The following is a 144,179-nucleotide window of genomic DNA, read 5'->3' on the forward strand; positions in this document are numbered from 1 at the left end:
AAAAAAAAAAAAAAAAAGAAAACAGGATATTGTGTCAGGGAAGAGCCCCCACCTCATGGAAGATGGCAAGGAGTAACAGAACTCTAGGTTGGCTTGCCACACTCTGTAGGTGCTGAAGGTAAGAGAACAAGATGCAGCAGATTGGAGAAAGTTTATTTCCCAGCACTGCCAACAGCAGGGGCAACAGCATGGCTGGTCTCCTTGCCCTTGAGTCCCATGGGACAATGCAATGGGTCCAGATGGCAGCTACCCATGCAATGCCGTTGCACCATAGCTGAGGAACCCTTGGCCAAGGGCTCAGAACCTTTTATAACAAGCAGCCAATAAGCCAGTCTCCTTCCCCTGCGGAGTGAAGAGTTGTAGTCATGTTGTGATCACCTTGACCTACTTAATTGCCTTTGAGAGTAGTTACAGAAATGACTCAGGGACAGAGCATGGTTAGGTCTTACAGTTTGGCACACTCAACAAGGATGTACAGGGACATTTGGGATCCCTGGTGGACTGCCTCCTTCAATAACTAGTAATCGATGGCATGCAGTGGCACAAGACTTACTTAGAAACTACCTGTGAATTCCTGGGATGATATGCCTATGGAAAAGCAAGTCTTTGGTAGATCAAGTTGCTGCTGAAATGGACTGTTATGGACTCAGTTCTATGCAAATTTGAGAACCTAAGAGCCTCTACTATGGCTCTAAGATAATTTTTTTTATATATTATAGCTTCAGAATTGATATAATTGAAAATCACACCCAAGCTTTGATACTATGGCTGTAGATTTATAATGTTAGAATTCACAAGTTCCTAAGTTTCCTAGATGAAAGTTAAGGCATGAATGGGGAGGAATGGGACCCTGGGACTTGGAATGGAGACATTTGCTTTGATGCAAACAAATAGGAGAATTTGAATATCTAAATCCTTGAGATCCAGAGAAATAGAAAAGAAGCTTATGGGTCTTTTTTCTATCTATCTAATTTCTTGGGGAAGCATGGAAGTATGATCAAGTTTTTTAGAAAAATCCTTACATACAGAAGTATGTGTGTGAGTGTGAATATGAGTGTGTGTGTGGTGAGAGAGAAAGAGAGGGATAGCAGAGAGCACACTTGTGCATAAAGGCACCTATACCCCACTAAGCCCGTTCAGCACCCCTTTGTTTGAAGATGGAATATAAAAATTCAAAGGTCTTTCCAAGTCAAATGAATCTAGGGCTCCTCTGTCCTCCAAATCACTTTGACTCTATGTCCAGCCCTCCCTGTTGGTATACTAAAGGCAGGGAAGGTCCATGTGTAAACACAAAATTCCCAATAATAAATCTGTCAGCTTTAGGAGCATTCATAGCCTCTTGCCAAGTCCAATTCCAATCTTCCTCTTGGGAGCCTACGTTTCCCTCTCCCATTTGTCCCATGCTTTTATTGTTTGTTTATTGAAATGCTCCACTTGCTGGAAGTCTCCCAAGGAAGTAGGTCATCATGCTATTTTGTTGTGATTGGGATTCTGGGGGTGCAGAGGGAGGGAGGGTGAATGATTCTGTGGTGCCATTAGGGCTCCACACAACACCAATGGCAACTTCATTGGAAATTGCAGAACTCCCCTTCATTGATAAGACTTCAGTGTAGTGATAACACTTTAACACTCTACTCATCTGAAGGTAGAGTAATGAATAAATTGGGGGACCCTGCCCTCTACTCATGGTCTTATAATCTAGTGGTAAAGATAAAGTAAAAGACAGTTACAATCCAGCTGGGATAGAAATGCAATGGAAGAAATAAGTACCAAATGTTTCAAGATCATTTGAGCTGTGGGTAGGAGGTAGAGAAAGAGGAGATGTTTTCCTGAACCCCATCCTGAAGGATGAGGAGGGGTTTCTAGACAAGGATGGGAGTGGGGCTGGTATTGATCCTGGCAGAGGAAGTAGCAAGAGCAAAGGCTTGGGGAGGACAGACAGTGTGGTCTTTCCAGGAACAGCAGGTCATTCCAAGTGACCAGTGAACAGAATTTGAAGGGGAAGTGATGAAAGATGAGGCTGCATAAGAGAGCAGGGCCACCTGTTCTGAAAGTTGTAAGTGCATGAGTGACATGGTCAGCTTTCTCTACCAGAAATGTCATTCTGGAGGGTGACCTTGGGACACAGAGACTAGTCAGGAGGCTGCTGCATTACTCCAAGAGATGTTGGGGTTCTAAAACAGGGTTGTGGTAGTAGGAAGAGAGGAGTATATAACAATTTCAGGGGTTTTTTTTCCCCCAAAGATTTTATCCATTTATTTGAGAGACAGAGAGCGAGAGAAGGAACACAAGCAGGGGGAGTGGAAGAGGGAGAAGCAGGCTTCCCGCGGAGCAGGGAGCCTGATGTGGGGCTCGATCCCAGGACCCTGGGATAACGACCCGGCTGAAGGCAGATGCCCAATGACTGAGCCACCCAGGCACCACCCCCCTTTTTTTTTTCAAAGATTTTATCCATTTATTTGAGAGAGAGACAGCGAGAGCAGAAACACAAGCAGGGGAATTTCAGGATTATTTAAAAGGTAGAATTGACAGATCTTATTAACCTATTAGACATGAGGAGTGAGGGAGAGGGCAGAGTCAAGGGTGAGCTCAGGTTTACGGCCTGGCTAGCTGGATGTACTCCTAAGTGTGAACCAATGGGAGGTTCAAGCAAGTGCTTTAGGAGCTCAGAGGATAGAGAGACCACTGTGGGGAGGAATGTGGGAGGTGTGATCTGTGAGGGCCTCTGACTTCAGAGAGGAGATTAATGAGTAGATTAAGAGAGAAAGATGGGCCAGTAGAAGAGCATGGAGAGATACCTGGGTTCAAATCCCTACTCTGTCACTAACTTGCTGTGTGAATTGGACCAAGTTCTTATTCTCTGAACCTCAGTATCCTCATGTGTAAAAATTAGGATAAGCTAATTTCTACCTCTACTGGGAAAACTTAATTTGTAAAAGTGTAAGCATTTGGTAATCCTTACCAAAGCTCTATGAAACAGATAAGATATTATCATCCCTATTTTATAGGTAAGGAAAATGATATTCAAAGAGAGATAAAGAGCTTTGTCTAAGGTCACAATGCTAGTAAATGGTAGAGCTGGGATGGGAACCTGGGTCTGACAAAGCTATAGTCCTAGGTGCTGTGGAGATGTGAAGGAGACTATGGATGGTTCTTGCCCATCAATCTCTCATCCTAAGTTGAGTACTCGAAGGCCAAGAAGTGACATCTACTTTAGGATGAGTTGTTGGTCATAGGCCATCAAATCCCTGCTGTAGGGGAGGCAGGATTGCGTCTAGTGCCCTCTAGGGGCAAGAGCACCAGGAGAGTGGGCCCTCTAGCAGGAATCCTTGTCTTACTGGGTCTCCTGAAACCAAGGAACTGTTGGGCAGGGGCAACCATTCCTGACAGATTAGGGTCTGGCAAATTGACACTCACAACCTCAACTATAGAAGTTAAGTATGAACTGCTTCTAGTACTCATGCTTTTGACTTTTTCAGGCTGAGGTTAACCCTAGGAACCTCTGGTCTTTGTTGGGAGACCTCAGCCTGCTGTCCAGTACTCTGGCAATAATTATATACAGTTATAATAAACAGTCATCATTTACTAAGCACCTAGGACTTTACATATGTCATCTCATTTAATTGTATAACCATCCAGCAAATTAGATACTCCTATTCCCATTTTACAGATGAGGAAATTGGGGCTCTAGGAGATATGTCATTTGAGTAAGTTCACACAGCTAGTAAGAGTTAATAACAATAGGTAACGTATATTTAACACTTACCATCTGCCAGATTCCAAGTTGCAGCAGACTCTGTTGGTTACCCACCCAAGAATCATCCCATCTTCATGCTCACAGAATCCTAATTTTGCTCAGATATCCATCCCTCAGGAAAAGGGACTCTATCTCCAATATGACTGCCCAAGCCAGTCATTGTGATCTATTCCCTTTTGTCTGCGATTGGATTAAATCACTTGAGACCCAAATCCAGCCAAAGATATGTGAGGGCCATCAGTGAGGAAGTAGCATATGTAAAGACTTGGAGGGGAGAGACAGGGAAATGTTTTCTCAGTCTTAAAAAACACAAAAGAGGGACGCCTGGGTGGCTCAGTCGGTTAAATGACCAACTCTTGATCTCAGCTCAGGTCTTGATCTCAGGGTTTTAAGTTCAGGCTCTGCGTTGGGCTCCACACTAGGCGTGGAGCCTACTTAAAAAACAAAAAAACAAACACAGAAGAAAGAGATGACCCTCTACTGTTGCATATTGTAGTGTTTGGATGTGATGCCTGGAACTGTGGCAGTCATATTATGATCACAGGGAAAGCCAGCCTAGGAGCGTACCATTCTGGCTGGAGTATTTGGTGTTCATAGTGGGAGACAGGCTTAGAAAAAGCATTTGGGATCTTCCTGGGAGAGGGCCAAACGCCAGGGCAGGTGACTTGGTTTGAATTTGGTGGAAAATGAGGCGCGAGTGAAAGCTTTTCATTAGAAATGTAACATATTTAGCATTATGCTTTAATGTGCGTTAATTCAGCAGGTACAAGCAGAACTGATGTGGGAAAAGGTGGGGAGTGGGGAGTTCAATTTAAAGACTCTGGGGGTCCCTTCCCCCTGACCACCTCACGAAGGCACTGCTTGCCGATTAGCAGAGCCCAGATGTCTGGCATACCGCAGAAAGGCAGCTTCAATGGCTTGCGAAGAAACTCACACCTCACTCTGAGGGTTCCTGCCTGGCTCAAGACTCACACATGTCATCGTGTACACAGCAGAGGTGCTGACAGAGCCAGAGGACCGGGATCAGTTACACAGGGAGAGGAGGTAAGACTGCCAGAGCCGAGCTGCAGAGAATCATCACTGAAAACAAGAGGCCCCGAGGAGCCCAAGGCGGTCTCTTCTCACTCAGCCGGCTCAAGGAGCTCAGAGCTCAGAGCAGGAGTTCCAGGCTCTCGGAAGGCTGGAGGCCCTAGCTGCCTGGGAGTGCACTGCAGCTACATAGGATGTGAGGACCAAGGGGGAGTTCTAAAGTCACCCTGTTACTAAGAAGCTGGGCCAGTTCTGCATGATTACTGGGAGCACCTTGGTCTTCTGGCTCTGGATCTGGAAGTGAGGGCACAGCATTTCCTCTGTATTGTCACTGGCTGCGGAGGATTCCTGCCATTAGCTGTTTGTGGGCCATGGACAAGCCCTTTCCTGAGTCCCCTCGATTTCTTTCTACTTGATTCATCACCATTTGAGGCTCTGAGAGTCAGCATGGGCGTCTCTTTGACAAGCACTAGGCAGACATGCACATGTCTCCTACACCTTTAAGACTAACACTCTCGGCACATTCCTCCTTGATGGTCTGTGAACACTGCAAGGTTTTATGGAAAGTCAAGCGGCCCCATGAGGTCATCACTCTATGTCACAAACCCTGCAGGTAACATAAATGAGTGAAGGGGACTGAGTTTAGGTGAAAATTGCAGTCCTCCAGCAGATACATTTGTTTCTTCACTTCCACAAGAAACACCATTCCCAGTTTTTGGAATGCCTGGCTCTTGGGTCTAAACTCCACTTCCCCACTTTTCACAGAGAGCCAGGTATTAAGAAATATTTCTCTCCTTAAAGAAAAACAAGAGTGCAAGTATGATGACAAAAGTGTGGTGGAGACCAAGTGAGTTACAAAGCACATATGGTGGGGCCCCCCCAGCTGGCTCAGTTGGTAGTGCATGCGACTCTTGATCTTAGTGTTGAGAGTTCAAGCCCCACATTGGGCCAAGAGCTTACCTTAAAAATAAATAAATAAATAAAAATAAAAGATCCACTCATTCTTTTTTTAAGATTTTATTTTTTTTAAGCAATCTCTACACCCAACGTGGGGCTCAAACCTACAACCCCAAGATCAAAAGTCACATGCTCCACCAACTGAGCCAACCAGGTGCCCCTAAAAGATCCACTCTTTAAAAAACAGCAACAACGGGGCACCTGGGCGGTTCAGTCGTTGAGCGTCTGCCTTCGGCTCACGTCATGATCCCAGGGTCCTGGGATCGAGCCCCGCATCGGGCTCCCTGCTCAGCGGGAAGCCTGCTTCTCCCTCTCCCACTCGCCCTGCTTGTGCTCCCTCTCTCACCGTGTCTCTGTCAAATAAATAAAATCTTAAAAAAAATAAATAAATAAAATAAATAAATAAAAAACAGCAACAACAAAAAACAAAAACATGTACGGCATCTAACAAGGATGCACAACTCTCAGCTCATATGAGAGTGAGAGCCCAGTATGGCCAGATCTTCTGATTTTTCAACAGAAACTGGAGATCCAGAATTTCATGTGAAATCTCCCAATTTTACAATGTTGGCTCATTTCCTTCCACTTCCCAGCTGCGCTTGCGTACTCTTCCCACCACACCAGTATACCTGCAGCCTCCCAGGCCCTGTCCCTCCTGTCTTCACACCACTGCAATGTGGGCTCTGTCTGCAACACACGTCCTCCCTTTCTCTGCCTGGGAATCTCTTAAACAATTTCTCAAGACTCAGATCAATGTATACTTCCTTCTCCTTGTACGATTAGGTGCTCTTCATTCTTTCTATGCTCCCATCGTACCCTGAACATCCCTCAACAGACCTCTTACCACACTGTCCTGGAATTGCTGGTTTCCCTGTCTGTTTTTCACCAGACTGAGAACTCCCCAAGGGCAGGGACTTTCATTGTCTCTGACCTGAGAACCTCGGGTAGGACGGTGGGAAACACGCCAAGAAAGGGAAAATAGTTTACTCAAAGGGGAAAAGAAAAATTCAAGCAAGGTAGAGAGCTGGGGGCTTGAACATTTAAGGTAATAGGCCCAAGAGGTGATAGCAGGTGATAAACAGAAAACAAGCCCAAGAGCCCGGAATCAGGATGATTAAAACAGGTTGGGGAGTGGAATGGTTTAACACAGAAGCTGTGGATGAGGTAGGGGTGTCTGGAGCCTATTTTTACAGACGGTACTGAATGTGATGGGGACACAGGTAGGTCTCACTGCCTTAATGTCTTAGTATTGGGCTCCACTGTTGTTAGCTTGATAGTCTGGTGAGTTCTCGTCTCCATTTCAAGGATTCAGCCTCAGCCAGCAGTTACTGAGCATTCTGTGTCAGGCACCGTTAGGCACCATAACTATAGAGTAGAATCAGATATGATCCCTGTGCTCAAGCTTGTGTCTGGTGCAGGAAGTGGACACATAAATAGATAATGACAAGAAAATGAAGTAAATGCTACAACTGAGAGAAGCCCAGGGGGCTACAGTAGCACAGAGGAGGGATTCCTGCTCCATTAAGGTCTGGAAATGGTAATTTACCTGAGGTCATACAGCTGGGGGTGGGGCGGGGGAGTGCGCAGACCCAGGATTAGAACCCAGGCCTGTCAGACTTAAAAGCCCACTCTTTTTCATTGTAGAAATTGGGAGAAGACAAATGGCTTTATGGCGATGGGGGGAAATTTATGTGTGCCGGCTTAGTTAAGTGGCAAACTGCATGGTTCTAGGTTAAAGTTGGTTTAAAAAAATAGTTGTTTGAGGGGTACCTGGGTGGCTCACTTGGTTAATTGGCTGCCTTCAGCTCAGGTCATGATCTCAGAGTCCTGAGATTGAGCCCCTGCTTGGTGGGGAGTAGGCCTCTCCCTCTGCCTCTCCCCACTGCTCATGCTCTCTCTCTCGCTCTCTCAAATAAATAAATAAATATCTTTTTTTTAAAGATAGTTGTTTGAGATTTGGGAAGCAGAAGTGAATCAGCAGCCATTGATCACTGAAGTCATGGACAGATGTAGAGGTGCCAGAAGGTTCCAGCTTGTCTTCACTCTCCTCCATTCTATACCCAGCTCTTCCTAACTGCTGACTCTTGGTCAATAGAAGCTCCAAGCCCACCACCAGACCCCTGGTTATGGACCCACAGCCTTCTCCTGTAGACTTCTCTATCAGTTCCCCCTTCACAGACCCCTGTCAGCTGGGTGTGCTTGACTTCTGGGATTGACTGGTTGGTGACTCCCCTGATCGCCCCCCTTTCAGAGCCAGACTGCCCCAGCCCCTCTCGCAATTGTTTAAGTTCTAATTTCTATAACAAATCCCTTATCCCACAACTCATAGTAATTCTACTTCCTTAGCTGAATGCTGACTGAAATACTGTGCTTTCCCCAAAGATGAAAATAATTGCGCGGAGGGAAGAACAGACTAAGTTTAGAAATCTAGCTTCACCAATATCTCCATAACTCCAATGCCCCTGAACTTCATAGTTCAGGAAGTATTTGTTGAATTGAATTTTTAGCTTGCTTCTGGTTCTTCATTTGTACAAATATCATTGTACAGAATAGTTTCTGGGGAAGAGATTTTTTAAATTGTTTTGTTTTTCTTTTAATTCTTTCCCTAAGATCAATGAGAAGGTTTGGAGTCATTCATGGCTCAGGCTCTGAAATTCTGACCCAGGACAATATTTTTTGTGTTGGCTACATGTGTTCTTCATCTCCTGGGGTACAATAGATTTTCCTCTGGCTTCAATTTCCCTCTCTCTCCCTCACCTTCTGTCCCTTGCAAAAACAGACAAAAACCTCACTCTTGTGTATTTTCTCCAAAGAAAGTATTTCACACTCTAATCAAATCAGCCAAAAAAGATATATTAGATTACCCTCATGGGAATGCTCTTCTGGCCTGGCTGAGTTGGAAGTGGGAGAAACAAAGACATCTGGAAGTGGAGGACAGACAGCAATCAACTTTGAACCACTTAATTGCAGGGGAATTTCCTTCTTGCTACTTAGACCATTCAGCACTTGTAGGGAGAAGACATGTTACATATTCACGTTGCCTCCTGGAAAGCTGGGTTAAATGTTGTTCCAATTAGACAACCATTTATGGAATGTCTGTCCTAAACTAGTCCCTATGCTAGTTGTTGGAGATACTGCTCTTGAGGTGTTTTCAGCCAAAGTGGGAGGGAAACACGGTGAGTTATAGCTCAAGTCAGCCTATAATAAGTGCTAGAAAAGAGGCATAAGCAAAGCACTATGGTACAGAGGAGGGAGCAATTATATCTGAGGATATAATTGGCAGTGGGGAGGGGGAAAAAGTGCTGAAGAATGTATAGGCAGAGGGAGGGAACTTTTTTTTTTTTTAAAGATTTTATTTATTTTAGAAAGAGAAAGAGCGAGTGAGAGAGAGGGAGCTTGGAGAGGGGCAGAGGGGGAGAAGGATAAGCAGACTCCATGCTCAGTGCTCCCGATGTGGTGCTGGATCCCATGACCCTGAGATCATGACTTGAGCCAAAACCAAGTCAGCTGCCCAACCGACTGAGCCACCCTGGTGCCCTGGGAGGCAACATTTTTTAAGCATGGACCTGGGTTTTACGGAGGAAGGTGAACAAGGGGAGAGGGCTAACAGTCACTGATTATCTACTTCGTGCTGCTCACTGAGCTAAGACTGTACTTATGTTATCACATTAACCTTTCCCAAAACCCATCTGGAGGAAACTGAGGCACAAAGAACTGAAGTAACTTGCTCAAGAACTTGAAAGAGGTAGAATTGGGATTCAAACCCAGATCTGTTTGACTTCCAAGAACATTCCCTGTTCCCATCTGTGCATGGAGAATTATTTTCAAAAGATCTTTGAGATGGACTGTAAAGAATGAAGATTTTAATAGGCTTCAAAAGGCCAGAGGGTGCAAGAAGCGATGGCATAAAAGCATTCCAGAGGCAAGATGGGAGAACAGCCCCAGGGCATGACATGAAGGTGCAAGGTTTGTCTCGAGAAGCTTAGGCAGTCTGGAGTGACTGTGGGAAGACACTGCCACATGCCACACCACTACTGTCTTCTCGGGTTCCACATGTCATTCAGTAATTTACTCAACAGTGCTGGGCATTCAGAACTCAACCTCTGTTCTTCAAAGTCTCTAATCAGTCTGGTGAGATTAACTGCTATTACCACAGACTGCCTTGTATGCTTCAGCTCAGGGTGTGTGTGTCTGTGGGCCGGGGACGGGGGGGGGGGGGGACATACTCATACAAGCATTATTAGGACATTTCCTTCCCACAATCATTTCTCAACAAATACATTCCCCAGGCTCTCCATAAGCAAGCGTTCCTTTATTACCTCCTTTAGCAAGGCTTGGATTTGAACTGCTGGCCTTGACATGGTAAGTTTAAAGCTCATAGCATCTCAGCAAGTGCCCTTTCAATCCAAGAGAGACCTGATCTGGTCTTCCACGAGCTCACTTAGAAAATAATCAATCCTAGGGTTGCAAGGAAAAGATCTTCATCGCAACTGACAAGAAAGCAGACACCTTGTACCATTTCTCTGCAGACTTCACAAGTGTTCAACACTTCTTGAAAGAGAATATGGTTCCCAAGGCTTTCGCTCAGCTGGCTGGAGCACAGTTTAAAAAAATGCATTTCATTTCTGGCAAATCACAGCAAAACATCATAAACAGCTGGAAACTCTCTGAGGTGAAGACAAGTTGGATATTATGTTTGGATTTATAGCCCCCTCCCCCATGATAGCTGATTTCCATTTCCGACAGGGTTATTATTTCCATCTTTATGAAATGTCTTGGATCTCACCTTGGATAATTACTGATTATCATCAGCTCCTCACCTGAGGCACTTTAGCATTTGGGTGAACCTGAAAAATATATATATTTTTTCAAAAATATGTACTAGGGAAAACTCAATGTGTGAGATTATGTCTTTATTTCTATTTTCATTTGCAATTTCCTTTGGTTTTCTAATGATCAAGTCATTAATCAGTGTCAAATCACCATCCAGAGCACAGACAGTATTTTTGCCACTTGGGTTCCAATGTGGATTAAATGGCAATAACTTGTGTTACTCAGTCTGGTGCTCTCTCATGACTGTGGTAATCACGGACCCAAAAAACCTTGAGGGTATTCATAAGATCTCAGCAGCCATTTAAGGTTTTTAGTCAAAGGTGTACATTACAATCTTCCGAAATTTGATAGAGCTCCCTAAGTTAGTCCAACAAGTACTCCCAGTTGAGGACCACTAGGAGTCCAACATCCTTCATTTCACTCCTTGATGTTGCCATTCTATGTGTCCCTTTATATTTCCAACCTTTGCTTCTTATTTCCTCTGCTGTGATACCCTGGATACCCCCTCCCCCACTTCTCTGCCTGGTAAAATCCTGTTCACTCAAGAGGCCCAACCCAAATGCTACCTCTGCTATGAAGCCTTCTGTGATGAAAATCTTTTTCTCCCTGATCCTGTAGCACTTCTTAAACACCTTTATGAACATTCTGTTACCATGTTCTCCTATGGTATATAGAGCTATCTGCGTATGTCTAACCTCCCCACTCAACTGTGAGCTCCAGAATAACGGTGGTACCTTATTCATCTTCCTATCTCCAAGGCATGGCATCGGGCCTAACACTCATTCAATGAATGAATGAGGATGTGGATACCCAAAAGTAGACCGTACATTGGCCCATTTAATTTAGTCAGATCTGGGCTTCCTCGGTATTTCTTGACTGAGTTGCTTACAAAAAAAGACATGCAAGGATGTGCAAGGCAAGGACCTTTTAAAGGGCCATGATATTTGTTTTTTTTTTTAAATGTTTTATTTATTTATTTGACAGAGAGAGAGAGACAGACAGTAAGAGAGGGAAGACAAGCAGGGGGAGCAGGAGAGGGAGAAGCAGGCTCCTGGCTGAGCAGGGAGCCTGATGCGAGGCTTGATCCCAGGACCCTGGGTTCATGACCTGAGCCGAAGGCAGATGCTTATCGACTGAGCCACCCAGGCACCCCTATATTAGTTTTTACCATCCTTTTAAAAACATCACTTTCCCAACTAAAGTGATAATAGCTCCTTTAATTTAAATTATTAATGAAAGGCTGGATATCAACTTGAACTTGAGGATTTGTTTTCAAAGGAAAACAATCGCAGAAAAACCTACATCTTAATTGATTGGTACAGTGTAGGAAATGTTAGCCTGAAAATCATGAGACCTGCCCTTGGTTCCTGTGTGATTGTGTAAGTTACTTCTTCTCTCGGGGTCTCAGATACCTCTTCTGTAAAATGGGGCATTAAACTGAATACCTGAGGTTTCTGCTAACTCTGGATTTTATGACCTTAACCAGAATCATTAGTAAACTGACCTAGCAGTTTATTTTGATTCTATACCATAGTACTTAGGAGAATGGACTATTCTTATTAAGATGCTAAGGAGTTTTACAAAATGCATTATTAAATCATAATAATGACATAAATACCTAAGAGGAAACTTGAAAAATAAAGGAAAAATAAATATTAGGAAAACAAAAAAAAGAAGTGTTACCACTCTAGTAAGTTGTTTTGGCATGTTTTGTGCCATACTCTTGGTTGGAACAGTCAAGCCCACCTAGGTTGGGCTTACTTTTCTTCCATTTTTCTCATATTTAACATGTGTCCTTTTATATATGTATATGTGTATACATGTAAGTACATGCTTTTCCACTTATCTTAAGCATATTCCTTGATGTTAACTATTTGTAATTTTCATTTTAAATGACTACATACTGAGTATATACGTGGGATATGCAAATACTTTTATTGCAAGATAATTATGTTATCTAATTTTTTGATAGTATTGAAATTAAAATCTCTATAAATATAACTTTTTGGATAATTTTGGAGAATAATAATCCACATTTTGGATTATTCCCACAAATGGGAATCCTGTATCAAAGGGTATGGACATTTTTATGACTCACACAGTGCCCTGTCTTATTTTAATAAGCATCTGTGATTTTGCTGTGTAGTACCCTATTTTTCCTAAGGGAGCCAAGCCCACCCCCACCCTACTCCACGTACTTTGGAATAACTGATTTTGCCAATCAGCTTCTTCCGTTCCAAAGAGTAACATGTGGATAAGGCCTGACAAATCAGGGTATTACATTCCCCTGGCCACAGTTTAGGGATGGGCATGAAACCCAGATGGAGCCAACAACAACAGAGCAAGACTTTTAATAAGATTGTTGGAAGAGATGGCATGTGCTTTTCTGCTGAGGCTATAAGCAGGGAGGATGTTAGAAGCCTGGAACTGCTGGGGGTCAACACATGGAACCTGAGAATGAAGCCAACACAGTAGGACAGAGCTGAGGGATGGAGATACTCTAGATTCAGTAATGCCTGTCGCCAGAACTATTCTAGGACTTACTTTTAAGTAAAGTAAACCAAAAATTTTCATTGTTCCTTAAACCATTTCACCTATCCATCCATCCATCCATCCATCCTTTCATTTGACACACAGCCACGCTCCTAACTGGTACGAACAGGGTTTTTTTTTTTTTAAGTCCTTTTTATTTTTTTTTTTAAGTAATAAATTTTTTTTTTAAACGTAATCCTTTTTTCTAAATTTTTTAAAAAATTATTTATTTATTTATTTGAGAGAGAGAGAGAGAGAGAGAGAGAAACAGCATGAGAGGGGATAGGGTCAGAGGGAGAAGCAGGCTCCCCGCTGAGCCGGGAGCCCGATGTGGGACTCGATCCCAGGACTCCGGGATCATGACCTGAGCCGAAGGCAGTCGCCCAACCAACCGAGCCACCCAGGCGCCCAATAAACTTTATTTTTTAGAGCACTTTTAGGTTCACAGTTAAACTGTGTAAAAAGTTCCCACATACCTCCAGTCCTACCCAGCCCCTCCACCTGCCCCCCCCCCATATACTCTCCCTATCAATATCCCACGCCAGAGTAGTACATTTGTTACAATCGATGAACCTACACTGAGGTGTCATTACCACCCAAAGTCCACAGGTTACCTAAGTGTTCACTCCCGGTGGTGTATATTCTACAGGTTTTGACAGATGTGTAATGACATGTATCCACCATTACAGTGATTTTACTTTTTATTTAAGTATAAACTACATAAAGGATATAATCTTACATGTACAGCTTGATAAGCTTTTACCTAGGCATATCTATTCATATAACCCCTACCCAGATCAAGATCTAGAACATTCATAATTCCATGGTTCCTACGTGCTCCATCCAAGTAGTTGCTCCTCTGAAGTTATTTACTATTCAGGCTTCTTTCACAAAAATTATTTTTGCTGCTTTTGAACTTTATATAAATGGAATCTCACAGTATGACTGCAACCTCTTAGCCTCTTAACAGTCCAATCCTGCTGTCACAATGGGAAGACTTGGGGGCTGGGGGTTGTGGGGGGAAGGAATGAATATGTCTTGCATATGAAGATATGTTGTGAACAGAGGGTTGACTATGGCAGATGATGTTTTTCAAAAATGGCCACAGCAGTATTTCTGGTTCCATGTGTTCTTTCAGAACTCCACCACTCTTCCATTAGGAAATGGAATCTAATTCCCTTCCCCTTGAACCTGGGTGGGCTTGACTATTCCAATCAAGAGTATGGCACAAATAGTGACATGACTTCCATAGTTTGATCATAAAAACTTCCATAGTTTTGTCTCTTTCTCTCCAGTCACTTCCCCTTGGAATTTTGCCACATGTTGCAAGGAAGCCTAGGCCACATGGAGATGCTACATATGGATGTCTCTGCTGATAATCCCAACAAAAATTCCAGGCAATATCAATTGCTGGTCATATGAATGAATGAGACCTCAGATGATTCTAGATCTTAGGTGCCAAGCTGCCTCAGTGGACACCAGAGGAGGAGAGATGAACTGTCTCCACTAAGCCCTACCAAAATGGAAGATTTGTGAGCGAAATAAATTGTTTAGGCTACAGCAATGGTTTGATATGCAACCACAGATAACCAGAATTCTTGTGTGTTCTTGGGAAGAGTCTTCCGGTGATATCTGACATTGCACAAATTACTTTTCTCTCTAGGTCCTGGTTTCCTCAGCTATGAAATGGACAATGATTACGATGTCATGGGAATGTTGTGAGGGTTAAATGAAGTAATGCACATGGGTGCTCTTTCTATAATTGGACTTCAATAAATGCTACTTAATATTATTTCAATTTACTTCCATCAAGTTGTTCTAGATTTGCTTTGTACAAATTCCTAAAATCTGATTTCGTCCACACACAGATGGGCAGGCACATTGCAACATTATAGCTTCCACACTGCTCTAACCCCTCACTTGCTCTAGGGGGAGCCAGCCGCGATACTGTGAGGATGCTCACGCAGCCTTATAGGGAGGTCCACAGAAAAACAGACCTTTTCCCTTGTTAAAGTGCCAACCACGTGAAAGAGCTACCTGGGAAGGTGATTCTTTCTTTAGCCCCAGAGTCAGTCTTCAGATGACAGCTGCCCCAGCTGACATCATGACTGCAACCACTTAGAGATTCCAAGCCAGAATCACTCAGCTAACTTAATTCCCATAGAAACTGCAAAACCTGTATGAAATGGAAAAAACTGAAAAGCCAAAAAAAATCTTATTGTTGTTTTAAGTCAAGGTTTGGGATAATTTATTATGCACCAATAGTTAACTAATAACTACATCAACATGGGAAGGGATGTAGGGGAGGAACTGATCCAAGGCTGAGGGCTGTTTTAGGGTTTATGTGGAAGGACAGAATGGCTGAATGAACTTGAAAGTGCCAATGAGACCAAGTTTGAAATAAATGATCACAGGTCCCAGTTTAGAAAGGGAAGAAAGTAAAGCTGGAGGAGGGGAACAAACTTGGAACCCGTAGACTGTCAACTACAGATTTCACGGAAGTTGAGGAACAGGTTTGGTGAGGGTAAAGGAATAAAAAAATCTGGAATAAAAGAAGGTCTTGTTTAGAAGGTGGAATCCCTTGGTTACTGATTTCAGAGGTGGAACAGTTCTAGAGAACAAAGTACAGGATATGATCAAAGAAATGGGTGGTTGAAGGGCGGTGCTGGGAGGTGTTTTTTTTTTTTTTTTTTTTTTAAATCTTTCTGGTGAGGACAAGAGCAGAGGGGACAACCGGGCAACATAAACTGATGATAGCAGGCTGTTAAAAAGTTTCTAAGATCCCATCATCCCTAGAGAGATGGAATGAAGATGGAGTTTGCATGGCTTGAGAGTAAAAGCCTCAAAGCAGGGGTAGCTGGTCTGGAAGTTGTAGTTACAAGGTGAGAATGCCAGCATTTACTTCTGGTTCAAGATACTAAAGATGGGGACAGGAGAGCTCCATTTGAGATTTTTTTTTTTTTTTTTTGGACACAGAGAGACACAGCGAGAGAGGGAACACAAGCAGGGGGAGTGGGAGAGGGAGAAGCAGGGGGAGTGGGAGAGGGAGAAGCACGCTCCCCGCTGAGCAGGGAGCCCCATGCAGGGCTTGATCCCAGGACCCTGGGATTATGACCTGAGCCAAAGGCAGACACTTAACGACTGAGCCACCCAGGCGCCCCAGGAGAGCTCCATTTGAAAGGGCTTTAAGAGAAGGAGTTAACTTTAGGACAGTATCAGATTTTAGGCAAAATAAAATAAGTGATGGCAGTGCTCTATGAAAACGTTAGATATGCAAGGAAATTTCTTTGCATTGACATGGGTTTGCTTGTAAAAAAGCTGGAACTTTATTCTGTTGGCAACTAGAAACCACTGGAAAGTTTTATACAAGTGACTGACACGGTGAGCTTTGAATTTTAGAACGTCACCCTGACAGCAGTGGCAGTATGGTAGATGTACTAGGCAAGGAGTGTAGAGAGGTTCTTTTGGAGGAAGAGGGTTGGGAAAAAGGTCCACTCCACACAGGTGATGAGGCCTCATCATCAGCCCACTGAAACAATGGGGCCAGCTATTTACGAAGTATAGACTACAGAATTTAGTGGGCAGTAAGGGAGAGGAGTTAAGGCAGTTGACAAGGCAGGGTCATCTTTCACCTCGTTTCTGAAGCTGTTCTAGATTGTTCAAAGCATTTTTATCTTACATGAAACCCAAGTATGTAATTGCCATTTCCCATTTACTTTTTCTTTTTCTGTCCCCCAAATCTACTTATCTTGATCTACTATTTTATATTCTACTAATATAATTTATTACTAATTTATTTTTAAATATTACTAATTTATTTTTTTGGTTTTGCTATTCTCATTTTTAGTATACACCTTGGCTATACCATTGTGGTAATAAATCTTTCCAAAGGTAAGACTCTAAGGGCAGTGTGGTACAGTGAAAAGACAAGCAGCCTGTAAGGCAAAAGGGCTGGTTTCCAGTCCTCCTGCCATGGAGTTCCTGTATGACTCTGGTTAACTCATTTGCTGTCTTTGAACCTGTTTTTTCATTTTGAAAATGAATCTCTAAAGTCTTATCCATTTCGACTTGCCTACCTGTACAGTATTACAGGGAACTTAACAGATATTTTCATAACTGTGAAATCCACCTTCTCTGATATAGCACTACAAAATTATAATAGTGCATGGTAGGCCTCTTGAAGAAGTCTGTTTCAAGAAAACTGCTTAACCTGGTTGTCAGTAGAGGAATAATTGTTTGAGACAAATATTGTACTCCAATACATTTTCCCAGGCTAGAGGTAGTTATACTCATGTCTAATAGGACAGTAAGTCTTGGCTATTCCTTTTTGGAAGTGGAAGACGGCTCTCATTTATCACAAATTTCCTGGACTTAAAGTGTCTTAACTTGAAATCATGGCTCTGCTACTTACTAGCTTGTTACCTTAGGTAAACTACTTAATCTCTCTGTGCCTCAGTTTCTTCATTCATAAAATGGGAATAGTATATCTCATAAGGCTATTGTGGAGATTAAACACGTTAATGTATAAAGCAAACACGTTAATGTATAAAGCAGCATATGGAACAGAGAAAGCCCTAGATAAGTATTAGCTATTATTTTTATGTGCTAGACACTGGAGTAAAAGCCCTCTCCTTGAAACGCTCTCTGTCTAGTCAAGAAGATTTTTGAACAAATAACCATAACTTAAGTGTTCTGAATTCTTTAATAAGATGTATAGAAGCAGGGGCGCCTGGGTGGCTCAGTAGTTAAGCGTCTGCCTTCGGTTCAGGTCATGATCTCAGGGTCCTGGGATCGAGCCCCACATCGGGCTCCCTGCTCAGCGGGAAGCCTGCTTCTCCTTCTCCCACTCCCCCTGCTTGTGTTCCCTCTCTTGCTGTGCCTCTCTCTGTCAAATAAATAAATAAAATCTTTAAAAAAAAAAAACAATGTATAGAAGCAGAGGCAGGAATGCCTGTCTTACCCTAGAGGGAAAGTCAGGGGCAGGATAAGTCTCTTGAGGGTAAAGTTTGACTCTGACCCTTAAGGAAGAGAATTTAATATTGGGAATATTTGGGAACATGGAGCAATCAGAGGCAGAATGGAGAAGGCAGATTCTGGCCACAAATACAAATACATATAGTTAGGAGGAAAGAGAAGATATGTGGTAGATTGAGAGCTTGTTAGAAATATACAATCTTAGGCCCTACCCAGACATAACTCAGTCAAAATTTGCATTTTTAACAAGATCCTCAGGTGATTCCTACTGAACATGAAAAGTTTGAGAACCACTGGTCTAGAGCAGACACTGGAGTCAAGCTGCTTGGGTTTAAGTCCTGGCTTTACCATTTACTTAGAATGTATGACTCTAGGCAAGCTATTTAACCTCCTTCCTGTGCCTCGGTTTTCTCATTTGTAATTAGACATAATAGTTTCTACCTCATAAAATTTTAAGATCTAAATGAATTATACGTGAGATGCTTATTTTAAAAATACTTGCCACCAGGTAAGCACAAGAGTAAGCTATAATTCTTGACTTATATGCTACTTATTATGGTCAGAGTCAGTTTTATAAGCAGCTTGTCTTTCCATTTCTACTCCATTACTGTCACCTTGACATTTGTTGTAGAGGAAGACACTTGGTAGTCAGAAGACTGAGGGTTATAAAGTCCAGCTCCCTTCAATTCCTAGCTTTGTGAAACTGGGTGAGTTCTTCAACTTCTGTGTTTTCCTCATTCAGAAGTGTTTGTGGGGGTGGGGGGAGGATCTAAATTATACCTACTTCTCTGAGATGCTGTGAGGCTCAAAGAATGTATGTTAAACTACAAAACCTATTAAAGTTTCTTTTCCCATCTTTCCAGAAGTTAAATAATTGACCTGAAAACAGGTGGGAAATAGATGGAGGAGAATGCATTGTAAGATCAAGGAGGGAGAGAAGGGCCTGGGTATTATCGGTCCCACTTCATGACTTTCTGGAGGAGCAGGCTTGGGTTTCAACAATAACAATTTTCTGGGACCTCACAGAGTATTTTTTAGCTAATGGGTAAATAGTATTAAGAAACTTAAATGCTGTTATTTATTTTCTCTTTTTAATCTATAGTTCCATTCAAGAATATGACCAGTCTCACACTTCTGCACAGTGGTCCACAATTTACAAATAACTTTTTTCTACGTTGTGTATCACAACATCCCCATAGGGTGCGATTAACCCCATTTTACATGAAAACTTTGTTAATATCAGAAAGCATATTAAGAGCCCCCTTTGACTTGGCATTTTTACCAGATCCTACATTTCCAAAAGGACACAACTTAAGTGGAAGGACAATCACAAAACTTGGATTGAATCTTCCACAATACCAAGCACTGGCTTCGATTTTATGGCCGCGAGTAACTACACACTGGGCTCCTTTTCTCATAGGTAAAATAAGGGCAACAATACCTTCTTCACACAATTGTTCTGTGATTAAATAAGAACAAAGGCTGAAGGATGAACCTACCACGTTGTAGGGCCTCTAATAAATACCTTCTCCTTCTTCCCTTGACAGCTAAAGCACGAGATATCACTATCATTCCCACTTCACACGTGGAGAAACTCGAAGCGGAGAACGCTCAGGTTCCCCTTCTCCACTGGCAACTCCGCAACCCCCAGATTTGGTTCGGGCAATTGCGACGTCCGCTACGTCCGTTCTTGTAGCGTGGATTCTCTCCTCGAGTTGCGCCTGGTGGGGGCTGGAGGCCGCTGATAATTGCTCCCATGACTCTGAGGAATCCGATCCTAATCCTCAACGGCGCTTCAGGGACAAAGCTGCTTTCCTATCGTCCCTAACCTCGCCTAGAGTAAAGGTCGCGGCAAAGCCTCAGCTCCAGCTACCGACGCCATTTTGGCCTCTACGTGTGACGCCACACGTAGCAGAGAGCCCAGCCGATTGGTTGGGAGACGGCAGCCAGAGGAGAGGCGCGCGAAGCCAGAGAAGAGTATGGAGGAGAAGCCAAGGAAACTACAATCCCGGCCTTCCTTGCGCCTGCGACAGCATACCGAGAGCGAAAGAGAAGGGAGCTTGGGTCCGGACCACAACTCCCAGCACCTCCCGCGATGTCTCCTCTTTCCTTTCAAAACGTGGAGGAAAAGAGGGACTAGGAGAATGGAGGCCTTCTGGAGTCGGTTCTCCGAAAGGCGGGAAAGGCGAACTACACCTCCCGATTGGCAGCGCGCGAGTGCGCCTGCGCCCTGATGCCTGTCGCCATCTTGCCCCTTCCGAGGCACCGCAAACAAACCCAATTCCTGGTGTTCCCTAGTCTTGGCGGAGGAGCCTTTTAGATGAGCCCCGAAAGGCCGGGCAGGTGGGTGACTCTCAGACAGGGTGCTGGGAAGAGCTGGCAGGTTAGCCAGGCTGGAGGAGCACCGGGCCAACCATTTGGTCCCCGGCTTGGGGCGCCCAGCCCCATCCTCCGTTGTCTCCTAACGGGATCGTGGGGGCTCCCCGAGATGGGCTGAGGGGGACTTTGGCAGGCCTGGTGCTGGGATCCTGGGGGTCCAGCTCTGGGAGCCTTCCGGTGAGTCTCGGTCGTCTGCCTGGCTGTCCGCGAGCCTACTCTCTCTCCGTTGTCTTCTCCGCTGAAGAGGGAGCGAGGCGCTGATGCCGGCCGGGGCCCCTGACACCGGCTACTGGTCTTGAAGGGCTTGGGTAGTGGGCTTGACATTGGGGTTGGCGCTGAGCGGCACCGGTGAGGAGGGTGGGCGGGCTGCTCTTGTTGTGGTGCTGCGAGAGAGTGCGTGTTTGGGGAGGGGGCGGGGCGGGCTTGCCTCCTTGACACTTGAGTAGGGGAAGGATTACACGAGATCCCGGCCCCAGAGCGGGCTCCCGCAACTGCTGCCCAGATTTCCAGGGCGCTGCGGCCCCGCGGTGGGGTGCGCTGGCGGGGACGCGTCGGGATGCCGTGACGTGGTGCTTGATTCGGGCGGTCGCCGGCCGCCTCCAAGATCCTGTCGGGGGGCGGGGACTGGCTTGTGGAGGGAGCGGATTCCTTTAGCTCTGCCCCTTCTTCCTCCTCCCCACCCCTTTTCTTTATGTCATCCTGCCGGCTGGGGCGCGCAGTCCAGTTCTCCTTGCTCTGTGTTGGTTCGTAGCTGAGAGGACTATGGGAAGTCGGAGGAAGGGGGATCAACTCCGGGCGCAGAGTTGGAGTTAGCAGCCCCAGTGCCTGGAACGAGACATAGCAGTTATTACGGTTCGGTGCCTGACTTCTCGACTAGACATTGAGCTCGCTTATTCATTCACTCACTCACTCACTCATTCATTCATTTTACCCACTCTTCTCTATTTTCATTCATCTACTTAACAAATATTTACAGTGGATCTACTGTGTGCTAAGCAGGTATTGTGCAAGTGCCCAGCGCTGTTGTCTTTTTATCCTCTAGACCAGGCAGTTCCCAGTATGAAGTAAGTTCCTGACATCTAAACTTTTGGTAAATGATTGTTTAATGATTACAGGGTGTAAATTTATCGTTCATTGTTAAGACTTGAGAAGAAAGTTTTTTGTTAAGTTCCATTAGCCCAGGTAACGTGCTAGGAGGTTTATATATTTTATCTCTTGTAACTCACAAGTGAGAAAGCCGACACAAATCAGGTAACTTGCGCAAGGTTACACAGGTCGTAGCACCTATTTATTAAACAACATGCCAGCCACTATCATAAGAATTTCACAAACTGTTCTTTAATCCTTACGACAAATTGGATATTAGTACCTCTGTTTTACAGATGTAGAAAACTTTTGCTCAGATAGTCCACTTTACCCAGGATCACCCAGCCAGTGAGTTGAAAGCTGGAACTAGAAACAGAGGTGTCTGACTCTAAAACCTGTGCTCTTTCCACTATCCTGTGCTGGAATAATGAGCTGCGGAATATTTAGTTCTTCGTTTATCAGAAGTTGAAAAGTGTGGTGGTGAAATAGGATTGTGAGATGTTCTTACTGGTTTTACTTTTTAGTGGGTGGATTTCCAGGTAAGTGGCCTTTGAATGTACTTTGGTAATTTGATTTTTGTTTCATTTGTTTTGGTAGGGAAGACAAGCTCTTTGGGGCTACCAAAAAGAAGCAGCAATGCCTGTTGTGTGGCCAACCCTTTTGGATCTCAGCAGGGATGAATGCAAAAGGATTCTTAGAAAATTGGGTATGATTTTCATTTTTGATATTTATGCGTTTCTATGATACTTTTCCCTTTCTGTTTTTGTCATGACTGTTTGCCTGGATGTGATATCTCATGTTGCATTAGAAATTCTTTAGAGGTGTACTTTTCATCTTACTCATTGTTATTTCCCCAGTGCCTAGCATAGTGCTTTGTACTTAGTAGGATTATTATGGACCATAATAATAAAAATAGTAGCTAAGAGTTCTTGAGGCATACTGGGCTATTCTGAGTTATTTACATTCGCTATCTTATTTAATCCTCACTCAAGTGGGAAAGGTAGGTATTTTTGTGTGTGTGTTTCCATATTACAGATGACAAAACTGAAGCTTAGAACCCAAGGTGATGCTGATAGTAAGTCATGGAGTCAGGACTGTAACCCAGGGAATATGATTCCAGTCTTACTTTAGCATACTTTTAACCTTCATGAATGTATGTGTGAATTATAAACTGTTTCTGAATTCTAAGTAAATGTTAGCTATGCTGACTTTCCTAAATTATGTTTACTATCAGTAATAAAACAGCTTTATGTTTATAATTCATTATTTTGAGCTTCTTTTCCTTTAGAGCAGCCTTTCTCAACTAGCATTTTAGGGAGAGAATTAGCACTAATCCAAAGCCTAATCCATTGTATGTAGTGAACTAACTTCTTTTTATGCATTTCGAATGGTAATAGTTTTGTACCATTCTTGGGAAAATTGAGAGAGTTACTCAAGTCATTTTTTATATTCTGTGGTTCAAATGAGGATCCTTGGTTGAGAACTACTGCTTTAGACCAAAAGGTCCAAGAACGACCTTGTTGTCTTCTTTACCACTGTAGTCCCAAGCTAGCACATAGTGGGTGCTCAGTAAATGAAAAAATAATTTGAAAAAGAACATTAAATGTTTTGGAAGTGGATATGAATTATTTGTTTATGATTTTGAAGGGGAAAGTGTGGGCCTTGAATTCAGAGGGACCTGGGGTCTTGGTCTTGTCACTAATGACCCACAAGATCAAGGACAGTTTATTTAATCTCCTTAAATCTGTTGACACTTTCGTAAAAGAAGCATAATAATATCTGCCTCATAAGTTTGTTATGTGGATTAATTGTATATAAAAGGATCCTACCACGGTGCTTGACATCTGAGGGTATAGTGTTTTAGAGCAGTTGCTTTCAGACATACTTATTTGCAGGTGAATCTTCAAAGGAAATCTTTGTTGGGAATTCTTTTGTGTAAATCTGAATCATAGCTGCCCTGGTCCTGTCTGCTAGTAATATTTACCCTTTTTATTTCCCATCAGGCCACTGGGAGGATTCTCTGATTTTAAACTATTTCTTAGCATTGTATTTTAGCATGTTTAGGGAGCTTTTTTGGGCAATCATCCATTATCATTTTTTTCCTTTAACCTTATATCCAAACTTTTAGTACTAATTTGAGGATGATTTTCTACACACTTGCATGCAATTGCTGTAGCTTGCTAGCTACCATTTATAAAGTTGTACTGGTATTTACTCCATAGCTAGAATAATTGCAGATGAACAGATCCCAACTACAGTAGATTGGATTAGAGTTTCTGGGCTTTTGGGGCCTTGAGTCAAGAGATTATGTTTAAATATAAAAATGGTAACCTTTAAGTCTAAATTTATCCTTAGCTTTAGCCAGAGCTGTGTGGGTAATGTTGCTAGAGAGCTGTTTCTATACAAAAGGAAACAGCCTTCCTACAGGGTAATGTCATCTTCAATGACCCTTCACTTTGGGAGGTGAGCCTTGATAGTGATTTGCAGAAAGACTTCCTCCCCACCCGTTGGCTCATTATCATAACAATGAAACTTTTGAATTGCCTTCAAACACTTAGCTCTAGGTCCAAAGTTTAGAGAAAGTACTGTATTTAAGAATTAACTTAAAATATTTTAAGAATTAGCTTTGTTCTTTTAAAAATAGTTATAAATCATTTAACATAGAATGCTAAACATTTAAATTTTACTTAAATATAAAAACTCGGGTCGAGGATTTTTTTTAATAATATACTGAACATACCAGTGATGGATAAATGCTTCCCTCCTTCTATCCTGCCTTTCCCCTGCCTTATTTTTTAAAAACCTTTCCAACATGGGGCTTCACAGACTATATTATAATTGAACGGCTGATTTGTTTAAATGGAATGTTGAGGACTTTATAGAGTGGTTTGGGAAATCTTTTTGTTTTCCGTGGTGTTTGCATGTATCTTTTATTATAGTTATGTGTCATTAGAGTGAACACTACAATAGAGCGGTACCGAAAATACCAGAAATTCAGCTAAGTTTGATATTTGTCGGGATCTGAGGATACCCATCAAAATGGAAATCAAATGTCAAGGAGGTTGGGAAGCCAGTAAAGGTTCTTTACTGTGAGTGAATTTCTGGAGAATGGAGGAAGTGCCTCGGATTGTGTGACTATGATAACTGTGGTCTGAGTCCCAGTTTTGTGTGAGGTTACCACCTCTTACTTTTGTCCATGACTTTTTAGTTAGACTTGGAATGAGACTTGAAATGTCAAAAACCTTTGCCGCATTTCTTTGGTTAATTTCAATCTTTTTGAAGTAGTATCTTGATCACCATAAATTGCATAGGCCAAAAGTGAACTTCTTTTTCTTTTTCCTCATACCATTTCCTCTCTCTGACCTCTCCATTTCTTTTTATGATATTGCCCTTCTCCTAAATATCTTGCAAACTACAAAATCTGGTTCCTTTCCTTCTGCTGTTCTTTCCACATTCAATCAACTACCGAGTCCTCTATCAAATAAGAACTTTTTAGCCTGAAATTAGAGGCTTAGTCTGGCCCCAAACTACTTTTCCATTTTTATCCTTCTTTATTCCTGTATATGCATCTCTTCTTGGAATTTAAATACCTGAGGATAGGGACTTTGTTTTATTCATATAAATATTCTCCATGGTACCTTGTAGTAGTAGTAGTAATGTGCAATTAAGTTTGGTTTGAGTTAGTGACTATCCAATTTTTACTTTCCCTAAAGTAAAACTCCGAAAATAGTCACCGACTATTACTGGAAGTTTGATGTCTATATGAGACATTATTTGCTCTTTTACTGTATTCCTTTTGCATATTTGTGGTTTTTTTCCTCCTGCTTGCTTAGAGCACACTTCTCTTTCTGATTAAAGCTTATGCTTCTAGACTGGATGATGTGTTTCTTCTCTTTGCTTTTACCACTGTATTATAAACTGTATCATCATTGTCTGATGACTTGTTTCACTGTAGCTTTATTCTAGAGTAAACTCCTTGAAGGCAGGATTTAACATACTATCTGGTATATATAATAGGACTCAATACTGATCTATTGAATAAAATATTCCATAAATGAGGCATAAACTTTTAGTATAGTGATTTCTTAGTTGGTTATCCCCAGTGCCTTTCTGAACTCTACTTTGGGGCCTGATAAAAGCTGAAATATATGTTTCGTGGTACTAAGTATTTCCTTTACTATTCAGAGCAGGCAAGCTTTGTCCTTCCAGAGAGACCCCATGAAACATCTACATAGTATTCAGCATAGATTGAATATGCAAGATGTTTACACATGGGATAATTCATTTGGATCAGGCATTTCTTTCTAGCGAGCAGGGAGGAGGAGCAGAGGGAAAGGGAGAAGCAAGACTCCCTATTGAGCAGGGAGCCCTGTGCAATGCAGGGATGCGATATGGGGCCTCGATCCCAGGACTCTGGGATCACAACCTGAGCTGAAGGCAGACGCCCAACTGACTGAGCCACCCAGGCGCCCCATGGATCAGATATTTCTGTTTAATATAGTCAGCTCACTCTTTTTTTTTTTTTACTCTCAGAACTGTGAATAACAAGAACTAAACAAGGCTACTAGTTTATTATTGGTGTAGTACCTAGGATGCAGATATGTATACCTTCATTATTTGTGTGTCAGGCCTTGGGATATACCAAATACTAGTAGCAACTTAAATTGATAAGAAGATAACTGTAGTTTGGACACTTATTTCCCATCATTCTGTTTTGTTTAGATATGCCTGTCTCATAGTGTTAATGGCTTAAAACAACTATTTTATTTATTTTTTTGATTCTGTGGTTGCTGGTTTTGCCTGAGCTCTCTCATGTGGCTGTATTCTGCTGGTAGCTTAGTTGGTTTACTGGGCTTAGCTCAGATGGCTGGGCCTCTCTCCATGTGGCCTTTCATCCTGGGCTTCTTCACAGCTTGGTTATCTCAAGGTTCCAAGACAGCAAGGCTCTGGAGGCAAATGGTAGTGAGCTTCTGTTTGTATCATGTATGCTCATGTTCCACTGGCCAAAGCAAGTCACATGCCAAGCCCAGAGTCAGTGTGGGAAGGGACTATACAAAAGTAGTACAGTTCCCAAGGAGTGTGCTGGGAGGCAGGCATGGTTCATTGGGAGCCAGTGAGGACTTTTTGCTTTTATATTTTAACCAGTATTGGAGACTGACCGTTTCATTTCATAATGGTTGTTGCTGTGGAAAGATAGTGAAATGAAACTGTCTGGCACTAGGGTTCAGTATATTATATCCTGGTTGCTATAAGAGCAACTCATGTTTCCTAACCGGTCTCAGTCATTTCCATGGTAGATGCAGAGGATCTTAGATCTGGAAGATACCTTCGATGTCTCTTCTAGATAAAGAAATTGAGGCTCAAGGGTGAGAAAGAACTTGCCCAAGGTCACACAACTAGTAAGTGGGAGTGCTGGAGCCAGAATCTGGTCATTTGACTCTTGTTCTAGGAGTTTTTCTATTGTGCAGTACTCATGGTATTCTCAACCCCAGGAGAATGTAGTTTGATTCAAGGCAGGGCTAAGGAATTATTTCAAGGATTGGTGATGGTAGATACCTGTCAGTAAAGCTAAAAATTTCTCTTATCAGCCTTGTATCACTTGGAGCCTGTTCCCAATTGTTGGTAGCATCTGAGTTAAATGTTCTTCATTGATAATGTGTGAGATAAAATATTTACCATTAGATTTTTCTACCTAAACACTTTGTACACATGACTTCTGTAAGGCAATAAAAAAAAGATATACAATTATGAAAGCTACATTTTAATCAATGCTCTTAGATAAAATTTTTGAGAGGAACTTCTAAAATTTTGTGTATTGATTTTTTTTTATTGATTTCTAGGTTTTTTTGCCCTGTAGTTTCACTATATACAGCCACAGTATTAAAATATTGAAGGCCTATCTTGATAAAATAATTTTCTTCTTCTAGAATTGGAGGCATATGCTGGAGTTATCAGTGCACTTCGGGCACAGGGGGATCTCACCAAGGAAAAGAAAGATCTTCTCGGAGAACTCTCAAAAGTTCTTAGGTAAATTATAAAAGTTCGTGAGATATGACTCTAGAAATTTCATTTTGAGGAGTTTTAATACTTTTCATTCTCAAGTTGAAGACAGAGGTTTTCCAGTTGTTGGTGCTTAGATATCTCATCCCAGTTGTGTGCTTTGTTGCAGAAAGTTATGTAATTTATCATTTATTCTGTAATCAGAAAGGGTTTAAGGCAGGTTATTTTAGGTTTGGGTCACCTGGGGAGGGGAGGTATTTTTGATACGGGTGAAGGAAAGAAGAGTTGGTAGCAACAAGATCTGAAGACTTGGAGTGGCCCGTGGCATTTGTTGGGAGGGGAGAAGGAGATACTAGGAAGTTGTTGTTTTAATTTATAGAAATAAGTGGTTTTTATATAGTCATAGCCCTGTGGATAGTTTATCCCCTCAGTGTCCTGCTAGAGTGGCCTTGAAGCCGTTAACAATTCTACTGAATGGAATTCTTTGATACCTTGTCTTGATCCATTCTGACATCTTGAGCTTTCTCAGAAAATATTCTGTTTTAACTGAAGTTTCCTTTCTATATTTAAAACCATTTTGTCCTATTCTTTTTTTTTTAAATGAAAATAGGGAAGAGTCTTTTCCTGTATTTGGTTGACATTAATACAGGGATATTATTAAGTCAAATCCTTAATCTTATTGTCTTCATATTTAACAACTTCTATATTTTTTGTTTGTTGTTTGTATTTCCTCATAAATCTTCTTTCCAGCCCCTTACATATTTTAGTCCATGATACAGATTTAGCTTAAGCAGTAAAGATTACAATTTGAAGAGTGGTTACTCATTTTATTGAATATTTACGAATGGAATGGGTGTAGCCTTTTTTCACTTGTTTAGTATTAACTTTATATGTATTTAATCAGAATCAATATAAGCACATTTTTACTGTAATGGTAATATAGTGTAATGTAGAAGACATAGTTGAAATGTTGAGTAATAAGGGAGTAATGTCCTGGTGTCAAATTTCATAGCATATAGCCACAAGAAACAGATTATCTTGCCACTTTTGTTTATTAAATTCACTGAACATAAAATTATAGACCCTTAAGCTTTAGGAAGGACTTTAGTTTTTATTTTTTTAGGAAAAAAAAAAAGACTTTAGAAGACTTTCTTCTAGGTGCCAAAATCCTCTTAGTAACCACGATTAGGGGTCATTCAGTGGCTGTTTGCACATTTAGATAACAGGAACCTCTGCTAATCTTGAACATGGTCTGACATTTCTGAGTTTTGGAAGTAATGACTTGATATCAAGCTGATTTGTCTTCCTGTGATTTTTAATTTGCAACTAATTCTCTCTGCAGTTACACAGAATCACTATGAACCCTTTTCTGTGATTTTAATGAAAGCATCTGAAGATATATTTTAGGCCCCGTCTATATCTTTTCACAAATCAATCTTGTCCCCTCTCTTTCCCAAGCAAAATGTTGACTTAAACATGAATAAAAGTGTAGAAAAGAGCTGCCTGCTTGGCAGAGTTCTATAATGGCTATTTTTTTTCATAGCATCTCAACAGAGCGCCACCGTGCTGAAGTTCGGAGAGCAGTAAACGATGAACGGTTAACAACAATTGCACATAAGTAAGCCATTAGTCATACAACCCCTGATTTTTTTATGACGTAGTATAACATAATTTTGAAACAGTCTTCCTATTGTATAGCAGATTCCTGAGTCTTTTATCTTAATAGTAATATTTCTGTGCTCAGGGATCCTGACCATAGAGGTATTAACTGTTTATTCAGTTGGTTATGTTTTTGCATTTGGTTAGGCAAGCTTTAAGTACTCAGGTCAAATCCAGTTACAGTGTGATCTCTGCATAAAAGGCCACCACAGTTTAGCAGATGATTCACTTACTTAAAGCAAAGTTCAGTAATAAAGTGGTATGCTCCCCTAATTTGACACCCCTTAGAGGTTCTTTGTAATGGTATGTGGTATATATATTGCTTTATAAATAGGCATTATAAATTTTCTTTCTACCTGACTAATATTTCATGTATTTTGAGATTCAGAAAAAAGATTGTAAGAATATATATTCTGCTTTTAAGAAATATGAATATATCTTAATTTACTTTAAAAAAGCCAACAAAATAAAATTTATAAAGGATTCTTATCAAATTGTTTTCAGATCATTATAACTGTGTGACAGATGGGGTGGAGGGTGGTGGAGGACTAAGGGCAGGGATCAAACATTAGTAGAATACGAATGGAGATAGTGCCTCCTAAAGAATAGAAAGGAACAGAAATTATCCTTAAATGTTAATGCAAGATGACAGGAGCATTTCATTAAAAATAAAATATATTACAGTATTACTCATTTATTTTTTATTTTTATGTTTTAATGTGAAATAAAACTAAAGGAAAAAATTCAGTGCATTTCCATAGTGTGATAAATAGTGTGTTTAAACCAACTGGCAGTATTTGAATTGACCTTGTAGATCCATTAGCTTCATGTTGTGCTTTGCTATTCCTCATTTTACTTAACTTATAAAATGGGGTGCTACCTTTTTAGCTGCGTAGTTTGAAAGTTTAGGTATCTGGATTTTGAGATTTTTCAGTGGTAGGTATGTATGCACTGTAGAAGTTTGGAATTTTTCCACTAGAGACATTAAGTATTTAGTTGTCAGGCCAACATGGTTGAAACATTCAAATATTAATGTGTTCCTTCTTTAATTTGCTCTAAACTTTTGAGTTGGGATGGTCTAAAAATAATAACTGAACCTAGATTCTAATTTGAGATGGTAATAGGAAACTTATGTGCTAGATAATAAAGTAGTAAACAATAGCTTACATTCAGAGGCACTTAGAGACAAAGTTAGTACCTTAAAAGCATTGGAAAAATATTGTGGGTCAATTAGTTGTAAGTTGATGCATCAGTTTCATACTTAAAGGATAACATTTATTTAGTCTCCTTTTCCTTTTTTCCCCTTTAAAGAATGAATTTATCCTTATATTTGGGTGAAAGACCAAGTTACAGGTATGCAAATAGGTTATTATTATTTCAGGCTTTTTTTTGTATTATTTCAAAATTGAAGCTCTCAATTATTCAGGGGCACATATTCCCATTTATGAATTAACCGTGCCCTCTGCTTTTCCTTCTCTTCCCCTCCTCCCCCTCCTAATATTGCCCACCCTTTAGCCATTTTGCTGCTTGGGAGTACCTTTAGTCAGAGGGTGGGAAGGGAGAGGAGGTGAAAATTTTAATTAGTCATTTTACTGCTTGTTAGTTGTCCTGGAAATGGCTTGGTGGAAGAATTTACAAGTATTTGCCAAAGTATTTTTGGATAATATGTGGATTTCTTTAATCTGTTTGACCTCTCCCTTTCCCTCCTCTCTCTATTAGCATGGATAATTGAGAGTTGGCTTCTATCTGCCTGTGTTTCCTTTTTTCTCTCCTTTCTGATTTCTTTAATACATGAGTTTAATTTTCTGAAGAGTTTACTTCAGCATATAATTTTAAAAGCTTCGTAGGTCTTTCTATACTCTTATTTTAATATTTTATGCTGTGGTTTTAGTTTGACTAGGTGTCGTATTTTACTTGTTGAGCCCCAAGGGTCGGTGAGTGTGGAATGGTGAGGAAGGCATAGATCCCTTATTCTCTACATCTCCTCTGCCCTGTTTCCCTCAGAAGTAGCAACAGAACCTAAATCCAAAGATTATCTATAGGATGGCCTCATACTCTGAGCCTGAAAAAAGCAACTGGAGCCAAGGAGGAATGCATCTGAACTGACTGCATTCCCTTTCTCCTCTCCCTTCCCTCCCCCACTCAAAATCGCAGCTTAGGCCTGAAGGAATGTGGTTGAAAGGTGAAGAGAAAGCCGAGAAGATTGAGCACAAAGGAGGTGGAAACAAAAGGAGCAGGGTGTCTGGGATCAAAGAAAAGCCTTGCTTATGGCCTGAAGCATAACACATGTTTATTATTTGGCACCAGACCATTTATTAAGTTTGATACTCGAATTCAGTTTTGAAACATGTCAGAATATTATAATATTAAAGCCTGGAATGTCAAGGGGCTTCAGAGTTTTTAATTGTGCCACTCTTGCCAGCATTGTCTCTAGTATTCAAAGAAAGTGGCTATCTGGAATTACTGTTCTCTTAAACTCCTTCCCCATAAGCCAGACATTTATAGGATACTGTGTGAGTTTCTGTGTGAGGGTAAAGATTTTTTTTCCGGTGCCCTGCATACCAAAGGATGTGAGGGCCAAGGTAGTTTCATTAGTATCATGTTAGATTTCTCAGGAAAGGGGCTGGAGCAAGGTTTCTACCCTCCCTTGCCATCCTTAATCTAAATTGAGAAGCGATCCTTACATTGAAACTTAGGTACTCCAGGGAAGCCCTGGAGTAAGATGTTTACAAAAATCTGTAAAATTCAGTTTAGATGATTTGTGCAACTAATGCATATTTACACCCTCATTACTAAGCAAATAGGAATTTTTGATCTAATTCTAACATAATTTTTCACTCACTTAAAAAAAGTTTGAGCATGTTTGCATGAGTAGAAATTTGGAAGATTTACAGATCTTTTTAAAAGTTGCAGTTGTATCTTTTGCACTGCAAATTCTGTCTTTTCAATAGCAAATATTCATGTGTTTTAAATTATTGATCTTCCATAATTTCTGCCACCATTTAAACAATGCACCAGGTAAGTGTAGACATCACTTTATTTGTGTGTAAACAATCACCTAGCAAATATACTAGTGATGTTCTAATAAGATGATAGCAAAGTAGGAGTAAGCCAAGAAAACGCTAAATAGCTTTTAGAATTTTTTCCTTTGACAATTAGCCGTAGCCCACTTCTGTTTCTCTTTTCTTGTTTATACCATTCTCTGTTTCAGAACTAGTGTCAAATTGGAGATGATGTGATAACAAATTTATGAAGTTAATTGGGGTTTTAGGAACTCTTCTTTCCCTTGTTTTAGGTAGGACTGGTTAAACAGTTTGCAAATTTCTCATAGTAACCCAACTAGATTCATCAGCTCCTAGAAATTCCTTTCTGAACTGAATGTGAATCCTTCTCAAGTTGTAAAGTAATTTATTTGTTCCATTCAGTGAAAGTTGGTCGTAATTAGACAACGGTGCCCAATTAGTATAAACCAAAGGCAAATATTAGACATAAAACCCTTTTGAAAAGTTTTATACTTTCTACTTGTGGTGTGGCACATGTCAGTAGTATGATGTATGCTTGTTGAAGGAAACATTTAGTGGCTGTGTGACCTTAGGGAAGTTATTTAACCTCTCAGTGACTCAGTTTCTCTATGCACAAAATGGAGATAATAATATTACCAATTTCATAGGATTATTGAGAGAATTATGAGTTAATACATAGAAAATGTTTAAAACAGTGCCGGACGTAGAAAAAGTGTTTAGTTGATGTTAACTACCATCACCATCATCATCATCATCATTATTCCATTATCCACTAACAAGGGCTTTTGTGTACGCTATCTAAATATGAAGAATCAGTGGACATTTCGAGTCTTAAGCCCTAGATTTGGTTATAGAATCTTCGGTTTGGAAAAGGTGCAGAAATATTTCTGATTTAGTAAAAAGGTTGATTAATTGATTCTGGGTAAATTTTAAACCTTGACACTAATCATCAGGAGAAGTGATGTAACTGCCTTTTGTGGAACCAAATCAAAAGAAGTGACAAAATTGTCTTTTCATATTTCAACCATATTTCAGTGGGATTCCTGGGATATTTACTCAGGTTTAGATAGAGAAACAGAATAGTGTCTGCTTAGGGGGATAGTTCCATGGCCTCAAATATTTCTTAGAATGAAGAGTGATATAAGTAAAATTAAAGTAGTAGTGGCAGGTTTCTTCCAGTGACCTCAGACCTAGTCTATTTTTTAACAGGAAGGATACTAATGTAACACATCATCAATGACACATGCAGTGATATATACAGCCTACTTCTCTCCCTCCATACTTAGTCTCCCTCGTTTACTGCCTCAGTTTCCCTTGTTTGAAAGCCTTAGAACCTCTGGCCATGCAGGCAGTTAGATCATTTTTGCAAAGGTTCAGTGAATTCTATCCTCAATTATTAAAGAAAATCTAATTTAAAAATTACGAGTACTTTTTACCTTTTTAGTTGAATTACAAAATTAAGTTCTAAAAGTTAGTAGATGTACTAGTTTTCATTAGCAATGCCAGATTTAAACTAATGAAAATAATGTCAATATTTAGAAGGCATAGGAAAATTTTTCATAGTTTCAGTTGTGTTAATTATAAGATTTATATTATAGAATAAAATGTGTAAGAACTTAAGTGTGTGTGAAATCCCTTAAATTCTGATAATTACTCATAATTTTCATTTTGCTTGCTTAAAATAAAGCCTCTCCTATTCACTCAGGATACTTTTTATAATTTAAAAAGTTATATTTGTTTGAGAAAATAGTTGACTCATTTTTAGTGATTGAGAACCCTTGTAGCAGCATTTTCTTTTTTGTTTAGTATGTCTGGACCTAATAGCTCTTCAGAATGGTCCATTGAGGGTCGTCGCTTGGTTCCACTGATGCCCCGGTTGGTTCCCCAAACTGCCTTCACTGTAACAGCTAACGCTGTTGCCAATGCAGCTATCCAGCACAATGCATCTCTTCCAGTGCCTGCAGAAACAGGAAGCAAGGAAGGTGAGTAGAAAACTACTTCTGTGTGTAGAGACGACTTTTCTCAGAATCTTCAAGGAAAGGTGTCCTATTTTCATCTGTTTCATCTGTTTTAATCCCAGTGTTATGAAGGTTATAAAACACAGTGAGCAACTCTTATTTTGAAACTAGAAACTGCCATGTTTTTAGTCTCAGCCGAAACCAAATTTCCCTTTTCAAAGTGTGAGTTCTGTTAATCACAAAATTGGAAAAAGCCTTCTTGGAGTGAATTTTTGCTATCAGTGTATCTTGTTAGAAGTGGATAAAAGGCCTTAATGGGTGACATGGAAAGTAAATGATGGAAGTCATTTACCTGCTGGAGAAAGATGCCTAACTGATTAGACAATAAAACTCTGTTTTATCTTCTGGAATCTATGTATATAGTGCTTCTCTGTTCTAGTCAGTGTTCTGAATCCATTAGGGATTACCTGGCAGAAGAGAAGGCTTTCTTACTGTTATTTAATCTAGTAATTGACACGTGCTTTAAAAATTCTTGAATTCTCTTGAGGCTGCCAAGAGTAATGTTAAATTTGAGAGTGCATATTTGGATTGATTCTAGTAGCTTAGTTTGGTGTTGCTTGAAAATAACCCTGAAAATAATGAAGTTGTCAGATTACTTTGGGGAATTGTCATTTCTTGATTATCAGTGGGTCGTGGAGCAGAATGAGACACTCTTCATGCATGCCAGGCTCTGTTTTAGGCTGAAGGAAGCTATATTTAGAGAGAGACAGGTACCAATGTACAAATTTGGCCTCCACTCAGTTCCTGTTTTCTTTGTTGTAGGAGAGGTATCTTTCTTCTCTTCCCACTTTTACCTTTTCTGTCCACCAACTGTCTGGTAGAGGGAAAAGAATATGGGATTGCCAATAGTCAAATCTGTGTTTGAGTCCTAGTTAGCCATTTCCTAGCTATGTGACCTCCAGCAACTCTTAGCTTCTGTGAACCCTAGGTTCCTCATCTTTAAAAGGAGGATGTGGTGCTGTGAGAGTTAGTGCTAATATATGGAAAGCATTTAGCATAGTGCATGGTACTCAGTAAATGGTGCATTATGAACTATTCTTGCTTCTTGTTGTTATTCGAGAAATTGACATATAATGTTGTCATTACTTTAGTTGAGTTATTGTTGCACTGCTTGGATGGCAAGTGACTAGTAAGTTGTTTTATAATAAAGTAACCTTGCTGTGGTTCCCCCCCCAGTAGCCAAGTTGGAAATTGCCATGGTTAGGGAAAAATTATGCATCACTCCATCATTGGTGCTGCTATCAGTATTAAAAGGGAATACAAGTACGTGCCTTTTGTCTAACTCCTGCCATGAATGAAAAATTATTTTTATTTTTCTTCGTATAGTTTTAAACTGGATTTCTTTGTAATTGTGCTCTTCTCCATTGGCAATGTCACCTGTAGACCAGCTGTTAAATACTTGAGGAAAACCCAGTGAAGTGATGATTTTCTGGAAGGGTTATTAATACCTTTTAACTTAATGGACCTAGTAATGGCCTCTAACTTCTGATCACATGAAAATGTTAAAATTGGCCTGCAGTAAAAAAATTATTTTTATGTATATGCGTGGACAGTTTTGGTGAAAGTTAACAGCAAACTTTTTTATCGTTCCTTCAGTAGTGGTTTGCTATTCCTACACAAGTACCACGTCAACCCCAACCTCTACCCCTGTTCCAAGTGGCAGCATAGCGACGGTTAAGTCTCCAAGACCTGCCAGTCCTGCCTCCAATGTAGTTGTCTTGCCAAGTGGAAGTACTGTTTATGTCAAAAGTAAGTGATATTCTCAGTGTTATCAGGGCCATCTTGGCTAAATGCTGCAACATAGGCTCTGATTAGATCTGCCTTCCTGGATTAAATCATCGGTCCACTGGCTATTAGCAGTGGTTAGTTTTTGAAGGTTGTAAATTCCTTTCTTTACACGTGACTAGGTATATATTGCTTTTTAATCAGTTCTGGGGGTTGAGAAATTACTTCTTTTTTGTTCTCTGTGGGAAATCTGCCTTGAACAGTGCTATCTTCCAAGTATTCACTTGTTTTGATTGTCATGGACTAGAAATGTGAATGGAAACTGAAGAAATGTGCTTATGTGATTTATGCAGTGTTTACTCCTGTAAGTGTAATTTTTAATGTTTTTTAAAAAATTATTTATATAGTATATCATCTAGCTGTTACTTTCAGTGATATATCTAGAGAGTCCATCTTTTATATTTCTAGTTAACTATAAGCTTTTGAAGTTTATTTGCAGTTTTTAGCCCCTTGATTCTATCCTGTGAAACAGTTTAATGTCCAGGTCATTTTTTGGTATTAGTGTCTGTTGTGTCAATATTGTTTTGCTTTTGTTATCAGCTGGAGATTATTAGTACTTGATTTTCATTTTTCTCAATATAGTTATAAACTTGATTTCTTTGTAACTTTTAGAGGTAGAGTTTGCTGTTTTAGGAATGATTTTAGGTCATTGTCAGCCTTATTTAAATTAAAGTCTAAAAACTGAAGGTGGTATAAGGAGTTATAGTTTATTAATTCCATGAGTCATGCTGTATACTTTTTTTTTGTCTGCTTTGTAGAGATTTCCTATGAATGTTGGAAGGATTTATGTTTCTCACTTGATTTAAAAAAAAAGTCTACAAAAATAGTTGAGGCTTTAGTTCATAAAGAAAAAACTAAGAATCTGGAACTATTAAGTTTATATCTGATTTCTGTAGATTTAATCACTTCTCGGCCTTTTGGCTAAGATCAAGTGATTTCTGTAGATTTAGCCAAGGTGACTGTAAGAGATCTATTTTTTTAAATTCTTTTTTTTTTCTTTTAGTAATCTCAACACCCAACATGGGGCTTGAACTCACGACCCTAAGATTGAGAGTCATGTGTTCCGTCTGAGCCAGTCAGGCGCCCCGCGATCTATTTTTTTTTTTTTTAAGATTTTATTTATTTATTTGACAGAGAGAGCAAGAGAGCACAAGCTGGGGGAACAGTAGGAGGGTGAGGGAGAAGCAGGCTGCCCGCCAAGCAGGGAGCCCGATGCGGGACTCGATCCCAGGACCCCGGGATCATGACCTGAGCCGAAGGCAGACGCTCAACCATCTGAGCCACTCAGGCGCCCCCCCCCCCCTTTTTTTTTGATAATTTTTTAAAACACTGAAAGTGAATCCCAAACCCGAGGAAACCTTTAAACATAAAATGTAGTTTAAAATAATAGGAAGTTTATTGCTTTATTCTCAGAAGTCACACAGGCAACATTAGTTTGAGATATAATCATTCATTAATCTAGCTTCATATGTGCAAGGCACTGTATTGGGGAAACAAACCAATAAGTCTTAGTCATCGCCCTCTGGGAGCCCCTTAATAATGGGAGATGTGCAGACCAGCAGCCACATTGCCATGGGGTGAGTGATAAAGAAGAGAATATACAAAGTGCTTAAGCTCAGAGATGTGGATTAGTTTTGCTTAGAGGAGTAAGGAGAGTGTCACTGAGGAGATGGTTTGCAGGATGATGAAGAGTTCATTGTTGGTAGGTAGTATTCCCCAAAGAACAATAGTGTTTGGAGACTCTGGTTGTGTAGAATATGTTAAGGTGGCTTTGGGGAATCGTGAGCACTTCAGTGTACTGGGATTATAAGGGTGCACAGGGTTGGGTAGAGTAGGGTATAGTTGACCCTTGAGCAATGTGGGGCTTAGGGTTGCTGACTCCTTGTGCAGTCGAAAATCTGCATATAACTTGAGTCCCCAAAAACTTAAATACTAATAGTCTATAGTGGACCAGAAGTCTTGCTGATAACATAAGCAGATGACTAACACATATTTTGTATATGTATTATATACTGTATTCATACAATAAAGTAAGCTAGAAAAAAGAAAATGTTACTAAGAAAATCATAAGAGGAAAGAGAAACATTTATAGTAATATACTGTATTTATCAAAAAAAGTACACATATTAGTTGACCTGTGCAGTTCAAACTTGTGTTTGAAGGTCAGCTGTATTGTGTTCTTGGAAAGCTGTAGAACCTTGAATGATGTAGTAATGATTTAAGTGCCTCATCTTGTAGGGAGATAAAAACTACTTAAGGATTTAAGGCAAGGCATTGACATAAGTAGGTATGAGATTCTGTAACTGGCAGTAGGATGGAGGGTAGAAGTGGAGTGATTCTAAGCATGGACATCTTTTAGGAGGTTGCTAAAAGACAGGCAGGAGATAAGAAGGCCTGACGTAGCCACAGGGTTAAAGAAAGGAGGAAAGGCATTCAGAGAAAACTTCTGAGGGAGGCTTGATAGGACTTACTGTTTGATTGGGCATGAGGCAAAGGGAGAGGTCAAGGATGGCTGATGACACAAAGATTTAAAATGAAGTACAAAATGCAGGGTTAGATTGTGATAAATGCAACAAAACTGTCATTGCCTTTCAGGTGTTAGCTGTTCAGACGAAGATGAAAAACCCAGAAAACGAAGGCGAACAAATTCTTCCAGCTCCTCCCCTGTTGTCCTAAAGGAAGTTCCAAAGGCTGTTGTTCCAGTCTCAAAGACGATCACTGTGCCTGTGAGTGGCAGTCCCAAGATGAGCAACATCATGCAGAGCATTGCCAACTCCTTACCACCCCACATGTCTCCTGTGAAAATAACCTTCACCAAACCATCAACACAGACGACAAACACAACAACACAGAAGGTATGTGAAGGAGGGAGTCTCTGTCTGATGATTGGTGTTTCCATTTCTTTCAGTCAATATGATTCAGATTTAACAAACATGCACTGAGTGCTTACTATGTGCTTGGCATTATGCTGGGAATGATCAGGTCTCTTACTTTAATTCTGCACAGAATAATACCTATCACCCTTGGGATAGGTATTATTAATTCACTTTTTGTAGATGAGGCTCAGAGATGCCAAATGACTTGCCTAATGTCACGCAGCCAGCAGATCTCATACTTCTAAGACTTTTGTTCTGTTTTATTATTGTAATGCCATTTGGGAAAAAACTAAAATATAAAATTTTTTTTGACCTATATATGGATAACTTTACCTTTAGGAACTCAGTTTTTACTTTGCCAGAGTAACAAAGTTGTCAGAAGTGGGTGTTTTATAGAAGACAGGAAGGATATGATTAAGTGAATAATTACTGTTGCCTTCTTTTTTTATTCTTTGTATGCTATCATTAGTTCTTTCCTAAACTTTTCTCAGTATGTTCAAATCAACAATATTCTGTTAGTTGTATGTTATTAGAACCCTCTAACTTTCCACACTAATATGGATGCTATTGGCACCCTAGGCTTGTTGCACACCTGTATTTCTGGGGTCTCCCTTCACTAGCATGCTGGTATTCCTCTTTCATTTATTTACTCATTTGCTGGAACATCCTCTGGTAGCTTCTTGATGTAGGTGTGGATGGAAGGTGAATTTTTTGATACCTTGTGTAGTGGACTGAAAATGCCTTTATTTTACTCTCCCACTTTCTTGATGGTTTAGGTAAAGTATTTTTCAGGTTGGATGTAATTTTCCCTGAGAATTTTGAAGATATTGCTTCATTGGCTGTTGCCTTCAGTATTGCTTTTGAGAAGCCCAATGCCATTTTAATTTCCTCCTTTTCTCTTTGAAAACTCTTGGTAACTTTCAGAGTTCTGAAATTTCAAGGTAATTTTTCTTGGTGTGGGTCTTTATTTTATCCATTGGTACACACTCAGTGGTCCCTTTCACTCTAGACACTCATGTCCTTCAGTTCTAGGAAATTTCTTGAATTATTTTCTAGATTTTTCTCTGTTCTCTCTTTTTGGATCAACTATTTAGGATGTTGAACTGCCTGGATTGAACCTTTTGCTTGTCTTTTCTCACTCCCATTTTCCATTTGTTTGCTTTTTCTTTCTACTGTAATACAGTGGTTAAAAGCCTGGGTTTTTGGAACTAGACTTCTGAATTTGAATCTCAGTTTTTGCAACTTATTAGTTTTGTGACTTTGGGGAACCTAAATTCTGGAATTAAGTTTTCTCATTTGAAAAATGGAAAACAATCTATAAGGTTTTGGGGTATAGATAAATGAGATAATAAATATAAAACTGTTAGAATAGGGCCTAGCACATAGTAAATGCTCTGTAAGTATTATTTTCTCTATCCTTTCATGTTATCCTTCACTACTTTTCTGGATTTGTCATTTTTGCTATCATACTTTAAATTTCTGGTAATTCTTTCTTGATCTCTGAAAGTTCCCTTTTTTAAAAAAAAAAACAAACAAACCAGCATCCTGTTCTTTCATAAAATCACTATATTCTGATGATATTCATGACTTTTTTTGATGTTTTATTCTTTCATGTTTTCTCTCCTACCTGTAAGTTCCTTTTATCTATTTGTTTTGATCTGTTTCATTTTAGTTTTCTTGAATGCTGGCTGGCTGTCTGCTTATGTTTGATTATGGGCACTAAAAGCTGACAGAAAGCTGTATGTGTAGAGTGGGGCATGTTGGCTGGTGACTTTCATTGTAGGTTGACCTAGCTAGGCTGTTGCGTTGAGAAAAACCCACTACCCCTTTATCTCTATCAGTTATCACTCTCATTAGAGCTTTATCATGGACTGGTCAGATTTCCTCAGAGAAGAATTTTCCAGTCTCCTGCTTAGAGTAGTTAGCCAGTCTGCCAGTATTTGGGGAATAAATGGAGGGAACAGGCTGGATAGTCTCACCATTCAGTATATACTTCACTTAACCCCTCTGTAGCACAGCACTCAGCTCCCTCGGCCCAGTATTAGCAAATTTCCTTGGATTCAACCTCTCCCTCAAGAGAATAAATTCCTAGTCTTCCTTTAGGGTGGGGGAGGATAGCTGTAGATATAAATACTGCTTAAATAGATTTTCAACTAATTTCCCTCTCTCTAGTGCCACCTTTACTCCCACTTAAGACATCTCGAGCTCTCAATTCCTGAGTCTTTCTGGGGCTCTCTGGTTTCCACTTTCGAGGCTATACTTGATTGATTACTACTTATCTGTTTTCTAGTTTACAAAACTTTACAGCTGTTACCTTCTTTTCATTTTGACCTTAGGGGTTTACATGCCTCTTCCCCTTTAAAAAAAAATCCCTTCATGACATTTTAGAGGGATTTGGGGGAAGGATTGGAGGTACCTTCTTATCTTTAGCCGGTGATCTTTCCCACCTTTGAACCCTCAGATACACAATAACGTTCATTTAAAGAACCTCCTTGAGTTTCCTGGAAAGATGTCATTACATAATACATGAGAAATTATTTTCTTAGTAAATCGTAAGTGATAATGAGCTGATCTGTGGAATATAATTCTATTTTCAGTTTTAGGATGAAGCATTATGGTATCGTGTTAAAATCAAGCAAGAATATTTGTAGTCAAAGAGGCCTGGGTTGGAACCCTGGCTCTTCCAGTATGACCTGAGATAAATTAGTCTCTCTAAATCTGTTTTCCCATCAGTGAGATGAGAATAATGCGAATCTTAAAAAGTTACTGTGAGGATTAAATGAGACTGGGTATTTTAAAGTACAACAATAGGTATATATACTCAAAAAAATGTTAGCTCCCTTTCCTTGCTGGTATTTTATGTAAGACAGTGTTTTATTTATTTGCACTGTTGAGAATGAGCTCTGCCAAAATGAATTCATCAGTTAACTGAAGCTTACCCCTTAATATATAGAAATTAACTATTTTTGATGACTTTTTAAATGTTACACAGAACATGATTTTTGCATCTGTACTTGATGACTCCAAGGTAACCCTTCTGAATATCACTTGTCATATAATATTATGATATCGTTATTGCTTTCTAGACTAGCCCTATATTAAGTGTTACCAGCCTGCTATACTCTTATGAGTTTATAAGTCTACTTACTGTAATTTTTTACTGCCTTTTTTTTTGCTGGGACTTATTTATCTGTAATTCTTCTGTCTTTCCCCTTCTCATCTACTCTTTTAATTTGGTATTTGAGAAATAGTGTAGCAAAGTTATAGCTAAAAGAGCACCCATCTCCCATCCATGTCTTTCTCTTCCCTTACTCGTTTTATTTTTATTTATTATACTTATAACTGGTTAACATCATATTATATATTTATTCATTTCCTATTTCTCCCATAGAGTATACATGTTGCTGAGGGTAAAGACTTTATCTTATTCATCACTGTATTCCCTAGTATTTAGAATAGTTCATGACACATAGAAGGTGTTAATTAATGTTTGTTGAATGAATGAATGAAAAAAATAAATAGATCTGATTCCTGTTCTGACTCTGTCACTTCTCTTGAGCCTCAGTTTCCTTATAAAACAAAGATCATAGTACTTACTTCCCAGAGTTATCAGGATAATTACATGAGATGATTCATAGAGAGTACTTAACATAGTGCATATGATGAATGCTTAGTAAATGTCACCTAACATTATTAACTTTAGAATCTTCTTTGGTATACATATATAAAAATACCTGTAAAAGATGGAAGGTTCACCTGTAAGTGAAGTTGGCATTTTTTGTTTTGTTTTGATTCAATGACTTTATCGTATCTTTATTTTTGTTTTTTCTTCGGAATTGCCAATTGAGAATGGATAGTCGAGGTTGTCAGACATATGATGCTTATAAGAGGGCATATTTGTCTCCAAGGTCATATGAACCACACCAGGAGATTCCAAGCTCAGAACCTTAGATTTGTCCTACTGTACAGAAAAAATTAACATTTAAAACAAATTAAATTAGAAATAAGACTCATTCATTCCACAAATATTTACTGAGTATCTACTATGTTCCAGAGGCAAAACTATACTCCTTTATTTCATGTGTACCCAATGCCATTGGTTTTGTTACTTCTTGGACAAGCTGAGTATGGTAGCACTAATAGATATTCTTTGGGATTTTTTGTTTGTTTTTTGTTTTCCTTCTGCTGGGTTATTGGACTTCTTTGAAATCTCTGTAAGGGTGTTTTCCTTATTGCATTCACCTTTGATTTCTCACAAATCCTATGTAAGTCAACTTAGGAATTATTTTAGGTAAATGACTTTTACATTAAGTATAATTATTTATGAATTTGTGGACTTGATTCAAATTCAAATAGGTCATATATTTTCAGGGTAGACAAATTTCCACCTATGTTAATGTGGTGCCTTCATTTTAAGTATAACATTGGTACAGCACTTATATGAACAAAGCAACAAAATACAGCTTTATGCTTTCACGTGCTTGATTGATATTTTTCATTTTATCCTTAGGGTGCAAGTCCCAGCACTCTTAAGGAGTTTTTGTGAGTGCTAGAAGGTCAGTAATTTGAATTATGGCCTGAATAAACACTGTTTGGTTCACTTGGTTTCAAAATACCTTTATTTCCCCTGTTGTAATTCGTAACTTTAAAGTACAAGTAAATTTTCTTTAAGGTGGATCTCTAATTTTGGATAACCCCTTTTCAGATCAGAAATCAACGTGCAGACTGAAATCTTATCATTTGTATCTATAGCCTAAAACATGCTCTTAAAGACTTCTAGATTTATTTTGCTGAAATTTTGTCTTAATGTTAGAAGCCTACATGGATACTCTAGTTTTAATATTGGAAATAATTGACACAAGTGTGAATGCTTCCCCTTCCCTTGCCCATGACAGACATTGTTAATTGACTGTGGCATACTTTCCTGCCAAGCCTTGGTGAATCCTTATCTGTGTCACAGAGTCCTTATAAATAGTGCTCCAGGAAGCTACTACTATGAGTTCAGAATTGGCAAATGTGAAACCTAATTGCCATTATCACTATAATTGGTTTGACTGTGGTAGTAGCTATGAGTTCTTTGGATTCTCAGGGGTATCAGAATTTGGGAAAAAGATATATAACATTATAAAAGATATATAACATTTTTTAATGAAACAAAAAAATACATAAAATATATTTCCAGATTGAATTGATCTATAACACCTTTACTGAATAGTAATAGTAATCTAATAACTACTGTTTGTTGACTGCCAAATATTGACCACCTGCTATGTGCCTAGCACTATGTTAGATGCTTCACATCATCATCTCATTCAGTCCTTGTAGTGATTTGGAAGGTAGGTATTATTATCCCTATTTTATAGATGAAAATTGGAGTCTAGAGATTTTAACCTGTCCAGGAGCCTGCCATTTGTCAGTGGCCCAAGCAGAATTAAGCTCAGGTTCGACTCTTAAACTTCTGGTCTTTTTACCGTATTGATCTACTACTTCTCAGTTTATATGATGGCTTATGATTGTTTTCGTAATAATGCTATATAGGTATTTGCTGATCGAGTCTATCTAGAAGTATGCTGGTCAACTCTATATAGATGTTTGCTGGTCAAGACTTAGATATCTCTCTTGACTCGTCAAATAATTAACAAACTGCTTAAAGTAGTGGATATGTGGTTACATCTTATAATTCTCCATGACACTGCAAATATATAATAATGATGATATAGTCAAAATAATGATGATATAGTCATCCTTGAGATGTTGGTACTGAGTGCGGACATAATCAGTAAATTTTGACCAACTGATTTAACATCAGGCCTTCTTTAGGACTAATGTGAAAATGAAAGAGAATTTCTCCCTTAATTTCTTTGGATTTTTCAAAACAATTTTCTGCCCTAGATAGGTAGAGGTAATTTTGGTGAAAGAAGAAAAAGAAATTCTGCTCTGTTTTGGGTATCACCATACCACCATTATACCCACCTGGAATAAAACTGTGATAGTATAGGTTTGTAAATGATTTTTGTGTTCTCAGCTGTAAAATGGGGATAATAATTGTGTCTATGTCATAGAATTTTGGGGAGATCTAAATTTATCCAATGCACATTCGCTCTAGGAGTTATCTTGATTACGTTATTTTCCTTAGGCCTACCATTTCCCTACATCAACAAGTCCTATTGACTCTACCTCTTAAAAGAATCTGCATGTGATCACTTCTCTTTATTTCTACTACTAACACCCCAGTCCAAGCAGCCTCTATCATTTCTTGCCTGCTCTACTGCAATAGTTTCTTTACTAGTCTCACTGCTCCCATTCTTGCCACTCACCACATAGCAGCTAGAATGATCTTTTAAAATATAAATCAAATTTTGTTGTTTCCCCACTTAAAATCCTCCTATGGCTTCCTATTGCACTTAGTATAAAATTTAAATCCTTTACTCTGGCTTATAAATATGATCTGGCCTCTCCTTACTTTGCCAGCCCCTCCTTGCTCTATATGCTTTTTGCTACACCAGCTTGCTTTCTGTTTTTAAATACATCAGGCTGATTCCAACTGTAGGTCCTTTGCTCTGTCCTGTTCTTTCTCATCTGAAATTCTTTGTCTCCCTATATCTTCTACACTTCTCTAGCCATACAGGCTAACTTTGAAGTCTCTTTCTGCTTCTTTTTTCCCCTCCATTCCCTGTATCAGGCCATGAGCAAATCCTGTTGGTTTTACCTTTAAGTATATTCAGAATCTGTTTACTTTTCACCACTTCTGCTATAAACACTTTGAACACGATCATCTCTGCTTGCTTTATTCCAGGAGCATCCTAATTTGTCTCCCTGTTTTTACTACCTCTGCCCTACTGTACTTTTCATCTAGCAGACAGAGTGATGCTTTTTAAAAAATATTTTTTAGAATAGTTTTAGATTTACAGAAAAATTGAGAAGATAGTACAGAAAGTTCTCATATACCCTACACTCAGTTTCCACTGTTCTTAACATTTTATATTACTATGGTACTTTGCTGTAATTAATGAACTAGTATTGATGCATTAAGATTAAGTCTGTGGTTTATTCAGATTTCTTTACCCATTGTCTTTCTCTCTTCTGGGATACCACATTACGTTTACTTGTCATGTCTTCTTAGGTCCCTCTTGGCTGTGAAAGTTTCTCAAGACTTCTCTTGTGTTTGGCAGTTTTAAAGAATACGGGTTAGATATTTTGTAGGCTGCTCCACTATTGGAATTTATCTGATGTTTTTCTCATGATTAAACTAGGTTTGGGGTTTTTAAAAGGAAGACCACATTGATAAAGTGCCATTTTCATCATATCATATCAAGGGTATATAGCATCAACATGATCTTATATCATCTAGTCCCCCATTACTTCCCCGATTCTGTCTCCTACTACTATTTCCTAAATTCCGATCCCATTTATTAGGTCCTTGAAGTTTATTGAAGATACCAAGCTTGCTTCTGCCTGAGGGCCTTTTTATTTGCTGCTCTCTGTGCCATTGGATGCACTTCCTCAAGGTGGCAATATGGTTCACACCCTGCTTCTAGTTTCTGCTCAAATGTTACCTTATCAGAAAGATTTTCATTGAATACTATATAAAAAAATAACACAGTACTCCCAATATTCTTTATTTCCTACCCTGCTTTATTGTCTCTTCCATTTATCTCTATGTGACATATATTTACTTTTCTAATTTGTTTATTGTTTCCCTCCCCACCTATTAGAATTTAGCTCCATGGAAGTATGAACTTTGTCTGCTTTGTTCATTCCACTATCCCCAGCATCTAGAACCATGCCTGGCACATAGTAGATGCTCAACAAATATTTATCAATGAATGATTATCCAAATTACTTTCTAGAAAGATTGTGCCCGTTATACTCCCTAAGCAGTATATTGAAATGCTTATTTCAGTGTATCTTATACAGCACTGAACATTGTTTTTAAAAATATTTGGTTGGTAAAAGTTGTTTCTTTTAAACAATTCTGATGATTACTAGTAAAGGAAAGCTTACACATATTTTTAGTTGTGTATTTCTCTTTGATGAATTGTTTCTTCATATTTCTTAAACTATTTTTGGATTATATGTACCTGTAGTGTAGTGGGTTCATGAAAATAACTTATTTTTCCTTCCTTAGGTTATTATAGTGACCACATCACCAAGTTCAACCTTCGTGCCCAACATTCTCTCCAAATCCCATAACTATGCAGCAGTCACTAAGCTTGTACCAACATCAGTCATTGCTTCCACAACCCAGAAGCCACCAGTGGTTATAACTGCTTCACAGTCCTCCCTGGTCAGTAGTAGCAGCAGTGGCAGCAGCAGTTCTGCACCGTCACCTATTCCCAGTACAGTTGCGGTGACAGCTGTGGTATCTTCCACACCATCCGTGGTCATGTCAACAGTAGCACAAGGTGAGTGGTGATCCGCCATGTAATTCTGTATCTGTGGTAGATGGGGATTTTGAAGAAAACCATCTGCGTGTATTTTTCGGCTTTGGGTATGAAGATCCCTGCTTTTTATGTCAGAAATTACCACTCCCTTTCCCCCAGTCTGAGAATGTCAAGATAGTGGGTTACTCAGTTTTCCCACTTTAACAGGCTTACTCCAAGATTTTTCTTTTCCAAATGCATAGTACCTAATCACCTAGTAGGCAATTAATATTTACAAAATGTGCATTAACCCTGTTAACAACAGATTTCAAAGGCATATGCAAATATCTTGAATATAATGAAATATATTTATTTATTTATTTAAAAATTTTTAAGTAATCTACACCAAACATGGTGCTTGAACCTACAGCCCTGAGATCAAGAGTCACAAGAGTCACATACTCTACTGACTGAGCCAGCCAGGCCCCCCTAATGAAATTCTTAAATGAGGAACTTGAAATTACAATTGACTTTTGAGCAACGTAGGGGTTAGGGGCACTGACCCCTGGCACAGTTGAAAATCCACATATAACTTTTGACTCCCCCAGAACTTAACTACTAATAGCCTACTTTGACCGGAAGCATTACCAGTAACAATCGATATATTTTGTATGTTGTATCCATCGTATACCGTATTCTTATAATCAAGTAAGCTAGAGAAAGGAAAATGTTACCTAAATTGTAAGGAAGAGAAAATACATTTCTCATACTGTACTGTATTTATTGCATAAATCTGTGTATGAATGGACCCATGCAGTTCAAAGCTGTGTTGTTCGAGTCAACCATATTTTACTCAAGGTTCTTAGGGGAAACATTAAGTATACAACCTCTTCAGAGTAAGTTACCCAGTGATAAGCAGGAGGAAGAGGATGATTTCAAGGACATGTCATTCACCTTTTCTTCAGTCTCCCTAAGTTTTTCTGTATTGGTGGATGATGGGAGATATTAAGAGGAACTAAGGCTGAACTGAAGAACAATCACTGCTTAGTAATTTCAGAGGAAAGGAAATGTGGAAATCTCAGTTCCATGTTAGCCTAAATAAGTTTAGCTCTCTTCCATATCTTTATGTTCCTCCCTGTGAAAGGCAGATAGCACACTGTCAGAAATCTTCTTAGTGTTGGTGAGCCTTAAGATGAGGATGGGAGAGAAGTATGTACTGTACAGAAATCATACTCATGGTTGTAGTCTATCAAAGGGAGCATAGAGACAATAGAACACGACTTGGTATTAGTTTTCATTGAATTTTACATAGCTAAAGATAGAGTGGAACTTGAAAGTATCCTAGTTTATGAACTAGTAGTGAACACAAGCACTAGAATAGGCAAACACAAGTATTTTTCACCATTGTTTTAATAATGTTTAGTGTGTTCTGTGTAACTGTGTAGGCAAAGAAGAGGCTACGTAGATGCGACGCCGTCAGTATTCCTTTACTCTACAGCCCTAATGCTGGGATGTGAAAGCATCTGTCATTTTCTGGCTCTAATACCTATTTAATGTCTCAATCAAGGACAGGAAAATAGCAGGCTTGAAATTTTCTTTTATTTGTTACTTTAAGTAATTTTTTAAAAAAAACATTCTAACTTTTCTATTTGCACAGCAGTAAACTATAATACAGTATTAGTAAAAATAGAAATAATTTTTTTTTTTTTAAGATTTTATTTATTTATTTGAGAGAGAGAGAGTGAGAGACAGAGAGCATGAGAGGGGGGAGGGTCAGAGGGAGAAGCAGACTCCCTACCGAGCAGGGAGCCAGATGCGGGACTCGATCCCGGGACTCCAGGATCATGACCTGAGCCGAAGGCAGTCGCTTAACCAACTGAGCCACCCAGGTGCCCAAAAATAGAAATAATTTTTATACAGAAAGTCTGTTGAAAATGTTGGTTGCAAACATGATCCAAATTCACCATTTTAAAATTTGAAGGTGAGAGAAGGAAAGGCCACCTCTCTCCTTACCTGAGCGACCCCTGTATCAAAACTATCATCCAGTGATAATTATTTTTCCCTTTCAGTACCCATCACACAGTTTGTTGAAGTTTATTGAACTATTAGAACGATTACTGTTCTGGGCACCTGGGTGGCTCAGTTGATTAAGCGACTGCCTTTGGCTCAGGTCATGATCCCGGAGTACCAGGATCAAGTCCCGCATCGGGCTCCCTGCTCAGTGGGGAGTCTGCTTCTCCCTCTGACCCTACCCCCTCTTGTGCTCTCTCTCTCAAATAAATAAAATAAAATCTTAAAAAAAAAAAAAAGAAAGAAAGAAAGATTACTGTTCTTCCAAAGGAAGATGTTATTACTTGAGATAAAAGGGGTATTTCTCTTGGCTACTAATGAAATATCTTTTTTTTTTTTTTTTTTTTTTATTTATTTGAGAGAGAGAGAGAGTGCACGAGCACAGGTAGGGTCACAAGGAGAAGCAGACTCCCCGCTGAGCAGGGAGCCCAATGCAGTGACCTGAGCTTAAGGCAGGTGCTTAACGGACTGAGTCACCCATGCGCCCCACTATTAATGAAATATCTTTAGGCAAAATGAATATTCCATTCTTCTGTTTTTCACACTATTTTTTCTAGGTATTCTCTGAAACTCTTGGGAATTTAGGACCTCCCTATTTTCTCCTTTGCTTCTTAGTATCCTGTATCTTTTTGAGCTTCAAGTAGTTATAGGGGCACTGAACAAGATATCGCAGAGATTTCTTGGAAATTCACTGGAATTCAGTAGAGCATGAGAGCTATAATAATAAACTCATGAATGCAGAAACTCAGGGAAACTATATGATTCTTTTGAGTCTTTGTTTGAGATATTTAATTTAGCTATTATATTAGTGCTAAAAAAAATTAAGGCAATTCCTTTTAAAAAAGATAAATGTTAGTGGAAGCAGTAATATACAGACCAGAGTTGTCATTCTGACTATAGGGCTCCTGTAGCAGCTTCTGTGTGGCTAACTGGGGGAGAAGGGCATTCAGTGTGGGCTTTGTTGGGACTAGAGACAGGCTATTTCAGAACTGATGTATCTGTCTCTGGTTATTCTTGTAGGGGCAGCTGGTGTTAGAGGGGGAAGAGTCTTAATGGCAGTAACTTGGTAGGTGATTCCATGTTTATAAATATAGAGATGGTTCCAAAGGTAAGGGGGGGGTGGTGTATGGTTGGCTCATGCTGTGGGAAGGAAAAGGAACCCCTTAATATGTCGAATATGGGAATTCTTAAAATTCTGCCGATTAGAATGGTTATTCTGAGTTTGTCATCTGAAAGTTTAAAAGATGATTTAGGGGCGCCTGGGTGGCTCAGTCAGTTAAACAGCTGCCTTCGGCTCAGGTTGTGGTCTCGGGGTCCTGGGATCGAGCCTCATATCAGGCTCCCTGCTCAGGGGAGAGTCTACTTCTCCTCCCTCTGCTGCTCCCCCTGCTTATGCTCTCTTGTTTGCGCTTCTCTCTCTCTCTCTCAAATAAATGAATAAAATCTTTAAAAAATAAAAGTTTGAAGGATGATTTAAAACATTTTTTATTATGGAAAATTCCAATCATATGTAAGTAGAGAGACCAGTAAAATGAACCCCCATGAGCCCATTGCCCAGCTTCAGGGATGGGCAATATATGGTCAGTCTTGTTTTATCTATACCTACTATTTCCTTCCACACACCTTTGACCTGGAATGTTTGGAAGCAGATCCCAGATATTATATAATTTCAGCTATAAATACTTCAGTATGTATCCCTAAAAAAAAGATCGCAACTCACAATGCCACTATCACCTAGAACTTTTAACAATAATTTCTTGATATAATAAAATATTCAGTTCCTATCAAAGTTTCCTTGATCATGCATAAAAAAATTTTTTTTTAATTGGGATCCAAAGTCCACACATTGATTGATATGGTTATGTCTTTTTTAACTCAAGAAGTCTCTCTTCCTTTCCTTTGCAATTTATTTGTTGAAGAAATCCATCATTTTCCTTTTTTCTTTTTTTTTTTTATTTATTCATTTGACAGAGAGAGACAGTGAGAGAGGGAACACAAGCAGGGATAGTGGGAGAGGGAGAAGCAGGCTTCCCGCCGAGCAGGGAGCCCGATGCGGGGCTCGATCCGAGGACCCTGGGATCATGACCCGAGCCGAAGGCAGACGCTTAACGACTGAGCCACCCAGGCGCCCCGAAATCCATCATTTTTCATGAGATTTTCCCATAGTCTAGTTTTTACTGATTTTTATCCCCATGGTGTGGTTTTACAAGTTATCCTGTTCCATGTATTTCCATAAAACTGGTAGTTAAATCAAGAAGCTTGATCAGATTTAAGTCTGATTGTTTTTGGAGATGGGGGATTGAACATTTTTTTTTTAAAGATTTATTTATTTTTGAGAGAGAGAGAGAACATGCACAAGTCGGGGGGAGGGGCAGAGGGAGAAGGAGAGGGACAAGCAGACGCCCCCCTGAGTGGGGCTCCATCCCAGGACCCTGAGATCATGACCTGAGCTGAAGTCAGACACTTAACTGACTGAGCCACCCAGGCTCCCCGGGATTGAATATTTTTTAAGTGGTATTGTGTACTTGCTGTTGCATCTCTTTAGGAGGCACATAATGTCTGATTTATCTCTTTAATGATATTAACATTGATCAGTAGGTGCAAGTATTACCAACTGTTTTAATAGCTATTGATAGTCTTTGCCTAGGTCATTATTTCATTGGTAGTTGCAAAATGAATTTTATCTTTATTTTCTTCATTTATTAGGTGGAATTCTTAAAGAAGAATTTTCCCTTATTACCATTGGTTACTCTGAGGTATAGTTCATATAGAAAAAGCAGGATAAATGCCTGAGTATTTCCCTCTATTTATGTTTTCAGTTAATGAGTTAGTTCGGTGACCAGTAAAATTTTTATTCTCCATATTATTAAGATTTTTGATATCTGTTAATTTATTGCAGATATTCCTTTGGTGCTCAGATTTTCCCGTACATTCCAGTGGGAGTCTCTGAAGAGACTCCTAAATTCTTGAAGTTGGCTCCTAAATTCTTTTGACACAACCACATTAGTCCTTAATAGTCCTTATTTTGTGATATGACAAGATGTTCTAGGTTCATACATCTTCTGCCCCAGATTTGGAGTTAGACATTTTTTCAAGGAGCCCTGATTTCTTAGTGAGAAATGGTTGTTTAGATATCACAGTCTGGGCACTGTGGGGATGGTCATTGCTATTGGATTGGTCATTGTTTCTAAATCTTTTCTGTGGACAGAACTAGAGTCCCCCTTTTTTTGAGGAGGAAATACATCATCAGTTCATACTTATATTATCAATTCCCGTTTAGAATTATGGGTTTTTACTTCTTTGTTTTTCTGTTTATGTAATTGTATCTTTTTTCTCCTTATGCTGAAAATCCTGGTTTCTAACAATTAATAAAGTTATATATTGATTTATCCTATAACATATAATAGTTTCAGAATAACAGAATCAATATGATGACTAACAGTATGATTATTGAACAGAATTTAAGATTTTATTATGGTTCTTTTGGCTCTTAGGGTATTCTCACTAAGGATATATAGTCAAATTACTGTATTTTAAAGTTACTTGAAATAAACTTTTTTCCCTGTAGTTAAGCTCTTTTGGTATACAGTTAGGTTACTTTACGTCATTATGTTTTGTTTTTACTGATGCAATTTAAAGTTTTTTTACTTAATTTAATTTATAATTGCATAAAAGTTCATTTTCCAAAGTCAAATCCACCAAACAAGGTGTGTTCTGAGAAGTCTATCTTTGATTTGCAATTCTTATACCCTCTTTTGTCTTTCCCTGATTGGTAACCTTTTTTTTTCCTTTAACTAGTTTTTTATTTATCCTTATGTTTTTTAAATATGTAAGTACATATGTACATATTATGTTTTCTTTTTTTGTTTGATGAAAAGTAACATACACATATACACTGTGCACTTTAGTGTTTGGAAGAGATAATTTTTAATTTGGTGGTTGTAGGTCTGGTGCTGGTAATACAAAAGGAAGGTGGTAGTTGAAATGTGCTTTATGTGCATAGAAGGAAATTGTTTATTAGATGACTGCTTCATGGGGTGCCTGGGTGGCTCAGTCGTTAAGTGTCTGCCTTCAGCTCGGGTAGCGAGCTCAGGGTCCTGGGATCGAGCCCCCGCATCAGGCTCCCTGCTCCATGTGAAGCCTGCTTCCACTGCTCCTCCAGCTTGTGTTCCCTCTCTCGCTGTCTCTGTCAAATAAATAAATAAAATCTAAAAAAAAAAAAAAAAGATGACTGCTTCATATTTGATTCCTCCCCTTTTTCCCCCTGTAGATAGCATAGCTTTTTTTGTTATCTCTTAAATCTGTGTGACTCTTCCTGTTCCTCATAAGCCAGATAATAGGCTATTGTTCATTACACAGGTTGATTACCGTGACCTTTCTACTTTTTATTCTACCTATTTCTCAGATAAATCCTGTTGCCATTGTCTTTTCTCATATTTCGGTGAGAAAAATTTTCTTTCATGTCATTCTTCTCCTTATATTCTTTTGTGGATGTCATGAATTATTTACCCAATACTGAGTCTGTCTTCCACTGACCTTTTATTTTCCCTCCTTGACCCTACTTCAACCTGAGTTACATATTGCTTTCAATTGTATCCACTAAATACTGTTCTCTTTACTATATTGATTTTCTTTAGGCTCTCCCTGAATGCAGTTCCCATTTTCCATTTCTGTTTCATGAAATCCTTCCCTTATTAAATCCCCCAACCCTGTCAGTTCAAATGTGGTCCTCATTTAGCACCTAAATTTTTTAAAACCTTAAAGTATTAAATAATTGTAGAGAACAAAAGCCCATCAGTAATCCCACCACTGTATCACAATAGCACTTTCCATTTTATGTATTAATGCCTTTTTATGTATTTGGAATAAAAAACCCATATTCCATTTGGTATCATACTTTTTCATAAAACATTCTATTTTTCTAAATTACCCTAATTATTTGCAATGCTATTTAATATTTCTATTACTATTGCAGCTTATTAAATTCTCTCAAAGTTGGGTATTTAGAGTATTTCTCGATTTTGATATTATAGATTTACCTATAGCAAACATCTTTGTGAATTTAATTGAGCCCTCTCTTTTCTTAGTACTGGCTCTCAGCAGCAGGATTACCAAATCAGAGGGTTGGAATTTTTTTTTTTAATAAGTACTCCATGAATTTTTTTTTTTTTTTAAGATTTTATTTACTTATTTGACAGAGAGCACAGAGGGAGAATGAGAGGGAGAAGCAGGCTCCCCACTGAGCAGGGAGCCCCACGTGGGGCTTGATCCCAAGACCCCTGGGGTCATGACCTGAGCCAGAGGCAGACACTTAACCAACTGAGCCACCCAGGCACCCCGAGGGATGGAGTTTTTTTAGTAGAGGTTGCTAAAAGTTATATTTTAGTTCCTGAACTATATCATCTTAGAATATTTTACTAGTATGTGTCCACTATGAAGTCTTTGTTCCTCCTGTTTACAAAAATTGGGGGGAGGGAGTATAATTTCTAAGATTAAGAAAATTTTTGAATGGCATACTGTTTAACCAGTCAGTTGTTTAATACCTGGTTTTTTCCTTTAATCTCTATAAGACAAAACACAGGTAATATTCTTACAGTTACAGATCTTCTTTCCCCTTCACTTATATGACTTTTTTTTTTTTAATGTGTTTTGGGCTTCATTCTTTCCTTGGGGCTCATGTTAAAACTCCAAGTAGTTCATGTTTATTCAGAATTACCAATGTAGCCTGAACTGTATTTAATTTCTCCAAATATGGCCTATTATGTTTGCTTCAGTGGTATTCACTGTAGCCTATATTCTTTTGGCATTCAGATGTTTGATTGTTATGGAGCCCTGGGTTATTAATATATAACTTGAATTGCAAATTCGATAAGTAATTGAATAACTTTACATAAATCTGACTGAGCAATTTGTTTTTAATAAGAAAATTTATTATCTCATAAAACCAAAAGTCCGGAAGCAGAGAAGTCCAATTAAGTTAAATAGTAGCTCACTGGAGCCATCAAGAAGTTTCTTCTAGGCTTTCCTTGGTGTGTCAGCTTTTTTCTGAGGTAGCTCACATCATGGTTGCAGGATGAGTGCAACAATTTCATGTATTGCATCCAGATATGACAACGGGCACAGGAAGAAGAGACAGTCCCCTTTTGTGAGTCTCTCTTAGGAAAGAGAATACCTTTCCCAGAAGTTCCCAGGAGAAGGATCTTGTGTCTTGTTGGCCACAACTGTGTCATAAACCCAACCTAAATTAGTCCCTGGCAAGAGGAATGGAGCCATCATGACTGGCTTAGATCAGTTGGAAATTGCCCTCTAGGGCTGATTTGGGGCCCTCCAAAAAATAAATGGTAGTACCCAGGGAGGTGGATCCTTTTGAGGGGAGAAAATGGGTTTTTGTTAGAAAGGACAAAAGGCAGAGGAGAAAGAAAATTAACCAAGCAACTAAGAGTATATGCTGCATTAGGTTATTTAGTAAATGGTTTTAGAAGAATTGATTTTTTAATTTGGTCTTGTACCTATCAGTGAGGTTAAATTGGTTAATAGAATTGTTCAAATACCTTTTTTTAATCTTTTTTTTTGGTCTACTTGTAATATCAGTTACTGAGAGAGGAGTGTAAAAATCTCCCAACTATCACTGCGGCCTTGTGCATTTCTCTTTTCAACACTGTCAGTTTTTGTCTCATGTATTTTGATCTCTTTTATTGGGTGCATGCACATTTAGGATTGTTGTCTTTTTAAAAAAATTTTTTTATTAGTGAAGTATAGTTGACTTTTGTTTCTTCTTGATGAAGTCACGTCCTTTTTATAAAGCATTGCTTTTTTCCTCTGGTAATACTTCTTGTTTTAATGTCTACCTTTTCTGATATTAATGTAGCCATCCAACTTTCTTTCTTTCTTTTTTTTTTAAAGATTTTATTTAATTTTATTTATTTATTTGACAGAGAGAGAGAGACAGCTAGAGAAGGAACACAAGTAAGGGGAGTGGGAGAGGGAGAAGCAGACTCCTGGCTGAGCAGGGAGCCCGATGCGGGGCTCGATCCCAAGATCCTGGGATCATGACCTGAGCCGAAGGCAGACACTTAATGACTGAGCCACCCAGGCGCCCCATACAGCTTTCTTATAATTAGTGTTTGCATGATATATCTTTTTTCATCCTTTTACTTTTAACCCATCTGTCCTTTGTGTTTAAGATGCATCTCTTGGGGCACCTGGCTGGCTCAGTCAGTAGAGCATGCGACTCGATCTTGGAGTTGTAAGTTTGAGCCCCACGTTGGGTATAGAGGTTACTTAAAAATAAAATCTTTAAAAAAAAAATAAATAAAATGTATCTCTTATGAACATTATATAGTTAAGGCTTACTTTTTTAAAATCCGTGACCATCTCTGCCTTTTAATTGAATTACTGAGTCTATTTACATTTAATGTAATTATCAGTATGATTGAATTCAAGTTCTACTATCTTGATAATTGTTTTTTATTTATCCTCTCTGTTCTTTGTTTCCTTTTCCCTCTTTTCTCATCTCCTGGATTTATTGATTTTTTCAAAAAAAGAATTTCATTTTATCTCTTCCACTGGCTTCTTACAGGCTTCTTAGCTGTGTGTGTGTGTGTGTGTGTGTGTATACTTTTTTTTATACTTTTGAAATAGTTCTAGAGTTGGGTTTCAACCTTCACGTATGGACATTTTGGGCCAGATAATTATTTGCTATGAGGGGCTAACCTGCATATTATAGGACATTTAATAGCATTTCTCACCTCTGCCTATTACTAGATACTGGTAGCTATAGCCCCTGTCGTGACAATGAAAAATGTCTCCAGTGATTGCCACCGCTGGAAGTAGGAAGGGGCAAGCTGCCCTTGGTTGAGAACTCAGCTCTAGAGCTTACATTATGCGTTTTTAATTTGTAGCAGTCTGTCTTGAAGTAATATACCACTTCCCATATTGTGTTAGAATCTTCCAATAGTACTCTTCTGTTTTCTCTCTCTCATCCTGTGCTATGGTTGTCCTTCATTTTAATTCTATGCGTTACAAACTCCACATTGCACTGCTATTATTTTTGCTTTAAACAGTCAATTTCCTGTTAAAGACATAACAAAAGAGGAGTAAAAATTCTTTTATATTTACCAAGCTCATCTTGTACTTTTCCTACTCTAGCCCTGGGATCAGCCATTTTCCCAAGGAACCCTGATTCCTTTTAGTGGAAAGTAATAATTAGCTAGAATCTGGGTGCTAGGTATTCTACTGCTATGTTATGTGTGTATATTTATACGCACACATATTTATATCTATGTTTATTTCTATATAATGAAAACTGTGGGTTCATACTCATGTATCTAATTTCAATCAAACAACTCTAGTTTTCTCCATTCCCTTCTTCAATAGTGAAAAACCTAACTTCCATTATCTTTTATTTACTTATTTTATCAGTTCCCCGGTATGCAACCAGTCTGTTGTTGTTGCTCTTGCCCCCATCTCCATGCAGATGCCTTTCTCACTCCACTCAGGCTCTGACATCCTGCAGACTCCTGCGTCACCCCACCTGTCTCTGACACTCTCCCCACATCACCCTTCTGCATGGATGCCAGTCTCACCCTTCTCAGCTCTAACACCTGTGACAGGCTGCCCTCCCACCCAGAAGGCCTTTTCATTTCTTTTGGATTCTGATACTACCTTAGCCACCCCTTCCAGTAGACATTCTGCTCAAGCTTTGAGACTCTCTGTTAGGTAGCTCACACTCATGGAACTCCTCTCTGTCTTACTTGGGCTGTAACTCTACATGTGTGCTGTCTCCTGAGTTTCCCAGCATGGACACCCTCCTCATCTTACTCTGATTTCCATGCTAGCCCTGTTTCTGCAGTGGGCTCTGACATTTCATGCTAAGCCACTCTTCTGTTTAGCTGCCTAGTTGTTCATCTTGCTTTGCACCAGCTGACAACTTTAGTGCTGAATTGTTTGGGAAACAAAGGGCAAAAGGAAGAGGACCTTTCACTTGTTAAAACAAAAATAGCTTTCATTACAGTTTGTAATAATAGATTTGTATAATCATTTGATTATATTCTCTTGTAACCTTTCTGAGGGTAAGGACAGTTTCATGGATACAATATAGTTTCCCAAGGATCTAGCATAAAGTTCGTGCTCAGTAAATTTTTACTGAATGAACAAATAGTCAGGTTAAGTACTTCAGTCAGATCATACAGCTGTTAATGTGTTTATATGTTGAAGGCATGATTTGGACATACTTCTCAGATTCTAAAGTTATCCTGACTGCTTTTACATCACATACTTTTACTGTAAAAAACTATTTGGAGAACAGAGGGAGTTTACCATGTACAGAGTTTATCTCAATGCAGGAATTCATTATAAATTTAGTATAAAGGTTAGAGCTTTTAAATCGTTTAAAAATAGTATCTTTCACTTGTATAAAACTTTATATTCATTGAGTCATAAAATGTTGGTGCCAAACGGGGCTCCAGAGATAATCTTGTTCAGCACAACTAAGCAGTATAACACAGACATGTCAAATACTAGTATTTGGAGAGGGTTGGGTTTGGGTGAGGTGAGAGAATGTGTAGGTAATGTGGGTAAGCCCTCCCGGTGATTCTGATTACACCTTTTGTCTCTCAAAGTAGTCCTCAGTCTGTGATTTTACCTGATCCACACAGCAACCCTTAGAGACCTATAGGGCAAGGAAAATTCAACAGATGGGGGAGCTGAGGCCCCTGGGAATCAGAATGACTTCTCAAGGTTTCTTTTCCATCTTTATCATTCTCCAGAACATTTTAGATAGGAATGTGATATTGTTTAAAATTTTTTCTATAATGCAATGTAATTGTTCATAATGAAGGTTATGGAAGAAGAAGGTATGAAATAGTCTAAGAATTTGACAATTGAGCTATTAATTTATGAGTTTCATTTCATTTCAGCAGTGCTCAAAAAGTTGATGAGTTATATTCCAGGTTGTTAGGTAAATTAAATCATTTATAGATAATAGTCCTGTTTTGTTATTGAAGAATTATAAGAAAATTACTGAGGAAATATCTGGGAGAGGGGAGAATTTCTCTCAAACTCGTACATCTTTAGTGGAAGTTACTGGTACTCCTTACCTATGCATGCTGCTAATATTAGCATTGCCCTGAGAAGCAGTGTCTTAATTCCATATGTCATTAGAATTGTCTTGCTATGGATGTATTGAGTATGCCCACTTGTAATTTTTCACAGGTTACTTAGTGACCCAGTTAGAGTTCTCAAGAAATGACTTTAATTTATAGATCATCAGAAATGAGATCTAGAAAAGCTACTTTGCCATGCTGAATAGTTCAAAAGATGAATGTTTCAGTGTGAAATATTTTCCTTGACTTATATAAATTGACTTATTGGAACCTAAAAAGTAATATTTCAAAAATGTATTACAAATAAGATTCAAAACTTAGTTTGCTGTGTTCTTATATTATTCACATTTAGAACCTGTATTTTCCAACAGAAAATTTATTGAGAGACAAGTGAGTATCCTTCCTGTTATTTTATCTTTCACTCTTAACTTTCACCAAGGGAAAATCAATTTTTTTGAGTGTGAGAGCAATGATACCTTCCTTGCAAAGTTGGAGGACTGTATGTCAAATATGTAAATACCACATATTATGTATGACATTTAATAGGTGCTTAATCATTGTTTTTATTGATTTACCTAGTCTTTATCATCTACTACAAGAAGTAGCTTCAACTGTGCTTTACTATTAAATTCTTTCCCCCTACTCTTCTACAGGCGTATCTACATCAGCGATCAAAATGGCATCAACCAGACTTCCTTCCCCCAAAAGTTTAGTAGGTGCCCCAACTCAGATTCTTGCACAGTTTCCTAAACAGCATCAACAGTCTCCTAAGCAGCAGTTACATCAAGTGCAGCAACAGACCCAGCAACAGGTGGCCCAACCTGCTCCAGTATCTCATCAGCAACAGCCTCAGCAATCTCCTTTGCCACCTGGTATCAAGCCTACCATTCAAATCAAACAGGAGTCAGGTAACTGGAAAATGTTTATAAGATGTAATTCTTCCTTAGTCACTACTTCTCTGAAGACTGTGAGTGTATATGGATATACAGTTCCCTCAAGCACCAGAATTTTAATTCCAAAATATGTTTTGAGAGTCTCCTGTTTGAAATACTTATATAAAGAACTGGAGCTTGGGAATAGAAATGAGAAAAAAAGCAATTTGCTCAGCAGGAACAGTTATTTTCAATGAACTCTCCAGGGAGATAAGGAAGCTGAGGAAGCAAACCCAGATTTTAAAATTATACTCTGGATGCATTGGGGTTATAGAAAGTAGGCAGTCGAAAAATTAGTCTGGAGAGTTTTATGTTAGAATGCTATATTATGAATTTGGCATAAAATTGTATGAGCAGAGGTGCTAAGATTGTAAGACATTGTGTACAATGAAGAAGTTTGTGGAATAATAATTTAGGAGTTTATTGAAAGCATCTCTAGCACAGTGGGAACTCAGAAGTAGGAGTCAATTAGTGTAAGTTACTGAATCATAAAAGTATTGAATAGAAAAGCAAGTAGGATGGGGGTTCAAACACAGGGAAATTAAAAAGACTCTCAATATACTTAATATCTTTAAGAAATGGAAATGGCTTTTTTTCTTCCTCCAATGAGTCTGGACTTTATTTGGTGGTAAAAGAAGCATTTGAAGATGCTGACATTTTCAGATTTGTTTTTTGATAGGAACATTTTATTACTAGTTTTGAGATATGACTGACATATCTCAAACATTGTATTACTTATAGGTGTACAACATAATGATTTCTTTATATATTTCAAAATGATTACAATAAATTTAGTTAACATCCATTATTACACATAGTAACATTTCATTTTCTGTGATGAGAACTTTTAAGATTTATTCTCTAAGCAACTTTCAAATATAGTACAGTATTGTTAACTATAGTCACCATACTGTAGGTTACATGCTCAGGATTTATTTATCTTATAACTGGAAGTTTATACCTTCTGACCACCTTTACCCATTTTGGCCAGCCCTCCACCACCTGCCTCTGGCAAACATCAATATTCTTTGTATCTGTGAGTCCTTTTTTTGTTTGTTTTTTTAAAGATTCTACATGTAAGTGAGATCATTCAGTATGTGTCTTTCTCTGTCTTACTTCACTTAACATGATACCCTCAGGGTCCATTCACATTGTTGCAAATGACAGGATTTCTTTCTTTCTTTTTAGTTTTTATTTTAATTCGTTAGTTAACAAACAGTGTTGTATTAGTTTCAGGTGTACAATATAGTGGTTCTACAATTCCACTTATCACCTGGTGCTCATCACAACAAGTGCACCCCTTAATCCCCATCACCTATTTAACCCATCCCCCCCACCCACCTCCCTTCTGGTAACCATCAGTTTGTTCTCTATAGTTAAGAGTCTGTTTCTAAGTTTCTCTCTCTCTCTCCCTCTGTCTCTCTCTTTCCCTTTGCTCATTTGTTTTGTTTCTTAAATTCCACATTTCAGTGAAACCCTACATTATTTGTCTTTCTCCAACTGACTTATTTTGCATTATATTCTTTAGCTCCATTCATGTTGTTGTAAATGGCCAGATTTCATTCTTCTTTATGGCTGAGTAATATTCCATTGTGTACACACACACACACACACACACAACATCTTCCTTCTCCATTCATCTATCAATGGACACTTTGGCTGCTTCCATAGTTTAGCTATTGAAAATAATGCTGCAGTAAACATAGAGGTGCATGTATCCCTTCAAATTAGTGCTTTTATATTCTCTGGGTAAATATACCCAATAGTGCGATTGTTACATCATAGGGTAGTTCTATTTTTAACTTTCTGAGAAACCTCCATACTGTCTTCCACAGTGGCTACACCAGTTTACATTCCCAACCAACAGTGCATGAGGGTCCTTGCCAACAATTCTTTCTTATGTTTTTGATTTTAGCCATTCTGGCAGGTGTGAGGTGATATCTCATTGTAGTTTGGATTTGCATTTCCTTGAGAATAAGTGATGATGAGCATCTTTTCATGTGTCTGTTGGCCATCTGAATGTCTTTTTTTGGAGAAATGTCTGTTCGTGTCTTCTGTCCTTTTTTTAATTGGATTATTTGTTTTTTAGGTGTTGAGTTTTATAAGTTCTTTATATATTTTGGATATTAACCCTTTATCAGATATGTCATTTGCAAATATCTTCTCCCATTCCATAGCTTTTAGTTTTGTTGATGTTTCCTTCACTGTCACTATGTAGAAGCCTGTTATTTTGATGTAGTCCCCAAGTTTATTTTTGCTTTTTGTTTCCCTTGCTTCAGGAGACATATCTAGAAAAAAATTGTTACAACCAATGTCAGAGAAGTTACTACCTGTGTTCCCTTCTAGGATTTTTATGGTTTCAGGTCTCACATTTAGGTCTGTAATCCATTTGAATTTATTTTTGTGTATGGTGTAAGAAAGTGGTCCGGTTTCTTTTTCTTTCTTTTTTTTTTTTTTTTTAAGATTTTATTTATTTATTTGAGATAGAGAGAGAGAGAGAGAGAGAGCACCAGCGGGGGACAGAGGGAGAGCCAGGCTCCCCACTGAGCAGGGAACCTGATGCAGGGCTCAATCCCAGGACCCAGGATCATGACCTGAGCTGAAGGCAGATGTTTAACCGACTGAGCCACCCAGGACCCTGAAAGTGGTCGAGTTTCATTCTTTTGCATATTGCTGCCCAGTTTTCCCCATACCATTTGTTCAAGAGACTGTATTTTTCCCGTTGGATATTCTTTCCTGCTTTGTCAAAGATTAATTGATTTGTGGGTATATTTCTGAGTTTTCTGTTCTGTTCCATTGATTTGTATGTCTATTTTTGTGCCAGTACCGTACTGTTTTGATATCTACAGCTTTGTAATATAACTTGAAATCTGGAATTGTGATGCCTCCAGCTTTGCTTTTCTTTTTCACGATTGCTTTGGCTATTCAGGGTCTTTTGTGGTTCCATACAAATTTTAGGATTGTCCTAGCTCTGTGAAAAATGCTGGTGGTATTTTGATAGGGATTGGATTAAATGCGTAGATTGCTTTGAGTAGTATAGACATTTTAACAATATTTGGTCTTTCAATCCATGAACATGGAACGTCTTTCCATTTCTTTCTGTCATCTTCAATTTCATCAGTGTTTTACAGTTTTCAGAGTATAGCTCTTTTACCTCTTTGGTTAGTTTTATTCCTAGGTATCTTGTTGTTTTGGGTGCAATTATAAATGGGATTGTTTCTTAATTTCTTTTTTGCAGCTTCATTATTGGTGTATAGAAATGCAACAGATTTCTGTTTTTGTATCCTGTGAATTTACTGTGTTTTTTGTATCCTGTGAATTTACCGACTTCATATATTAGTTCTAGCAGGTTTTTTTGGAGTCTTTCAGGTTTTCTATATAGAGTGTCATGTCATCTGCAAATAATGAAAGTTTGACTTCTTCCTTACTGATTTAGATGCCTTTTGTTTCTTTTTGTTGTCTGATTGCTGTGGCTAGGACTTCTATGTTGGATAAAAGTGGTGAGAGTAGACATCCTTGCCTTGTTCCTGACCTTAGGGGAAAAGCTCTCAGTTTTTCCCCACTGAGTATGATGTTTGCTGTGGGTTTTTCATATATGGTCTTTAATATGTTGACGTATGTTCCCTCTAAACCTTTGTTGAAGGCTTTTACCATGAATGGATGTTATACTTTGTCAAGTGCCTTTTCTGCATCTACTGAAATGATTATATGGTTCTTATCCTTTCTCTTATTAATGTGATGTATCACATTGATTGATTTGCAAATCTTGAATCACTCTTGCAACAGGAATAAATCCCACTTGATGGTGGTGAATGATTTTTTTCATGTATTGTTGGATGCAGTTTGCTAGTATTTTGTTGAGGATTTTTGCATCTATGTTCATCAGAAATATTGGCCTATAGTTCTTTTTTTTTTTTTTCCTGGTGTCTTTATCTGGTTTTGGTATCAGGGTAATGCTTGTCTTATTCCAAAAATGAATTTTTAATCATCTCTTTTGAACAGCAAGGGTAGGAGATACTAAAAAATTTCTAGTGAGCACAAGGTATAGTTAATTATACAAAATCTAGTGTGGCTATATGATATTATATATTTATTATATTGTCTGGATTCTCTTTTATTCCATGTGAAAATGCTTAGAAAAGCTTTTCTAGATTGACTCAAAAACCTCAGTCTTCTAATCCTGTTTTCCCCATCTGTCTTAAGTTCCTCAATTGTAGAGTCTTATGCCATGACTGCTTTAAGAAGTCTAACCATCATAGTTATAGGAGGAATATGTTAGTAATAAAGTCCCACTAGTAGCTCTGGGTTGTTCACTCATACTAGATTTTGATTCAGTCTAGTTTATCATCAGTTTTTCCTCTTATGGATCATGTCTTTGGTATCAGTTCAAAGAACTTTGCATAGCTCTAGGTTTTAACATTATTCTCCTGTTTTTTTCTCTAAAAGTTTTATAGTTTTATCTAAGTCATAATCTATTTTGAGTGAATTTTTATATAATTGTGAGGTTTAGGTCAAGGTTAATTTTTTTTTGCCTGTGGATGTAATTGCTTTTGCACCCTTTGTTGAAAAGGCTATCAAACTCTATTGAATTGCTTTGGCATCTTTGTCAGAAATCAGTTGGGCATATTTGTGTGGGTTTATTTTTAGGTACTCCATTTGTTCCATTGATCTTTGTGTCTGTCTCTCTGTTAGTACCATACTGTCTTGATTATAATAGCTATATAGGAAGCTCTAATGTAGATAGAGTGATTCCTTCCACTTTATTTTTCTATTTCAAAATTATTTTAGCTATTCTAGTTTTGTTGCCTTTCTATATAAATTTAAGATTAAATGTATCTGTGTGTAGTAAAACTTTACTGGGATTTTCCTAGGAATTGCATTAAGCTTCTAGATGAGTTTAGGAAGAATTGACATTGTGTTGAGTTACCCAGTTCATGAACAGAGTGTGGCACTCCATTCATTTAGGTCTTCTTTCACTTTCATCAGTGTTTCACAGTTCTCAGTGTACAAATCCTATACATGTTTTGTTACGTTTATACTTAAGTATTTCATTTTCTCTGTGTTGTTTTATTTTCATTTCTATCTAGAGTGAGTTTGAACACTCTTTATGTTTGAGAGCCCTTTGTATTTTATTTTTTGTGTGCAGTCTGTATTCATTGTCCATACTTCTACTGTGATATTTTTCTCACCAATTTCTGGGAATTTTAATTATATCAGGATAATTAGCAAGCCTTGTGTGTGTTTCATGATTTGCAGAGATTTTCCTCCCCGTTTATCTGTCTGTTGTTCACTTTATTTATGGGAACTTCTGCTGTGTAGATCTTTTTTTGTTTTTATATAGTTGAATTTATCAGTATAGTCTTTAATGCTTCTAGATTTATAGGTTACAGTTCACATTTTTTACATTTAAATATTTTGCAATTTATCCCAGTATGAGGAATTGATTGTGTATTGCTAGTCTTGGGAAGTTGGTCTGTAGTTTTCTTTTTGTGTACAGTCTTTGTCAGGCTTTAGTTTAATGTTATGTGTGCTTTCAAGAAAGAATTGTAATGTTTTCCTTTTTAAAAATGCTTGGAATTTTTTTTTTAAAAAAAGCTTTATTAAGATATAATTTATCATTCAAATAACCATTCAAAGTGTACAGTTCAGTAGTATTTAGTATATTCACAGATATGTGTGACCATCGCCACATTGATTTTAGAACATTTTCATCACTTCGAAAAGAAACCCTGTAACCATTAGTTATCATTCTCTGCTCCCTATGACAGCCTCTCCAGCCCTAAGCAACCACTAATCTACTTTCTGTCTCTGGATTTTCATATGAATGGACTCATGTAATATGTGGTCTTTTGTGACTGGTTTCTTTCACTTAACAGTGTTTTCAAGGTACATACATGTATTGGTACTTCATTCCTTTTTATGGCCAAATACTATTTCACGTTTTGTTTATCCATTTGTCCATTGATATACATTTGGATTTTTTCCACCTGTTGGCTGTTACAAGTATATTCTGTGGAAAGCATTCATGTGTAAGTTTTTGGGTATTCAGTTCTCTTGTGTATATACCTTGGACTGGAATTGCTCAGCTGTATGGTAACTATGTATAATTGTTTGAGAAACTACTAGACTGTTTTCCAAAATGACTGTACCATTTTACATCTCCATTAGTGTATGAGGGTTCCAATTTCTCGTCCTCCTTTCCAACACCTGTTATTCTCTGACTTTCCGATTCTAGCCCTCCTGGTTTGTGTGAAGTGGTATTTCATTGTGGTTTTGATTTGCATTTTTCTGATGACTAATGATGTCAAACACCTTTTCCTGTGCTTATTGGCCCTTTTTATATCCTCCTTGGAGAAATATTTATTTATATCCTTAGTCCATTTTTAAATTGGGTTGTCTTTTTATCACTGAGTTGTAGTAGTTTTTTTTAGTTTATATATTTTAGATATTAAACCCTTATTAGAGATGTGATTTACAGATATTTCCTGCCATTCTGTTGGTTGTCTTTTCACTTTCTTGATGATGTCCTATTACAAAAGTTTTTCATTTTGGTGATGTCCAGTTTATTTTTTCTAATGTTGCTTATGCTTTTGGTGTCATATTTAAATATCTTTTACCAAATCCCTGATCATAAAGATTTATCTCTTTGTCTTTTTCTAAGTGTTTGATAGTTTTACCTCTTAAATTTAGGTCTTTGAGCCATTTTGAGTTAATTTTGTTATGATGTGAAGTAAGCCTCCCATTTCATTCTTTTGCATATGGCTATCCATTTGTTCCAGTACCATTTATTGAAAAGACTATCTCCCCCCCTCCCACCCCCGATGCTGAACTTGTTGAAAATCAGTCAACCACATGTGTGGGTTTGTTTCTGTACTCTCAATTCTGTTCCATTAATGTGTATGGGTATCCATATGCCTGTGCTGCATTGTTTTGGTTACCACTGATTTGTAGTACGTTTTGAAACCAGGAAGTGTAATTGCTATTATCTTGTTCTGTTTTTAAGGATTGTTTTGACTATTTGGGTCCCTTGCAATTCCATATGAATTTTGGAATCAGCTTATCAATTTCTATAAAGAAGTCAACTGAGATTCCGATAGGGATCGCATTGAATCTGTAGGTCAGTTTAGGAGTATTACCATCTTAATAATGTTAAATTTTTTGATCCATGAACATGAGATGTTTTCCCGTTTATTTAGATCTTCTTTAATTTATTTCAACAATGTTGTATGGTTTCTGGAGTATAAATTTTACACTTCTTTTGTTAAATTTATTCCTAAGTATTTTTTTGAAGCTACTGTAAATGAAATTGTTAATATCATTTTTTGGATTATTCGTTGCTAATTTATACAAATGCAGCTGATTTTTGTGTTGATTTAATACCCTGTACCTTTGCTGAACTCGTTTTTTAGCTCTAATAGTTATAGGTGAATTTCTTAGGATTTCCTATATAAAAGATCATGTCATCTACAAATAGAGATGATTTCTGCTGTTACAGTCTGGATGCCTTGTATTTCTTTTTCTTGCCTAATTTCCCTGACTAGAGTCTCTAGTAAAATGTTGAGTATAACTGTCAAGAGTGAACATCAAAGTTTTGTTCCTTGTTCCTCCTTTTCATAGAACTTCCTTTAGTGTCTGTTGTAAGGCAACACATTGTTACTAGCAACAGATTCCCTCTATTTTTGTTTATCTGGTAAAGTCTTTATTTTGCCTTCATTTCTGAAAGATAGCTTTGCTGGATATTGGATTCTTGGTTGGCAGTTTTTTTCTTTGAACACTTGGAATAGTTGTCTTAATGCCTGTTAAACTCCACAGTTTCTGCTGAGAAGTCAGTTATTAACCTTAATGCAGTTCCTTTATAAGTGATAAGTTGGTTTTTTCTTGTTACTTTCAAGATTTCTTCTGTTGCTTTTGACTTTTAGCATTTTTAGTATGATGTGTCTGTTTGTAGATCTCTTTGTGTTTATTCTGTTTGGAGTTTATAGAGCTTCCTGAATGTATAAGTTACTGCTTTTCAAATAAATTTAGGACATTTTCAGCAATTTCTTTGAATATTTCTTCTTCTCTTTTCTTGCTGTTCTTTCTTTTGGTAGTTCTGTTACATATATGTTTGGGGCACTTGATGCTGTTCTACATTTCTCTGAGGTTCTGTTCATTTTTCTTCATTCTTTTTTCTCTGACATTTTTTTCAGCTTGCATAATCTAATTGCTCTATTTTCACATTTGCTCTTTTATTTTTTCCTGCCAGTTCAAATCTACTCTTGAGCCCCTCTAGCGAATTTTTTATTTCAGTTATTATACTTTTTAACCCCAAATTTTCCCTTTGGTTCTTTTTTTGTAATTCCTATTGCTTTATTAATACTCTATTTGATGCAACTTTGTTATCATACCCGCTTTTACTTCTATCATCATGCTTTCCTGTACTTCTGTGAACATATTTATAATGGCTGCTTTGAAGTCTTTTGTTGTTAAATCTGACATGTGTTTGCTCTCATAGGGAATTTCTGTTGCCTGCTTTTTTTCCCAGTGTATGGGTCATATTTTCCTGTTTCTTTGTACGCCTCCTTGTATTTTGTTGGAACTGGACATTTTAGATATTTATATTGATATTTTATTTAGTTTACTTAATTATTTTTGAAAAAGTAGACTCCATGCCCAACGTGGGGCTTGAACTCAGAACCCTGAGATTGACAGTCACATGCTCTACAACTAAGCCAGCCAGGCACCCCTTGATATTTTAGGTATTAGGCATTATATATTGTAGCTAGATACTGGTCTTCTTGTACCTTCCCAGTCTGTGATTTTTTTTGTTATTTACTTCACTATTTGTTGTTTTGTAACTAGATCAATTATTTTAGTGAAGTAAGCTTCTGATGCTGTTGCTCAGGGAGTTACAGCTCTGGGTATGCTTACAGTTGTTCTGAGATGACAGTGGAATCAGTGTGACTCTCTCCTGGCTCTTTCTCTGACCACACCCAACTGTTAAACTACTCTATTGTTTTCAACAGTGTCTTGGAGTCTTAAGTTGCTTTACAAACTAGTCTAAATTGTTGGAATTGTTTCAGAGGTGTATTTGTTCTGACCACAGATGGTTCCTCTTAGCTTCCTTATACCTCAGTTCTCTTCTGCAAGCTGTCTGGCCTATTGTCTTGAATGTCGGGGTTTTTTGTTTGTTTGTTTTTAAGATTTTATTTATTTGAGAGAGAGCATGAGCAGGGTTGAGAGGCAGAGGGAGAGGGACAAGCAGATTCCCCTCTGAGCAGGGAGCCTGACTCAGGGCTCAACCCCAGGATCCTGAGATCATGACCTGAGCCAAAGGCAGATGCTTAACCAACTGAGCTGCCCAGGCGCCCCGACTGTTTTTTCTTAAATCCATAAATCTTCTTCCAGTTGCCTTTCATCACGTCCTCAACTGTTCTTGAGAGCTTGAACTTCTCCATGCTCTATTACAAACGAAGCCAGTTCCTTTGGGAAGAGATTGCAAACTATCTATTTTATTATCTGTTTTCACCCTCAGGCAGCTCTGGAGCTCTTCTCTGAATGACACTCCTGCTCTAGAAGCTGAGCACTCAGTGAAGGCAAGGGTAGGAGTGTGGGCAACAGCCTGACATCCTCTTGGCTTGCTTCTGGTGGTAGAGCCACCACCTCACAAGCCAGGGCAATGGTGATCAGGACTCCAGTTTCTCAGTAACGTTGTGCCCAAAGTATAGCCTTTGTTCCATCAGTTGGGGGCTTGGCAGAAGAAGGGAATGCACACTTCTTGACATCACTTGCCTGGGGCTTAGCAATACCTACCTGGGGGCAGGATGAGGTAAACTGAAGTCCTGCTGCTCCTCAGAAGAAAGCCCTCTAACAGGGAGCTGGAATAAGAGGAAACCTTGTGTTCTTGACTACAGCAGTCTGGGGAGGAGTCTTTCCCTCCCTCTTAGTGGGTAAGGAGGGACAGGTCTTAGTTTAAATACCACAGATCTCTCCTTTCTTACCGGATTTTTCTACATACTCTTGAATAGATGTTTCTTCATTTGTCTTTGGGACTATTTCCAGAGCTTCTCATTGGTTATCATTTTACTAGTTCCATTGGGTTAGCAGATTAGCAGAGCTCCTCATGCTCTCTTGTCAGAAATTGGTCTCTGAATGGTTTTCATTTTTAATTGAGATATAATTGACATATAACATTGTATTATTTTTAGGTGTATAACATAATGATTTGATTGATATATGTATATATTATGAAATAATCACCCCAACAAGTTTAGTTAACATTTATCACCACACAGTTACAAATTTTTTTTTTTTTCTGATAATGAGAACTTTAAAGAGGAATGGTTTTAAATACATTGTAATTATCTTCTTTTTACAGACTATAGAATTGTTCTGTGAAACTATCTGGGCCTGCTATTTATTGATGAAGGGGGAGGAGTTCCTTAAAATTTATCTTAAGGAAATTTGTCTAATTAGATACCTGTCTTTTCTGAAGTCCATTTTGATAACTAATATTTTTCTAGATAATAATCTATTTGATCTAAATTTTCAGTCTATTTGCATAGGACTGAGCAAAGTAATCTCTTATGATTCCTTTAAGTTTTTTCTGTCTGTGGTTATTGGGGGAGGTGTACTTCTTTTATGTGTCTTAAGCATTATTGTAATTCACTAATGAGATAATACTGGAAAAAATTTTTTCCCTACAACTTCACTGGTTATGATTTATTATAATCAGAGTTTCTTTATCTCTACAGTAATAATACTTTATTGAATTCTTGCTATGCATTAGGTACTTTACAGTTTTGATTTATTTAATCTTTATAACAACCCAAGAATGTATATACTGATAGTATCTTTATTTTATGGATGAGAAAACTGAGTTATAGAGATAATAATTTGCCCAGTTATGCCTAGGTGATGATCATAATTTTAACTTCCTAGTTGGCCTACAAGAAATTTAAAATTATTTAACGTTGTTAAATAAATAGATGTATTTGCTTTCTAATATCTCAACCTAAATCACTATCTAAAAAGTAATATAATTTTTAGTTGTCTATGACAATATACTCCATCCCATGGATTTTTTCAGTGAAGTTAGTCAGGGGGAAAAGTGTTACCAAAAATTTCCTTCCTCAGTTAACAATTACTAGTACTTAAATTTATAGTTAGCATGAGAGATTCATTTTATTTTTTATTTTACATTTTTTGAGAGATTTCTTTTAAATGGATATTTTACACTTGGAAAGTCAATGTAACAATTAACATTTAAATAAAAATTTTGAAAAATGTAAAAAAATCCACATCATTACACTAATTTGGTTTGAAAGCTCTTATTTGACGTGATCATAGACAAAAGGAAAAAATGTTTTTTTAAAGAAATTGTTAATAGTTTCTGTAATATCTTAATTATATTCTTGAATGAGAGGAATCAGGAAAGATAGGAATTTAAGGAATAAAAATTGAGAGTTTCATCATTTTGAAAAAGGCTTCTCTTTAGGCAAGACTGAGCAAATATGTGTAACTACTGCCCTCTTGGGTTGGTATAAGGAAAATGTTTTTCAAAATAATCTGTATTGAGATTTCTCTTTCTTCTTTCAAAGGTGTTAAAATCATCACACAACAAGTTCAACCAAGTAAAATCTTACCCAAACCAGTGACAGCAACTCTGCCCACCAGTAGCAATTCCCCTATTATGGTGGTTAGCAGTAATGGTGCAATTATGACAACTAAACTGGTAACCACTCCTACTGGTAAGTTTTCTCGAGCATCAGTCCATACATTCATCATATAGTCATTGAGTAATTTCTTTGTTTCAACATAGTGCTTGATACTGGGGATATAGAGATTAATGAGACAGTTCTTTAAGAGCCTTTCCCCCCCAACTAAAATTAGCTTTCTTTTATTATAGTCATGGTCTTCTGTTCTTTTACTTTATAGCACATAACTACAGTTTCTAATTTCTTCACTACTTGTTTGTTGATTTAATGTAGTTCACCTTACTAGACCATAAGCTCCATGATAAGGGACCGTCTTTGTTTTATTCACCATATATATGTAGAGCTGGTCTGCAAGTAGGTGTTTAGTCAGGATTTGTTGAGGAACCAAAAACACACTCTCCCAGCCCAGAAGGATTGCACTCTTAGGAGGTTGAAAGTCTGTATTACATTGCGGTGTAGTAAGCATTACTCAGACTGAGAGAAGCACAGGATGCCATTTTGCCCATATATGAGAACAACCAGGCTATGCCCAAGGAAGTGACAGTGTAGAACATTTTAAATAGTACCACCCTTTGTGTCCTTGAGCAGGTTACTAATCCCTGTAAGTCTTTTCCCTTGTCTGTTTAAATGGGATAACAATACCTGTACCATAAGGTTATTATAAGTATTAGAGGAAATCAGGTATGTACAGTCCCCAGCAGAGTGCTCAATAGCTATTATTATTAATTAATGTAAGAATTAGCTATTACTACTATTTTAAATTTGTATAACTCTTACCAGATTTTTCGAGAAGGGCCAGTACTTAGATGATAGAATGTAAATAGTGTAAAATGATACCTGTCTCAAGTTTATAAAGCTATCATTTATTGGCCAGGATGTAAAGGTCTATACAGACATTACACTTAATCTTCCTTAGGCTTTAATATCTCCACTTTTAGCAGCAAAACAGAGACTGATGTTAAGCAACTTGCCCAAAGTCATGCGGCCAATAAAAGGAAGATCTGGGATTTGAACCCCCATTTGTTTGACTCTCTTTTTTTCTTTTTAATTGTGGTAAAATAGAACATGAAATTTACCATTTTAAGTGTATAGTTCATTGACATTCAGTGCATTTATGTTATTTTATAACCATCATCACCATCAGGCTTCAGAACCTTTTCATCTTCCCAAACTGAAACTCTACACATTAAACAATAACTCTCCATTACCACCTTCCCGCAGTCCCTGCCAACCACCATTCTACTTGCTGTCTCTGCAAAACCTGTGCTTTAAAAACATGCTGTTCTTGCATTAAACTTATCATACTCCACCCTCCCCACCCCTCCCCCCCCGCCCCAAACTTTTTTCCATTTGGTACAAAAATAATAGTGTTATTTATATATGATTCTTTACCTTAGGGAAAGATAGTAAAAAATAATAATGTGTCTGTCTGTGCCTGTGTATCTCTGTTAGAAAAGGTGTTTCTATTTTTAAAACAAAAGCTTAAGTGGAAAATTTTTTGTTAAAATTTAGCTGGTTCACATTATGTTTGTAGCATGTTTACTTTGCACTAGATTTTTTAAGATTTTATTTATTCATTTGAGACACAGAGATACAGAGAGAGAGAGAGCAAGCATGAGCAGGGGGAGAGGCAGAGGGAGAGGGACAAGCAGGCTCCCCGCAGAGTCAGGAGCCTGATGTGGGGCTCAATTCCAGGACCCTGGGATCATGACCTTAGCCGCAAGCAGACGTTTAATCATCTCAGTCACCCAGGTGCCCCCTTTGCACTAGATTTTTTGAGGGGGATTCAAATGTATGTTTGTAACTGACTTAAATTAATTCTACTTAATGTTCTTCCCCTCCTCCTTTTTTTGGGTTGTGATTGTATTTAAAAATTTTTAAATATCTTGATAAAAGCATTTTTGCAGGGAGGGAGTTGTTGAAAATGGTTATCACGATGACCATTCTAATTATTATGAAAAAATGCTTTCCTGTCAAAGAAGGTATTATCTTATGTTATTTTATAACCATCATCACCATCAGGTGATTCATCACCATCAGTCATCTTCTTTCTTCTTTCTTCCCCAGACTAATAGTTCTTAGTGTAGGAATAGTATTTCTGAGTTACTGGACTTGTAGGAAACTATAACAGGCTCATCTGGTTAGTTTTTAATTCTTGTTTGGGAAAAGAAAAACATCTTTGGAATAGTGGGGAAGAGTGCAAAATCCTTTGAGAGACATGAAGAAAAATTTTCTAAGGGGTCAGTTAGAGTTGAGGAAATATGTAAATAGTGAACTTTTTCGGCCAAAAGAAATATTCCTGGCAACTCTTGGCAGCTTCAACTTTAATCTCTAGTAAAATGATGGAATAATTCTTTAAAAGATAGAAATATATTTAGAGAATAGCAGAGTACAAAATAGTGTAAGTTTCTAAAATTTTAAGCAAACAATACTGCCTTATTTGCTGAATGCTGACATTGGGTTTGGCACTGTGACAGCATAAAACAGATGTAGAGACCTTAAAATCTGTAACAGAAATATCTAAAATGCTCTGGCAGGAAAGATGATTAAATTTAAGTTTCTTTTGGCATAGAACTAGTGGAAGAAGGGTAGTGGAAGAAAGGAACATAGTTATACTTTTTCTTGAGGTTGGTAATTTGATGCAACACATCACAAAATTTTATGTGTAAAATTAATCCAAATTGACTTGGCTGTAGTTCTTGCTATGTGCGTTGAAAACTGTCTATAAATTGTTACTTAATGTCTTGACACCTTGAAATTCCATTTTCAAGTTAAAGCAATGTAGATTACATTGAATTATAGCTAAACTGTATAAATTGTCATTCTTCTATAAGTAATGACAAGTTTTTCTTTTGGCTTTTCCCTTTTTATAGGCACACAGGCAACCTATACCCGGCCAACAGTGAGCCCGTCCATAGGTCGGATGGCTGCAACCCCTGGAGCTGCAACCTATGTGAAAACTACCAGTGGTAGCATCATCACAGTAGTACCCAAGTCATTAGCTACCTTGGGGGGCAAGATAATTAGCAGTAATATAGTTTCTGGTAGGTATATCTGAAATACGTTAAAGCTATAGGTAACCAGTAAGAGGAAAAAACATTTCACTATTGAAGGATTCTGTTAGATCTGTTTTCTACTTAGAAATCTGGAGCTTTGTTTTTAGTCCTGATATTTAGTGATTAAGTCTAGTTTTTTATTTCTAGTATTAAATTTTCACACATTAAGTTTTAAAATAGAACATTAGTTGTTTTTAATCAGAATGGAATTACTATGATTTATATTTGTGTAGAGATTTTTCATTTACTGAGTATTCTCCCATTTGTCAGTCCTTTCAGAATGGATAAATCTGAATAGTTGGTATCACCCACAGTTGACAGGTACAGACAGATTTAAGTTTAGAGAGTTGAAATTGACCTATCTAAGACCACACAAGCTAGATAGAGGAAGAAAGAACTAGGATTTATTCATCTTTGAGGGACCATATCTTATAATTTCATTTATTAATGTTACTTTAGCTTATTAAAAAAAAATATTTGAGTATCTTTATTTTCTTTTCACCATTATATTGATTGTTTACTTTTAAGAAATATTTTACTCCGTGAAAGCTAATATTTATTGGTATTTTGGGACTTTACCTGGTTTTTCTCAGCTCATTAATTCCTGCAGTATTTGGACTATGGACTCCGAAGTGGAATGTTAACATAGCATCTGTTTTCGTTATTGGTTTTTAATTAAAATTATGTAAATAATTTCTCATCAAGCAAGCCCTGTGGACTTTAACTGTGTACCATTTTTGTAGACTAGCCATATTTTGTATGCCCCAGGTGAGTTGTTCTGACATTTTAAAGTGAAGAGATTGAAGTTCCTGGCAATATATGATGTTGCTGATAACTCAGGGAATAAAAAAAACAAAGCAGGGCATGGTATTGGCATAAAGCACTGTATTTAAAGCTGCTAATATTGGCTCTATTTTTAAGTGTAAGTGAGAAAATCCAATGTTTGCCAAACTGAGGAGGGTGAAACCAGTAAGGAAAGAATCATCATACTCCAGCTTTAAGAGGATTTTTTAAATAACTCCGTGAAAACTCAAATTTTGATTTATTACCTGACAGTATCTTAATGGTATAGAGCACATTCTCAAACATTTTTCAAAAAGTGGTCATTCTTCATTGGTATGTAGCTTTTTATCACCATAATGGTTTTTCTTTACTTCTATATGAATTCATAATAACCTTATAGCTTGAAGGAATGTCTAGATGTCCTGAGGCCACTGTTTTCAGGCCTTCTTTATGATTTAGCTGCTTTGTATCGGGTTAGAGCAGTATAGTAAGCAAGCATATTTTCCTAGAAGCAGAGATATATACCCTCTACATGTATACATTTTATCCACCTTTGTATGTAAATACAAAACAACTCAATGGTTAGCTGCTTTTTCAAGTATATTGGGTATACATGAGAAGAGTTCTTAACCTTTACCAGCACAATAGGATGTACTTGGCACAAAGTTGAAACAGTGCTGTTCATTGCATGGAGCTTGTTTTGTGTCTACTTCTGCTTCACTGACACTTTTATTTTAAGGAATCTCTCATTTCTGACTGCTCTAAACTGATCCTTATGTTACATATCAATATTCTTTATAAAGACAGTTTTCTTATTTTATAATGTTTTTTTAATTTCGTGATAGTGGGATTACAGGTTAGTTTATTAGCAGTTTTCAGTCCCTGGTTATCTATTCACAGTGAACTGGTAAGCCTAGTTGGATGAATTTGGATAATCCATAATTAAATGCTGGATTCTAGAGTTTGTGTCTACCCGACTCCCCTATCCCACGAACAAAAATAAAATGCTTTTCTTAAAAGATACCCAGATGTCTAGCTGTAAGAATAGAAGCCTTTAAAAAGAAAAATGATACTTTCCCCCTTATTGTGGGTAATTTGGAAAATACAGAAAGATACAAAGAAAATTAAAAACATATAATTTTTACCATCCAGAGAAATATGTTAAGATTTAAGTGTATGTATTTCTGTTCATTTCTTTTTCTGTTCAATTTTTTGGTTATAAGTGTATGTGTGTGTATTTTTTAAATTACATTGAGATCTAATATAATCAGCTTTTCCCCTTTTTTCACAGAATAATCTTATTTTCCTATTCTTTTAAATGTATCTTGACACCTCCTCTGCCCCCACTTAATGGTTACACAATATTTTCTTATATGATGCACCATAATTTAGCCATTTTCTCGTTGTTGAATGTTTTTAGGTTGCTTCCAATTTTTTTTGTCATTATAAATAATCCCGTGATAAACATCATTATACATAAATTATTTTTTTAAAGATTTTATTTATTGAGCTAGAGCGAGAGTGAGAGAGAGAGAGAGAGAAAGAGAACACAAGCAGGGCGAGCAGCAGGCAGAGGGAGAAGCAGGCTCTCCACTGAGCAGGGAGCCTGATGCAGGGCTCAATCCCAGGACTCCAGGATCATGACCTGAGCCAAAGGCAGCCACTTAACTGACTGAGCCACTCAGGCACCCCATTATACACAAATTATTATGTGAAGTTCTTACTTCCTTTTCTCTAGAAAGCAAAGTCATGCTTCCAAAGTGCTTTTTAGAAAGGTCAACTTTTTCTTTTCATTAGAATAAGCAACTAAATGGAAGGCATGACTATTTTTGCAGTTATTTAACTCCTTAGAATCAGATATTTACTTATATGTGTATATAGAGAGAGCCTATCAGACACATTTGTACTTTGGTTAAAACTTAGTTAACATTTCCTTGAGATAATTTTTAATGCTTACTTTTTTTTTTTAAAGATTTTATTTATTTATTTATTTGACAGAGAGACACAGCGAGAGAGGGAACACAAGCAGGGGGAGTGGGAGAGGGAGAAGCAGGCTTCCTGCTGAGCAAGGAGCCCTATGCGGGGCTGGATCCCAGGACCCCGGGATCATGACCTGAGCCGAAGGCAGACGCTTAACGACTGAGCCACCCAGGCGCCCCTTAATGCTTACTTTCTAAAAACACTTATATTAACCAAGTATTTAGTGAGCCTGTATTATTGAAGGAGTCATCGTAATCAATCATGTATGAGGGATTAAAGTTAATTAATAGTTGAAGTTGATACATATGAATAATGGGCAGTGTGGTCTTTGTGGCTCTTCACAGCTTACTATTCAAAAACTACAGATAAAGGGAAAAACATTTGTGGAGCTGGTGTGGATAAAAGTGCATTTTTATGTAACCTGTGTTACCTTGGACTGACAAGACATTAGATGATGGCAAGTATAAAGATATATAATGTAATAAGATTGCCAAAAATTGACTAGAATATTCTTATTCTTTTTTTTTTTTTTAAAGATTTTATTTATTTATTAGAGAGCAAGCAAGAGAGAAACAGCATGAGAAGGGAGAGGGTCAGAGGGAGAAGCAGGCTCCCCGCTGAGCTGGGAGCCCGATGTGGGACTCGATCCCAGGACTCCAGGATCATGACCTGAGCCAAAGGCAGTCGCTTAACCAACTGAGCCACCCAGGGACCCATAGAATATTCTTATTCTTAGTGTAACCTTACTTCTAAAACTCTAGTAGGGAATGCTGTTTCTCTAGTAGAAAAGAATAAAATTTTGTTTAATTTTTCTTCTTGGGAACATATTAATTGGTCATGTTTTTAAATGAGTACCTGTTCTGTGCTTAGTCTAAATTTGATAAATGATATGCAAGTCTAGAGAAGAAATGTATGACTTGCCTGTTTTCATGGGCAGAGGAAATCACAGGCATAGAAGTAGCATTGGGGCCCATATGCTCAAGGACCACTGTGGAAACCAACACACTGAAGAAGAGGTATATATTGGATAATCCTGAAAATTAAAGTCTGGCAGAACCTGGAAACCTAAGAGGAATTTGGGCTCTATGTGACAGATAATAGGAAGCCATAGTGAAGAAGTTACTTATTAGAAGAAGTTATTTATTAGACTTATTACTTATTATTAGAGTTATTACTTATTATTAGAGTTTGTTGTGTATATTATGGAATAGGAACAAATAAGATCAAATTGGTAGATTAAGGGTCAGGTCATGTAGGATTGTGACACCTAAGAGGGAAAGTTAGAACTATCTAGATAAAATAGGGATTAGGAAGGGGTTTTTTTTGTTTTATTTTAAAGTAATCTCTACATCCAGAATAGGGCTCAAATTTACAACCCCAAGGGTCACATGCTCTATCAACTGAGTCAACCAGTTACCCTGGAAAGGTTTTTGACCAATTTCACTTTCTGGGTCAAACTGGTTTTTAAAAGATGTTTGATATAACGGGAGCATGAGAGCTATTTGTATGATAGAGAAACTTGAAATAGGGAGAAAATATGGGAAGGCAAAAGAGATGAGGGTCTATCTATTGAGTTGACATTGATAACATTTTGAAAGAAGACATATGTTGGTGACAAATTGAGTTTGTTCACATATTCATTGAACAACTATTACTGAGTAATTGCCGTACAGTATGTGCTAAGCACTGAGGAATTAGGGATGCAAAAAGATCCTTTGGAGCTCAAGGGGCTTTCACAAGGCAAGACTTGCACTAGGATTTCCAACTGCGACAGTCAAAAGAATATAGGGTACAAATTTGATAGGTATAAGAGAAGCAGGTTGTGGAAGGATGTGGAGAAGAGAACACGATAGTGTGTTTGGATCAGCAGATGTAGATCTACCGAGTAGATCTTAATTATTGAAAATATAAATTTATTTATATAAATATATAAATTGGAGTTTCATCCTCAGACTCTTCAGAGTGCTGCAGATTACAAGAGCATGTGTTTAATCTGTGCCTTGGTCTATGGGTGTTTGTTTTTTTTAATCACATGAACATAAATGGCTTATTTTCATAAATTTTCTCTAGAGTCTAATGTTATGTCAATTTTGATAAGTATTTACCTCTTTTTAATGTTCTTTTTTGAAGAATTTTCCCACCACACTCGTCAAATAAATATAATACTGGGTTTGGGGAAGCATTTGTTGTGGAATGCAGATTTTTATTTGTTTCAATTAACTAGTCAGGGGAGGAATATTGATGGGGAAACTGATTGTGATATTTTTAGATTCTGATTTTGGTGTGCAAGTTTTCAAATTCCAAGAAGATGACTGCTGTAAAAGTCAATTCTTAATATTCTCTCATTCTAGGACAACTTCTACTTACTGTTCCAAGCCTTCATTTTCATCCTTATGACAACCTTCATGTCATCTCGGGATGACATTAACTACATGTATTAATTATATACAGCATAAACAGAAATAACCAAATATCACTTCTTAACTCAGGCCTCCTTTTCTCCCCCCTTCTCTAAGGAACGACTACCAAAATCACTACAATCCCAATGACTTCCAAGCCCAATGTGATTGTTGTGCAAAAGACAACAGGAAAAGGAACGACCATTCAAGGCCTCCCGGGCAAAAACGTTGTCACAACATTGCTAAATGCTGGAGTAAGTAAGAGCTTATAATGCAGATTCAGCGAATCCACTGAGGATTTTAAAGACCAGCTATACAAATATTTGCCTAAGGACTTCAGAGCCCCACAATGGCCTGTATGGTTTGATTTACTGCTACTGTGATGTAATAACTGTTAAAACACCACCAACTGATGCCATTTTTCACAGTAATTTCTAAAACATGTTGCTCATAGCTAAGTTGCTTATGACCATGATTTAGATGCTTAGCTCAGTCCAGATGGAGGATTCCACTGGCTTAACTGCAGTGGGACCTCTGTTAGAGGACAGTTTCATTCCTGCCTCTGGCCAGTAGACACGAGGCTAGTATTGGCCTAGGTTGGGCAAAGAGAAATATTTGGGATGAAGAAAATTAATTGATGGGGATTTACTTTCATTTTTACCTCTTTGAGCTAGTAAAAAAAAAAAAAATCAACCGCTTCATTGATAGTTGTAAAGGCAGTCGTGTAGAGGTTTGGAGTTAGACATACCTGGGTTTTGTCTCTTAGTATCATAGTTGTTTGACCTTGGCAAATTTACTCAACTTCCGTCATCCTTAATTTCCTCATTTATAAGTTGGGGATGGTGATCTTTACCAGTGAGTTTGTTCAGTAACTGGTAGCTGTTTTAAAAGTGCTTAAAATAGCGTCTGACGCATAGGAAGTCCTCAATAAGTAGTTTTTCTCTTATTGTTGTTACTCTTGGTACTTAACTATTTAGGCTTGGTAATGTCCCTACTTTGCTAGAAAAAAAATGCCGTACTTCATTGTAGTAGATCTCTAGTAGCTTCCTAGGTATCTCAGTCTTCATAATGTTGGCATTAGATCTTTTCATCATGTAGGAAAACATAGCCTGAGTTCACATGGTAAGCCAAAATAAAGCCTGGGATTAGAATTCCACTTTTCAGAATGCTTTTACAGTCTGGTTTATAGTTTCATAGAATTTGATATGTAAGAGGGGATGCCATGTACCCAGAGTCCTGTGGTCACATACATTGAAGAGTCGTGTGTGAATCCTAGCTGCTAGGTATATCTAACAGCAATAATTGGACTCAGGAAGTACTAGTAAAACAAGCAGATCAGAGCATAAGACTACACATATGTATATGCATCTGTACTCAACAGCTTGGTTACCTGGGCATGTCTACACACATACATCAGAAGAGCTTCTTCAAAAAATAGCCTGCTATTTGGTTTTGATAGGCTTTGAATGGGTCATTATACTTGGACAGGGCCCATTAAGCTATTTGATAGATACGCATGCCTATTTGCAAACTAGTGGCTCTTGGCAAATGAGCTAGAGCTCCTTCCAAAGCTGCTGCTGTGAAGGGTGTGTTTGTATTAAAATAAGTAATAACATGAGTGACAGACACTTCATATCTCCCTTAGATAACAGTCTCCCTTACAGCAAATAGTTAAACTTGGGATTTTTGTAACCTGTTTAGCTCTAAATTCATAGAGTGATTACCTTCTGCCAGCTCACCTGGGTGCTTTGTTTTTACTGTCTGCTAAGTTTGGATAGCCACACATTTAGATGATGATGACTAATAGTTAAAAGCTAATAAGGTGAAAATTTTTCTTTTCAGTTTTATGGATTTTAACTTTTAAAAATTAATAATTTAGTAAAATCACTGTTTCTGAATTTAAGTAAGCTCAAGTATTGACTATAAATGACAGAAGGTACTTGAGAATAAAGCAGACAAAAGTATAAAAATGTTGAAAAGTTAATGAGCTTAAGCTATCTAGTTAATAAACTAAAGTGATATTAGTAACATACTAATAATAAAATGTGGGAAATGCCCTGTTTGTTTTTTGTATTTTCCCATATAACCTCAGAACGTTAGTTAATACCTGCTGATTTCATCTCTTGCCCATGCATTTTCGCATAGACATTGCTGTATGTCCTTATAATTTTGTATTTGGGGAGCTTAGTTTATGTGTGTACATTTAGCTATTGGTATAATGCACAGTAATTTTTTATTACATAAATCTCTATTTTGGGTAAATTAGAAAATAAAGGTAATGTTGGGGGGAGACCTATAATCCCCACTCTTTTGAGATAGCTATTGTTAACATTTTAGTATATATTCTTTTATAATTTCCTGACTATTTTAATGTATGTATTCTATGAATGTGACGGTGTAGTAAATATTCTTATGTGAGATAATTTTTTAAATTCACTTGTCAGGAAATAATGCCTTCTTTGGACAGAACGTTGGGCAGATGACTTTTAGGACTACCTCAACTAAGTCTAGGATTTTTGATCACCTGGAAACCTTGTACTTTGCTATTTAATTTACAGTCCTTTCCCCATCATCCTTGTAAAACCTCGCTGTGATTTTTCAGTTTTTGGCATTGAAATACATATAAACCTCATATATTCACTGACTTTAATTTAGGGAGAAAAGACTATTCAGACGGTGCCAACAGGAGCAAAGCCAGCTATTATCACTGCTACAAGACCCATCACCAAAATGATTGTAACTCAACCAAAAGGAATAGGTTCCACAGTTCAGCCAGCAGCTAAAATCATCCCAACAAAAATTGTTTATGGGCAGCAAGGGAAAACACAGGTATGCTATAAGATATAGTGGTTTTTCTTGGCTCTGGTATATTTCAAATTCCTAAAATTCCACGTTGGAAATTTGAATGAGAAGATCAGTAATCTTTAAAAAAATCAGATTGTTAAAAGTTATGACCAAATGTGCATAATCATCTGTTTTCAAAACCTGTGTTTCTCTCTTCAGTACTTTTTTTTTTTTTTTTTTGATACCTAAATATTTGCACCATGTCATGAGCAAAGATTGGGGAAACAAACCCTTGGAATAAAATTTGCTGAAGGCATATATTGTTACTTGGGAAGTAGATGCTTGAGGGAGAGTGGTAGTTATTTAGAATCTCTCAGAAAAAAGTATTTTTTATAAGCTAATACGGCCTTTGAAAGCACTTTATATACTTAAAAAAATTTGTTTTACTTGAAACCTAAATGATGGAGAAGCTAGATATTTGTTCATTTTCAAGCAATAGAAGATAAGGGAATTTTTCTGGAAATTTGCCTAGAAAATTGAGGCCCAGGATTTAATCTTATGTTGCTAGACTACTATTTATTTTATAAAGTACCTACTTTAACTGTTTTTGTGAGAATATCAAAGGAAATAATGTCAGCTTTGGTTCAGAAATGTTATCCTAGAATTCTTGTAAAAGGTTTTAATTTACCTTTAATAATTTGCCTTTAGAATCAGTTCCCACAGAATCATAGCGAAATAGTTTACACATCAAACAAATAAGTTTTGTGATTAGAAATAAGTCCAAATTGCCTTTAAGTTTCAACTGGTAACAATTCTCCTTTGCTCCATCATCTTCATCATAGTGTAACCCATGTTTTCATTCTTGAACTCTTGGAAATGGGTGATTTAATAGAGTCTGAAAAGGTTTTGAATCTTAAATACGGGAGAAATAAAAACTAAATGTGGGCAGTTAACATTTTTATATTCTAGGCACCCAATTGAAGTCAACTCCTAGAGTTCAAATCTTGAAGTGGAATGGTTCAGTTTGAAATCTTTCTCCCATTTCACTTATTTTAATGTGTGTGGTTTTGACCTTTGCCAGGAGTTGATCTACCACATGTTTCATATTGCTTCTAATAACAGTTGTCTAAGTCAGTGTTTCTCTGGGGATTTTTCAAAATGACTTAGGTCCCAACCATGTTTACTTTGTACAGGTGTCTCAATTAGGAATTTCATTTGGTTGCTAATGAAAAGAAACCTGAAGAACAGTGGCTTACAAAAATTAGGGTTTTATTTTTATTATGTTAATAATAATAAGTTAATTATTTTTATAAGTTTATTATGTTAATGAATGTTCAGAGGGAGGAAATTCTGGACTATTCTTGTGGCATTGGGAATCCAGGCTTCTTGTGTCTTTCTGTTCTGCAGTCCATAGCGTGTGGCTGTCATTCTACTATATAGCCTACAGCTTGTAAAATGACTTCTGAAGTCATTATAGGCAAGAAAAAATGGGGAGAGCCTCTTGTCAAAATTATGGCTGTTGCAGTCTGGCACATACCACTTAAAATGTTGTATGTTGCTTGATTCTGATTTGTTCATAGATTGAATTAGTCTTTAATGAACAATGTTGTGCCCAAAGCATAAGAAATGTACAGAATGCAGCTTCCCATGTCAGGAAGATGATATTCATGACTAGAAGTTTAGCATTTTAAATAGTGCTCTAAAATTTAAACTGGGTATATTTCTGATTTTCTTCTAGGTTCTTATTAAACCCAAACCAGTGACATTTCAAGCCACAGTTGTTAGTGAACAAACAAGGCAGCTGGTCACAGAAACATTACAGCAAGCATCTAGGGTGGCAGAAGCTGGTAATTCATCTATTCAAGAGGGAAAAGAAGACCCACAGAGTTATACCGATAGTAGTTCCTCTTCTACAGAGTCCTCCCAAAGTTCCCAAGGTAAGATCCATTTTACTTCTGACTTATGTAATTACTTCTGACATAGTGCCCTAGTTCCAAAATAGTTGAACCTAGGGGTTTCAAACAAACATGTATGCTTTGATTTGTCGATTCTTTTGATTTTATTTTCCTTTGTTTGATATGTAATCGGTGAGCTGAAGTTTTGTTTTTAATAAGACTTTACCATTCTTTCCTGCATGGCATATGTTCATCAAATAATTGGTAAACTATAGATGATGATTTTGGCAGGTAGGGATTACCAAACTTGAATAGTGCTGTGGTTCTTCTTGTTTCCTTTTGGGTAAGTAGGAGAAGTGGGCAACAGAGTGAATGTATCTTTTGAATGGTTACTTTTGAACCTTGAGAAAGAATCAGGGTGGCCAGAGGTGGGCCATATGTGGGCTATAAGTAGAGTGACCAAACATTGCAGTTTGCAGAGGACAAGTCCTGGTTTGTGTCTGTTCTAGCATAATTATTAATAGCATTCCTTTTCACTCTCATCTCAAAGGTATCCCAATTTAGATGATATTATATGATTGTCCTAATTATAAGGAAGGAACTATGAAGCCAGACTCCATAGTAGGGAAGCTCTTTATCCTTAGTGCTGTTTTAATTGTGTTGTTCGTCTAGGAAGTCTCTTGAAATAAATTCTTGATCATAAGCTTTGAGACCTACAAATCTAGTACTCATGTCTGTCAGTTACCTTGACCGCCCTTATCGTCACATGGGAGGTATATTTATGCCTATGCTTGCTTATATGCTCTGATGCATCTAATAAGCAAAGCTGTTTATCTTCCCCTAATCATTCCTCACCCACTCCATTCCCTCTCCTCACCTCCCCATTATTTTCTCTGGAGTGCTTTCTGAGCGTCTTCACTTTTCTAATACAGATTCTTCATCTGGTGCACTTTTATTATTCTAACTGTTTAACAGAGTCTTTCCAGATTAGTGGGAAGTTCAGATTGCTTATATGGTTCAAATTGCCGAATAGCCCATTAATTGAATTTGACAGTTATTTATTTATACTATATATTAAGTATTGTGCTAGGTAGGCCCTATGAATGTTGAGTAAAATATAGTTCTTGTAAAAATCTAGAGTAGGGGATTAAAAAATACATGTACAACTTCAGTATGAGTATAATAAGTTTATTAGTAACAAACAAAAATGCCAAAGGCTAAAAATTCACACTCCAGTGAGGAGAGAATAAGAAAGCTTCATGAAGGAGATAGCATTTGAAGTGGTCTTTGAAAACTTATCAATTAAAAGTAAATAAAAATGTTGATTTTTTTTTTTTAAGATTTTATTTATTTATTTGTCAGAGACAGAGAGCAAGCACAAGCAGGGGGAGTGGCAGGCAGAGGCACAGGGAGAAGCAGGCTCCCCACTGAGCAAGGAGCCCGACGCGGGACTCGATCCCACGACCCTGGGATCATGACCCGAGCTGAAGGCAGATGCCCGACTGACTGAGCCACTCAGGTGTCCCCAAAATGTTGATTTTAACAAACAATATGACACTCATTTTAGAGAATGTGTAGTTTTCTTCAGCATATTATCAATGATAGTAATATTTTCTGGATCAGTTTACTGAGAAGATTCAGTTTATCATTCTGTACTGATTATGAATCAGTCTTTGTACTTTACAGTGGAGTGATGCTTATTCTCTATTTCATATGATCTTTATTTCTTAATGATTTGATACCTAAAGATTCCATTCTCACTTCAGCACATCAGCTGCATTTTCCTCTTTTATTTTTAAGTCTCTGGTTCCTTGAATAATACATGCCATTTTTGCCCTTGAGAAATATTTTTATAGAGGATGGGTAAAATGTTTAGCTTATGAGTTGATGCTAAAAGGGAGACATGAATAGTGTATGTTTTTATATCCATAATCTCAGGTTATCTTTTGAAATTGCTGGTCTTTTCCTAAGGGAGCTATAAGCCAATCATTACTTCCCAAACATGCCATTTCATTAGGCAGTCTTAAGTATTCATTCTAAGAATGGGACAAAAGTTTGGCTATTTTTGGAAGTGATTGAGTGGAAGGTTTTCTGCTTTTCAATCTCTTATTATACATGGCTTCATCTATTTTTATTTATTTGTCCTGTATCATTACATATGATTTATTTTAAAAATATCCTGTAATACAGGGGTGCCTGGGTGGCTCAGTCGTTAAGCATCTGCCTTTGGCTCAGGTCATGGTCCCAGGGTCCTGGGATAGAGCCCCGCATCGGGCTCCCTGCTCGGCAGGAAGCCTGCTTCTCCCTCTCCCACTCCCCCTGCTTGTGTTCCCTCTCTCGCTGTGTCTCTCTCTCTCTGTCAAATAAATAAATAAAATCTTAAAAAAAAAAAAAGATATTCTGTAATACAGAAAAAGATAACAATTCAGAATATGTATATCTAGATTATAAAGCCAGTTTCTATAATCTGCATTTTTCCCCCTCCCCCCATATCTTTATATAGCTCCTTAGTGCATTCTCACAATGACTGGTGATATATATGCTGTGATTTAAAGAGAAAGGGATAAAGATTTTGGTCAATCTAAGATCATGCTGGCTTTCAAAGTATATGAGGGTCATACCTATTGGGAATGTAAGCACTACATAGCAGTTCATTTTTCCTTTATATTTCTTTTGTAGTTTTTGCCCCTCCCCCACCTTTGGTAACTTTTTCTTTTAATGTAATTTCAAACTTACAGAAAACTTTCAAGAAGAGTTAAAAAGAACTCTGTGATTTTTTTTTAAGATTTTATTTTTAAGTAATCTCTACACCCAACATGGGGCTCAAACTCACAACCCTAAGATCAAGAGTCACATGCTCCACCAACTGAGCCAGCCAGGCACCCCAAGATTTTTAAAAAAGAGAGAAATATTAAGGATTTCTTTATTTATATTTAGTTTATTTCCAGTAGGTTTAAGGTGGATTAGGTAGAATATAAGATTATGTGAAGTGAAATGGAAGAGAGCAAGGAGACAAAACCAGGGGTAGGGATTTAAGATGGAACAAGGTATGCCTCGATACAAAAATGCATCCTGTAAAGACATTGCTTTAAGGAGGCCACAAATTGGTTTCTGGGATGATTTTTCCAGAAGCTTTATGATTTTGGTAGATCATAGTGAGGGTGGGGAATGAATCCAGGTTAAGCAAAACATACTTATTGCAGAACTTTTCAGAGCTATTATGTGTTAACATATATTGTGAAAGGTGAAGAGTGGAGTATGTAATGTAAAATGCTCCCCAACTTTTTTGACCATAGAACCTTTCTTTTGCAGAACATCTTGAGGAACTAATGTTCTTTGAAATATTTTGAGTGATGCTGTCTAGGCAGTTAAATACCATGAAGGCCTTGGACTTTATGAAAATACTTCAGAGGGCACATACATATTACATCATAGAAGGGACATAGACATCTTGGGTTTAGTTTAGAAGGGGTGGTTTAGATGAGTAAGGCATCTAGGAGTCATTTTATGTGAGAGAGGGTTGGTGGAAACAGGACATTTTTTATGGAGAAGAGAAGATGAGGATTGGGTTGGGGACATTGGGAGCTGTCAGTTTTCTTGAGGACTGTGACATGGAAGAGGGAAAAGAGTGAGTCTTTGTGGAAATGTGGATGGAAACTAGAACCATTGGGTAGAAGTCACAGGAAGCCCTGTTTCCGTTCCATATAAGAAAATTTTCTAATTGTCATAACTGCAGAAATGGAAGGAAACTATCTTACAAAGTAGTGAGTTCTCTGGTGTTGCAGTTCGTGGATTGGTGGGGATATTGTGAAGATTTTAGCATAGGATTGGTGATAGCATTAAATGAACTTTTAGATCCCTGCTAGCTGAGAGGTCTTAACTGTACTATGAAAGTGTGATATGGCCCTTTTATGGTAAAGTCACAGGAGACATTCTTCCATAGAGATGCCTGATCTGCCTTTGCTTATAACAGTACAGTGTGTATTTCTGGTACCAAACGTGTAGTAGACGTCCAGTAAATATTTGTTAAGTGACCTGTGGGGAAAGATATCTGAGGGTTAGAAGGCCACCATCCTCAAGACAGATGGGGGAAGTCTAGAGGCATATACACTTCATAATCAAATGGTACTGTGAGATCAAGCTCCTGATGTCTTAGTCGTTGCATCCTGACCTCAGTATCAGACTTAATAGGCGATAGGTTTATTTGGTTTAAGCATAAAAGCCAAAGTAAAGAGGAAACTCACTCAAGGATTGGTTTTTGCATGTAGGTTCACACTCTCATTCTTTGTCACAGCACTTGGGGTTGCTGCAGTGATACCGTGTGATGAGCAGCCACTCTCTGAGTATGGGCAGAAAGAGTGAAGAATCTCTAGCCCCTACAGGATGATGTTATTTGGGTTGATGTCTGATAGGTGCTCCCATGTGGAAATTTGTTTTCTTCTTTTAGTCTCTTTCTACCTCATCTCTCTGCAAATGCAATCCTTGTTTTCTTCTGGATATTCAGTGAATATTACAGAATTGGGTTGCAGTCATTCTTTGCCTGTGGGTCCTCTCACCTACCCAAAAGGGTACTTACATCACCGGGGGAGTTTCTTAAATGTGAGAACTTAGGTTTTATAAAAATAATTATTTCCTGGGCGCCTGGGTGGCTCAGTTGGTTAAGCGACTGCCTTCGGCTCAGGTCATGATCCTGGAGTCCCGGGATCGAGTCCCACGTCGGGCTCCCCGCTCAGCGGGGAGTCTGCTTCTCTCTCTGACCCTCCCCGCTCGCTCTCATGCTCTCTCTCTATCTCATTCTCTCTCTCAAATAAATAAATAAAATCTTTAAAAAAAAAAAAATTATTTCCTAATAAAATTAGTTTTCTTAAGTATAAGTTCTATTTGTCTGCTTATAACAAGTAAAGAATAACTGTAATATGCATCACATGACATTTGGTATTGCAGTATAGTGTCCCACAATCTTCTAGAATTTGGGGAGAAGTTTAATGGAAATTATACATCCCTGGTGTGGCATATATTCTACCCAGTGTTTGGGGAACGGGGGATACAGTTTGTTAATGGTAATTTAAAAATTCCATTGTATATGGAATATACAATAATGTAGAATTCTGTTGTATATCAGTTGTGTTTTCTTTGGCAAGGCTGTTTTTTTGTTTGTTTTAAAGAGTCATTTCACCTCCCCAACCTTTTTGGACAACTTTGTGGTTTTCAAAAATATAAGGTTCAAAGAAGGTTGAACTTATGTTGAATTTATTCTTGTTTTTTGGGGGGCTACATGAATTCTTTCATTCTTCTGTAATGCTTTCACTGACTAATCCAAATCAAAGCAGTCTTTTTATTTCCATGTATTTGTCTTGTTTGCCCTAGTCATTTGATTTTACCCAAGAACACAAAGTTATATGTATGTTTATTTTGTCTCTCCTCCATTGTAATTGAAACTTGCGAGTGGGGATCCAACATAATTTTTGTCCTGTGTGGTATCCTGACAAAGGAGTTTAGGAACTTAACAGTAGTCTAGTCCAACCTGCCTATTCTGTAGATGGAAAACTCAAAAATTTGTTACTTGTTTTGATGCACATTTAGTATTTACATGCCTAACTTCATAGCATAAATATAATTAGCCTTGATTTAGGGCTGTAATTCATTTTGAAACTAATGAAGAGTCTCAGAATCAAGAACTTTTAGGACACAACAACAATAACATTTCTGCTGTCCTTCATAGTTTATGGAGCTCTCTTATGTATATTATTTCATTATATCCTCAGAAATCTGTGAGGTAGAGAGGTAATTTTATCATTGTCATTTTAGAAATAATGACACTAAAACTCAAAGACTCAACTTGCAAGTAATTGATAGAGCTGGGGCTGCAACCTAAGACTTTGAACTCCAAATGTTATATATGTCCTGTTTTATCATCCTGCTTTCTAGATCATCTGTCCAATCTTGTTGTTGGTGGACAGGATTTCTTTTCAGTATTTCAGCCATCCAGTAAGTGTTGACTAGATGCTCAGGTTGTAATACAGAACACATTTTCAGGTGCATTGGGGAAAAAAAGACTTCCTACAGCATTTTGTTCTTATTATACACAAGCATGCATCTACTTACACAAATGCACCCCTATTTATTATAGCAGTTATCACATTGAATTGTAATTTGTCTTTTTACATGTCTGTCTCCCCAACCAGATTGTGTGCTTCTTGAGCATCCTTTGTTATTCCGTAAGCTCCTTTATATCCTCAATGCCAATATAGACTCCTGCATATAGGTGCCTAGTTTGTTGAATCAGTGTATACGAGTGAATGAGTAAGTAAATACAGACACAAAAGATATTATGCCCTCTGGGGGCTTACGGTCTTCTTGGGGAGATAAAAGCATGAAGTTTACAGTAAATACAAAGATTAAAAAAAAAAAAACAAATTGTTTTTTTTTTTAAGAGAAACTTTGTTTATAGGGTTTTTTTTTTTAACTAATATAAAACAGATTCCCAGCCTGTAGTTCATGTAATTGCTTCCCGGCGTCAGGATTGGTCAGAACATGAGATTGCAATGGAGACTAGCCCCACCATAATTTATCAGGATGTATCCAGTGAATCACAATCAGCTACTTCAACAATCAAAGCTCTATTAGAACTCCAACAGACAACAGGTATGAATTCACATGCTCAATTGAATGAAGCATGTTTTCTCTAGAGATGGGTTGTGCTAAAATACTACCACTGTTATATTTTCTTTGTTATTATTTGAGCACATTTCCCCCCTCTGGACTGGTCTATAATCGTTGCCGCAGTCTGTTTACTTGTCAGTTCAATAAGATGTGCCCAAGAGTACTGAAGGATAGACTAGTCAGGGAGAAAAAAGGACAGAACTCTTTCTTTTCTGTCTCCTGCTTAAAAGGGCAATCCTGTAGCCTCGTGTCACCCAGAAGGCAGTAGTTTCTATCATTTCTAGGCACAAGGATAGATGCAGTATAGCTGCTAATTGTATGTAAGAATAGTAGGAGGCAGATTGCAGGGCCCCTGCCATCCTCCTTGATATTGGTGGGCAGTTTTGTGGACATGAAACACCATTAATGGCCCTTGCTAGCATTCTCATTTGTTTTTTCTTTATATTTCATTGTATAATTTAACCACTTGAGCTTCCATGCAAAGCCATCCTCATTTAACAAGATCCTGTCAGTATTTCTGGTTGCTTAAATATCTTCAGTAAACTCTAGGCAAAACCTGTGTCAGTTATACTGACTTTCGTGTTACACAATAAGTCAAAGATCGTTAGGGTACGTAAGGGACCTTAGCAATGATCTCATCCAGCCCTTTCATTTTATGCATAAATAAACTGAGATCCAGAGAGTTTACCCAATTGGCTAGTGGCAGAGTGAGACTCCATGTCTTTTGATTCCTACCTAATTCAGTGTCCTCTTTACTTGTGGGGTGACTGTGATATTATTTTGGTTTTGTTTTGCTTTCTTTGTTTAAATGATTAGCTTGATTTTGTCATATTGTACTTCGTAGGAATGATCTGAATGATCTTTCAGTGGACGTAATTACTGGTAACTATTTGTTGTAACATCCACTTTACTCTAGCCAAAGAATACTAGCACTTAATATCTTCGGTTAATCTTTCTATTGGTGTCGTTTTTGGCCTTAGGCACTTCCTCAGCTCCTTGTCTTTGACATACTCAGCCATTTCCATTAATGTCCTATAGAGGGTGGAAACCGAATGAGCAGATTTTTTAGAAAAATGATAAGATAGAAAGTATATTTATCCATGGAACCCATTCTTGTTTCCAGACGATTCCATAAAACATTTTTGTAGAACAGAGAGGTTGTTTTTTCCTAACACTGAAATTTTTTATTCTTTAAGAGTTGTTGAAGACTTGGTAGATTTCTTTGGAGATTATCTTGAATTTTTAACAGATCAAATTAAACCGGTCATTGTATTGTATTGTACTCTTCTGGGTAGATATGCCCTAGAGCAAATCATGGTGTATACTGCTTATTCACCCTTTGTTTTCAGGTTGAACTCGAGGATACCAGGGACTACCTTGAAGAAGGGTAAAGGAAATGTTCTAAGAGGAGTGTGTACAAGGGAAACAGATTGTTTGGCCTAGTCATAGTAGGGGGGAATTTTAGTCTGTATGCATATGAGTTCTTCTTGCTAGGCTGCTCGGTATGGTTGCACAAATTGTGCCTTCTACAACCATACATAGCAGTCTGCTTTTTTCTTTTCAATTCACTGTCTCCTTAGTCATGGCCAGTGTGGCACCACAGAGGTCTGGCTCATTATTCCCATGGACAACTCTGGTTTTGATACTTGTTTGTAATAAAAGTTAACTTTTCCCCTGACTTTTTTATGCAGTAAAGGAAAAATTGGAATCTAAACCAAGACAACCCACTATTGACTTGAGTCAGATGGCAGTGCCTATTCAGATGACCCAGGAAAAGAGACATTCTCCTGAGAGTCCATCCATTGCTGTGGTAGAGTCAGAACTAGTTGCTGAATACATCACTACTGGTAGGTGTCCTTTAAAAAGTAGTATTAAGGTAGGAGAGCTACCTTTCTGGATTTGATGGGATGCTTGTTTGGGGAAGAATATAGGTTTTATATTTCTAGATCTTTTCCAATTTGCTCTGAGAGCAAATTCACATTGTCAGGCTTGGGACTTACCCTATCTTTAATGGTGAGGGGGAAAAAATCAATTGGTTATTGCAAATTGCAAGTTGGCCATATATGATGTCTGTGAATACAGGGTGACAGTTGTAGAGAGGATAAAATACCTTTCATATAAGAAGAAGTATTTTGAGGCATCTGAGTTTTTTTAGTTTTGGGGGAGGGGAAGGTGGGTCAAGGGAGAAAGAAGGTATAAAACCCAATACTTTTTTAACATAAAGAAAAAAAATGTGGAAAACTTGAAATCCATGTAAATACTTAGGAGTTCTGGTGGAAAGCAAATTAGGTATTTGTTTAAAATGTGGTCTGGCAGTAAACCACTAATGAGATTTTTGGATGGCATAGATAGAAAAGTGGAGCAGGAAGGATAATAGATTCTTTCTCTCATATTCTGGTGAGACCACACCTGGAATACTGCTTTCTGGTTTGGACACTTCATTACCTTGAGATTTGAAATAGTTCAGAGGACAGTAATATGAATAATTAGGGGTTAGGAGAAATGACTTATGAGGCAGTATGTCAAGAACACCTGTCTTAAGTTTTCTTAAGCAGTGATTAAAAGAGAATACGAAGTTACAAATATTTAAAGGATGTAGAAAATACCAAAGCAGAAAAGGAATTCTTTGGTATCATTTTAAGAGATATTTTTAAAAGATTAATGGGTTAAAATTGCCAGAGGGGAAAATCTAGTTAGAGACTATGGAAAGCCATCTAGCATCTTTCTTTAGAGATCTTTAGCAGAAAGCTAAAGAAAGCAGAGGGCAGTGTGTTGGGGCAATCAGTATTAACCTCTGGGGATAGACTAGATTGTCAAATGGTAAACAGAGGAAAAGACCTATGATTTCTTCCCTTACTTATCCTTTTCAGAACGCACTGATGAGGGGACAGAGGTTGCTTTTCCCCTTCTAGGTAAGTGGTGTGCATCCATTTGTAGTATAACTGAAGGTTAAATATTATTGTTTGGGGGGGAACCACTTACATGGATGCGCTCTACTCTGATCTGGTAGAGGAAAGGTAAGCTCCGCTCAGTGAAAAGGAGACTTTCCTTTCGCAGGATAGTGGGATTCTTTCTCAGAAATGAGCAGTTTGACATTGGAAAAAATAAGAGCTTTTAAAGAAATAAGTGACTGTTTTGTGCTGTTGATATGGCGCAGTTAAGGGTCACTTCAGCTGTTTTCCAAATGTTCACTCTCTGACTTCCTTCCATTATCTCCTCCCTATCATATCCTAAGCCACATTAAGCATTTTCTTTGACTTCAGATCCAGCTTCCTGGACCTGATCTCTTGTATTATCCTACAGTAGGTGTTAGTTTTCTCTGACTTTCCTGCACACTGGGGAATTACTATGAACGGATTTACAGTATCTTGAATGAGGATTATTCTTAAATGATTTTAGTTGATCTATTAAATCCACTTCCTTTCTTAATAAAAAATTTAATGTTATAATTAAGATTAGTATGGGCAGCAGAAATGTTCCATATAATCTGATAATTTCATGAAAAATTGTTTATTTTTCAAATGTCATTCATTTCTGATGATGCTTCTATCAGTAAAAAACTTCATTAGTTTAATTTTAATATGAGTATGATTTGTTTTTTCTCCTCAGTCACATTATAAATGATTTCCATAGTTGTTTTAATATCAACACTTTTTTTCAGTTTGGTTGAGCACATATGGAAGATTTTGTTAACTCATATAATTTAAAATATGCATATAAAGCATACTGTGAAATGCAGTAAGATACTGCAGTACATTTATACCAGTGGTGCTGCCTATAATCTCTTATATCACATGTAGGCATATGTGTAAGCAACAATAGAAAAACTGTGAATATAGACAGAATGAGTTATAAAAATAAATAAAGCCTGTTTATATTTCACTGGATAGTTTTAGTTCTGTACTTATAATACCTAGGTAGTACTTTGACATTGATTTCTGTAGCGATCATCTTCTCCTTGGACATTCCACTATGACTTTTCTAAACATGGAACCATTTGAATATGGAACTACTTGAAATTGCAAATCAAGATATTTGAGCATTAGAATCATGGGTTATTCAGAGAATTTTGATATTCTCAAAATCCTTAGCTAATCTTACAGATTTGTTTTACTCTGTTTTTAATTCAAAAAGTTTGTTTCCCAGTAACCATAAGCATTTTTAAGGCTCTATAGAATAAGAAGTGGTGAATGTTTTACTGTTTAAAAAGTTGAAGTTGAGGCTGGTAAGAGATAGTTTGGCATCAATGTAGAAGTATTGGTTTACATCTGTTACATCGATATAAATGTCTAGTTTATTCCTTTGGACCTTTGTAGCGAGAAAATAGGAAATGGGGTTGTTTTCCTGTTACACTGTATTCTCACCCATTTATGTCAGATGAACAAAATTTGGATTTTTCTATTCTTTTGTTTGCTTTATAAGACTTAACAATTTAAGGACCATTTTCCATCTGTTACTTCATTTGATCCTCTTCTAGGTAGAAAAAAATTTTTATTCTTTTAAAAAAACAAAAATAAACAAAAGTTTAGAGACTCTAAGTTTAGAGACTCATAGAATTTAAATGACCTCTTCAAATTCACATAACTGGTTGGTGGCAGGGTGGGACAGAATCCACCCAGGTGTGACTCTTGGTGCAGCTCTTTGTGCAGTATCATCTTGACCTCTTACATCTTTAGGAACTATAAGGCTGCAAGACAGTGTCACTTCATGTAAAAGAATGAATGTTTCTGGGTTTTGTATTGCATTTGGAACTGGGACCAAGAAATTATTATCTTAGTAAATTAAGTATAATTTTAGTATCCTTAAAGATAATAGTCTAGGATTTGATTATAGAAATGTATTATTGTTTTGTTACCTTAATGGGGTGAAGGTTGTTGGAGACATTAAATACAGCTCACAGGAGGATATAACTTTAAGGGGTTTGTTCCTCCTTTGTGATAATAGTTTTCACAGTGCTTCTGCATTTCTCATCTCATCCTTATAATAGCTCTGTTATTCCCATTTTACAGATGAGAACACAGAGTCTCAGAGAAGATAAGTGACTTTCTCAGAGTCACACAGCTCATAGATGGGCAGACTCTGGTCTTCTGCTCCTAGTTCACAGTACCACACATTCTCTCTGTGATGCAATCTCACAGACATTTGTTTAAAATGACTACTGGTTACAGATGCTGTGGTGATTTCTGGAGAAATATCATCACCTCCTCTATTTTCAGTCAGCCATCGCTCCCAGCCCCAACAGCCCTCCCAGCCCCAGCGGACCCTGCTCCAGCATGTGGCTCAGTCACAGACCGCAACACAGACTTCGGTGGTGGTGAAGTCCATCCCAGCATCTTCCCCTGGAGCAATCACCCACATTATGCAGCAGGTTGTATCTCTTCTTTCTCTTCCTACCTTCTGTAACTGCCTCCTTCCTGAAATAAGGCTTAGTTTCATCGATTATGGGAGAGGAAATAACTGACTTGAAGAGCATTTGTGTAGTTCTTTCATCTGTGAGGACTGAGTAGAGGAAATGAATTGAGAGTCTTAATACTTGGAATGTAATTAAGAAACAGTATTCATGGATCTTCTGTAAAATTGGAACATTTGAAAAGGGTGGGACTATCCAAATGAATCTATGACTTCAGAATTGGTCACTCTTTCTATATCCATTGTTATGGAAGCATTTATCACTGAGGTGAGATTTTTAAATGAAATAGAAGTTGGCTTGTTTAGCTGTTTGTTGCTAGGTGTTTTGCTTTTCGAATGAATTCTCGTAGGAAACGTTATTTATAAGTAGGTATAAATATCTGACTTCTTTCACTATATGTGACCAGTTAAGGAGGAGGAGACTCAATGAGGAAGGAGACTGAGTTAATACACAACAGAAAATCGGTTGCCAGGGGTAACGGGGAAAAGAAAAGAATATGCTGATCAGCTGATTTTGTGTCAGATACTGTGCTTTGAGCTTTAAATACATTAATTTGTTTAATTCTCAACTATGATCCTGCAAGGTGGGTGTATTATCCCTCTTACAAATGAGGAAACTCATGCTTACAGAAGTTAAGTAACTTATTCTGGGTGGCAGAGCCAGGATTTAAACTCAGAGCATCCTGCCTCTATACAAAGTGATGTCATAGATGCCAGATTTAAGCGTGACTTATCATCAGTTGTCACATAAATCACCATCATTTGACTGGTAGCAGTTGATCCTAATTTTAAGCAAACTAACCTGAATGGCAATAAAGACATTGGTGCATTAAAAACCTATATGTGTAAGGTCATTATGAGATAGGGGAGAGTTTCAATTGAATCTCAGAGTTTTAAAGTTTAGAGTGAAGGAATAGCATGATAAGGAAGTGGGAAGGATGGGGTTGGGGTGGATTTTATGTCACTGAGGAAAGCCAGGTGGCCAGAGGTTTAGCTAAGTATCAGATCTCAGCCTGGATGCTGGCAGGTCCTGACATTGAGCTTTCTCAGGACCCCCAGAGAGGTCAAACAGGCTGACCCTAACCAGGTCCCTCAAGATCGATGCCTCCTCCCATCACTGTTCTATCCGACACGGAACAATCTCCCTTTCCACAGACAAGAGTGCTCTCATCCCCTCCCCCAGTCTCCTTCCCTCCTGGCAGCCGAGTCTCTGGGAAACTGTTGCCCAGTGGGCCCAGAATATGACCAAAGGGGCGAGGATGACTAGCGCAGAGGATTGTTCACACAGGCCTTGGTGAAGCCTGATGAACCATTTCCACTCTGAGCAGAGAGGCCCTCTGTGGGGATCCGATGGGCATCCTCAGACAATAACTCTTCCCTTCTGGACAGCATTCGACATACACACGTGGGCTTCTCTGAACCTTGGCTTTTCTCTGAACACGTCGTTCCTGGGTTGCAGTGTTCTTTTCTTTGGATGGGTCGGTATCTCTGATGACCAGGCGAGAGAGCTGTGTCCTGAGCCAGGGAGGCTCTTCCTTTTCTGTGTTGAGCTGTGCTTGCAGGGCAACCTTATTCCTCCTACCTATACATTCTGGGCCCTCGAGGACTTTTCTTATAGAAGTGAGTAGACCAGTTTTTGCAGTTTTCTTTTTAGGCTCTTCCTTCTGAAAATTTTTGAATGAATCTCATAACCAAGTCTTTTCCAGTTTGAGGAAAATGTAGCAATGTAGGTGTTTTTCTTATTTCATTCTTACTTTGTGCCTTTTTTACTCAGGCATTAAGCAGTCACACTGCTTTTACCAAACACAGCGAGGAACTTGGAACTGAGGAGGGCGAGGTTGAAGAGATGGACACTTTAGACCCTCAGACAGGTCTGTTTTACCGATCTGCCCTGACTCAGTCACAGTCAGCTAAGCAGCAGAAACTTAGCCAGCCCCAGCTGGAACAGACTCAGCTGCAAGTGAAAACTCTGCAGTGCTTCCAGACTAAACAGAAGCAGACCATCCACCTGCAGGCAGACCAGCTCCAGCACAAACTCCCGCAAATGCCCCAGCTTTCCATCAGGCATCAAAAACTCACCCCTCTTCAGCAAGAACAAGCACAGCCCAAGCCAGATGTACAGCACACACAGCATCCCATGGTGGCCAAAGACAGGCAGCTTCCTACCTTAATGGCACAGCCCCCACAAACTGTAGTACAGGTGCTCGCAGTGAAAACCACGCAGCAGCTCCCTAAACTGCAGCAGGCTCCGAACCAACCCAAAATCTACGTGCAACCCCAAACCCCCCAGAGCCAAATGCCGCTCCCAGCCGCATCAGAGAAACAGCCGGCAAGCCAGGTAACGGAATATTGGTAGCATGCAAAGTTAAACTTCTCTGTTCACGGAAAAAATGAGAACATCACGACCCTATCGTGATTAGCAGTGCTTTCTCCTGGCAAGAGGAAACTCAAAAGCCTCATTTGTGCTGGTATTACTTTACCCCATCAGAAGGTTGACATTAGGGAAGAAATGCACGCATTAATATAGGAAGGAAAAAAAAAAAAGCATAGCACGCAGAACTTGATTTTCCAGGCAGTTTTTAACGAAATCACTTCAGCATTGATCAGCGGTGCATAGAAGCAAGATCCCTAAATTACTTGTATTTTTTAGATATAAAATATTTTTTCCCACGCTTGTAAACTCTCGTATCTGTGGTAGTAATGCTAAGTAAACTACAATCTTTTAAGGAGCTTCATTGAACCAGCTTCCTTTGTAGTTTACATCATCATCATCTAGTTAATAAATTTACTTTCTAGATTTATCTTCTAGATTGAAGAGGAATTATCTGGATATTCAAAAGAAAAATTATATTAGGGGAAAACCAGTGGCTTTGGAGTGATGTATATATGTGTATTATAAATACATATATAGAAAATATATTTGTATAGCTGTATTTTGAAGCAAAAAATTGAAAATCCTACTTTTTATTTAAAAACGGAAGATGATGTAAATAATATGAGAATGGGTTGAAGGTATACTGTGTGGGGATATAAATCCCAAAGAAAAACAAGGCTGCTGTGACTTTTTTTCGTTTACTGCTATGAACCTTGGCTGGCTAGATGAAGGTTCTTTTTACCCCTCCTCTTTCCCTAGGTTTCTTAAAAGTAACCAGATACTTTCCCATACAGCCCTCTTTTAAAACACCAAGCTTCATTCAGAATGTCTTCCTAGTATACCGCACGAATGTTTCTTTTGCCATATTATCTGGGGTGTTGGATAGGTTTTTCTCAAAGAGATGTAGCTGTAACACACACAACCCCAATTTGTTTTCAGGTGGAGCAGCCAATTATAACCCAAGGATCCTCTGTTACAAAGATAACTTTTGAGGGGCGCCAGCCTCCCACAGTTACAAAGATAACTGGTGGCAGTTCTGTGCCTAAGCTGACATCACCAGTTACAAGCATATCTCCCATTCAGGCCTCTGAGAAGACAGCAGTGTCAGACATTTTGAAAATGTCTTTGATGGAAGCTCAGATTGATACAAATGTAGAGCATATGGTAGTGGATCCCCCAAAGAAGGCTCTTGCCACTAGTATGCTCACTGGTGAAGCAGGATCATTACCCTCCACCCACGTGGTGGTGGCAGGGATGGCGAATTCCACTCCCCAGCAACAGAAATGTAGAGAGTCCTGTTCAAGTCCATCTGCTGTTGGCCCTCCCTTAACGACAAGGAAAATCGATGCACCAGGAGTGCCTGCGACAGGCCAGTTCATGCGTATTCAGAATGTAGGCCAAAAGAAAGCTGAAGAGAGCCCAGCAGAAATTATCATCCAGGTAAGAACTGGAAGGAACATGAGAAGTATTGGGCATCTTGGGGGTTGTGGGTTTGGTGTGATTGGGATGTTGCAGGAAGAGTCAAGCCAAGATGGCAAAAGACATAGTGATTATTTTTGAGATGGCATTTGAAAAATTTGGTTTAATACCTGTTGCAAATACACAAATTTATATTTTCTGGAAGAGAATCCTAGAAAATTGGTGGATGTTATCACACAGCACCCCTCAGAGGCGATCAAGGGCCCTGAGCCCATATGTCAGCTTGATTTATAGATACAAAACATGCTTGCCAGTGTTAACTCAGTAAGTCAGCCCAGAAAATCAGCAGCTTGATGGGGTCAAACTCCTCCCCGGTCTTTGCTCAAAAAAGGGGTATAACTGGATTGAACTTTTATTTCAAGTTAATTTCAGGGACCCTTTCCTTGGAAAAACATAGTTCTTTATCTTGATCTAAATTTATGGCTTTCAGGACAATTAAACCTTAATTAACTGCAGTGTCTGGAGAAACATGTTGTAAGAAAATGTTTCTACATAATTTAATTTTATATTTAATTTAGGATTAACCATAAGGCTTTGCTTTTTATTTTAATCATTGTTGAAAAATCTTGTTAATGGTTACTGTCCTGCCTTGGTAAGTACAGGCTAGTGAACATAATGAATTATTCATTGGCAGTAGATCTTCTATGCCTCACATTCCCTTCATTCTAAAACTCATCTGTCATCATGCATAATAGATCAAGACTAAAGAATTACTGAGTTCAGACTAGCCTTTAGAAGTTGTGTTTTACTTCCCTTTGTCCTTGCAGGGTTTCAGGTTGTTTTCTTGACACTTGTCATTTTTTTGGCTATGCTGATAGATGGCTTGGAAGTTATCAGAACAGCACATTTTAGTTAATGGAGAATTTGGATTCATTGAAATGTGGATAATCTAGGATTTACCATAGAGTCACTGTTGTGTGACTTGGAGTTTCTGTGGTAAACTTTCCCTTTTCCATGATGCCAGGCTATAAGAGAATGCAAATTGACCAGTATTCACCCAATATGATATAAATAAGTATGGGGAAAATGCCTAAAGGCAGATAGAACTGGCCATTGAATTAAATGATTTGTTCCTCTGTAAAAACAATTGTTAGCAAATTCAGTAATTCTTGACGGAGGGATTCGTTTGCACATCCCCCCCCCCCCCCCCCCCGAGGTAGAAAAGGAATGAGTTCCTGGCTTTGCCACTCACTATGTGACTTTAGGCAGGGCTATTTAACCTCACTCTGCCTTAGTTTTCTCATCGGTAAAAATGGGAATAAGGAATGCCTACTTTACATGATTGATGGGAGGATTACACAAAATTGAGATGAAGCACCTAGCACAGTACCTGGCTCTTGGTGATTGCCCAATAAATGGTAGCTGTTAACTGTTTTACTAAAATTTACTGTGGCTCCTGAGAGTCTACGGCCATACCACCCTGAACACGCCCGATCTCGTCTGATCTCGGAAGCTAAGCAGGGTTGGGCCTGGTTAGTACTTGGATGGGAGAGTTTAAATTGGTATACTCCCTAAACTGGAAATAATTTGGGATAGCTTATTTGGAAATTATTTTCTGCACTTTATGAACAGGGCTGAAAATTGCTTTGTATATCAAGGATAGTATCAAATGAGTCTGCTCTCTACAGAACACACAGCTAACTTTCAGTGTATACCATGTGCTAGGTGGTCATGTCAGAAGGAAGGACAGTGTGTTGGTTAGGAACCGAGCTTTTGGAGTCAGAAACACCTGGATTTGAGTCTCACCTGTACTCCTCCTTCCCAGCATTGTGGTTTGGAGCAGCAGAGTTCACCTCTGTACCTCCATTTCATTCCCTGTGAAATGGAGACCATAACCATTGCCTCACAGGGTTGTTTTGAGGATTTCATGGAAAACTGTATGGAATGCAGCTAGTTAAGTGTCTGACACAGAGGAACACTCAATAACTATAGCTCCTGTTACTATAATCATCATGAATATATTGTTAGGATATTTTCAGATCTTACTAGTTACACTTAGCTTTGACCGGAAGTACTGATTTTACAGATTCAGTAAAATAGTATGGGGATGAATGAAAGCAGTCTGCAGAAGTGCTTTGATTCTTGAAAAATGTTTTATAAGAATCTAACATGTTTAATAATAAGTGCTTTGAATGAAAAGCATTGTTCTTTGTAGACAGATAATCTGTATTTCATTCATTTGTTCATTCATTCATTCATTCATACCACATGTATTATTTAACCTCTATGTTCTAGGTGCTGTGCTAGGTGCAGACTAGAGGAGTAAACAAGACAAATACATCTTCTGTTCTGAAGGAGTCTATATATGTGGAACTCATAGAATTTTAGAACTTTGAGGATCTTTAGAGTATATCTTCTCTATCTTATTTTACACGAGGTTAAAGCTCAATGGGGTGAAGTGACTTGTTCAGAGGTCCACAGCAAGTCTGAGCCAGAGTTGAACTGCAGTCCAGGCCTCCTGACCCCACCTAAGACTTCTTCACAGATCAGCTATATGGAACAGAGTGGGAGAAAACAAGTAACAGAAAACTCCACTACTCTAGATTCAGTGCCTTGGCATCTTACAATATTTTCTTTATAGTGTTAAAATTATTTTTACATCCCTCTCCCCATCCTTCACCCCCCCCCTGCCCCCGCCGGCAGTAGAAGATTCTTTTGGTCAGGTGTATTTCCTGATATTCAATTTTGCCCTGGGACTTTTAATGTTAAAGATAGGTCAATTCATTTGGCAAGTGTTTATTGCACATCCAGTGTGTGACAGGCCCTCTTCAGAGCTCTGGGCATCTGGCAATGAAAAAAGATAGTCAAGATCTATACTTTCCTGGAGCTTCCATTCTAAGGGTGAGAAAAAAATTTAACAAACGAAGAAAAAGTAACAATGTAATAGTCGTGGGGGTGGGACCTACCCAGTGATCTGGTTTCATGGTCATAGAAGGAAGACTTCTCAAAACGTTTTACTCTAAGCATTTGAGCTAAGATGCAGATGACAGGATGGAACCAGCCATGCAGAGATTTGGAGAAAAAGTATTCTAGGAAGAGGGGAAGAACTAGTACGAGTGTGTTTGGCATGAGCCTGGAACCGTGATAAGAAGTTTGATTTTATAGCCATTATGATAGGAAACAGTTGTAGAACTTTAAGCAGGGGTATAATGTGAACTGATAGACCTTTTAAAAAGGTATCTGATAAAGATGAGAAAGAAGAACCTGACAAGGCAATATGGCCATAATATGTGTTTGTCTACTGGTATTTTTATTGTTTAAAAGACGGTTTTGTCCTCTTTAGAAAGAGTATTGTATGTGACCCAAATAAATAACTTCCCCTTTGAACTACCAAAGGGTTACTGAAGGTTACTGAAGGGTTTAAAATATATTGTGGTGTCAGCAAATTAATCCTATATCTTGCAGATAATAATGAGTGAAATCTGACTACATTTACATTTAAAATTTGCTTAATGATCAAACGAAAATGTCCTTTAAAGTCTCTCTCTTGAATTAGGCACAGACTTCAGCCTCCTTTACTAGAAGAGGTGCCATCAGGAAGTGGAAAGATCACTTTAAGTTGTTAGAAGACTTGAGCTTGAATCCTGGCACTTTAACTTTGACCAACTGTGTGACCTTGATTAAGTCACTTACCCTCTTGGTTTCCTCATTTGTAAAATGGGAGTAACATTTTTCTTATAGTGTTATTATGGGGATTTAGTAGAATATCATGTGTGAAAGAAAGCACCTAGCACAGTGCCTGGCGTGTAGTAGTTGTCCAATAAATGTCAGTTTCCTTGTTTCCTTTCTTAGTGTTGGAGAAATCCTCCTGTTTCTTTTTCTTACCATAAAGCCTCTCTCCTGTGTCTTCTCTTCCAGGCCATTCCCCAGTACGCTATTCCTTGTCACTCCAGCTCCAACGTGGTTGTAGAGCCCAGTGGGCTTCTTGAGCTAAACAACTTCACTAGCCAGCAGTTGGATGATGATGAGACGGCAATGGAGCAAGACATAGACAGTAGCACAGAGGATGGAACCGAGCCCAGCCCCTCTCAGAGTTCTGCTGAACGGTCCTAAGTGTTTTGGAAACAGGAGTGCACTTTAAAACCGACTTGGTTACCAAGTGTCCAGGGAAGCCCTTGATTTTTGATGTCTAAAGAGAGCACTTTGCCCATGCTTAGGCTGTGGACCCCAAAATCGCAGTGTTTCAACAAGAACTGCTGCAGGAGCAGCATTTTAAAACAAGACAAAACTCACAGGGGACTGTACTTTTTTTAAAAAAAAAAAAGGAAAAAAAGAAAAAAAAAAAGAAAGAAAGAAAGAAAGAAAAAGATGCACATCTGCAGTGACAGAAGACCTGATATTCTTTCTCTGTTGGACCACGGCTGATGGAAAAGTATGCCATGCAGTGGAAAGAGACTTTTCCTGTGAATGTTCCTCAACTGGTTTCTACTGAGCAAAACACCGTCAGAAAAGGAGAATGTTAATAGTTTGTATTTTGAAACGGTGTGTCAGGAACAGTTTTTTAAAAAACCTTGTATGTTTTTGAAAATCCCTGGAAGTGTTGAATTGGTTAACATTTTACATTTGCTCAGTTTATAGTTTATGAAATAACTAGAAAAATACTGGCATTAAAGAATCCTTGTTAGATGGTGGAAATCAGATCCCTAACCAGTGGGAAGTGCTTTTTGGGTGGCTTGTACATTCTCACCAGTTGTATGCTAATTTATTGTGTTGTTGTTCCTTTGTGCTCTAGGCAGCACACTTGCCTCCTATTTATTTAAATGTAAACATTTCAAAGCAGGCCATATTCTTTCTGACAGATTTTCTGTAAACCAGGATTGCCTGCCCTTTCCACCTCCCACCCCTCCCCGCTCCTTTAAGAAAACTTAAGAGAAAATGTTTCATTGTGAAGGAGAGGAAAAGAAACATTTTCTGGCCCAAAGGAAATGTTCAGCTATGTTCAGGAAAAATTATTCATATGATGCTATCTTAACATTGAAATTGCACATTCATGTTGGACTGAAACTTTGAAGATAACTTTTACATACTTTTGTTTAACCCCCTTTGAAATGTATAAAAATTCATTTACAGTTCTAAATGTAATGTTTTTAAGCATTCTGCCTTTTTAGGACACAGTTTGTTTAAGCAATATGTTTGGGTCTTGTGATCACTGTCTGTCACAAGTAGAGTGAGGGGTAAGAGGGTGGGAGGGTTAACGGTCAGTTTTGACAAGTTGTGGCAAAGGAAGCAATTCTTTTCATTTTTAAAAAAAATGTAAATAGAAAAGTTTTTAACGGTTTTATATAGATTTCACTATAAATAAGCATTGTAAGACTGACAAATGTTGAACTGTACATACATATATCAGCATAACTGCCCAATTTTTTGGTGCTGAAGTACTGTAAGTAGATTTCATCAACAGTCTCCTAATTTTTGCATCTATATCTAGAAAAAATACTGTGATACTATAGTTAATAAATTCCCACTAGAGTGACACTGAAGATTTAAACACAAGCATTTATAAGATGCACTGACCTCTGGTAGTTGCCATCATTTCTCCTGAGCGGTAACGACTTACCCATAGATGGGGCTGTTGGATTTAATTTTATTGTACAAATTCATGTTTAAAGACTTTGTGATTGTTTCTAGTTAAGTAACTTTTTAACCTCTCCAGTCATAGGCTTCTTTGAAAATCTGATCACACTATGAACTCTCCCCAAAAAGACATGCATACCAATTGACATGTTAGATTTTACATACAGTCTTAGGGGTTTGTGGACCCCTAAGCCTAACCATGTATTCAAGGTTAAGCCCTCTGTTATGGTCAGTCCATTACTTACAGATGTAAGTTTTTATAAAATAAAATATCTTTTAAATATTCATGGGTCAGGTAACAAGAGCAAACTTGAATAAAGTTATTACGTTCTACTTCTACACATTCTGGCAGCATAGCGTACCTGTGTCCCTTTGAGAATTTAGCCTTAATATGTTTCCAGCAACTGGAATGGCAGATGAAACTTCCACAAGCTACAATTTTAAAAATTAGTGTGTATATATTAACAAACTATCAAGTGAGGGATTTAACATTTTTTTTTCTTTCAAAGGTATTACTTTCAAGGAGAGCATGAATTCTTTATTCAGAACAACAAATATTATTTAAAACATCTTCTACGTGTCAGGTACTGTTCTAAGCACCAGGGATTCCACAGTAAATAAACAGAAAATCCTACCCTTACGGAGTTTACAAACAGAGCTTCCTGCTGATGGAATGGATGCCAGGGCCGAAGGAAGGAGGAAACACAAGTGACTCTTAGGTTTCTTGATTAAGTGGATGGATGGTGATGCCGTATATGGATCTCCAGGTATCCTTTTACTGAAAGTCTTAGCATTAGATCTATTTGTATTTCATATGTTTAAGTCCATAAATTAAATGTAATTTTAAGTCAGTCCTTGTAAAAGATATTCAGAGATTATGCTGCAAATACTACAGAATTTTTAGAGTCCCAACAACTGTTACAGGCAGTGATAAGAAAAATCCATTTGGTTTAAACTTTGATAAATGCTTTGCATTGCAGAATGCAGTTTATGCTGAACTTAGAGAACTTAAAAAAAATGTTTTATTGAAATTAATTCACATGCCATACGATTCACCCATTTAAAGTGTACAGTTCAGTGATTTTCACTATATTTACAGAGTTGGGCAGCCATCACTACAGCCAGTTTTAGAACATTTGCATAACCCTAAAAAGAAACCCTGTACCCCTTAGCTGTTACCCCTGAAACACCCCATCACCCAGCCCTAGGCAACCACTAAACTACTTTCTGTCTCTATGGATTTGCCTATTCTGGACATTTCATATAAATGGAATCATATAGTATGTGGTCTTCTGTGACTGGCTTCTTTCATTTGGCATAGTATTTTCAAGGTTGTAGCATGTTTTAGTCCTTCGGTCCTTTTTATGGCTCAGTAATATTCCATTGCATGGATATACCACATTTTATTTATCCATTCATTGGTTGATGGACATTGGGGTTGTTTCTATTTTTTGGCTATTCTGAATAATCCTGCTGTGAACAGTTGTGTACAGTTTTTACATATGTTTTCAGTTCTCTTTGGTATATATCTAGGAGTGTAATTGCTGGGTCCTACAGTAACTATGGTTAATGATTTGAGAAACTACCAAAATCTTTTCTACAGTGACTGCACATTTTACAGCAGTATAGGACAGTTCCACTTTTTCTACATCCTCACCAATGCTTGCTATTATTCGTTTTTTGTTTTTATTTTTTTTTTTAAATTATATTCATCTTAGTGTGTGAAGTGGTACCTCATTGTGGTTCTGATTGACATTTCCCTGATGGCTAATGATAAGAATCTTTTCCTCTGCTTATTGGCCATTCACAGATCTTTGGAGAAATGTCCTTTGCCCATTTTTAAATTAAATGATTTTCTATTTTATTATTTAAATTGAGAACTTTGAAGTACAGGCAATAATACCACTCTTAAAAGAAAAGTAACTTGTTCTCTGGTAATTAATTCATCACCCTTAAAACCTTAATCACATTTTACTTCTTCCTCTCTAATGTAACAAATCGCTTAACATTCTTAAAACTGCATAGAGCTTTATAATTGAAAACACTTTTAAATACATTTCTTTGTGAGGTTCTCTCAATGACCTGCTAGGATAAGAGACATAGTACAAAGGAAATAGTGGCCAAGTGGTCTGGATTTGAGTCCCAGGTTCCTGTGTTAATGGATCATATGAGCTTGAGCAAGTCCCAGTCCCCCTAATACAAAGTTGAGTGTTTCTGCCCATGGGATTATTGTGAAGACTGGATGAAATAGTGCATGTAAAAATGCCAGGCGCAGAGCTAGGTGCTCTATTTTTTTTTAAGTCTAGTATTTATACCACTCCCACTTTATAAATAGAAAATGAGGGCTCAGAGACAAATGAAGTACCAAAATGCACAAATTATATGCTAATAGGCATCCTGCTGATCCCCAAGTTGCTACTTTCTATATAGGAGTGTGTGTGTGCCACCAAACACAGGATTGGCTTTTGGAAAGACAGGGGAACTTGATGTTGGCCTATAACCTAATCTCTTTGTCACTCTTAGGTGCCTTTACACAGGGGTGCTCACACACAAGTTTGTTTTTTGAGTTCAATTATTACGATAATAATAACACGAATCCCAGGTAAGAGGAAGTAGAGTGAAAAAGCACCATAGAAGCAAGGCCTTTCCAAGAAAAGAGTGAGAAAACAGTCTGCTGCCTCTGCTTACAGATTTATAAGCCTAAGTAAATGAGGCTTGATGACCTATATATTGAAAAAAGGATTGAAACACCATATGATCAGATTTGTACTTGTGAGAAGTCTTGCTCTGCTTTCTTACCTCTTCCTTGCTCACACAGACTGTAACTGAAAACATGGCGCTTACTTAAGGAAAAAAGCAAGCCGAGGTTTGAATCCTCACAAACCATGTGAGCTTGGCCAAGCTCTAAGAGGCTTTGGATAGCACAAGATGGAATGGTTTATACTATGTTATCTAATTCCCACTTTTAAATGTCCTTTTTATTTTCCTTCCAGCAGATAGTTACTGGGCACTTTCTATGTGCAGACACTGGAGATATAATAGCCAGGGAAAGAAGCCTCTAGCCTCATGGAACTTCAGCTTAGTAAAGGAGATATATGAGTCAAAGATAGCAACTAAATATATTCATTGCTAAGTGCTATGATGGAAAAATAAGTATATAAATACTGAGGTTGGGGAGTTTTGCTCAGAAAGGAGTTATAAAGTGATCTGAAGGAAGAGGATTTAACTAGGTAAAAAGGTTAGGGGACAGCTGTCTAGGCAGAAGGATAGCAGCTATGAAAGCCCTGTGATAGGAGGGGCTTGGGGAGAAGGGAACTTTGAGTAGGCCAGTGTGGCAGCAACACAGTGAGTGAAGGCAGCAAGCGTGGGAGCAGAAGGTAGAGACAGACCTCTATGTGGATCTTGCAGGTTATGATAAAGGTTTGAGGTTTTATTCTTAGAACAACAAGAAGTCACTGCAAAGTTTTAAGCCATTAAACCTGGCAAAATGAGTTAATACATGTACAAAATATTTGGAGTTAATGTTGGTTCATTAGAAAAATACATTTGACCTTTCGTTTTTTGATGCCAGTCTCATCTCCTTATGTCCTTTTCTCAAACATCTTCGCTGGTTCCCCAGTACTGTAGTATGAGTCTGTGGCATTCAAGGGCTTAGCCAAAGCTTCAATCTATGTCTCTAGATTCATAACCTATTTCACTACCCCGACCTACTCCCTGTCTACCCCATCACACATACAGTTTTTGCTCTATATTTGAAAGGCTCACTCATTCCTCAAAGCCCAGCTTGAAAACCACATCCTTCACCAAGACTGCCTGGATGTGTTCAAGGGGAACTTACCCACCCCCCTGCTGGGTTCCTCTAGCATTTGGGGAGAAATACATGTTTACTTAGCACTTACCATTGGTTATCTACTGTGAATTATTTGCAATTTCTCACAGTGTGCCTCTGGGAGAGTCCTTAAAATGCAGTATTCTAAGGAGTCATTCTAAATTCTTTCAGCCTAAAGTAAGAGATGCTGAGCTTTCTGGATTTTTTTTCTCTTATGCCCTTGAATATCAACGTATTCAAGTTTGTTAGAGTTTAGTGAGATCATTGATAATCTTGATTAGGATTCACTCTCATATTCAAGTCAGTAGCATCCTATTTGGTTCTCCACAAGATCAACTGCTATTTCCTTGCATGGTAGAGTTCACCAGGGTCTATCATCTATGCTATCACTTTGGCCTCTACCATATATGGATTAATTAGTTAAATCATTGAATAAATATTGAGCAGTTATTATGATCCAGGCACTGTTCTAGCCACTAGGGATATAGCAGTGAACAAAATAGTGGAAAAATAAAACAACCTGTGCTATGTAGCTTAGATCCTAAATGGACTATAAATATAAATTAAAAATAAATGGTATCATGATAATTAGAACAAGAAAAGTGGGGAAGGAGAATATGAAATTCTAGGATCTGTGGGTGTTAAATCTCAGATGGAATAGACAGGGAAGTTCTCACTGAAAAGGTGAATTGGAAAAAACCTGCAGGAAGTGAGGGAGTCAGCCAGGCTGATGTCTGCAGAAAGAGTGTTCAACATGGAGGGGACAGCAAGAACAATAGCATACAGATCTGTGCTTGACATATTCAAAGAACAGTAAAAAAAAAAAAAAAAATAGGGTCAGAGTGAATGGGGAGAGGGAGTAGTAGGGTATAAGGTCAGAGAGAGAACTGGAAGCTATTCCTACTTTTCTGAGTCTTTTTATTATGAAAGGGTGTTGGATTTTGTGAAATGCTTTTTATGCATCAATTGAGGTGATTGTGTGGGTTTTCCCCTTTGTTCTATAACTGTAAATTGACTTTCTTATGTTGAACCACTCTTACATTCCTTTTATAAATCCTACTTGGTTACATATATAATCCTTTTAATGTGCTATTGCATTCAATGTGCTAGTATTTTGTTAAGGATTCTTGTATCTATGTTCATGAGGAATATTGGTCTGTAATTTTCTTATGGTGTCTTTAGCTGCCTTTGGTATTAGGGCAATGCCTCATAAAATGAGTTAAGAAGTGTTCCCTCTAATTTTTTGAAAAAGATTGAGAAGGATTAGGTTTAATTCTTTAAGTGTTTGGTAGAATTCACCAGTGAAGCCATCCAGTCCTTGACTTTTCTTTGTTGAGAAGTTTTTGATTATTGATTCAATCTCTTTTCTTGTTATATAGATCTGTTGAGATTTTCTATTTCTTTCTTCATAGTTTAGGTAATTTGTGTGTTTTCAGGAATTTGTCCATTTCATTTAGGTACTCATTTGTTGGTGTACAGTTGTTCATAATATTCTTATAATCCTCTTATTTCTGCAAGGACAGCAATAATGTCCCCCATTTTCATTTCTAATTTTAGTTATTTGTGTCTTCTCTCTTTTTTCTTTGTCAGTACCTAAGGGGTTGTCAGTTTGATGATCTTTCCCAAGAACTGACTTTTGGTTTTATTGATTCTCTCTATTGTTTTTCTATTCTCTATTTCATTTATCTCCATTCTATTCTTTTATTATTTTCTTCCTTTTGCTAGCTTTGGGCTTAGTTTTTTGTTTTGTTTTGTTTTTCCCCCTTTTTCTAGTTCCTCAAGGTGTAAAGTTAAGTTATTGATTTGAGATCTTTCCTTTTTTGATGTAGGTATTTACAGCTGTAAATTTCTCTCTGAGCACTGCTTTTGCTGCATTCTGTAAATTTTGGTATGTTTTGTTGTTGTTGTTTTCACTCATCTCAAGGTATTTTCTAGTTTCTCTTATGATTTTTTCAATCACTGGTTGTTTAAGAGTTTGTTGTTTAATTTCCACATATTTGTGAAATGTCCAGTTTTCTTCCTGTTACTGATTTCTATCTTCATTCTATTATGGATGTTCTATCTATGATTGAAAGTGGTATACTGAAGTCTCCAGAAGTCTCCGTTATTGTGAGCTATTTTTTCCTTCAGTTCTATTAATATTTGGCTCATATATTTTGGAGCTTTGTATATTTATAATTGTTATTTCTTGATGAATCAACCCCTTTATCAGTATATAGTCCTTCTTTATGTCTTGTAACAGTTTTTGACTTAAAGTCTGTTCTGTCTGATATTAGTATAGTCACCTCAGCTCTCTTTTGGTTACCATTTGCATGAAATATATTTTTCTGTCCTTTAATTTACAACCTATTTACGTCTTTGCATCTAAAACGAGTCTCTTATGGACAGCATATTGGATCATTTTTTAATCTAACCTGCCAGTCTCAGCTTTTGATTGGAGAGTTTAATCCATTTACTTTTAATGTAATTAGTAGTAAGGAAGGATTTACTTATACCATTTGATAATTTGTTTGCCATGTCTAATACTTTTTAAAATTCCTCATTTCCTCTATTATGGCCTTCTTTTGTGTTTAATTGATTTTTTTTTATTGATCTGTTTTTATTTCCTTCTCATTTCCTTTGTGTACATTTTTTAGATATTTAGATATTTCCTTTGTGGTTATGATGGGGATTACATTTAACATCTTAAATTTATGCCTAGTTTGAATTGATACTAATTTAACTTCAATAGCATACAAAACTTTGCCCCTATATAGCTTCATCGCCCCTTTACGTTGTTGTCATCACAAATTACATCTTTATACATTGTGTGTCCAGTAACAGATTTATAATTACTTTTATGCATTTGTCTTTTCGGTTATGTAGGAAATAAAAAGTGGAGTGACAAAATAAAAATGCAATAATATTGGCTCTTATATTTTCCCATGTAGGTACCTTTACTGGAGGTCTTTATTTCTTTTTTATTTCATATGGCTTCAACTTACTGTCAAGTGGCCTTTTGTTTAAATCTGAAGGACTCATTTTATTTATTAAACATGGGACTTGAACTCAGGACCCTGAGATCAAGACCTGAGCTGAGATCAAAAGTCACACACTCAACCGACTGAGCCACCCAGGCACCCCTGAAGGACTCCTTTTAGTATTTCTTTATGGGAAGATCTAGTGGTAATGAACTCCTTGAGCTTTTGTTCATCTGGGAATGTCTTAATTTTCCATCATTTTTGAATGACAGTTTTCCTGGATATTGAATTCTTGATTGGCAGTTTTTTTCCTTTCGGCACTTTATGTCATCTCACTGCCTTCCGAGGCTTCATGGTTTCTGGTGAGAAATAGGCTGTTTACCTTATTGAGGAGAACTTGTACCTGACAAGTTGCTGCCGTCTTGTTTCTTTCTAGATTTTCTTTTTGTCTTTTGACAGTTTGACTATAATATGTCTTAGTGTAGCTCTGTAAGTTTATCCTACTTGGAGTTCATTGAACTTCTTGAATGTATAGATTCATGTCTTTTATCAAATTGGTAAATTTTCAGTTGTTTCTTCAAATATTCTTTCTGCCCCTTTCTCACTTTTCCTCCTGGTGCTCCCATAATGCATATATCGAGCCTTTTGATAGTGTCCCGCAGGTCCCATAGGTTCTTTTAATTTTTCTTCCCTTTTTTTCCTTTCTGTTCCTGGATAATTCTGTAACAGGATAATTTCAGTTGTCCTATCTTCAAGTTTACTCATTCTGTCTTCTGCATGCTCAAATTTTCTTTTTTCTTTCTTTTTTTTTAAGATTTTTTTATTCATTTGACAGAGACACAGCGAGAGAGGGAACACAAGAAGGGGGAGTGGGAGAGGGAGAAGCAGGCTTCCCGCAGAGCAGGGAGCATGCTCAAATTTTCTACTGAACCCCTCTAGTAAAGGTTTTTTTTAATTTACCAACATCTCCCCATTTCTCCAGCCCCTGGCAGCTACCAATCTACACTCTTCTGTGAGTTTCACTTTTTAAGATTTCACATATAAGTGAGAGCATGCAGTATTTATCTTCTGTGTCTAACTTATTTCACTTAGTGTAATGTCCTCCATGTTCATCCATGTTGTTGCAAATGATAGGATTTTCTTCTTTTTTAAGGCTGAATAATATTCCATTATATCTATATCTATACACACACACACACACACACACATATATATATACACACACACATACCATATTTACTTTAGCCATTCATCCACTGATGGACACTTAGGTTGTTTCTATATCTTGGCCATTGTGAATAATGCTGTAGTGAACATGGGAGTGCAGGTAGCTCTTCAAGATACTGATTTCATTTCCTGTGAATATATATCCAGAATTGGTATTTTTGGATCACATGGTAGTTCATAATTTTTTTGAGGAACCTCTATACTGTTTTCCATGGAGTTTTCATTTCAGTAATTGTACATTTAATGTCCAGAATTTCCATTTGGTTCCTTTTATAATTTCTCTTTATTGATAATTCTCATTTTGTTCTCAAATCACTTTCTGTATTTCCTTTAGTTCTCCGTTCATGTTATCCTTTGACTCTTTGAACACATATAAGACAGTTATTTTAAAGTCTTTGTGTAGTAAGTCCAATGTCTGGGTTTTCTTGAGAACTGTGTCAGTCAAGTAATTTTGTTTCTTTGAATAGGTCATATTTCTCTGTTTATGTGTATACTTTGTGATTTTTTTTATTGAAAATGAACATTTGAATATTATGGTGTGGTAACTAGAAATCAGTTTCCCTCTCCCCCGGGATTTACTGGGTTTTCTTTTCTTTTTTTTTATTGTTAAAGGCTGTGGTGGTTCATTTGTCTACTGATGTCTTCTGTTTTTTTTTTTTTCCAGAGACTGTATTCTTCTCATGTGTGGTCACTGAAGTCTCTGTTCCTCAGCATATGTTCAACTAGTGTCTTGACAGAGATTTCCTTGAACCCCAGGAGCTAAGCAAACACACACACACACACACTCACACTTCTTGGTCTTTGCAGATTGGCCTTGTGCTATGTCCTTCTTCAACACTTACCCAGACTTCCACTGAGCCTAGGGACCAGCCTGAGGTGAAAGCTTGAGATCTTCTCAGTTCTTTTCTAAGCATGTATGTGGCTTTCTAAATTCCTCTTTTATATAAAGTGCTTTTGAATGCCCTAATTTCTCAAACTGTCGTTGTCTTTTCCTCCCAGGCTTCATGTCTCAACCATAATCTTTTGCCTTAGCTGTCTGCAGATTGTTTGTCAGCCTTACAGTGTTTACAAACAATGTATTCTGCATTTCCAACCTGACTGAGTTCTGAGTTAGGTGAAACAGAGATGACTGCCTTGCTTCAGTCCTTCAAATAGCCCTGAGGCAGGTTAGAATAAATGTACACAATAATTGGCAAATAAAGCGTGCTGTGTTCCTTTCAAAAGCAGGGACCAGGGTCTCACCCTGGCAACATGGACATCCTTAAGATCGTTGCGGAGCCAGGGAGAGGGTAGGGTGAGGGCTAGTAGAAATGCCACAAAGTTTTCCTATAGTTTTGTTTCTGTCTCATTTTTTTTATGTGGTAAAATATACATGAGATAAAACTTACCATTTTAACCATTTTTAAGCATACAGTTCAGTGGCATTGTGTACATTCATATTGTTGTACAATCGTCACCACTGTTCGTTTCCAGAACTTTTTCATCATCCCAAACTGAAACTCTGTAACCATTATATAATAATTCCCCTTCCCACCTTCCCCAGCCCTTATTAACCACCCTACACTTTCAAAGTCGCCTTTTTCTTGATTCAGCATTTGGTGTTGCTATATAAAACTTTGACTATTTTCCAGAGTTCTGACAAAACTGGTTCTGGTAGTTTCTGCTTATGCTTCAGTTTGTGTGGGTAGTATAGGAGCTTGGAGCTATCTACTCTGCCATTTTGCTGACATCACTGTCAACACTGTGGTTTTGTCCTGAGCAACTTGGAAGAGGAGACTAACCATTTACTGATAGGAAAGACTCTGGAGGATCTAATTGTGAAGGAGAATACCAAATGCTCAGGTGGGGATAAATTAAATTCAAGACACCTATTAGACATCAAATGGAGAAGTCAAGTAGGTAGGTAGAAAAGGAAAGAGCTCCAAGGGCTGATCCCTGGGTGTTCCAGTACATAGGGGTGAAGAAGATGAAGCAGAACCAGAAAAAAGACTGAGAAGGAGTGGCCAGAAGGATGGGAGGTAAAGCTAGAAATTGAGATTCTAGTGTCTTAGAAACATAAGATGTTTAGCTTGGAAACAGATAAAGCTGCTAAATCAAGTAAGATGAGGACTCATGGAGTGAACCATGTGAAGTCATAGGTGACCTTGGAAAGAGCAATTTTGGTGGAGTTGGGGACAAAAGCTAGAGGAGGCTGTGAAGAGGGAATTAGAGACAGACTACAGATGATTCAATGAGTTGCTGTAAAGAGCAGCGATATGGAGCAGTTGCTGGAAAGGCAAATGGGGCCAAGAGGTCTGTTGTTTTTTAATTTAAGAAAATGGGATTCGTGATGAGATTGATCCAGTGGAGAGGAGAAAGTGTTTATAATGCAGAAGAGAGGCAAATTGCTGGTGTACTCTTCTTGAATAGTAGGAGATGAGATTTGTGGAGGTTCTGGGTTCATCCATTATAACAGAAGAGAAAGAAGATATGCAGGGACAGAAGTGGGTAGGTGGGTAGCTACACCTGCCTCAGTTTTCTAATGAGTCCCAAATTCCTGTCTACAATTGTTATCTCTTCCCTGAGCCAAAGCCCACTGCCTTGAGACATCCCTGACTGGTTTTCCTACAAACACTTCAGCTTCAGGTTGTCAGGAGTTGTAGATCAACTCCCATCTGATTCATCCTCCCTGCTGTGTTACTACCTGTCCATGGCATCCCAATCCATGCCGAGAAGAGGAAAGGTCAGGTTTGGGGCTGGGGTGGAGGCCTCAACAAAAAGGCAACCCCAGAGCTGAGGATCTTGGAAGAAGGGTGGACTTCTTCCATGGGCAAGGGAGTAAAATGAGCTAGGCAGAGGACTCTAAGATGGGGTGTCTGGTGACTAGATGGCAGTGAACTCAGAGCAGTCACCTGGAGGCTGTTAACATGATTTAAAGAGCTATTTATTTTGAGTTTTTCTTCCTTAGCATTAGGTTGTTGTCCTGCTGGAAGAAGAACCCTGTCCAGTCCTTTCACACTCTGTACCTTGCACAGGCTGTCCCCTCCTCACACACAATGCACTGACTTCTGATTATTGACCAGATCCCTTCTCTCTGCGTCTCCAAGGTCACCTGGGATGCTTCCCCTGACTCTCTCCTTCGCCTCATGTGTATCTCCTTTATGGCTGCTCTACATCTCCTTTATGGCTCCTAATGTTTGTTCCCCGGAAGTTTTGCTCTGAGAGTTGGATTCATCTTCGTGGCCTTAGGAAAAAGTACCCGGTGTGGAGGAGGCACAAGTTTGTTGATTGGCTGTATAGAAAACTCCCAGACTGGCCCTGGGGCTCTGCCCACAGGTGCACAAATGCTCATTAACTAAAATGCACAAGCAAATCCAGAAATAACATCCCTATTGCAGGTTGTTTGGGGATGAGGATGTTATTGTTGTGAAATGTTTGTGTATCAGCCACTCTGGACCCAGAGTACAGTGCCCATCTCTGTTGTCATTTGTTCTGTCACTTCAAAGTGCAGGAAAACCATGGGTGGTGATTTTAGAATCTTATTCAGAACCCTCAGGGAATGAGTCATTTTGTACTGACGACTTTTCCGGATTGCCACAGTTCAAATAAATTAAGCAACAGGACATTGTTGTTGTTGTTGTTAATTTTAACCATTTTAGATGGTAAACTTCAGAAATGCATTATCATACTTTTCTGAACATGATTCTACTACCCACTCTTTATTTCATCAGAATCATTATCATGAACATAGTTAAAATTTTCCATCTCAGCTACAAGAATACAGAGCCTCACTAAAGGAGTAAGAAGAGGGGTAACTTGGGCTCCGTCTCTCCCTGGAGCAGACTCAGACTAGAGTCCAAAATCTAAGGTGGAGGCAGCTGATCTGCCCCAGAAATCAGAGGGGTAAGTGAGGGAAAAGAAGCAGAGCTTGACCCCAATGATAGGACCAGTGAATCTGCCTTAGTGTGCATTTGAACCCCCTGAGGAACTTGATAAAATGCAGTTTCTAATTCAGTAGATTTGGATTCAGTTCTAGTCTGGAATCTGAATTCTGCATTTTAAACAAGATTTCAGGCAATGTCAGTACGGCTGGACCACAGACCACACTTTCAGTATCAAGTCTTCATTTGACCTCCCAGAGATTTTCTTGTGACCTTTAGTGGGTTTTATTGGGAAGCTTATCTTTAGCAATTCTTTTCCTGAGGCATCTTACCAAGTACCAGGTGGCCTCTGGTGGTAATAATTCCTCCATGTGCACAGTGCTCTAAGGTTTATAGAGTGGTCTCATGTTTCCTGTTTCTCTTCACATTCTCCCAGCAGTCCTGAGAGGTAAGTTAGCACCATTTTACCAACTGGGAAAGCAGTTTCTGACATTGCACAGCTCAGTAATTGGCAGAACCAGGGCTCATGGCTCCGTGTTTAGTGCTCTTTTCACTACTTCTTGCTGCATCCACCACATCTATGCTGTGCGCCGTACCCAGCCTTGTGGACTGAGCACTGTGGGAATGCTGTGGGGAAAACGGTGCGTGTGCATGCACACGTGTGCCAGTATTAAAAGACTGATCAACAGCTGTAGCACATGGGACCCATGCAGTCTCAGGTGGGGCACCCAGACTGAGAGTCACATTTCCTCTCCCCTCAAATCTCCATCTTCACATGATGACCTTGTCTTGTATTGTGTGGACTAAATGCTGGAATCCCAGTAACCATCTGTAGTATGTGCAGAGATGCTGTCAGTGCCCCACTTTTTGCCCCTTTGAGCCTTGCCATTTCAGGACAGACTGGCCAACTCCTTCTGCCAGCGATAGGCCTCTCTGCCTGAGGGCTTTCTCTGGCCACGGGGGTGGGGGCTGCCATGCAGGCACTGAAGTCCTGGGAAATTCATGCCCCTCAGTCAGCTAAGGATTGGTAGGAGGGGATGTAAAAACTAGCCAACTCTGTCTCCTTTTAATTTGGGATAACTCTGAGGCAGTTTCCCCACATTAAGCCCCGGTTACCTATAGTGGTAACTTGTTTGATAATGTTGCCTTTATCAGCTGCCTTCCTCTCCCTACCTTGCTTCTCCACTCCTGTAATAGTGTTTCCTGGGATCCTCTTCTAAGTGACTGACGGACACCCTAATCTCAGGGTCTTCTGGGGGAACCCCAATTAAGACACTTCTTTCAGGGTGCCTGGGTGGCTCAGTCGGTTAAGCATCTGCCTTCAGCTCAGGTCATGATCCCAGGGTCCTGGGATTGAGCCCCACGTCGGGCTCCCTGCTCAGCGGGCTGCCTGCTTCTCCCTCTCTCTCTACCCCTCCCCCTGCTTGCTCTCTCTCTCGCAAATAATTTTTTTTTTTTTTTAAAGACACTCCTTTCAACCACTCTTCCTACTGATCCACTTAGCTCTGGATCCACATACCTGATTTTCCTGTAGTAATAATGGAGAAAGTATTTCAGTTCCTTAAAAGGTCGCACACCCTCTACCAGGGACCTAGATTACATCCCTCCTGCTTCTTAAGGATTTCTCTCCTGCAATTATCCCTTTCCTCTTTGACACCATCCCTTTCTGTTTCTCTCCCACAGTCTTCTGATTTCTGGTCAATATGGAGTAACAAAAACTAGGTTTTTCTCTTCTGCCTGAAACAATAACAATCGAAATATATGAAACAATGGTTTTCAAGACACTGAACATCAAGCATCAAAGGACAGTGATTCTTGAGAGGTGGGAAACAAACACAAGAGAGAGTTTCCAGGCCCCAGCACAGGGAGGAGAACCCAGGCAGAGCCTGATGGACTCCCTGAGTCGAGAAGACTGAACTAAGAGCCCAGAGAGACTAAGGTAGATCAAATGTGCAGGACAAAGTACTGGAAAAGGGAGAGCTTCACAGAGAACTCCTGACATCTGCGGAGGGACTTGAGTATTCACCAGAGTACTGATGAGTATATGCACGTGAAGAAACAATTCAGGAGTAGGGAAAGAACCACCTGGACAGATTAGAGGAAACAGTAGCTGACACTCACACAGGGCCAGGAATAATATTGACCAGCCAGTCTGAAAAACCTTATATTTCACAAGGCTTCATGTAGAGCACGCAGAAAAGTCTCACCTCAATAGGGAGGAATAAGAAGCCCTGGACTGAATGCTGCTCTAATCCTGCCCACACATCTTAAAAGAAATACCCTCAAGGATCAAACAATTTCCAACAAATATAACTGCATCTCAGGACAAAGTTCATGAAATATTTACAGAAATACAAAAATATCCAGCACTCCACAAGGTAATATTCACTATTACTAGCATCAAGTAAAAATGATCAGAAATGCAAAGAAGCAGGAAAATACAACCTACAATGAGAAAAATCAAGCAATCAAAACAGACCCAGGACCACCATGGATGTAAAAATTAGCAGACAAGGACATTAAAAAAAGTTATAACTGCATATATGTGTTCCAATGTTAAATGGAGACACAGAAGATATAAAAAAATCCAAGTCAAACTTCTAGAGGTGAAAATTACAACATCTGATGTATGTATCATATATATACATATATATAGTGAACGGGGTTAACAGCAGATTAGGCATTTCAGAAGAAAGTGTACTTAATGGCAGTAATAGAAATAATCCAAAATGAAACAGAGAAAGAAGAAACATTTTAAAAATGAGCAAAGCATCAGTTAACTGTGAGATGACTTCAAATGGTCTAACATGAATAATTTAGTATCCTGGAGAAATAAAAGGGAGGGGAAGACAAAAAAAATACCTGAAAATAATGGCCAGCATTTTCCCAAATTCGATAAAAACTATAAACCCACATATGCAGGAAGCTCAAAAAACTCCAAGTACAGGAAGCATGACAGAGTATACCACCTCACAGTCAATTGCTCAAAACCAGTGATAAAGAGAAAACCTTAAAAGCACCAGAGGTGAAAAGACACATTACAATACAAAGGAACAAAAATAAGGATGGTAACATTTTCAGGAAACAATTTAAGCAAGAGAATGGAACAGCACCTTTAATGTACTGAAAATAACTATCAACCTAGAATTCTGTACCCGCTGAAAATAAGTTTTAAAAATGAAGGTGATGATTTTGACAATACACTGTGGTTATGTAGGATGCTGTCATTAAGTGAAGCTGGGTGAGTATACATGGGAACAAGGAAGAGACAGATCAAATAGCAAGATGATAGATTTAAACCTAACCAGATAAATAATCACATTAAATGTAAATGATCTACCCCCAATTAAAAGGCATAGATCATTAGATTAAATATAAAATCAAGACCTAACTATATGTTGCCTCCAAGAAACACGCTTTAAAAGTAAAATAGGTCAGGGGCGCCTGGGTGGCTCAGTCGTTAAGCGTCTGCCTTCGGCTCAGGTCATGATCCCAGGGTCCTGGGATAGAGCCCTGCATTGGGCTACCTGCTCAGAGGGAAGCCTGCTTCTCCCTCTCCCACTCCCCCTGCTTATGTTCCCTCTCTCACTGTGTTGTGTCTCTCTCTGTCAAATAAATAAAATCTTTTTTTTAAAAAAAGTAAAATAGGTTAAAAGTAAATGGATTGAAAAATATATGCCAAGAAAGAAAGAATACCAAAAAAGCTGGATTGATTATATTAATAGATAAAGTAGATTTCAGAGCAAAGAATATTGTCAGAGATAAAGAACACCAGTTCCTAATGAGAAAGGGCTCAATTCATCAAGAGGACATAATCCTAAAAGCATATCCACCTAGTAACAGAATTTCTAACTGTGTTAGAGAAAACTGATAGAATTGCAAGGAGAAATAGACAAATTCACAATTATGCCCAGGGTCTTCAACATTCCTTTCTTATTAATAGAACAAACAAAATAAATAAATAAACTTTAACACTAAGAAAGCCAAAAAACCCAACCCCAAACGAAAAGAAAACATGCTAAATGGAAGAAGCCAGTCACAAAAGATGTATAATTTCATTTATATGAAATGTCCAGAATAGGCAAATCCATATAGAAAGTAGATTAGTGGTTGCCTAGGGCGTGGGGATAGGAGTGGGAAGGAGTGACTGCTAATGAGTATGGGGATATTTCTCTCTCTCTCTCTCCTCTCTCTCTCGGTGTGATGCAAATGTTGTAAAATTGATTGTGGAGGTAATTGCCTAACTGAATATATATTAAATTGTGAAAATAATTCAAGTTTACACTTCACCTAGATGAATTTTGTGGTTTGTGAGTTATATCTCAATTCAGCTGCTACTAAAAAGTAGTTCTAAATGTTGTAAATACCTCTTGGGTTAAGTATCAAACAAACAGCTGCTGGCTTCTCATTGCACTTAGCCTAACAGCCCAATCCCATCCCTGGTGTGATTGACCCTTGCCCACCTCTCCAACCTCATCTTCCTCCATTCTCTTCATTCACCATGTTTCAGCCACAGTGTCCTTCTCTCTGCTCTTGGACATGGCAAGCTGATTCCTGTCTCAGGACCTTTACACTTACTGGCTTTTCTACCAACTCTTAGAAGGCTAGAGGGCTAGCCTAGAAGGCTTTTCTACCAACTCTTCAAACAAAACTGCTTCCTTCTCATCAGTTAGGTTTCTTCTCAAGTATCATCTCAGAGAGGTCTTTCCAGATTATCCTGGGAAAAGCCTACTTCCTATTTCACATTACCCTATTTTACCTAGTTCATTGAACTTAGTACCTGAAACCACCTTTTGTTTATTGACATACGTGCTTCCTGTACTAGAATGTAGTGTAAACTCATTGAGGAAAATGTTTCTTGTCTTACTACCTGCTGTATCCACTGTTCATGGAATAATGGCTGGCACATATTTGTTGACTGGATAAGAGCTATCAGCTATCCAGGCCAGAGAGAACTGCCAGAAGTCTGCAGTGGTGGTGCGAAGAGTGGCACTAGGAAGCAAGGCATGAAGGGACGCAAGAGTGGGTGAAGGTTACGCCTAAGTGACACCAACCTTTTTTTTGTTTTCTTTTAAGATTTTACTTACCTATTTGACAGAGGGAGACACAGCGAGAGAGGGAACACAAGCAGGGGGAGCGGGAGAGGGAGAAGCAGGAGGAGCGGGAGAGGGAGAAGCACGCTCCCCGCTGAGCAGGGAGCCCCATGCGGGGCTCGATCCCAGGACGCTGGGACCACGACCCGAGCCGAAGGCAGACGCTCAACAACTGAGCCACCCAGGCGCCCCCCCCCCTTTTTTAAAGGATTTTATTTATTCATTTGTCAGAGAGAGAGAATGAGTGAGCAAAACAGGAGGAGCAGCAGCAGAGGGAGAAGCAGGCTCCTTGCTGTACAAGGAGCCCGATGCGGGGCTCGATCCCAGGACCCCGGGATCATGACCTGAGCCAAAGGCAGATGCTCAACTGACCAAGCCACCCAGGTGTCCCAAATGACACCAACTTTGCCCCTAGCAGTGGTGTGGCTGGAGGGGGACAGGTGGACTGCTTTCTGGAGGTTAGCAGGCTAAAGTGCCTGGGAAGAGGCTAGTGCTGTAGGAATAGATATTTCTATACTCTTTAATAATTTTTAAGTTTAGAAACACATGCAGAAGAGTATATAAAACATATACATGCAGTTTAAAGAATAACTATAAATCAAATATTCGTGTAACCACTCCCCAAGTTGAGAAATAGGATATCACCCCAAGTCTGTGTGACCTTTCTTGGTCACATTCCTTCTCTCTTCTCAAGAGAAAACCACTCTTCTGATTTTTGTTATAGTCATGTAAATATAACTATAACTATATATATCCTATCTGTTCTGTTTTTCTAGAGAACCCTGACTGTTACATGAAGTTTTGTTTATCCATTCACCTTTTGAAGGACCTCTTAGTTGTTTCCTGTTGGGGCAATTATGAATAAAGCTGCTACAAACATTCATGTACAGGATTTTGTATTTACTTAAGTTTTCGATTTGCTTGAGTAAATACCCAGGAGTGTGATTTCTGGGTTCTGTGGTGAGTCTAAGTGTGATTTCTGGGTTCTGTGGTGAGTCTAAGTAGCTATACCATTTTGCATTCCCACTAGCAATGAATGAGAGTTCATGTTGCTTCACATCCTTGTCAGCATTTGATATTGTCAGGTTTTTGGATTCCCAGTAAGTGTGTAGTAGAATCTCGTCTTAACTTTTTATTTCCCTAATGACAAATGAGATTGAGAGTAATCACATATTTTAATTTTAATTTTTATGATTATTAAGCTTGAATTTGTTTTCATATATTTATTGGCCATTTTTCTCTTTATGAAGGACCTATTCAAGTTTTTGCCCATTTTTCTATTTGATTCTTATCTTTTTCTTAATATTTCTTTTTGTATTCTGGGTATAAGTTCTTTTCTGGGGAAATATATTGCACATGTTGTCCTTACTTTATGGCTTGCTTTTCACTCTTTATAATGCCTCTTGATGAACAGAAAACCTCTGTAATTAAGCTACAACATTTACTCTATTCATATTTAATTTGAGTGCTGATGTTAGACTTATATCATTTATTTGTGCTTTCCATTTATTCCATTCATTTTATTTCCTTCTCTCCCCCTTCTCCCCTTCATTTGGATTATTTGGTGCCATTCCATTTTTCCCTCTACTAGTCTGAAAGATATGCATTCTGTTTTTATCTTACTAGTGATTTCTTTAGAAGTTAAAAAAGCATCATGAATTTACCAAAATCCAAGGTAGTTCGTATCTTTACCCTCCTCTTTAAACTGTTTGATATTGTCTCACAGCTCTTTTTTTTTTCCTTAAGATTTTATTTATTTATTTGTCAGAAAGAGAGAGCACAAGCAGGGGGAACAGCAGGCAGAGAGAGAAGCAGGCTCCCCGTTGAGCAAAGAGCCTGATGTGGGACTCGATCCCAGGACTCTGGGATCATGACCTGAGCCAAAAGCAGACGCTTAACTGACTGAGCCACCCAGGTGTCTCTATCTCACAGCTCTTAAATTCTCTGTTTTGTTTGTTTCTTGCCACTTTTGTTTCCTCTGTGTTTTTAGTTTGGGTAATTTCTATTGGCTTGTCCTCGCTGGTTCATTCCTCATCTATTTTCAGCCTATTATGAACCACTGAAGGAATTCGTCCCTAGTACTGTGATTTTTATTTCTAAAATTTTCTTTAGACTCAATCTTATAATTTCCATCTCTTTGCTGAACCTTCTCCATCTGTTCTTGTGTAGTGTCTACTTTTCCCACTATATTCTATAGCTTACTACTTTTACTTATTTTAAAGTCCTCCTCGGATAGTTCCACCATCTGGATCATCTCTGAGTCTGGTTTTACTGATTACTTTGTCTCTGGACAATGAGTCATTTGTTTCTTGCTCTTTGGATGTATCTGTTATTTTTTTATTGAATGTCAGACATTATTTGTAGAATAGTAGAGACTGAGATAAAAGTCTTTATACCTCCTATTCTGTCAAACTATTAGTGTGTGGGATTGAGTCGATCTGGTGGGGAGTTCAGCTGGGTTTGGGTTTTTGTTATAACTGGTTATCTTCAGTGTATCACAGCTTTCAAATTTCCTTAGAATTGCCTCATGTTTAGGATTAGAATTAAGGTGCTGGGGAGTTTTCTCAGTGACCCTCCTCCTCAGACTTCAGCCATCCATGCACTTCTTCACCACAAAAGGACTCACTCTACATTTTTCTCCTTCCCCAGTAGTAGGCTGATTTGCTTGTTACTCACTCTTACAGGAAGCTTGTTGTGGGCCCAGGGAGGTGTTTTCCTTGTTGTGCCCCTGCCTCCGCCTTAGGCTGGCCCTGTGTGCCTGGGCCTCAGAGGTGGGGTTTTCTGAGCATTCTTGCCCCTTCTGCCAATGAAAGCCACTCTCTGCCTTATATCTGTGGTGAGTCTTGCACTGGATAGCATTTCCTGCCTTGTTCCAGCACTAATAGACTAGTGGTATCAATTCAGGACTTTGGATGTGGGACAGTTTTCTGCATTCTACTAGTGTGGAGGATTTTTCCTGTATCCTTCTCTCATCAGCAATGGGATTTTGCCCAGGCCCTTGGGAACAAGATTTGCCGCCCCTGTGGAAGTAGCTTAAGGGCTTTGTTCCATATGCGAGAAGGGTTTTGGCAGGGGACAGTACTTTCCTCTAGTATTCGTCTTGCACATCTGCACTCCATAGGTGGCTCTCTACAGTCTCACAGCCTTCCTCCAATACTTCTTATAAGTACCTGGTAGAGGTCCATGGGAAAGGGCCTCCAAATATGTCAAAACCCTCCTTGGGTCTGGGGCTCAATACTGTCATGCTAGCTAACACTCGGCCATTAGCAGTTATGAAACTTATAGCTCTTTTCTGCTTATCTGCCTGTATGGTGACCATATAATGTCTAGCTTTATCTCAGGTGAGCCAGTCCCCTGTTCCATCTCTCCTTGGAGTGGGCCTGTCCCTCCAGAAGAGTCTTGACTACTTGATTGTCCTCTGACCTCAGATCTCTGAGGCGTTCAAGAAAAGTTCTGATTTGTAGTTTATTTGGTGTGTGTGTGTGTGTGTGCACGCGTGCGTGTGAGAGAGAGAAAAAGAGAGAGAGAGAGAGAATGGGAGCCAAACCCTTTCCAGCTTCCTACATCTTGGGCAGTAGTGAAATCTCCCTCCTGTATTCTTAGTAAAGTAAACAGGCCGCATTTCTTTTGCCAAGTCCTACCCCCTCCCTGCTGCCCTCTGATCTGGCTCTTCGCGGGCTGCTCTCCAGCTCGATTTCCAGTCCCAAAGTAAAAGACCCTATCTGGCGTTGCAAGACCCTCCTTACAGGGCAAGGATGGGAAGGAACCAGAGGGAAAAGGCAGAGGCTTGTCAGTGGGCAGGGTTTAGGAACAGCCCTTGATATTCATGTGTCAATCATGTTTGTCCTGCCGCAGCTTTAAATAGTAGTAATAATAAGTAAATAGTAATTGGGATGGGCCTCAGGTCCCTGTGCAGGATCTCCATCCTGCCAAAGGGAGCCCTGCCGGGGACCCTGCAGTTTTCCGCATTATTTTCCCTATTACTGGATAAGGGATCCACATAATAAAGTATTGAGGGCGAGGGAGGAGAAAAAGGGGAAGGGCTAGATAGTTTAGGGTTGAAGTTTTCAGAGCATTTGCGGAGAGATGAGCTGAACCAGGCAGAGGTTAGACATGAATAGGAGAAGAGTGGATTCTGAGAGCATTGAATGGACTGTATTTAGATTCATTTTCTCTTTAAGCGAATCAAGTAAAGAATGACTTATTTTAGATTATTAGTACTTAATAGTATAATTATTGAGATTATTCTAAAGGCTTTATCTGTTTAGGAGTGACTTTTTTTTTTTTTTTTTTTTTTTTACAGAGAAAGCTCTAGAGAGAGGGGGGAGAGGGAGGGGCAGAGGGAGAGAGAGAGAGAGAGAATCTTAATAACCCTCCACGCCCAGCAGAGAGCCCGATGCAGGGCTGTCTCTTGACCCTGAGGTCATGACCTGAGCCGAAATCAAGAGTCTGCCGCTTAACTGAGCCACCCAGGGGCCCCTAGGAGCATTTTTAAAATGCAATGCCACCCTGAGGCTGAGCCACGAGTATCTCTAGCCTCATAAGGGTTACACTGCAGGCTTAGTATGTAGGCACCAGGCTGTGTTGAGGACTTTACAGGTGAGGAAACTGAGGGTCAGGGATGATGGATGCCATGCTGCCAGTCACACAGCTAGAAGATGTCAAAACTTGGACAAAAATCCAGCCAGGTCTGGCCTTCCAGCCTGAGGTCTTTCAGTCTTGCTGCTCAGATGGTTCTCCCCGATCAGCTACTGACCCCGCTCACACTTGCTGCCCTGCATTTTGCCGGGCTAGGCCTTGCCTTGGGGCCAGGCTGAGGCTGCACCCTATCTAGCGCCTGCCATATCGACCTCTAGAGACATCTCCCGTTGCCCCGTCAGTGAGAAGGAGAGAAAGTTCTTTCCTTCCTGACACTCCCCAGACAGCCAGGCCCCAGGGCTTGCAGCCAAGTGGAACCCCTCCGGGTGCCCCTTGCCTGGGCTCTGGGTGTGCTCCCGTCACAGCCCAGGAATGTGGGCATCCAAGCATCAGCAGCAGACACGCTGGCTGTCAGCCGAGCCAGGGCCCCTGGTAACTGACAGGAGCTGAAAGAGCCATTACAGAGGACAGCCTGGTCATGGGGCACATTTCAGAGTCGCCTGGGCTGTGCAGAACAGTGTAAGGGAGCCAGAGCGGGCAGCCCCAGGGAAGCCACTGCCTAGCAGGCCTCAGTTTCCTCATCTGTAGAACAGGGATGAGATTTCTTGGCCTGTCTGCCTCACCAGGCACCTGTGAGAAAGTAAATGTACCGCCTGATTGTAATGCCTACTCCAGCCCATCTCAGAGAACCACAGAGGAAACTGAGGCCCCAACAGCACAGATTATACCACGAATTGGTTACAGAGCTGGGATGGGACTTCAGGCCCCCTGCCTCCTTTTTTTTTTTTTTTTTTTTTTTTTAAAGATTTTATTTATTTATTTGAAAGAGAGAGAGCACATGAGAGGGGGGAGGGTCAGAGGGAGAAGCAGACTCCCTGACGAGCAGGGAGCCCGACGCGGGACTCGATCCTGGGACTCCAGGATCATGACCTGAGCCGAAGGCAGTCGCTTAACCAACTGAGCCACCCAGGCGCCCGGCCCCCTGCCTCCTTAACCAGGGCTCTTCCATTCCAGTCTCAGTCCCTTCCCTTTTGAATGCACCCAGGGAGAGAAGACGGCCTCTGCATGGGGAACCAAGAAGAGGGGGTTAGTCCTGGGACACCGGATGGGGCCAGGAGTGTTCAGCTCTGGGCTTAGCACTGCCACCCACTTGCTGTGGGGAACTGGACGGAGGGTTTCTCCTCTCAGGGCCTCCATTTCTTTATTGTAAAATAAGGGCATCACCATGAACAGTGCTTCTTGCACGTGCTTATGAATCACTGGGATCTTGCTAATAGATTCTGATTCAGCAGCTCTGGAACAGGGCCTGAGAGTCTGCATTTCTAACAAGCTTCCATAATCTGTTGATGCTGCTGGCCATTGACCACATTTTAAGAGCAGGAGTCTGGGGGAGCCCTTAGGGCCTCCAGGTCTAGCCTTCTATAAGCTTCTAGGGCTCTAAAATGCCCCCCTTTCCTTCATCCCAACACTCCCAGCTCCTCGAGCTGTTCAGAAGGTGCCGCAACTCCTCCTTGGGAGCACGTCCTCCCTTCGCGGGGACTCTCCCCTCTATCTGCTCCTGCTTCCCCTTCAGGATCAAAAATCTCAAGTTTCTTCCTCCTGCTGGGACTGCCTCACCAAGACCGTCCTCCAGCCTTTTGTAGGAGAGAGAGCGCCATCTGCCCTGGGGATGCGGGGAGCTTGTTACACAGCTTCCCAGCTCCCCCGTGAAGGCTGGGAAGCATCTGAGAGCAGGCTTCTGGGAGCTTCCCATCCCAGAGGCCTGGCTCCCACCGCTGCCCTTTCCTGCCCCCATTCCACACCCATTGGCTCGACAGCGGCAGCTGCTGCAGTGAGATTTATGTGGATGCCGTGGGGGGTTTTGTAAAGAAAAGAGGGTGTGTGTTCATAAGGAAGGAAGAAAACCAACATTTATTAAGGTCCCATTGTGTGGCGGGCACATTCACAAACATCACTTCCGCCGACCCCTTGGCCCTGGAAGGTCCATTTGCCTCGAAGGTCATTGTGAGGATGAAATAGGACGAAGCATGTGAACCTCCTGGGTGACTGGTCAGCAGTTTGAAAAGTGCACAGAGGCCAGCCTGGCTTCAGAGCCCAGAAAGAGGAGGCTGGAGTGGGCGGGGGAGGGCGTCCGGCTCGAATGGGGCCTGCAGACGTCAGATGGAGTTGGACTTCTGTCTGGGAGCAGTGGGAGCTGCTAGAGGATTAGGCAAGTGTGGGGCCAAATCAGGTCAGCTCTCCAGACGTACAGCATGGCCACTGAGTGCAGATGAACAGGAGGGGGCACAGCCAGATATGTGGAGGCCGGCGGGGGTCTGAGGAGCCCCCAGTGAGGTCCCTTCCACTTCTGGGATCTTGAGCTCAACCAGCTGTGTGGCAGTCCTGTCGCAGGCTTCCACATTCCTAAAGCACATTCATAGCCATGAGCTGAGTTTCCCCGTCAAGATCCCCAGGAGGGGGCAGCACAGGCCTCAGTCTCCCCTTTGGGAGACAAGGTCCGGGAGCACTAAAGGTTTCTCCAAGCCTACCCTGGGATGAGTCACAAGGCTGGGGCTGGAACCTAGGCTCCCATAGGCTGCGTTGCTGCCAGGGCTCTGGTGGGCCCAGGAGGGAGAGAGGCCGGAAGCCCGGGGCCCAGCCCGGGTCAGCCAGCGTCTATCACCAGGAGCATCACCCGCCTGGCCCGGCTCAAAATAGCTCTCCAGACGCAAGGAAATATTTTATCCTACTCTGTTTTCCCATCAAAAATAAATAAATAAATAAATAAAATAAACATTCCCAAATCTCAATGGGGCCAGACTCCAAAGAGGGGGGAAAGGGGACAAAAACGTGCCCTGCCGCCTGCTGAGAAGTCCAGCATCTGTCCTTTCAGTTCCTTTCTTGAGGGTCAAGACTTTGCTTCATGACATGAGCGTGGAGACTCCCACGGCTTTCCCAGTGGTAACTGGCTTTTCTCTTGGTGTCAGGCTGTCCTTTCCCAGGGGTCACTCATCTTAGACTTGGTGACGCATGAGGGATCTAAGAAATCTATGACACAGCCCTGTTCTCGAGGGGTTTACAAGCTGCAGGGTGGCAGGGCTGGGCTTCCTCTCTCCCTGAAGCGCTCTTTGAAACTGGGGGAGAGAGCACTAATATTTAGGGAGAGCCAACCACGTGCCTGGTTATATCAGGCACTTCCACCAAACATCATTCTTTTCGACGCTCCCAGTAAGACTTTGAGGTATACATTATCACTTCCCATTTTACAGTTGAAGAAACTGAGGCTCAGAAAGGGCATGATCCATTCAAGGTTTCACAACCAGTGTATGGCAGACCTAGGACTGGATTTTATATTACTTGGCTGTAAGACTGTGTTTTGCATCACATTGGCTCTCATAGGGCCCACTTGGAAGCTGGTGGGTGGACTGAATGAGATCTGGACTCACTTGTGCACCGAGTTCCCCTCTCCCATGGGCTGTGGTAGCCCCAGGTCCTTAGACACCAAGACCCAATCAGGAGGGCAGAAGGGAAGCTGGTATTGTGGGTTGAACTGTGTCCCCCCAAAAGACATGTTGAAGTCCTTAGCCCCACACCTGTGAACGCGACCTTATTTGGAAATAAGGTCTTGACAGGTGTAATCAAGTTAAGATGCGGCCGTTAGGGTGGGCGCTAATCCAAGATGGCTGATGCCCTTATAAGATGAGGGAAGATAGCCATGTGAGGACAAGGGCAGAGACTGGGGCCATGTTGTCATTAACCAAGGAATGCCTGGAGCACCAGAGGCTGGAAGAGTCAAGGAAGGATCCTCCGCTGGAAGTTTCGGAGAGAACATGACTACCAACTCCTAGATTTTGTACTTCTAGGCTCCAGAACCGTGAGAGAAAACATTTCTGTTGTTTTAAGCCATCCAGATGTAGTCCTCTGTTACAGCAGCCCTGGGAAACTCATACAGCTGAGGTTGTCCCCTTGGCCTCCTCAGGACACAGACAGACTGGGACCTGGGGCAGAACAGAACTTATTTCTCAGCTTCATGAGCGGAAGGACTTTCTCCAAGTCAGAGCAAGTCCTTGGAGGAGGTGTGGTGGAGGAGGCCATTTGATGGAAACATGAGGTATGTCTTATTGAGTATGGAAATTCAAAATGTATATAGAGATCAAAAAATAGATTGGCCAACTGGATAATAAATTTGTTACGTATTTTGTGACTATGTTCCCTAGTTTGGGACTTGTATTTTCATATTCTATACGATGCCTTGTAATGAACAGAGGGTCTTCATTTTAATGTTGTCAAAGTTACCCATCTTTTCTCTTTATGCTCTGTGCTTTTGTTGTCTGCTTTAAAAAACACTTTTATCTCGGGGTGCCTGGGTGGCTCAGTCGGTTGAATGTCTGCCTTCAGCTCGGGTCATGATTCCAGGGTCCTTCTCCCTCTCCCTCTCCCTCTGCCTGCCACTCCCCCTGCTTGTGTACTCTCTCTGTCAAATAAATAAATAAAATCTTTTTAAAAAACCCCCACTTTTAGGGGGAGATGAACCATGAGAGACGATGGACTCTGAAAAACAAACTGAGGGTTCTAGAGGGGAGGGGGGTGGGAGAATGGGTTAGCCTGGTGATGGGTATTAAAGAGGGCACGTTCTGCATGGAGCACTGGGTGTTATGCACAAACAATGAATCATGGAACACTACATCAAAAACTAATGATGTAATGTATGGTGATTAACATGACAATAAAAAAATTAAAGAAAAAAACCCCCACTTTTATCTCCAGGTTATGAGTAAGGCTCCTATATTTTTCCAAAAATTTAAAATACTTCTTTTCACATACCTCTTTAATTCATCTGGAATTGATTTGTGTGTAGGGTGTGAAGTAGGGTGCTAGTTTTGTTTTTAAAATATAGATAAGCAACTGCTCAGCATAAATCTTTATTGCTTGCTGCCTCTGTCTTCTGTCTCTGCAACACCTCACAATATTCATTGCTAGAATTTTATACTAAGTCTTAATATCTGGTAGAGCAAAACTCCCCCATCCTCATCTTATTCTTCTGTAATGTCTTTGCTATATTTTTTTGTGTCTTTTACAGGTCATTCAAAAATTCTTAGCACCGTTCATTTATATAACATTTCTCTTAACATAATATTAGTATGAATGATCTACTTTAAATTTTTTATTGTTATGTTAATCCCCATACATTACATCATTAGTTTTAGATGTAGTGTTCCATGATTCATTGTTTGCGTATAACACCCAGTGCTCCATTCAATACGTGCCCTCCTTAATATCCATCACCAGGCTAACCCATCCCCCGACGCCCTCCCCTCTAGAACCCTCAGTTCGTTTTTCAGGGTCCATCGTCTCTCATGGTTCGTCTACCCCTCCGATTTCCCCCTCTTCATTCTTCCGCTCCCGCTATCTTCTTCTTCTTCTTCTTTTTTTTTCTTAACATATATTGCATTATTTGTTTCAGAGGTACAGATCTGAGATTCAACAGTCTTGCACAATTCACAGCGCTTACCAGAGCACATACCCTCCCCAGTATGAGGTGACTGGGTGAATGATCTACTTTAAAATTTGTGGGACAGAGAAAGTGAGAGTTTGACAGTTTGGTATATACCACATTTTTGGTTTGGTGTATAAAAACATGTTTATAAAATGTTTTCAGTGTAGATACCAACACACACCATGTATACATTATATCTACATTTATGTATACATTATGGTAAAATTATTCTTCATATACTGTTGGGCCGTTTGGCTTTTCACCTAAGAAATATGTCAAATATATTTTCATGTCAGAAAAATAGAACTGCCCCATTAAAAAAAAATACCTACAGAGTATCCTATTTTAGAGAATATAGGGACTCTAATACAGTCAACCAGTTCCTTATTGAAGGATGTTGGTGTTTCCAAAAGATCATTTTTCAAAATCATTCTACCTCAACGAACAAATTACTCTCCGAGAAGACTGTAGTGATTTACCCTCCCACCAGCACTGCATCACGGTGTGGGTCACAGTCACCAACACTGTTTTTAAGGAAATAATTAAACAGATACAGTAAAAGTAGAGCAAAGAACATAGTAGGCACTGGGTACCCACCACTCGTATTTGCCACATATTTTTTAATAAAGATTTATTTATTTTGGAGAGAGAGAATGTGTGTGTGAGCTGGGGGAGGAGCAGAGGAAGAGGGACAAGCAGACTCCATGCGCTGAGTGCAGAGCCCGAAACAGGGCTCGATCCCACGACCCTGAGATCATGACCTGAGCTGAAACCAAGAGTCAGATGCTTAACCGACTGAGCCACCCAGGCTCCCCATGCCACATATTTATTCCATTAGCTTTTTCTTGCATTTTCTTTGGAAATAAAAAAAATTTAAGGAAATTCCACACATACACAAAAGTAGAGTGGATGGTGTAATGAACCTCCTCACCCAGCTTCAACAATGATCAATTCGTTGCTAACCGTGCTCCGTCTAGACTCCCAACTCTAAATTATTTTAAAGACGTCATATAGTTTCACCTGTTAATACTTCAGCAAGTCGCTCCAAAAAATAAAGACTTTTACACCTTAAAAGTTAATGATTTTCTAATATAATCAGGCATTCAATGTATCAAATTTTCCTGGTTATCTTTTTACATACATGCATACGTGTGTGTGTGTATATATACACGTCTGTGTATGTGTGTGTGTGTAATGTGTCTGCTTGAATAAGGATCCAAACTAAGATCCAAATGTTGCTCATTGCCTCTGATTATGTCTCAAAAAAAAAAAAAAAAAGGCCTTGACATTTTGGAATTTACTTTGTAGATCTCCCTCGGTGTGAGTTTGTTTGATGTTTCCTCATGATTATGCATCTTTCACATAATAATCAGGGAAGTGGGGTGGGGGGATGGGTTAGCCTGGTGATGGGTATTAAAGAGGGCACGTATTGAATGGAGCACTGGGTGTTATATGCAAACAATGAATCATGGAACACTACATCAAAAAATAAAGATGTATTGTATGGTAATTATAAGAAAATAAAAATAAAAAAATAATAATCAGGGAAATGACCCTGGGTTTTCCACATTGCATCTTCGGGTGGCATGGGATTTTGATCTGTCCCATTACTGACAGTGGTTAAGGTGACGTCTGCCAGTCTTCTCCACAGTGAAGTTACTCTTTTCTCCTTTGTGAGTTTATAGAGATACTTTGAAACTCTGCAAATATCTCATTCCTAATCAAACTTTTAATTTATTCACTTGTTTATATCAGGGCGGACTTACGGTTTTCTGTTTTATTCAATGGGTTATAATCTGTTACTATCATTATTTATTTTGATGCTCAAATTGTTCCCAGTTTGGCCGGTGGGAGTCCCTTCAAGAGGGCTTCTGTATCCTTTTGAAAAATCCCCATCATTCTTTGCATACTTCCTTACTTTCTGGCATAAGATGTTCTAGGTGTATCTTGTTCTTTTCCTGTCCCTATCCTGTAGTCAGGCATTCTCCAAGGAAATGCAAAATGGTGATATTCTATTTTTCTCTTTGTTTATTACCTAGAATTTTTTTTTATTACAAAAACAAAAACTTCCTTTTCATCAGTTATACTGGTTCATTTCCTTGAGATACGGTCAGGATAAATGTTGGGAGTCTTTCCTTTTACACTCCAGTTTTCATAATTATTTAGTTTTCTAGCATCTTCCAAAGGTGATCAATAAGGGTTTTTTTTTTTTAAGTATTATTGTGAACTTACTAATTTTGATGCATTTCAATCTATTTTCATTATTGGTATTGACGTTCATATGATCCTATCTTTGATCAGTGGTAGCCTGTCTTGGACTTTTACGCTTCCAGATGAAACTAATCATGAGGAAATAGGAGACAAACCCAAGCCAACTTTTCTTCCATTGAAATTTTGGGAATTTTGTTTGGGATTGCATTGAATCTATAGGTCAATTTGGGGAGAATTGACAGTTTCAAGATAGTGGGCCTTCCTGGTCATGAATGTGGGGTGCATCTCTGTTTAGGTTCCTTCTAATGTCTTTTAATAAAATTTTATTAACAATCTTGCACATCTTTTGTTAGATTTATTCCAAGATAGTGTGTATTTTTATTGCTATACAAATTGTATTTCTAAAGTACATTTCTAACTGAAAAGAAAAACAGAAAAATAACTGGTTTTTATATACTGATTTTACATCAGACAAATTGCTAAACTCTCTTATTAAGTCCTCATCATTTAACCATAGACTAGTTTGCTTTTTTATTTGGAAACTCCTACTAAACCATAACACAAATCACAGCCTTGTTCTGTTTCTTCCTTTTCCATCCTTAGAATTTTTTTTCTTTTTTATCTTATTGTGTTTTTGGAAGCAATAACAGGCAACCTTATCTTAGTTCTGTTTTTAAAGGGAAGGCTTTGAATGCTTCAGAATTTATAATGTGCTTTGGTTTTGGTAGATAGCAGGTTTAGAAAGTTCATATTACTAATTCGCCAAGAGTCTTATTTTTTACCACGGATGGATATTGAATGGATGGTCTATATAATTATTGAAATAATTTGAATTTTTGCCTTTTAATCTGTTAAGAAAAAGCAGTTTATTTATAGATTTCTCTAATGTTGAACCCTGTGGTCAGAGAACATGGATTGTGGATTGTATGAAACTGATTCTTTGGAATTTGCTGGTGCTTGCTTTATAGCCTAGTCTTTTATCAGGATGCAGAGGTAGTCTTCTATGCTTTAAAATCGGATTCATTCTCCAGTCATTAGATGTGCGGTTCTGTAGGCATGTATTCAGTTGCTGAAGTCTTCCTAATGATTTCTTTTTTCTTTTTTCTAAATGATCTATCAAATCCTGATAGATCTCCCACTATTTGTCATATATGTGTGTGTATGTGTGTGTGTTACTTAAAAGTAATAGATACAGAATATATGTTTTGAAGTGATATTATTATGTGTATATGAATTCAACAGTTTTATATCTTCCTGGTTAATTGAATCTTTGATCATTTTGTGATGGCCCACTCTATCACTAGCAATGTTTCTGTCTTCAAGTCTGTTTTATCTGATACTAGTATGGCTATACCAGATTTCTTTTGGTAATATTGTTTCATCCTTTGAGTTTCAACTTTTCTGTGTTCTTAGAGCTAATTTTTTTTTTTTTACTTACTTTCCCAGTCTTCATCTTGTTATTGTGATTACTGATGCATGCAATTTGTTTCGACCATATAACACATAGTAGGTGCTCAGGAAATCAGTCATTGCCAACCCAGGTCTCTTAGAGGGCTGTTGGGGGTAGGGACTGGGAAGGGAAATGGGGCCTCTTCTCACTCTACCCCTTAGTTGCAGGAGCCTACAGGACATGGTTTTCCTGAGAAAAGCATGGCGTTTCCAGAAAGACTTGGCTGAGAAAACCCCAGCCTAGTCTGAGGCCACATAACTGTTTCCTAGAAACCAGATGTGAGTGAAACTCGGCCGGTGCCCGAGTCACAGCATACATTTCCTGTTTTTCATCCACGAGCTAATAAAGTTATTTCCTTCGTAGGCTCTGCTGCTGAGCAGGAAGGCCCCACTGCCTCAAGGCTTGAGGCCGGCAGGTATCCACCACCAGGCGCCAAGCAGAGGGAGGAAGTGGCCTGGGCTCCCCTGGGGGAGGTGTTTCCTCAGCTCTTCTCCCCCACACGTGCTCCTTGGTGGCACCAGAACCATCTCTACCCTGATGGTATCCAAGGCTCTGTCCCCTGTCTAGAGCCCTCTGTGGATCACCTGACCCATCCATCTGCTTCCCATCTCTTTGGGAAGTCTCCCTGGATGTCTGACCAGCACCTCAGATCCCACATGTCCCACACGGGTCTTCTCTTGCATCACGTGTGTTCTTCCGGGTGTTCTTCCTGTTCCCCATCTCTGGTGTTATCACCATCTACCCAGCTGCTAATCAGAACTAAGGGCATCACTGCGCACCCTGCCCAATCCCTCTGGCCCATCAGCCAGACATCTTGGTCTGGGCTTCCTGGCCCTGGCCCAGACTCAGTTCACGACAGTGTGGGAAGGGCTCTTGTCTGGCCCAGCTGTCCCCCACTCACTGCGGGTTCTCCAGGGACAAGCTGGATTCATCTCTGTGCCCCAGTGTCCAGCAGAGCGGGACATGGGAAGGCTCAGGAAAGCTTGTTGAACAAACGAAAGAAAGAATGTATGAACAAGCCAGCCCTTCTGGAGCTTCTCCGGGATAACACGCTGCCATCCCTCTTCGCCCAGCCACCTTCCCTGGTTGTGGTTTCCAGAACCCTCTGCTTCCTGCCCCTTCCTGAACCTGCTCCAAGCCTCTACTTTTTTCCACACACGTGCAAACATTGCCCTGGTCACTCCTTTGGAACAGGGTCCTGGCTCTGCTCTGGGGGCGGCATGGTCCTGCACGGGCAATGTCGGCTGAAGTGCCACGGTTATTTCACTGGGGCCCTTATTCTTTATTTACTCAAGCCTTCATAGAGCCCAGAGTATGTGTCATGCGCTGGGGATACAGCATGACAAAGACGGATAAGGTCCCTTTCCTCTTGAGGCTTACTCACGAGAGCAGGGAGCAGAGGGCCCAGCAGCATCCAGTCGCCAATGGTGTCCACGTGAGCTGGGGCATCTGCAGGCATATGGTGGGTATAGCCCCACCGTAATGGGACAGGAGGGCGGTGGGAAGCGTGTGCAGGCAACAGCCCAGACAGAGGGCTGCGCTGCGGATCTGAGTCCAGCTTGCAGAATGAACTGTGGTAGAAGGATGGAAGGCAGTGGGCCTCAGCAGCCGGGATCCACCACAGATGCCCCAGACAGATGGTGAAGTGGGCAGGTCATGATTTGGGAGTCAGGCAGGCCTGACACACCAAAGAGGTTGCTCTCTGAGCCCGTTTTCCTTTTCTGCAGCGTGGATGTTAATAATCCCTACCTCACTAACGGAGGAAATAAACGCCCACCAGGGAAGGACCCTGGCACATATGAGGGGCTCAAGCTGAGACCAGGGGAGGTGGGGAGCCCTGAAGCTTGGGGTTGCGGCCAGAGCCGCTCTAAGTCCTCCCGTCCTCTTCCTCTCAGGGAGGTCTCGAAGCTAAGACAGGGCCAAGGTGGAAAGGCGGAGGGGCTGGAGTTCAAGAGGATTAAGTGCAGGGATGGGGGATAAGGGGAGATTCATTCAGTTTTGAGTCGTGCAGTTCATGTGCACGAATAAAATCCTCACAAGCCTAAGGTGGAGCGTGTCTCACCCCGAGGAAACTGAAGCTCGGAGAGGAAGTGAGCCGCCACAGGTGAGTGCAGAGCTGGGCTCAAATTCAGATGCACAAGAGCCCTGCGCTCCTGCCCCTATCTTGCACGTAAGTCAGGGGCTTCCTGGCCCTCACCTCCTTTCTCACAGTCCTGCGTTGGGGTCATGAGTGGGTCTTCCCTGCTGTGGATGTGAGCTGCGGCCTTGAACATCCTCTTCGTCCTTGATCAATTCATTGTTTTCAGCCCAGCCTGGAGTCCTGCAGGTGCCTGCTGGCCCCCATCCTGCCCCCCGCTGGGTCGTCTGTGGTTTCTAGGCTGAGCGCCTGGAGGGCTGGGCCCATCCCTCCTCATCCAGGGCTTGGCATGGAACAGGAACCAGGAAACCGTTTGCTAAAGAAGAAAGGGGCGGAGGGTGCCCGGGATACCAGAATGCCCTGAGTGGATGAAACTTCCCCACAGAGCAGAAGAAGGGAAAGAACATCGATTATCCGGCGTGGTGACTCCCAGTCCCAGGTGTGGCTCCCACCCTTGGCCATCTTTTTTCAAACTGTGGTAAAAGATATAATATAAAATTGGCCATTTTCATCCTTTTTGAGTGTATGATTCAGTGTTGTGCAACCGTCACCCCCACCCATCCCCAGAACGGTGTCACCATGCCAAACTCGTGGCTGCCTCTCTGGCCCGTGCGCCCTCAGGCCAGAGAGCGCCCGGAGCCTCAGTGTGCTCCTTCACTCGTCGGGCCGCGCCGCTCGCCTTGTGGTGGGACCGAAGCCCATGGAAGTGGCCGTGCTTCCCGGGCCAAGCAGGCTGCACCCAGCAGTGGCTAGCATTGTTCCCACGTTGGCACGGACCAGCCCCGCAAGGACGCTCCCCAAAGGGCGAGATTGCACGTGATGATTAACGGTAACGGTGGCCCAAGCCTGGCGACGAAGCACTGAGGGGAGGACTCCAGCGGGCGGGCAGCTGGGAGACCCGGACCCCAAACCTGCCTTGCTGCTCACTGGCTGTGTGGCTTTGGCCCGGTCAGCCTCCCCTGGGCCGCAGCTTCGTCCTTGTACGAAGAGCAGGGGCACCAGGGGGCACTCTCGCGCGCGGTGCCCAAAGCCCGTTCTTTTCCCTTAGTCCTCATCTGACCCCGGCCGGGGCCAGGAGGCCAGGGGAGCAGCTCCTTGTGTGCGTGGAGGGGGAGCCATCGTGGAACATTTTTTGTGCTCGCCCACCGGGCCACGAGCCTCTCAGGGACGGGCGTCCTGGCTTGGTCTCATTCATACATTCACTCATTCATTCACTCACATAGGCCCTGTGCTGGGCCGGCTGTATCATTACCCGGTGCCTGCCCTCCAGGGGCTCCCAGTCTGGCGGGAGGTCAGAACCAGGCACGGAGGGTGGCCGGGCCTGCAGGGCTGAGATGACATCCCCAGGGTCGGCTGCCCTGAGAAGGGGTGAGGCGGGGCGGGGCCTGCGGCGTGGACAGGCTGCGGCAAGTGCTCCTTCAGGCTCTATCTCCTCATCCGCAAAGCAGCCCCCCCATCAGGTCTGCGTGAGGAGCAAACGAGGGGGTGCTCGTAAAGAACTGAGCACAGCTGCTCAGAAAACACTCGGGCTCGTGTGAACACCCTGCGGGTGGGGTGAGCCCCACAGGGAAACGCTGCGTGTGTGTGTGTCCGTCCATCCCTCAGCCAAACCCTTTCAGGCACCTGTTGCCACAAAGCATTTCGCAGGTGCTGCGCTGCATACGTCACGTTAACGCGCTGCTCAGGTCTGTGTGGTACTTCTTGAGAACCCGTAGAGATGCTTATCTGCACCGAGCTGTGGTTCTTAGAAGGGATCTACTGTTGGTTGAGCATAAACCTTGGGTCTAGGGACACAGAAGAGCAAGACCTAAGCCCCTCCCTCTAGATCCTTGGTCTTGTGGGGAGGAGACCCAGGTGTGAAACTTCACGTGGCCTGCCCTTTGCGGGGTGGGAGTGTGACCCCGAGCCCTGCCCCCCTCCCGTGCGGGTGGGGGTGGGGTGTTGCGGGGAGGGATTGATTTGACTCGTGGATGGAAGACAGGACCAAAACTGAGGTGAAGGACTGTTTGGGGCCAATTCTGATGTTTCTTCTCACAATACCACCCCCCCACCCCCACCCCACACATGCATACCGTTTAGGTATTAAATCTAGGATTGCCATTCTACAGATGTGGACGCTGAGGCTTAGAAACCTCATCCACTTGCTGAAGATCACACTGCCGGCAGGTACCACGGTCAGGAGTTGAATGCTCATATGTGTGACACCCAAGGCCACTACACCACACTGTCTTGTGTCAAAGAATCTTTCTCTCTCCCGTTGTGGGTACCTGCCCTCCCCTCCTTCCCTTTTCATCATCCTATTCTCTGACATCCTCCAGGTTTCACCTTAAAACCGCAGGGCCAGAAAGCTTCCCCCTTCCCTGTCACAGACCCTCAGGCAGGGACTTCTTGGCTGTGTTCCTCAGGAAAGCAGGAGCTTCGCGTTCCCCATTTGCCCACAGTCCCAGCCTGGGGACAGCCTCCTGCTCAGGTCCCACCCAGGTACACAGGCTCCACCCTGGGGTGTGGAGCTGAGGACAAAGCCTCTTTGTTCTCTCATCTGCCCCCACAAGCCCCGGGCCCCGCCCCGAGCCACATGGATGTGGGGAGGGCTCTGGGCAGCAGTGCCAACCAAGCATGAGTTTGCCAATGAGGCAGCTGAATCCACGCATCCACAGATTTAGTCCGTGGGCTCTCGTCCCCACCTACACAGCAGAATCGCCTGGGAGCTTACAGAAAATCCCCATGCCGGGCCCCCACCCCAGACCAAGGAGACCAGAATCTCTGGGTGGGGCCTGGGCATCGGCATTTTAGGAAAGCTCCTTACAAGATTCCACGTGCAGCCAGGTCCGCCCGGGTTGGCCATAATGCAGTCCTAATGGTCATAGCAGGGGGCCCAGCTTGGACACTAATTTGCGTTGATCCTCAAACCTCCCCTGCAACAGGTTTTATATGATCTCATGTTATAGGGTGAATTTTGTCCCCTCAAATTCATATGAAGTCCTAATTCCCAGTCCCTCAGAATGCGATCTTATTTGGAGATAGGGTCTTTACAGAGGTAGTCAAGGCGGATTAGGTCATCGTGGGGGGGGCCTTAACCCAGCGTGATGGGCATCTCCATATAAAGGGGAACTTTGGAAATAGACCCGAATGGGGCAAATGTCATGTGAAGATGAAGGCAGAGACTGGGGCGATGCATCTAGAGGCCAAGGAAAGCCAAAGATGCCGGCCAACCACCACACGCCAAGGGAGAGCCCGGGAACAGATTCTCCCCGACGGCACTCAGAAGGAACAGCCCTGCTGACACCTTGATCTTGGACTTCCAGCCTTCAAAACTATGAAACAATACATTTCTTCCCTTTAAGCCACTCAGTTCGTGCTGCTTTCTTACAGCAGCCCCAGCAAACCAATCATCTCCTTTTTACAAAGAGCAAAAGCAAGATTATGAAGTGACTATCCCAAGGTTACCTGGGCGCACTGACCGTCTTCGGTGCTTACTTCTCTGCCACTTCTTAAATGCAGATCTCTGCCACGCCCCCCCCCTCCACCCCTAACCCTATGCCCTTGGCTCTCTGGGTGTTCATCCATCCATACACCTTTGAGGCAGACGACGTTCTGAGCACAGGGACCCAGCAGAAAAACAGCAGACACAGCCCGCCCCTCCCCACAAGGGGGAACAGATAATACGCAAAGTAAGTGAAATCCAGGTCAATAGCATGTTACATGGTCTCAGTGCCATGCGGAGACCTGGGGCAGGGAAGGGGCATAGGAAGTGTGGAGGGGATGGGGTTTTGAACAGGATGTTTGGGAAGGCTCCCCCAGAGGTGATGCTCCTGGTAGCGGGTGCATGTCCTCCAGAGACACACCTCCCAGAGCTCCCCCGTTCATGCTCGCCTTGGTGCATCTCCCCTGGGACTCACCCCGCCCAATCTGAAGTCAACCTTCCCCTTCATGTGCTCCCCCACCCAGTGCACATCCCAGCAAATGGCGCCACCATCCACACTCAGCTGCTTAAACCAGAAACCAGGAAGCCCATTAGATCTGCCCCCCGCTCTTTCCCTTCACCCCATCTGACCCTGGGAGCGAGAAGTGTTCCCTCCACAGCTGCTAGAGTTGCTGGCTCAGCTCCCTCTCAGCTTGGGCAGAGGACTCCAACTGGGGAGGGAGGGGTATTTCTTGTAATGGTGGACCCAATGCCGTTCTAATCACCGGTACAGACCTTCCTGCCACCATAGTTGGGCCCTGAGATCTGTGAATCTGCCTCCTCTTCTGTACTGACCAAATGCTGTATCCCTTCCAGGCAGCCTTCCGTGACCTGTCCAATGAAAGCCAGCAGGAGAACCACATCGCTACCCTTTCTGGGCCTCAGTCTCCCCATGTGCATAATGGGAACAAATCCCTGCGGGGCTAGCCTCTCAGGTTATCCTGGCTGAGCCCACAGATGTGAATGGCATTGCTCTGGACAGCGGGTACGCGTGGATGGGCTGGGGGAGGGGAGGATGGGGCCGGACGCCATATGTGTCCATGTGGACCAGCCAGAAGGTCCAGAGTGATCCAGGCTAACCAGTCCTCACAATGTGCTCTCTCCTACTCTTGGTTTCTCTACGGGCCTCTGCAGAAGGGCTCTGGCCCAGACACCTGCCTCTCGAGGCCACGCTGTTCAGGGGGCCCTCAGCTGAATAATAAGATGGGATGGATGGACGGAACTCTGGGATCTTAAAGTTTTCGTGGACTTCCCCGGGATGCTGGCGGCTTTGTGGGGGAAGAAAGGGAGAACCAGGCCTGTTCCTCAGACTACAACACTGGACTGAGCTTTCTCATTCTCTTGCCTCTGAGAAGTCCCAGGCCAGA

The 144,179-nt window shown here is 39.6% G+C and overlaps 1 protein-coding gene across 4 annotated transcripts; it reads left to right on the forward strand.

Annotated features, from left to right (window-relative positions):
• The first annotated feature begins 19,118 nt into the window (after positions 1 to 19,118).
• Positions 19,119 to 108,352, forward strand: EMSY (EMSY transcriptional repressor, BRCA2 interacting). 4 transcript variants are annotated; one of them, XM_021704634.2, is made up of 22 exons: positions 20,322 to 20,425; positions 22,145 to 22,253; positions 27,475 to 27,574; positions 29,091 to 29,165; positions 30,518 to 30,559; positions 34,036 to 34,211; positions 35,844 to 35,996; positions 38,628 to 38,887; positions 47,037 to 47,313; positions 60,098 to 60,352; positions 71,956 to 72,105; positions 74,946 to 75,116; positions 80,408 to 80,544; positions 82,946 to 83,119; positions 84,813 to 85,011; positions 91,450 to 91,614; positions 93,324 to 93,479; positions 94,503 to 94,544; positions 96,849 to 97,000; positions 98,816 to 99,379; positions 100,355 to 100,855; positions 104,753 to 106,798. In XM_021704634.2, exons 2-22 carry the CDS (start codon positions 22,184 to 22,186, stop codon positions 104,945 to 104,947), a joined length of 4,014 nt encoding a protein of 1,337 aa, XP_021560309.1. In that variant the 5' UTR covers positions 20,322 to 20,425; positions 22,145 to 22,183; the 3' UTR covers positions 104,948 to 106,798. The 4 variants fall into 4 exon arrangements, with proteins under 4 accessions (XP_044775153.1, XP_021560309.1, XP_021560310.1 ...); XM_044919218.1 differs by lacking the exons at positions 35,844 to 35,996; positions 100,355 to 100,855 and having other exon boundaries at positions 19,119 to 20,425; positions 104,753 to 108,352; XM_021704635.2 differs by lacking the exons at positions 20,322 to 20,425; positions 30,518 to 30,559 and having other exon boundaries at positions 22,184 to 22,253.
• The last annotated feature ends 35,827 nt before the right edge of the window (positions 108,353 to 144,179 follow it).

This window comes from Neomonachus schauinslandi, chromosome 11 (genome assembly GCF_002201575.2).
Source record: "Neomonachus schauinslandi chromosome 11, ASM220157v2, whole genome shotgun sequence".
Taxonomy (NCBI): domain Eukaryota; kingdom Metazoa; phylum Chordata; class Mammalia; order Carnivora; family Phocidae; genus Neomonachus; species Neomonachus schauinslandi.

Bases quoted from the DNA above. Each gene is read 5' to 3' on its own strand.
- EMSY (XM_021704634.2), top strand. From the start codon at position 22,184: ATGCCTGTTGTGTGGCCAACCCTTTTGGATCTCAGCAGGGATGAATGC. The intron at 60,353-71,955 runs GTAACTGGAAAA...CTTCTTTCAAAG, and splicing joins TCAAATCAAACAGGAGTCAG to GTGTTAAAATCATCACACAA. The intron at 99,380-100,354 runs GTAACGGAATAT...ATTTGTTTTCAG, and splicing joins AGAAACAGCCGGCAAGCCAG to GTGGAGCAGCCAATTATAAC.